The 144,179-nt window shown below is 42.3% G+C and overlaps 1 protein-coding gene across 1 annotated transcript; it reads right to left on the bottom strand.

Moving 5' to 3' along the window:
* Positions 1-27,115: 27,115 nt before the first annotated feature.
* On the bottom strand, positions 27,116-87,259 carry PLPPR4 (phospholipid phosphatase related 4). Its single transcript, XM_006119840.5, has 7 exons — positions 86,702-87,259; positions 56,652-56,837; positions 45,034-45,163; positions 40,006-40,201; positions 35,168-35,225; positions 32,933-33,106; positions 27,116-31,757 (listed from the first exon to the last, which is right to left on the bottom strand). Exons 1-7 carry the CDS (start codon positions 86,777-86,779, stop codon positions 30,420-30,422), a joined length of 2,160 nt encoding a protein of 719 aa, XP_006119902.1. The 5' UTR covers positions 86,780-87,259; the 3' UTR covers positions 27,116-30,419.
* Positions 87,260-144,179: the final 56,920 nt, after the last annotated feature.

Raw genomic sequence — 144,179 nt, 5'->3', positions numbered from 1 at the left:
ATAATCGTGACAACTTCTAATAAGGCAATTGGAGAGATGCTGCTTAAATATTTGGATTAAAATACATAAAAAATTAGCAAAGATAAAGTCATTCTGAGAAGAGAAAGTGAGAAAAAGGACAAACCAAAACTGAGGTAGAGGAGTAGAAAAAACAGGAAGTAGATTTACTGCAGCATCTGAAGTTTGTTAAAGAAAATTAGATTAGCCAAAACAGAGGATAGGTTCTAATCAGGGCACAATATGTCTATCTAGACTACATGCCTCTGTCGTCAGAGGCATGTAAATTAGACTCATAGGCAAAAGCAAATGAAGCTGCGATTTAAATGATCGCGGCTTCATTTAAATTTACATGGCTGCCACGCTGAGCCGACAAACAGATGATCATCTGTTTGTCCACTCAGCGCGCTAGTCTGGACACTCCCCTGCCGACATCAAAGCCCTTTGTCGGCAGCCCCGTTATTCCTCGTAGGATGAGGTTTACCGGGGCTGCCGACAAAGGGCTTTGATGTCGGCAGGGGAGTGTCCAGAGGAGCGCGCTGAGCGGACAAACAGCTGATCAGCTGTTTGTCGGCTCAGCACGGCAGCCATGTAAATTTAAATGAAGCCGCGATCATTTAAATCGCGGCTTCATTTGCCTTTGCCAAAACAACAAATCTACATGGCTCCGTCGACGGAGCCACGTAGTTTAGATGTACCCTATGAGACGCAGCAGGTCATATGATGCAGTGATATATATAAGAGAGACCAAATGTCATGCCTTAGCCATCAAGCAGGTAAGAGTGAGAAGAATGTTCCAGAATATGGGAAAGATCATCATCACACTCAAACCGATACTTTGCTGTAAACTCCAAAGTTTAGGAAGTTAATCTGCCATTTGAGCACTCAGCTGTGAAATGGGTACAGCTCTTTACAGCAAAGATTGTCACACATATTCTGTCTATGTAGGTGATTGAGGGGTATTACAGTAAAACTCCGATGGTCCGGCATCTGACGGTCCGGCACTCCTGATGGTCCGGCACCATCAGGAACCCGGAAGTGCTCCGGGCAGCCAGACCATTGGAGCTGCTCTGCCCCCAGCTTCCCTGATTCAGCCGCTGCTAAAACTGACCAGCGCTGAATCTGGGAAGCAGGGGGCGGAACAGCTGGAGTGCTGCCGGGTAGGTCCAGTAGCGCTGCCCCTCGGGGCTGCGGGACCAACCTAGCAGCACCCCAGCTGTCCCGGATTCAGCCGCTGCAGAAATTGACCAGCGGCTGACTCCAGGAAGCCGACCAGCGGCTGACTCCAGGAAGCCCGAGATAGAGCTGCTCTGCCCCAGCTTCCTGGAATCAGCCGCTGGTCAGTTTCAGCAGCAGCTGACTTGGGTACACCTGGGACAGAGCAGCTGGGGTGCTGCTGGGTTGGTCCCCGCAGCACCGAGGTTTGGCGCTACCAGACCAACCCAGCAGCACCCCAGCTGCTCTGTCCCAGGCGTCCCGATTCAGCCGCTGCTGAAACTGACCAGGGTTGACTCCAGGAAGCCCGGGGCAGAGCAGCTCTGCCTCTGGATTTCTGGAGTCAGCCGCTGATAAGTTTCAGCAGCAGCTGACTTGGGGACTCCTGGGGCAGAGCAGCTGAGGTGCTGCTGGGTTGGTCCAGTAGCGCCGAGGAGCGGCGCTGCGGGACCAACTCGTCAGCACCACAGCTGCTCTGCCCCAGGCGTCCCCAAGAGCAGCTGGGGTGCTGACGGGTTGGTCTCGCTGTGCCAAGGGTCGGCGCTACCGGACCAACCCAGCAGCACCCCAGCTGCTCTGCTTCAGGCGCCCCTGATTCAGCCGCTGCTGAAACTGACCAGCAGCAGCTGAATGGGGGACTCCTGGGGCAGAGCCGGACTATCAGAAGGGAGGGCTATGAGGGGGTCTGGGGTAGCATCCCCCCACCCCATCCCAGATCCCTCATAGCCCCCCCTTCTGATAGTCCAGCATACCTGATAATCCGGCACCCCCTGGGTCCTAAAGGTGCTGGATTATCGGCAGTTTACTGTAGTTGCTATCACAATTTCCTACATGAGCTAATCACATTGTTGATCCATATAAAGATAAGTGTCAGAGCAGCATCTGTCAATCCTCCACTAAGAGTGGGGGAATGGGGAGGCAAGGACAAGGAAAGAGTGGAGCCTTGACTTCACCAATTTACCAGGGGAGTTGGTGTGGAGCGGGAAATTATCTATATTAGGTATAGGGCTGGCAAGTTACTTTCCCTCTGAGTGAGTGGAAACCAAGAACCAAATTGTGACTCCCTGAGTCCAAATATGCCAAAATGATTGTGTGTCTGCTGTTTATTACTGAGTAGAAAACCGACACAGACAATCTGAAAGACAACAATGGCAATTCAATATCTATTAAGTGCTGGCTTGGGCATTTCAAAGAAAAAAACAACTTTGGCCAGGGGAAAGGGTTTGTATAACTATATTGTTCCCCTGCTCCTGTGTACTAAGTCATGAAAAAATAATAGTGTGGGTAGAATAGAAAATAATAGTGTGGGTTGAAACGTTGAAGGAGGGCACTGATAACCCTGGGATACAGAAAACTAGGTTTGTTTGGATAAACTCTGTGCAAGGAACGTACCTCTTAGGGAGGTTTCAGGTAGAGAACTTGAAGCACAGCAGATCAGAAAACCGGTAGGAATTGCAAACATTTCCATTCAATTTTAATCCACTTTTAGGCCTGTGCAACTATTGTCATTGTGACTGACTGCTGGCTAAGCCAGAGCTCTGCCACTACAGCCTGGCTGAAAAGGCCAATTACAGCCAGCTGAGCAAGCCCAGACCTGAAGGGCTAATGGAAGCAGAGGTGGGCCTAATTAGCCAGAGGGCTGTATAAGGCAGCCAGAGGGGAAGTGAAAGGGAGGAATAAGGAATCAGGGTGTGCCTAAGCCAGAAGGAGAGGTTAGCTGCTAGAAAACCAAAACTCTGTAAATAGAAGGTGGTGGGAAATTGGCACTGACAATAAAAGGCACTGGTGACTGCCCCAGAAAGGGTCTCCGGTTGGTTTGTGACCCAAGAAGGGCTCCCAAATTGAGAGGCCTGGGTGAGGAACTTGCCGTATCATTTATTTGCATTGCATAGTGCCTACAGACCCCAATCAAATCAGAGATCCATTATGCTCGGCTCTTTACAAACATAGTTTAAAAGGAAGTCTGTCCCCAAAACTTGTAATCAAAGTTTTAGAAAGTTCTTTGCTGACGTAAGTGTTTGCAGAATCAGTGCCTAAATTAAAACAAGGTGCACAAAACAGATGCAACCAACAAACAGTAGGAATGAGGCAGGCAGGGAGAGGGGAACAGTGATAGATTTAGATGGTTACTTAGCATTGCAGTACACACTTAGCAGATTTTTTTCTTTGAATATAAATAAAAAACCAATTGATGATATCAAGTAACTCCTGCTGAACATAGACTACTTAAATTGGGGCTTTCTTAGCATGAAACAAAGATGTTTTGATTCCTGCAGCAGTTTAGCATAGATTTAATTAGGTCAGTTCCAGCAGGATGACTGTTCTGTACCCACTGGCCCACCATAGAACTCTTTGATCCAGTTCAGTGATTTATGCTCACAACGGAGGAGAAAATAGAAAAACAGTAGGAGAGTCATCTTCTTCACTCCTGATCACTGAACATCATACAGCCTCTTCCACTGGAACTGTCAAAATTGTTTGGAAGGGTTTTGGAAAAAAAACATTTAGAAATATATTTATGCAATATATGTATGTGTATGTTGTGCTATTTTGATATTACCGTGTTTTGATTGCTTTCATGGACATACATTGTTGGCAGAAGCACCATCTAAAGATGACTCAGTTAGCGAGAGTCAAACAGGGAATAGGCATACATATGCTTATTTTCTCCAAAGAATTCAACAGTAAGCATTTTTTCCAAGACAGTCAGTGAAGCAGAACTTATATTATCTGTAATAGCACCACCTGGTAACTTGTGACAATTTTACACAGTCACCAAAAAATGTACCAAACTAACACTGGACAACTGATGCTTAGTTAAGTTAGGTTACTTTAGCTCAGAACAGGACTTTAGAGCTTTAAACTAACAGTGAAACTAATGGTTAAGAAATTAGAGAGCAAGGAACACCTGGATACCTTATCAAAGTCCAGTACTGCCAATAAAGAATTCTGCTCATTACAACTGAGTCTTGCATCTTTATGCCACAAGAGGCCATATATGCTCTTTTCCAATGGATACAGATGATGATGTTGAAAGAAGTTCTGTATGTTGCAGTATTTTTATCTTAGAATTTTATATACGCCTCTATGACTTTAGTTTGTCCAGACACTTCCCAAGACTCCAAAAACAACTGTAGTGAACTGTCTCTTATTTACCATTTTCTACCCCAACCCCTCCAAATCTGACTGGGAGATTGGATCAATTCCACAAAGGTGTTTAAAAATCGGGACAGTAACTTTAAACTGCACTACATATTCAACAGAGTCATCACAGAAAACAGCAGTTTGGGTTGATGTGCTCCCAGTGACCTGCGTTGATAAGCATGCAAGCTGTCATGTTCTAAAAAAGCTGGAGGTTTTATAGGGCATCTAACTTCACACTAGTTACTGAGGATTGCAGTAGTCCAGCTGTGACCCTAGGCACCCCTGTGTTCATACCCTACATACTATTGCAAAGATATGTTCACTAATACCATTGGGAAATGTATATGGCAATACTGTGCATAGAACTATGGATACTCATTGTTATGCTTTGTAGTCTGTGTCTAGAAGATGTTTAAACCAGGTATGTCTGGGGGAGTTGATAAATAGGTTCTCTGTGGAAAAAGGAAGAGTTCAGCACCTCAAACCAGGTGCGGCCAAATTCAATAGGTTGTTGATTTGTATCAAATGTTGCAGGAAGAAAACATTTACATTCTAAAGTCTAAGTAGGAAGCATCACATTGGAGCACGTTCCAGGACACTTTAATCAAAATGGAGTCAACCACCAGGAAGAGACTGTAAACTGAGCCCCAGGGGACCAATTTGGCCTTGGAAACAGAGACATACTTTGAGAGATAAAGACATACAGAAAGACGAAGCCATCCTTTACCAGAGGGGAGACAGAAAAAGGCCTTAAGTTCTGTGGAGGGAATGGAGATCATGGGCTGCAAGAAGGAGAGGCTGGGCCTTCCCAAATGGTGAGGCATGGCCCTCCACACTCCCGCACCCCATAGCCATATGTTGGCATTGCTGCTGAGTTTCTGAGACTAGGAGGCTGCAGCACCCCTGCATGTACTCTCTCTCCCGGCCCTCAGGGGATGGAAGCTGCAGGCATTAGCTAGCCTGGGTTGAAGGTTGTGGGGGAGGGGGCAGGGCTTTAGGCAGAAGGGGCAGGGATGGGGGTAAGCCTCCCTCTGCCATAGAGTCAAGAGCTGCCCATGGTGAGGATCCTGGCTAAGAGGTGTTACTAGAAAAGGAAGATTGGTGAGGAAACTAACTTGAAAAATGACATAGCTTGTTAAGTTAGGTCTTAGCCTTCAAACACATATTTTCACTTTTGTTTATAAACCTTTCTTTCTTTATTCCTTCTACTTGGTATCACTTAACCTATGTCCTTTTGTTAATAAATGGGTTTTTATTTTTATTCTAAACCAAGTTAGTGCTGTGTTGTTAGACGGGTGCATTTACCCCAGTTATTAATAAGCTGTAACTTGGTGATTCTTTACAAGAGCAGTAAACTTAATATCTGCTGTAGGTGATGGGGCAGTGCATTGCAGACACATCTCAGAGGAGTGTGGGGACTGGAATTCTCTCACTGTTACCTGCTAGGCAAGGTTGAGACTGGTAGACTCCCAATGAATTTGTTCAGGAGCTTCAGGGGGCAGCCGAGTTAGTCTGTTACAGAAAAAAAACAGCAAGCAAATGGTCTGGTAGCACTTTATAGACTAACAAAACATGTACCCGATGGTATCATGAGCTTTCATGGGCACAACCCACTTCTTCAGATGACTGGAGTTATGATTAGAGGATAAGGAAACTCGAAATAAATAAGAGAAGGGAAGTGGGGGGGGGGGGGGGGGGGAGAAAAAGGTTCTGTTGCCCACCCCCCTACCTCTATGCATAAAGTATCAGGAGAAAGGGTGCTAAATCTGAGTAGATAAAGATCAAAGTCAGTGGATGGATAAGGAAAACAAGACTGGTGTGGCAGGGACCTGACCCACTCTCTAATCTCCAGCATTTCTCACTATTGCTGAAGCAAAGGAGTAGCACTGTGACTCTCTGCTCTGAATGTCCCCAAAAGTGCATTACACATGCCAACATGTTAAAAAAATGCACTACTGTGGTTAGATCTGAGCATAGCAGAAGGGTTAAATCACTCTGGCAAATTAATTTCATACAAAGCAAAGACCAGCACTGCTAACTGGATGCTGCTGATTGAATGCTCAAGGAGAAATGTGTGTAAAAAATGTATGGCAGTGATTTTTAAAATGAGTTTCCTATTTGAAAACCATATCTTTACATTTCAGTTTGTTTTACCTCTTGATTTATTCGAAATATGACTGGTCTGAGATAGTGATATCCAAAGACATCTCATTGCACAAACTGTACTATCTCTTTGGCACCAAAGAGATATAAACACTGTAAATACCTGAACTTCTTAATGCTGTTGTACCTCCTAACATGGAAAGATGGAAGTTTTTTTTCATTAACACAGTAGGCAATTACTGCAGTTTATAAAACAGTGATAAGATTAGCTTATGCTTCTATATATAAAACACCATTAATGTGTAACCTGATGGCATTCTATACCATTAGGCAACATACAGTGAAATCCAGTCAGAGTGAATTTAAATTAGACTCTCATTTTGATTTCATTGAAGAGAATAAACTGAATAATTTTCTAACACACTGTCCCCTTGGCATTTAAAATTAATCCGGGAATCAGTAAAACTCAATGCAGCATAATCCTTCTTTCGATAGCTGGTAACATTTTTACGTTTTCTATTTGGGTATTACAGTAACTGTCATGCACATACCTAAATATTTCCATTAGAAATGATTCACATAACAGACACTGTATTCCTTTTTAAAAATGATTATATTACTAATTATGCCTGAAGTCATTTATTCTTTTCAGGAAGCAAGAATCTGGTAACCTCACAATTCAAGGTGTCCACTCCAAACATTCTTTATAATTTCTGCCTAAAGGGATAATTTCAACTTGAAAATAACATTTCTATCTGAAAAATGTGATGTTTGTGTGTCTAGTAACCTTTAAGGCACTGACTCTACAATAAGTTATGCATGTGCCTTTAACTTTTTGAGAGTACAGTAGAGTACAGTAGACTTCCAATAATCCAGAACTTTGGGACCTAAATGGTGTCAAATTGTGGAAGAAAATTGGCATGACCATATATACCAAAGGGATACAATTTTCTTCCACAATTTGATCTGAGGAAGTGGGTCTGGCCCACGAAAGCTCATCACCTAATAAACCATCTTGTTAGTCTTTAAAGTGCTACATAGTCCTGTTTTTTTTCCAGCTAGACCAGACTAACACGGCTACATTTCTATTACTGAAAAGGTGAATAGGCCTAAACATTTTAGTAATAGTCTTCGACTGGTCCTCCTGAACGTTAGCGTGGTAGGAGATAATCATTATAAAATATTTTAAAAATGAAGACATGCTATATAAAGGATATGCTCAAGCAGGCATTTTTGTCACTTAATTTTAACAAGAATGAAGTTGCCCATAACTCTTTAAAAACTGATGATTGTCTTTATTTTGTTTTTGATGTCGTAATTCTTAATTTCTCTGTTTCCTTATGTGAAAATGAACCTTGACCATGTTCAGGGTCTGTTATTGTCTTTGCAAGAAGGGAAAGGAGGATCCCAACTTATAAAGACTCGATTAAGTAAACATGCATATCTTTGCATTACTATAATATTCAGGTGCTTCAAAAAATGTTAGACAGCACTCAATGTCTGTCTAAAATGTTAGAGTAAGAAGAATGATTAAAGGCCTAGAGAACATGACCTATGAAGGAAGGCTGAAAGAATTGGGTTTGTTTAGTTTAGAAAAGAGAAGATTGAGGGGGGACATGATAGCAGTTTTCAGGTATCTAAAATGAGTGTCATAAGGAGGAGGGAGAAAACTTGTTCATCTTTGCCTCTGAGGATAGAACAAGAAGCAATGGGCTTAAACTGCAGCAAGGGAGGTTTAGGTTGGACATTAGGAAAAAGTTCCTAACTGTCAGAGTAGTGAAATGCTGGAATAAATTGCCCAGGGAGGTAGCGAAATCTCCATCTCTGGAGATATTTAAGAGTAGGTTAGATGAATGTCTATCAGGGATGGTCTAGACCAGTGGTCCCCAACCTTTTGTGGATGCCGGGCACCCAGGTGCAGGGCCACCCACGTGCCATGTGCCCGGGGCTAGCACCACGCATGTGCCACGCGCCCAGGGAAGGGGTCACCCATGTGCCATGTGCCAGGGGCCGGCACCAGCCCAGATGTTTCGGCGGGCACACATAAATGCCCCGGCGGGTGCCATGGTGCCCGTAGGCACCGCCTTGGGGACCACTGGTCTAGACAGTATTTGGTCTTGCCATGAGAGCAGGGGACTGGACTTGATGATCTCTCGAGGTCCCTGCCAGTCCTAGTATTCTATGATTCTTTGATTCACTCCCCACCCCCCAAAGCAATAAATAATACTTCTCTAGCAACGGTAAGTGTAATATTGCTACAATTCTGAATATTTATCCTATTCACTCAATAAAAGTAGCATAGACTTATTGTACCTAGAATCACAATATTTTAATATTTGTAAAATAATATAGTCCAAAAATTACAGTATATTGAAATATTTTCCCCAAGTCCCACATTTATGTTTACTTTGATGTTGTGAACACTGGGCAGTACATACAATGGGCCATAGAGTTATTTCAGGAATATATCTAGTCCAATATGATTTAATTTTCATTTAAAATATGACTGATACACCTTCCACTGAATTGGTGAATATTTCCATTGATTGTTTTAAATGGGAGGCAGATTTGATTTGTAAAGTGTCCTAGCTAAATCACAAGAGATGAGTGATTATGTGAGGCAAAGATGAGATTTATGAGTCAAATTATCAGTGTGTGTGAGCGTGACAGAAAAAGATAATGGGAACAACTCTTTTCCACTTCCCTCTTTTTCCAGAGTACTGTAAAGTAATACTTATAAATTCTTTATCACATAAGTCCCCATGTATATTTTACTGGTGATCAAAAATATAAGTGCTTTCTCATATTCATTGCAGCATGCAAGTTTACTCTTGCTTTACATCAGGTTCATGCCACTAAGAGTTTCAAAAATTATCATTTTATCTTTCTATATATATCTACAGCTGCACCAAGATTTGCAAATAAAATACCTATCTCCTTGAATTAATATGTGACTTTCAGGCATTCCCTCCCTGTTACTGCAGCAGAGTGATTAAAAATGGAAAAGATTCTTTATAAATGGCTAAGGAGACAACTGGCATAGTTACCATAGAAACAGAAAATACAGTGGTGGGAGTCAATTGGCAACCATATAACTTTGGCTCAGGAGACAAAAGCATAAAATATTAAAACAAGAAACTTGGTGAGACCCTAGAAATACAAGCCATTCCACTCAGCACCCTTCCATATATACTTGAAGGAAGAGGCCAGCATTTGCTAATGTAGGCTGAGAGAACAAGGTAGATGTATAAAGGACATATTGTCTTTGCTGAAATTTTCCCCTCTTTCCCCCCTGCTATTCTCTTTCTCCTTCTCCTCCTCTTGACTTGAGCTGCTCCTTTGCAATATGAATATTTAGTGTGGGGAACTCCAGACTCTTCTGTTGAGGATAAAACATGCCCCAATTAATTTTTGAGAGAAAAATCCAAAGCAATACTGTAAGCACACTCTTCCAGATCTCACTGCTTTTGTGTGGGGGCATTTCCTGGAGAAGGAAGCATCCAGCCATGGAATAAGATGGCGGCACCAGGTATTTCTCAAGCCATTTGTAATGCTGCAAAGGAAGGAGAGTTCTCAGTACCCTATGTATCGCGATATCTCTTTGGCTATGTTTTGGTATATTTATATTTTGTAAAATCCAATAAAGCTTTTTGAACAGAGAAAAGAAGAACAATGTAGAATGAGATGTTAATGAGAATAGAACGAGCTCACCACTGACTTAAGACTGTTACAGTTTTGTTACAGTTTGATATTATTAAACCAATGACTAAAATTTGTTCAGCTGTCTTGAATCAAGGCAAACTCCCTAACTCAAGATGAAAAAATGGAGTCTACAGTGTTTGGGCCCCATATTGTTTGCCACTCTCTAGTCTGAGACACAGGTCAAACCAGGGTCTAAGAGCTCTGAGGTTGAGGAAGCATGTTGTTTTCTGGGGCCCTGCACAGGGCTCAGCATTGGGGCAAAGATGGATCACAGCTAAAGGCGATTCAGCTGCTTTCTCATTAAAAAAGCAAAAATACTGTAGACCTCAATGGAAGATTTTCTTGCATTAGGAATATGGATTAGGACCTTACTCTTTGTTTCACACAGTCCCTACATAAACAAAACTCCCATTACCTCCATCATGAGTTTTGTCTGTGTGAGAACTATAGGACTAAGACCTGTAGTCATATTTTTATTTGTTTGGAACATATTTACACAAAAGATTTAATTGTATTCAATGTTTATTTAAAGCATGTCTATTTTATTTCATGTTAAATTTTCAATAAATTTAAGTTTTGTTATTCCCAATGTGAAGTTTATAGAACTACCTAAATTATAAGTAACTTTTGCATGTCAGTTTAAGATTTTCAATTCAAAATTCTCATTGAACAAAGGGCAAGTTAGATGCTAGGTACAGTAGGCTGTTGAGCTGTGTTTGTCTAAAATGAAGCTATGTTGCTGTACATCTATCAGGTTTTTCCACTATGCTCCATTTGTTTCCATGACAACAGATTTCTTCCCCATCACTCTAGTAACAGGTTACTGTTTGTACCAGCAGACCACTGAGATATTCATAACTTGCTTAGTGATCTTCTGCTATTACTGCCTAATATCGGCCACTCACCAACAAATTCACTTTTTTAAAACCTGATGATGCAAAGGGATTATCAAAGGGATTCTGAAAGGTTCTTTTGTAATTGAACTCATTGCAAGGTCAGGACATCAATCATTGCCTGACTGTTACAAAGAAAACCTTTGTGTAGTTAAACTGAGACAAAGCAAGCCATACAGTAATTAAGGGTAAAGCACACCTTAGGGTGTGGGACAGATGCAAATAGAACACACATTTTCCAAGAAACAGAAATGTATTTATTAGCACCACCACATGGTCTGAAGTGTTATACTATAGTTGCAGACTGATACTTTTTATAAAATATGCATTTTAAAATAAATCAGTTATTTCCAGAAGCTGGGAATGGGTGACAGGGGATAGATTACTTGATTATAATCTGTGTGGCACCTGGCACTAGCCATTGTCAGAAAATAGGATACCTGGGCTGGATGGATGTTTGTGAGAGATCTAGATTGGATATTAGTGGGGCACTGAAATGGGTTATCTAGGGAGGTGGTAGAATCTTCATCCCTGGGGGTTTTTAAGTCCCGACTTGACAAAGCCCTGGCTGGGATGATTTAGTTGGGGTTGGTCCTGCATTGGGCATGGGGCTGGACTCGATGACCTCCTGAGGTCTCTTCCGACCATATGATTCTATGATTGGACTGACCCAGTATGCCCGTTCTTACGTTGTTAAAGAAATAACATATACAATAGCCCTTTAGTATAGTTTTTAAAATATTATTTTACTTGTACAACCCTTCTGTATCCTCAGCCAGTACAGATTGCTCTGCTGCATTTTCTTATATAATGATTTTTTACATTTTCTATTAATATCAATGCAATACAATTTATATGGTTCAGGGCTTTTTTGACAAATCAGCTTGATTGGTATGGATTTTAAAACAAAACATTAGATTCTAATATGTACATGTACACGTTTAACACACAGCTGTTTAGGAGAGAAACCATTATTGGGCCTAACCATGGAAAGAACTCTCTCCAGGTGGGTCCTTATCACTATGTTTATCTCCTTGTATAATTGGGGCATTACATTTTAAGGTCTTCAGGGCAGGGACTTTGTCTTTGTCTGGACTTGATCCTCACTGAGATATCTAATGCTATTAACAGAAAACTAAATTAGATTCCAAGGGGAATTTATGAAGTCAGGATATAATTACTCCAAAATAATTTGGCCATGTCCCCAAAATCAATGCCCTTATGAACAGGCCCGGCCTTAGGAATAGGTGAGCAAGGTGGATGCCTTGGGCCCCGTGCCCTCAGGGCCCCACACTACCCAGCACCTGCCTGCTCGCCCAGCTTCTCGCTCACTGCCTTGGCTGGGAGCTGCCTGGCCACAAGGTGCAGACAACCACAACATGCCACCTTGGTCCCTGCAAACTCTTTGGTTGGGCCTGCTTATGAAAATGATCATGAATTTTCTACTTACCACCAGTTACCAGCACCATCTTTTTCAGGACCTCATCTGAAAGGCAGTTCCACCATATTTTGCATGTTTGGGGGGAGCACTAATTTGGTACTATGGCCCAGTGCTACCACTGTTGAAGCCAATGGCAAACCTCCCTTGAGTAGGACTAAAATAAGGCCTTATGGGAAAAAACCATGTATTGAATCATTCGCATAATTTCCCACACCACTTAGTGATGTCCCCATCCAAATTGTAAATTGCTTGATTCTGCTTATCATGAGAGCTCACAGTCCCTGCTGGGATGCCTGTATTAATTAAATACAACATTTGTTTCATTGTTGTTTAAAGGAACCATTATCCTGAGTCATAGGGAAGTACAATGCAAATGTACATAAAAAAACCACGAGTAGCTTTTTCATGGTAAGCATCCATCTCATTTTCTTAATCTCCTGCTCAAAGTAAATTAATTAGTTCTCTTCCATAATTGGCACTTACATGTTTTAAATCTTCTATTGACTTATGTGTTCTTGTTTTTATTTCACTTATTAGATTAAAAGCAATTTCTCTTTAGCTGTGTCTTTCTAAGCCTCCCACAGTCAAAGCTCTGGAGGTTATGTAAAAAAGGCATATTGTTTATCTTAGTTTGGATGCATGTGATTCCTTCTCTTCACCCTACCCTCTGCTCATTCTTCAATCAATGTTATGCTCATTGTCATAGGAATTAAGTAAAATCTGAACATATTAATTATCTGCCCACTAGGCTTTTTAAAATCTCAGGTATAGATTTAGTGAAAATTATTTAATGTTTTGGTATAGGTGCTCAGTCTTCTCTAGGAAAGCACCTAACTTTTCTCTTAGATTCCTTCGAAAATCCTGACTTTACATGTTTTTCCCTATTTATGTCATGAACTGTCTCTTAAATCTTTTACTAGCTGGCTGTGTCTACATTGGCACCCTTTTCCGTAAAAGGGATGCTAATGAGACACTTCGGAATTGCAAATGCCGCGGGGGATTTAAATATCTCCCGTGGCATTTGCATGAACATGGCTGCCGCTTTTTTCCAGCTCGGGGTTTTGCTGGAGAAAAGCGCCAGTCTAGATGGGATCTTGAAAGTAGGAATAAGGGATCTTCCGGAAAAGGGTTTATTTTCCGCAAGATCCCGTCTAGACTGGCGCTTTTCTCCGGCAAAACCCCGAGCCGGAAAAAAGCGGCAGCCATGTTCATGCAAATGCCGCGGGGGATATTTAAATCCCCCACGGCATTTGCAATTCTGAAGTGTCTTATTAGCATCCCTTTTACGGAAACGGGTGCCAATGTAGACACAGCCCCCGTGTATCATACAGAACAATAGAAAAAAGAGAATGTTAATTTCTCATGCATGGTAATAAAGTTACAGGAGAAATGTAGGACATTTTAAAAGTACCTATCCTCTTACTATCTGCAGATATTATCCCTTTCGGCCAAGTGCTGTATCTTTCTCAGTTTGTTAGTTGCTATACAGTAGCCTTCCAATAATCCAGAACCTATGGGACTTAGGTGGTGCCGGATTATCAGATATGCTGGACTATTAGAGCTACTATAAACTGGTTTTATATCTATACTGTATACATTATATACTGTATATAAAGTGTTCTTAACCCTTTTTATTGTACATACTATATACAGTATACTGTAATGTTTTAGTTTTTTAAAGCCTTTTTTACCCTTTTTGCTCAGTTTAGCTGCTGCCGCTGTTACCTTGTGACTCATTTTTTGCCAAAGCTCACTCACTAGGCACTTGCCATTTTGATGCTGAGCTATCAGGAGTGCCGGACTATTGGATGCCGGACTATTGGAGTTTTACTGTATGAGGTTCTCCATTTTATAGAGTTGCCAGATACTTTCAAAAAAAATACTGAACGTGGCGGGGAAAAAAATTGGTTGAGCCAAATAAATAAATAAATGAAATAAAAATAAAACCTACACTGGGGGACAAAGTTGTTGAGCAAAAAAACAAAAACAGCCACAGAAAGTGTCACGGCACCTTGAAATCTGCCTGCTCCCACCAGACACGGCAGCAGAAGAATGTCCAGAGCACCTTCCTGTCCAAGCCAAACAGAAAATACCAGACATTTTTTGTTTTTTTTTTCCTGCACAGAAGCCAAAAAATCCAGACCATCTGGGCCAATACTGGACACTTGGCAATCCTATTCACCAAACAGACTGTGATGTTTTTATTGCTTAATCCCTGTAACAGGGTGGCTTGTCCAGAGACTGGAAAGCGTGAAGCTAAGTCAACCCTGATTTTGAAACGAGCCTCACCTTAGGCAGGGGTGGGAAACCTCAGGCCTAGGGACTGGATGCAGCCCCCGGCTTACCTGGATTGGCCCCTGAGGCTTAGCCCCTTTCCCTGCATCAGAGAGCCTGTGCTGGCACTCCAACCCCTTCACCACTCCTCTATGGGGCTGGAGCACACAAACTCTACTAGCCTGGGCCCCCCAGACTCTGGTTTGTGAGGGGAATGTGGGGAATGTTTTTCTCCCTCTCAGTTGGGGGCCACATCAGTGAAAGGTTGGGGTTTTTTTCTTCTCACTTGTGTGAACCCCCCCGAATGATTTTTCTCTGCGTCAGCAGTCCCTGACCTAAAAACGATTTAACACCCTGCTTTAGGGAAATCATGAGATCTCTCTCTCTCTCTCTCTCTCTCTCTCTCTCTCTCTCTCTCTCTCTCTCTCTGTGTGTGTGTGTGTGTGTGTGTGTGTGTGTGTGTGTGTGTGTGTGTGTGTGTGTGTGTGTGTGACAGAGCCGGTTGCCCCTCAGGCCTACAGCCTTGTCATCATCGGGGCTACCCGCCCGTGCATCCCAATTTGGTCCTTTCTCCCACCGCCAAAGTCCCTACGGTGCTCCCCCGGCTTCGTCCTATCTGAAGCGCCGAGGTCTGAAGCTAGGTGCAGAGCCTCCTAAGTCTGGGTTTTTTTATGAGGTCTATGTGTCGCCGGCGAGGGAGGAGGGGGACTTGGGCCCACCCTCGCTCCAAGTCCCAACCCAGGACCCTAAAGGCAGCAGTGCCAGCTCGCTGCCTGGTTGGTGGGGATCCTCCCCGTAACCCACCAACCCTCGGGTCTCGGTTAAGGCGCCGCCGCTGCTGGCCGACCCCGTCCTGGGTCGCTTCCTCCTCCTTGCCGAGCTCCCCTCCCTGGTGATCCACAGCTCAGTCCGCTGGACCTCGATTGAGGCTCCCTCCGAGCCGGGCTCCTCTCCCCTAGCCGGAGTGTCCCCCTGTTCGGCTCTCCCAGGCATCTTTTGAAGGGCCCACCTTCCACGGCCCCCACCCCTTTCTGCGCCCCGGCACCCGCTGATGACGTTGCCCGGGGAGGAGAATCCCCTCCGGGTGACGTCTACGCCCCCAGTTAGCCCTGTACATGCGGGGCATGGGAACCTCTCCGGCTCCGTCCGCTTCCCTTTTTCCCCCCGCAGGCTCAGGAGTGCGGGGCGTCCTTGGTTCCCGGGCAGTGGGAACCGGTGCCCTGTCACAGTGTGTGTATCTCTCTTTTTCAGCTGACAGCCACCACATGGGTCCTGGGGCAAGTTGTAGGGGCTTCCATCCCCGGAAGAGGCAGGGTCGGGGCAGTCAGCCTTCAACACAACCCAGACTGTCATGCGCTCCTTTCCCTCCAGCCTTCAGAAATGACGCTACTGCAGCATCAGCGGCAGCCAAAATCCCAGGCTCCTTTGAATCATCAGGCCCCAGGACAACTGCCCCTTGGCCCCCCACTGTATGAAGGCCTGCATATATAATAAAAAAGGCAGGAAGCTGTAGAGGAGGGAGGAAGCCCAGGAGAATGAGCTAGACTTGGAGATGCTACAAGGAGTAAGAGGGTGGCTTCAGGTCCTTGAATCAAGAGGGGTAGAACTGAAGCAAAGAGTGGGAGAAAGCTCTCCAGGCAGGGAGACTTGGGAGAGATCTCTGCCAAGCAAAGAAAATACTATAAAGGCCAACTGGGCTGAAAAATGTATTTGAGTTGTATGTTCTTTTGAGTTAATCAGAAGAGAAACACTGAACTGGGTGAGACTAAATTGCCAAGGCAGGTTGTGGAATCCCCATTTCTGGAGATATTTAAGAGTAAGTTAGATAAATGTCTATCAGGGATGGTCTAGACAGTATTTGGTCCTGCCATGAGGGCAGCAGACTGGACTTGATGACCTCTTGAGGTCCCTTTCAGTCCTAGTATTCTATGATTCTATGAGACTATAAAGACCAAGAGAGCTGAAGTGTAAGAGAGGACTGAATAAAGTGGCCCTTAAGATGAGGTTTTTTTGAACTACCAGTGGCAAATAAATTCTTAAAGAGCCCTGGAGAAGGGAAAACAGAGGCAGCATGTTGTAGTGTAGGACAGCCACCAATCATGAGAGGCAGCTAGTTGTGTAACAGTCCTATTTATCATTGGAACATCTTATTGCCAAATGTGGGACTATCCCCATCTTTTTTATTTAGTTTCTGAATTTTACAAATCTGATCCTTGGAGTACCACAGGCTATACATCTAATTATCACTGCTGACAAAGCAGAGCAGTTAAACTTGGCATATGAACCATGGCAGCTCACAGCAACTGAGCCTCGTAAATGGTCAGTACATGTAACAGCCCCATTTATGGTTTTCAATAACCTGAGCATTCAGATACTACTTATTACCAGAAACACAACCTGCAGCTGTGCAAATAGGAAGAAAGCCTAAGGATGTTTGTAGTAGTAGATGGAGACCTCCATGTTGGAAAAATCCAATTGGAAAATGTTCTTCTCTGTTGTAACAAAAAAGATGTTGTATTAGATAATATTGGTGGGTAAAAATAGAAGCAAGAATAGCCACTGATTCCTTCTATAAGCCCCAGCTACTTTTATTGATGTGCTAGGGAATAGAACGATCAGCCACTGATAACGTCTTATTTAAAGCATAGTTAGCATCTTGCAACGTAAAGCACAGCTGGGAGTGATAGTATAGTCCAACCTGGATTCCATGTAGTCTTGAAATGCAGACACTTTGGAGTTCTAGTCCTGGTCTTCAACTGTGTCTTGGTATGTGAATGAGAGCAAGTTGTATAAATCAGGCTGATGAGATAATGGAAAAATATATATGGTGAATAATTTATTTGACAAGCATAGCTGGCATTCATTGAAAAAGAATCATAATATGCACCAGCAATAGAGTAGGATGGATATCCCCAAAATGTTCTCTCACTACATTTTTAGATGGAAAATGGCTCTACTTATTTGTCTACAAAAATATTTGTCTACTATGATGCAATGATCTCTACAGATAACTTTTCTTTGTGTGTCAGCACACCGAAGTTCACAATGCAAATAAGATGTTTTTCCTACCTCACAGGGCCTAGTGACTTTTAAAGATTAATTAGTGTTGTCACAGTGCTTTGCAAATACATAAGTGCAAGAGGGTGAAACACCTTTGAAGAAAATCATCTGTCTCAGCTGCACTAGAGCATATTGTGCCAGGTTTTCAAATAACTTATAAAACCCTGCCATTTTAAGTAGCAGAGTTTTCCATTTTGTACATGCCACTGCATTCTTGACAACTTTAGTATATGTAAGCTCATATTTACCTGGACTTAGTGCCACTCTAGGATATTTCACATCTTCATGAAAACATCATCTAACCAAACTGATAGCTTGTCCTCAATTTTACATTTGAAACCACAAACCAACCATTATCAGGCATGTTAAAAGTGGATGTTGTCAAGAAGTCTTTCCAGCTGTGCCCTGTATATACTTGTGATGCTTGAGAGACAAATGTTTAGCATACATGTATGGTATGAGCTATTGGCAAGCTGTTATTTATTGGAGTAAATTTATCATTTTTAAGGTCCAAAAGACTGTTGCTGTCTTTCTGGTAAGCAGAAAGCCAGGGCAGGGGGCAGAGGAAATTAAAAACAAAAATCAAACTGTGCAAACTGTTTGTTTTCAGTACTCATTGTGTTGTCATGTTTTCTTCCTGGAGACATAGTAAATTGAGCTATTGTCCTCAAATATATAACATTGTCTTAGCAATGTTCATTGATCTAGAATTTTAAAAACCTGATGAGTGGTAAAATAAAACCGATATTATAATGACCAAGTTAAATGTTCTTCGGCAGTTACAACAAAAGGGAAAAAATCAACAGCTAATGAATACAATACAAATACTAATTATAGCTCTAAATTATTTGGTGTAATGAGAATGGTGCTTTCAAATATGCTGTATTTAGAAAGGGCAGATACTTGACAGGTTTCAGATTCTTCTTGTTTTCTCTCTTAAGTACATGTCCACCATATGCAGCCGTAATGTGATTTGGAAACAGATGGATGACAATAACTCTAGTTGACCTTAGGTTATCCTTGGTTTTTCTTAGAAATCTAAAGTACAGAAAACTATTACCTGAGAGCTGGTCCTAACCCACCATATATGCCCACCCCTCTGCCACATAGAGAAATGTTAAACTTTTTTCCTTTCAGAATATCACAAGCCTTGCTAGATGCATTATTCCAAGTTAGGATGCTCAAAGATTAAATGGCTGCATGATTATTTTAATTGTATTCTTTCTTGTCAGTTACAAAGTAATTGCATTTATGTGCACAGTCCTGGCCCAAAGGTTATTTAGTGTTAGGTTACATTTCCAGGGATTAGGGGGAACGCTCTTGGTATTTTGTCCCTCTGCTATGTCTATCAGTGTTTCATACAATATAAACTATAAAACATCTAGTGTGAATCATATGTGACAAGCTTAAGTCATTTGTTGTTGTGTATGCCCTCAGAAAATGAACACAAAAAGGGTTTGAATGTGGGTGGCATGAGTTAATCAATTCAAAAAAATAATTGTAACCTCCCCACCATCCCTGTTTTGCTTCATTTGTTCAGCTCTAGCAAGTAGGGACAAACAAATCAACTGGGGCAACCATATTTAAGAAGGCTGAGAAAGCTACTGGGGGGAAGCTGTTCTTGATTTGATTTTAACAAATAGGGAAGAACTTAAAATTTGAAGGTGGAAGGCAACTGGGATGAAAGTGATCATGAAATCATAGTGCTCATGATTCTAAGGAATGGTAGAAGGGAGAAGAGCTAAATAGAGACAATGGATTTCAGGAAGGCAGATTTTTAGTAAACTCAGAGGCTAGGTGGAAAAAAACTGAAGAGAGTTGGCAGTTTTTTAAAGGGACATTTTAAGGGCCTAAAAGCCAACTATTCCACTGCATAGGAAAGATAGAAGTATGGCAGGAGACCACCGTGGATCAACCAAGAGATCTTTATATGATCTAAAAATCAAAATGGAGTCACATAAAAAGTGGAAACTAGATCAAATTACAAAGGATGAATATAAGCAAACAACATAGGTATGCAGGGGCAAGATTAGAAAGGCAAAGGCACAAAATGAGCTCAAACTAGCTACATTAAGAAGAAGACATTGTACAAGTAAATTAGAAGCAAGAGGAAGATCAAGGACAGGGTAGGCCCATTGTTCAGTGAAGAGGGACAAACAATAACAGAAAGCTTGGAAATGGCGGGGTACTTAATGACTTCTTTGTTTTGGTTTTTATCAAGAAGATGTATGGTGATGGGATGCCTAATATAATGAATGCTAGTGGAAATGGGACAGGTTTAGAAGTTAAAATTTAAAAAAGGAACAATTTAAAATTACTTAGAAAAGTTAGATGTCTGCAAGTCACCAGGGCCTGATGGAATGAATCCGAGAATACTCAAAGGGCTGATAGAGGAGGTATCTGAGTCTTTAGCTATCATGGAAGTCGTGAGAGATTCCAGAAGACTGAAAAAGGGAAAATATAGTGCCAATCTACAAAAAGGGAAATAAGAACAACCTAGGAAACTACAGACCAGTCAATTAAACCTCTGTGCCAGGGAAGATAATTGAGCAAGTAATTAAAGACTCCATCTGCAAACATCTGGAAGATAATAAGGTGATAGGCAACAGCCAACACAGATCTGTAAAGAACAAATCATGTCAAACCAATCTGATAGCTTTCTTTGATAGGATAACAAGTCTTGTGAATAAGGGAGAAGCGATGGACATGGTATACCTAGACTTTAGTAAGGCATTTGACATCGTCCCTCATGACCGTAATCAATAAACTAGGGAAATACAACCTAAATGGGGCTACTATAAGGTAGGTGCATAACTAGCTAAATAACCACTCTCAGAGTAGTTTTTAACAGTTCACAATCATGCTGGAAAGGCATAACAAGTGGGGCTCTGCAGGGGTCTGTTTTGGAACCAGTTCTGTTCAAGATCTTCACCAACGATTTAGATATTGGCATAGAGAGTATGGTTATTACGTTTGCATACATTACCGAGCTGGGAGGGGTTGTGAGTGCTTTGGAGGATAAGGTCAAAATTCAAAATGATCTAGACAAACTAGAAAAATGGTCTGAGGTTAACAAGGTGACATTTAATAAGGATAAATGCAAAGTGCTCCACTTAGGAAGGAACAATCAATTTCAACATACAGAATGGGAAATGATTGTTTAGGAAGGCGTACTATAGAAAAGGATCTAGGGGCTATAGTGGACCACAAGTTAAACATGAGTCAACATTTCTGCAAGAAAAGCAAGTGTGATTTTGGGATACATTAACAGGAGTATTGTGAGCAAGACATGAGAAGTCATTCTTCTGCTCTATTCTGAACTGATTAGGCCCCAATTGGGGTATTGTGTCCCATTCTGGGTACCACATTTCAAGAAAGATTTGGAAAAATTGGAGAAGATCCAGAGAAGAGCAACAAAAATAATTAAAGATCTAGAAAACATGACCTATGAGGGAAGACTGAAAGAACTGGGCTTGTTTAGTATAGAAAAGAGAAGACTGAGAGGGAACATGATAGCAGTTTTCAAGAATCTAAAAGGGTGTTACAAGGAGGACGGAGAAAAATTGGCCTCTGATGACAGGACAAGAAGCTTAAATTGCAACAAGGGAAGTTTAGTTTAGACATTAGGAAAAACTTCCTGACTGTCAGGGTCGTTAAGCACTGGAATAAGTTACCTAGGGGGGTTGTAGAATCTTCATAACTGGAGACATTTAAGAGCAGGTTGGGTAGACATCTATCTAGACAGTGCTCGGTCCTGCCGTGAAGGCAGGGGACTGGACCTGATGACTTCTTGAGGTCCCTTCTAGTTCTATGATTCTATAAGAATGGCTTTCAATAATTCTCAGGGTTTGGATCAATGTGTATAAGTATTCCTTCCTCCAGTCTTCCACTTGCCCTTTCTGCCCCATTTCCTCTTGGAAATCACCTACCCTGTGCATCATTCGTGCTGTAGGCTCCACAAATTCAGGCTCGCAGAAGTCTGTGGTAGCTTTTCCATTCACTTTGGGTGTGTCTAGACTACATGCCTCCTTCGACGGAGGCATGTAGATTAGCCAGATCGGAAGAGGGAAATGAAGCCGCGATTAAAATAATCGCGGCTTCATTTTAAATTTAAATGGCTGCCCCGATCTGCCGATCAGCTGTTTGTCGGCAGATCGGGGGAGTCTGGACGCGATGCCCCGACAAAGAAGCCTTTCTTCATCGACACAGGTAAGCCTCGTGAAACCAGGTTTACCTGTGTCGATGAGGAAAGGCTTCTTTGTCGGGGCATCGCGTCCAGACTCCCCCGATCTGCCGACAAACAGCTGATCGGCAGATCGGGGCAGCCATTTAAATTTAAATGAAGCCGCGATTATTTTAATCGCGGCTTCATTTCCCTCTTCCGATCTGGCTAATCTACATGCCTCCGTCGAAGGAGGCATGTAGTCTAGACACACCCTTTGATGGGCTTTAAATCAGGTTCTCAATCTTTCACCCCCATTAACACCATATATTTGGTGCTACAACCTCCTGATGCTCCTACCCCATATCAGCAGAAGGAGAGGGGCCTTGAGTGGAAGGGATGGGCTGAGGGCAGTCAGCCCTTAGTGCTACCCTAGAACACACCCCTAGCCTCCCCCTCTAGTCCTCAAAGCTGAATGGAGCACCCAACACAGTTCTCTGGTAGCAATTCAAAGGGGCCTGGGGCAATTGTTTCCTTTGCTCTCCCCATTGGTGGGCCTGCTCCCAATCAGTGTTCCCTGTAAATTAAGTGCTTGTGCAGCCACTCAGGAGAGACTCAATTGCCACTCAGGTGATTAGCAGACCACCTGCAGCTAGCTTTTTTTGTTTTCTTTTTCTAGTGGTGCACATTAACATATGCCTTTTGCACATAACATTTACTCCACACATGGATGGAAAAGATTAGAGGGAGCATTGCCCCTGATCCAGTCTGATTTTTTTCCAATGCTGCTCCTTTTATCTTACTCTTGTAGATTCATAAGGCCCAGAAGATCTGGTTGACTTCTAGACCACTTCTCTCTTCTGAATTCCTGGTACCTGCAGCTTCTTTTACCTACAGCATACCAGAGATCAATGTACTATTAAAGCTACAAAGTATGCAAGATTCCTATTCGCTTATGCTTTGACAACATGGCTTATGAATGGAGGAATGGATATCTTTTTGAGAAGTATAACTGATTCTGTTACCGAGCATCCGAAATGCTTAAAGAATTTGCCACAGATAGATGAAGGTCTGCTGGACTAAGACTACTTATATAAAGAATGTCTGAAGATTAGGCACAATACTTCCCTAAATATAAAGGAATTATTTTGATTCCACTCATTAAAGCATGACCTGAAGGCAATAGTGGATAATGCACCCATGTGTATGTGCATATGGGTTGTGGGAAAAGCTGTTGTTTTTTCCTTTTCTATGTATGGTTTTAATCCACTTGTTAATCCTTCATCTTTGACGTCTGATTCATGCTGAGGATAGGGTTTGTTAGATATTTTATCTATTTTTTCGTCATACTTGAATTTATTCAGAACCTCAAGTGATTTATGAATCCTTGGTTGTAAGGCCTTTAAAATATTCCTGCCAAATCAGATATGGAGTTATGTCACATAAAAGATCTTTATTGTTCAGTGATTATAGTACAATCTGGTGCCATCTGACTTCTCACTTTCAGGACCTCTGGAGGTTGCTATAAATCCATAACAAAATACATTTAATAGATTCACTTTATTCACTCTCATGCCTGCAAATGCCTTGAACAGATCTCTTTGCATAGCTAATCTGAAGCAGTCAATGGTTTCTGTATTAAAAAACAGGAATGGTTTATGAAAGATTGACTTCTGAGCCACAAATGTGGCCTCAGTAAAACTGGAAATATAGAGAAAGACATACTGGACCCTATTCTCTTTGGCCCTGCACCTCATATAGCTAATTACACCAGTGCAAAATGGATATAAAACACTGATGAATCAGAATAGTTATGAATTACGCTCACTTTGTGCTGGTGTTGATGACTGAAAAAGATGTAGGGCAATGGAGAATCTGGTCTGCTGTACTTAGCTACATATTCACAGGACCTTAGTATTCAGCACTCTGGGCACCTTAAGATGCAGTTCCTGCAAATACCACCTGCTCAGCCTTTTGCTTTGTTCAAATTCCTAGCCTTTGTCATCCACACATTCACACTTGCATGGAGCTGTAATGTCCTAGCTAGGAGTGGTGGTAATAGACACAGTGCATGGTACTGCGAGCTAAGGCTGTTAAGAGGTGGGTAATTGGCTAATCGTGGAGTTAATAGAATTTTTATCGACTATGTGATTAATCAACAAGGGAAGGTGCTCAGTCCTGGCTCATGCCAGGTCCAGGAGCTACCCCTGCTGTAGCTCTGCAGTTTAAATGTACTAAGAGCCTCCCCTGCTAGAGGCAGCAGTGGGGGTGGAGATGGGGGAGGTGAAGGGTATGATTGCTAGTAGTTGACTCGACTACTCGATAAGCTTAGGCTTATTGGGTAGTTGACTACTTGCTTACATCCATACTGTGAACTCAACTGAATTCACTTAGGGTACGTCTACACTACAGCGCTAGTTCGAACTAACTTAGTTCGAATTAGTTAATTCGAACTAAGCTAGTTCGAACTAACGCATCTAGAACTAAAAACTAGTTCGAACTAGCGTTTTGCTAGTTCGAACTAGCAAGTCCACATTGAGTGGACTCTGAACAGGGCTTAAGGATGGCCGGAAGCAGTGCCGGCAGGGCATAAAAGGAGGACTTAGAGCATGGAGATGCTGTCTCAGGCTAGCCGAGGGCTGCGCTTAAAGGGTCCCGACCCCCACCCCGGACACACAGTTCTAAGGGGTGCCCCGCTTGCAAAGAAGTTCTGGCTTGGAGTGCCCTGAGTGCCCACACTGGGCACATCACACCACTCGGCCATCAGCCCGGCTGCACTTGCCGCAGGCTGCCATCTGGGGAGAGGGAGTAATTGGGGGGCTGCAGGAGAGCTTCCACCCCCAGAAGCCCGCAGAGCCCATCGGGGGCTCGTACCCCATTCCTCCCTCACCTCCTTCCACTTACCCTTCCCTAGCCCCCCTTCTTATTGATGTACAAAATAAAGATAACGTTTCTTCCAACATTGACTCTGTCTTTATTGAACAAAACTGGGGGAGACTGGGAAAAGGAGGTGGGAGAGGGGAAGAGAAAGGCTGGGAGAGGGGAGGGCAACTAACATGATCAGGGGTTGGGAACAGGTCCCAGATGAAGAGAGGCTACAGAGACTGGGACTGTTCAGCTTAGAAAAGAGGAGACGGAGGGGGGACAGGATAGAGGTCTCTAAAAGCAGGGGTTGGGTGGAGAGGGTGCATTCATAAAAGTTCTTCCTGAGTTCCCATAAAGAAGGACTAGAGGACACCAAAGGAAAGGAATGGGTAGCAGGCTTGAAACTAGTAAGAGAAAGTTGTTGTTCTTGACAAAGCAAATAGTTAACCTGTGGAACTCCTTGCTGCAGGAGGCTGTGAAGGCTAGAACTAGAACAGAGTTTAAAGGGAAGTGAGATAAAGTGATGGAGGTTGGGTCCATGGAGTCCTATTAGCCAGAGGGTAGGAGTGGTGTCCCTGCCCAAAGTTTGTGGAAGGCTGGAGAGGGATGGCACGAGACAAATGGCTTGGTCATTGTCTTCGGTCCATCCCCTCCAGGGTCCCTAGGGTTGGCCGCTGTTGGCAGACAGGCTACTGGGCTAGATGGACCTTTGGTCTGACCCAGTACGGCCATTGTAAGCTCAGGGCTCAGTGTCGGGGGTCTCAGTGGACCCCCTTGATTTTCATGCACACCTGGTCCTGGGTGGCCAGGCTGGCAGCTCTCCTGCCCTAGACGGCCACTTTCCTGTGCCTAGTGCGGAGATCGTGGACGAGGTCCACGATGTCCGCACTAGCCCAGGAAGGTGCCCGCCTCTTGCGGTCCAGGGCAAGCTCCCGGGAGCCGCCAGCCTGGTCCCGGCAAGAGGGGGAGGGCTGGGGGGCATCGGGTGGGTGGCTCTGTGCTGTGCCAGGTGCAGGGTCTGCTAGCTGGGTGCTGGCAGGCTTGCACCTGGCACGGGCACCGTAGCCAGCCCGTGCCCCTTTAAGGGGTCCGGGGCCGGGAGGGGGGCATAGAGTTTCCCTGGTGTTGGCCAGAGTGGCCACCAGGGAAACCTGGGGAGGGCTAGCCTCCCACTAGTTCGAACTAAAGGGCTACACAGCCCTTAGTTCGAACTAGCTAGTTCGAACTAGGCGTTAGTCCTCGTAAAATGAGGTTTACCTAGTTCGAACTAAGCGCTCCGCTAGTTCGATTCAAATTCGAACTAGCGGAGCGCTAGTGTAGCACCTATTAAAGTTAGTTCGAACTAACGTCCGTTAGTTCGAACTAACTTTGTAGTGTAGACATACCCCCAGAGACAAGGTATAAAAATGTTATCTGATATCCAATAATCAGAGCATGAGTGAGTCAGGCCACCGTTCCTTTTAACCCCACAAACTTAATGGCATGTTTGTATGGTCTATGTTATGCATTTTGGCTATAATTTCGTCCCTTTTCTCTCTAGTTAGTGTATATATCTTCTGAATTAATTTTTCTTTCTTTCCCTTCCCACTTTCACTACACTTTTTGTTATCTAGAATAAGACATGGTTATCTTCTCCTGAATTTTCTTCAGCCAATTATGGTTTTCTTTGTCTCTCTTACTGTGTTTCTCATGGCTTTCTGTATATCTTCTAAATCTTATACATGACTTTCTGTATATCTTATACGACTTTCTGTATATTTTAGAGCAGGGGTGGGGAACCATTTTTGGGTCGGGTCCACTATCCATAGGGGGCCCCACACAAGCGAGAAGAAAAAACCCACAAGCCCTCATTGACATGGACCCTGACAGAAAAGCAGAAAGACATTCCTCTCATGCACCAGAGCCTAAGGGGGCCCAGGCTAGTAGATTTTGTGCACTCCTGCCCTTCAGTGAGGTGGTGTGTCAGCACAGGCTCTTCACTGCTGGGGGGAAACCCCGGAGCCTCGGGGGCTGCATCCAGGCAAGCCACACCCCTGTCTTAGAAAGCAAGTATAATGGCTGGGATTTCAGTGCTGTCAGTTTCTGAATGATAAAAAAAGAGAAGGGGACCAGGAGATGGGAAATGGGATCTTGACTTCTACTGTGCTATAGATGAAATGACTGAACTTCAAATGCGGAATTTAGTCTTTATTTTTATGATAGCACAATAAATCCACACAGTAGCATTGATCTGTACTTAACAAAATACATTCTAGCAATTTACAAATTTTTTCCATTTGAAAACATTGCATAACATTTTATTAAACACAAATACTTTATATATAGAATTCTCATTGAAAAAACATATTTAATTTTATTTTTTCTCAATAAAGCACAGCCTAACAAAGAAATTGGTTCCCTCATTAGCAAGTCAGAAAAATTAGAACACTAAGAAGATGCCACCTGTCAATTTATTTGATTAATTTTAAATTAAGGTATTAGTGGAATGTAAACACGGGTTCATTTTACAAAAGGCTTCTTATCAGATATACATGCAGAGGTCTGAGTTCCAATGTATATCTTATTACATTTGTTTTCTAATGTAATATAATTTGATAAGCCATTATTAAAAAGAGTAGACTTTGGCACTTTGAGTAAAAAAAGAATATATCAATATATTATGTAAAGAACACAATTTCAATGATTACACAAGTGCTTTAAAATCTTTTGTTAAGAAATAGGAAAGCTTCATAGGAAAAATATCACACTGCACTTGAAATAATGCAGCAAATTTCAGAGTAGTAAAAGCAACATATGCTAGATGGCCCAGATAAATGGCCCAGCTAAAACCAAGGAACAACCACTCCCACCAGAAAGCCTGTCATCTCCAAAACAGTTATATTACTGGAGAGAGTACTGTAAAATTCTTGGTTTATTGCCAATATTTCCAGTTGCAGTTTTCCATTTCTTTTTTCAGCTTCATCTACTTACATACCCTTCTGCATATATAGGCCAACAATGACTGTGTCATACCCATTCCATTAAAGCTAATCCTACCTGCTCTATTGTGTACCCAAACTAAATTAATGCCAACAAGTTTTTTTTATCCAAGACAATCCATATGTTTGTAATCCCTAGGAAATATGTAAAAAAAGGTTTGATATTAAATACCTAGGACTATATCCTACATGTACACAAAAACAACTAAACAAACCTTGTAAATATAATCTGAAAATGCATTTTCTAAAAATTGCTTTTCTCACAGTTCCCTAGTTTCTGTGGTTAAGTTCACTAGCTATAGTGCCCAATAATAACACTCACCATTAGTAGCAGGCTGCAACACCATGAGTTATTTCCTTAAACATAATCTGCAGAATTCACCGTTTGGAATTTCTGAGGCAGAGTGTGTAATGAGGTTAGGGGCTGTCTTTGTTCAGACTGGAGGGAAAAACAGATACTGGTCCATTAAGAGTCTCCTTGCCCCCTTATTTTCAGAACTGGGGAGGGAAAAAGCCTCACCTGAAGTGGTGGGCTAGTGAGGAGGACCCAGGTAAAACATTGGCCCCTGTACTCTGGACGGGGGAGAAGTGTGGGAAAAGAATCTATGAGCCCCTGTCTTCTGGCTGGAATCCCCTTCCATGCCTCCAGCCCCTGGGATTAAAAGTAGATCCTTGGAGTGTTTGATCAGCTGTGAGTATTGCGCTAGGCATCTTATTTAAGAATAGAGGAAGGATTTTTCCTTTACTGCCAGATTGGGGTTCTCGCCTTCTCCACTGCAGCTTAGTGACCCAGTGGAGTAGATTAGGAGACGAAGTTCAAGCTATTGCAATTTAGCAGATGGAAGCTGTCCAGTGCAGTACTCATTCCATAAGAGCCTGGTTCCCTCATGAACCAGAATTGGAAGTGGATTTAGAGGGTGCCTTCCCCTTAAGAAGCTGGAGAGAAATGTTAGGCTCCTAACATCTGGTTCAGCAGGAAGAAAGCCCCTTATCACCAGCTCCTTAGCCTTCCTCTGTGGGGAGAACACTGGGGTCCCAGCAACTGGCTAGGGACCATCTGGTGAATGTTGAGGGACTGATCCACTAGGTGGAAACAAGTTCCCAGATAAGTTAATAAAATCGCAGCCTCACCAAATCCTTTATATCTTGTTTGTCTTCCTGCATGCGCAGGACAAAGCCATGTTAGTTTTCTTTAGAGTCCAGTTTAGTAACTCTTAGGCACACAGATTCCAAGAAGGCAAATTATTTTCTCATATTACAAAAGCATTTCAGAAAGGATTATGTCATTAGAAGTTCTATAGACTCTCCAACCCCAGGACACAGTCCTTGTGATTTCTAGCTGAAAAAAATCATGTTTAAGGAGACTCTTACTGAGTCTGTTTCAGGGACCCTAACGGCACCCAAAAACCAACGTAATACTCATGTATTGATTCTGCATACAAAGACATTCCAAATTTAAAGCAAAGCTTATAAATAAAGGTGCACTATGATGAGGGTGAAGCTTATGGACATTTTGTGCTAAGCTAAGCAGGTGAGGTGAGTACATCCAAGAGTGAGCTAGAATGCTTGTTAATCAATAGCTAGTGACTGATCAGTAACAATTTCAGTTTTCATGGCAAACCTTCTTTCAGAGCAAATTCATTTGCAGTTATCAGTGTCAAACATTATCTAGTTGGAAATTAACAGAAAAATATAAAGTCTACAGAGAGACAAAATGAGAGGAGGTAAAAATGCAAAATCTGTATTTTTATGTACTTTAAAAGATCCCCTTAAAAACAATATTTAAAACAGCCTACTAAGAAAAAGCCTCTTCGTTAGTAGCACCTGTACTTAAATAAAATTTGAGCAGCAGCGGTAGCAAAACTATTCAAATTAAATAGTTATTCCACTCTAATGGAACGTCACCCACATATTTTTGTTGCAGTAAACATTATTTCAAAGAACTACACAAAATCTTTGCAATCTTTTAATGTGACAAATCCACTATAACAAAGCTGTAAGTATTTCCTACTCTACATGAATGCAGCCAGCATCGTCATAGTATTAATAGTATTACTTTTAAAGTAATTTCACGTCAATATGTCATGTGTTGGTAGAGTTTAATAAGTATGTAAATTTTCAAAATATGTAAAGTTATAATCAGCACCATTCTGTAATAAAGTTTTGGTGCAAAATCTGCAAAGGTGAATATAGAACAACACTGATACAGCCTTTGCTGTGAAAAATTCATTTGTCCTCAGACATAAATATAAATGAAATCAAAAAGTTGGCACATTCAGGAAATAAAGTGTCTGTGTTCAAGAGCATCATTTGACTGATATCATGACCCTCAGAGAATGATTGTGGTCTGATGAAACAAACTGTAAGAAAACTCTTCACGTTAGGTTCTTGCATTGTGCTTTTCCCCCCAACCACATGAAATCCACAAGTTCATGCACACCAAACATCAGTAATGTCCAACGATAGTCAGGTCGAGGGTCAGTAATTTGGCACACCAAGAATATTTCTAAATTAGCTCAAAAAGGAATCGAGCACAAGCTTTATCAAAATGTGTTAATTCTTGGATCAGCTTGACACGCCTCCTTTCATTCTTTGTAAGCTCTTGTGGGGGATGTTCCTTTATAGAAGATGTTTCTGGTGTTCTCGGGGCTGCTTCCTCTTTCAGGGATTAAAATAATGTTACCTTTTCTTCGAAGTGTAGAGTCACGGCTTGAAGAAATGGACAGAGTTTCTGAGCCAATCTCACTTCCCTCCACCGGTGTGACTCTTATAGTAGTAATCCCATGATGGTGATGCTCACTGTTGTCTATGTTACTTCTTTTCCTGTCACCAGACCCATAACTGTCTTTCAAGGATTCACAGCTCTCAGAGTCTCTGTTGAGATCATTTAGTTCATAAGTCTGACGAAGGCTACCTTTCTCAGGAGCTTTCCATTTCCAAGAGCCACTCCCTTCACCTTCTGATGGCATCTGAATTATGGGCCTGTTATTTTCTGGATGGGCCTCAACTCGTACAATACCACTGGGTTCATGATCTGTCAAAGTTTTATATCGGATGGCTCCAGTACAGGTGACCGTGCTGCCCTCTGAATTCTTAGGACTGCTCTGAAGCACTCCTTGCTGCTTTGACATGGCTATTACTTGCATGATTCTTGGCTGGCTGTTGCTTCTACATGCAACGCTTTTCTCAGCAGCTTTCAGCCATTTGGCCCTGGCTGAGCTACTTTTGGGAGATGTGTTTATATTTTCCTGGGTCTCTTCAGGAATATGGACTAGCTGTGAAGAACCAGGACGTGACTGAATAGAGACTCTTAGCCCACCAGAAAGACCAGCACTATTACAACCCGGAACGCTGCCAGGCTGAATTTTTAGGTACTGACTGCTGGGGCCATGATGATCACCATTAACACCTACTCTGGATGGCTCAGAACTTGATCTCATTTCAATAGACCTTGGTGGTGAATGGCCAGATTCAGTTTCTATTACTTGCAAAGACAATTTTCGACTTTCATTTTTGTTCTTCCATTGAGAGAGAAGTTGCTTGGAACGGGCAGAATCCATTGATGCATGGATTGTTGCATTTCGTCTGGCTGGATCTTCCATTGATGGCGTGTTGACTCTCGGCAAAGTGTTGCTGAAAGTAACCATATTTTCCTTTCCCATGGGGCTTCGTGGGGTTATAATCTCTACATCAGCATTTGCTCTCTTGATGTTAGTCAGGGATCCAGAATCTCTGTGGTTTCTATTCAGAATACTCTCAGAATGGTGAGAGGAAAGTCCATCATTGCTGCCACCATTTTTGCCCGGTAAAATTCTGTTGGCATCTTGACTAAGGTCTGTAAAAGATCGTAGTGGTTCTCTTTGCAGATTCTGGTGTAACACACTCTCCTCACTTGGTAAGAAGTTACCCACAGCATACAGACCCTGATATTTGGATAGAAGCATTAGACAATTATGGAAAAACAAATATTTTAGCCACTTCCATGTCTTTAAATGCACAGAACATGGATCATATTAATATAGTTACATTGACAAGATTTGTCCAGTATGTTTTCTTTCCATTGCTATTTATCCTCACCAATGCAAACCTCATTCATTGTTCCAAATTTTGCCCACAGTTCTGTACTTGTAGGTAAGTATAAAGTCATGCCATTGTGATTCTTTGTTACAACATGTAGTCTAAGCAAATAACTTAGTGGAGGGTTATTCCGCTCCCCCCTCCCCGCCTGTGTTCCCCCTCTTACAAAGCAGCAACCACAGTGCAAGAGAGAATATTTTGTTTTGAAAATAATGTTTTCACAATTCCTGGTCCTTGCATAAGAAATATTTACACATAACTGACTGCTCTGAATCTTGTTACATTACTGAATCTTGTTACAGCCTGATTAGTTCTCTGCTCAGTAGTTCTGCCCTTTCTTCTGCGCAGTGACTGTAATACAGTATCTACATGATAGAACAATTTCTAAGCTTTGTATCGATTGGCTCCCAAGTTATGCATGACTTCAACAAGGTTTAGCTTCATGATATTTACACTTTCAGTGGGCCAGCTGTAAAAGAATCATTTGAAGACATTCTAGTGAGAGGGACTGTTTCATAAACAGTCTAAATGCTTGAGCTAATCACTCAGGTTAATTCTTTGCACTATTCCCAGATCTATTTGTAATTACATAGTATTAACTGCCCTTATTCTGCTTCCCCATTAATTTTCAGTTTTCAGGGCAGATTTCCTTGCTACTGGGTATTTAGAGTACCTGAAGTCAGTCATCATGCAACAGCCTAGGGACAAGTTGAGTCAAGAAATGTTTGACTGTCCTTCAATTCAATTTTTAGTGTGAATTTTGTAAGTCTTCACATAAGCTTGTAATTTTATAGGGCATTCACCTATCAATTCCTGATCAGGCTGCAATATGCAGGAACTGACCATTTTCATATATACAGTTGTATGGTTTCAATAGTCTACTCATGTTGCTGTTCCTTCTGCCACTCTAAAATCTATTTCCTCTAAAACCGTCCTCTGGTGAGAGCATTGCATACAGCCCTTACTGTCCTTGTATGATTTTTATTTTCTAAAACTTAGAACACATTCATATTGTATTTACCAAATAGAGAGCAATTCCTCCTCCTATTAAGAATCCACAATAGACATCTACTGGATGGTTCTTGTACTGTGTGATACGAGTCAGGCCACATATAATGCCACAGATGATAAATGCAAAGACGAGAAGAGGTTTCAGAAGTTTGGAGGAGTCAGTTAAAGTGGAATTGAAGTACATCTGGAAAAGGAAAAAAAGTGATTTGTGTAATTTCAGATTGAGGTAAGGGAACATTTCTTTATTTTATGTACTTTTTCTTCAAGTGAATACACAGGAATGCCTGGTAGATTATTTTAGCATCAATTTTGTTGATTTTGTTTTTCAGTCTTGGTAAAATCCATTCAACTGCTATAGAAAAATCTTCAGTCACAGTGAGACCACTTCCAAAGTCTTTATCCAAACCAAACTCTCACTGAAGCAGTGCAAGCTGGACCTGAGTACAGATGTGATGTGTTGCAAATATAACTAGTTAAGGAGCTAGTGCTTGAGGAGCATAGGAATTGTTCTACCAAATGAGACCCATGGCCCATCTAATACAATGTTTTTGAGACTGGCTAGTACCAGATAATTGAGAACAATGTTTTGCAGCCAGTAGGTCATGACTGCTGGGTTAATATCACTGAAAGCAATCATGAGGTGCTGAAAAAATAATTATAATCTAAAGCAAAGAAAATCTTGCTCCTCCATTTCTCTTAGCTTTCATGGTCAAGTACTATCTATTGAATATGTAACCATGCACACAATTAACTTATGTAGACATAATGTTTATCCTTAATACATTTTTTATCCTTATTTTTATAGTAAGTGTAAGGGGATGGTGAATATTTTGACTTTGAATAAGGAATCACTAACCTGAAAAGGATGAGAAACTATGCGTTAGAGGAAGGTGCAAAAGACCCCCACCATAGGCAGATGTAGGGTAAACATTCCTCTGCTTCCCATAAAGGTTTCAATGTAATCAGTAATGGTGAATGTTATTTATTATTTATTTGCACTACAGTAGTGCCTAGAAGTCCCAGTCATGGATCAAGACCCCAATATGCTAAACACTGTACACACACAGAACAGTCTGCAGAAACGGGCTTAAGCCCTGACACATGAAGTTTTACTTTGCTCCCATTCCTCTGTTAGCATTAATTCTGAATACAGTATTCTTGTTGCCCACATAAACATCCACTTGCACTTTGAATCTTGCTGAGTTCCTAGCCTCTGACCTGTGATCTTCCAGATATTAAAAATTAAACATTCAGCAAAGGTACAATTAGCTACTAATTAGCCAGAAAATCCTATTGGTAAATATCAGTGGAGCTGTTCACATCAGACAAATGCATTTCTGATGTATCTCCACTGATGTCAATCCAGATATAACAAGAAAAAAATTGTCCTAGGCTGCATCTAGACTGGCAAGTTTTTCCACAAAAGCAACTGCTTTTGTGGAAAATCTTACCAGCTGTCTACACTGGCTGCTTGAATTTCCACAAGAACACTGACGATCTCATGTAAGATTATCAGTGTTCTTGTGGAAATACTATGTTGCTCCCATGCGGACAAAAGCCCTCTTGCGCAAATGCTTTTGTGCAAGAAGGCCAGTGTAGACAATGCGGTATTGTTTTGCGCAAAAAGCCCCGATGGCGAAAATGGCGATCGGGGCATTCTTGTGCAAAACCGCGTCTAGATTGGCACGGATGCTTTTCCGCAAAAAGTGCTTTTGTGGAAAAGCGTCCATGCTAATCTAGATGCTCTTTTCCGCAAATGCTTTTAATAGAAAAACTTTTCCGTTAAAAGCATTTGTGGAAAATCATGCCAGTCTAGACGTAGCCCCCGTGTCTAGAGTTTGCATGCAGTGTTTGAAGTATGATACAAAGAAGGAAAGAGTTAGCACATGATAAGTGTTATTTGAACAGCAAACTAAAATATCACTTTCTAAGACAAAAATAATATTTTTATGTGAATAATACACAACATTAAATATCTTTAAATGTTATACTCCACTACAGAGGATAATGTTGCTAGATAAATTGTGTGGAACTATTGTGTCCCTCCTGTATATTTTATAGCAATGCTGAGTTTATTTTAGCTATTTGTAATTTCATTTTGCTGTCAAGCTCAGAGGATTGGAGCTTATTTATTTCCTTACCACGTTAGGTGACAATCTAAATCAAGTCACTTTAAACTACGCAGTAAATGACACTCTGACTTTTCGCTAGTACAAATGAATAATGAACAGAGTTGATTACTTACCGAAATGTATACAGCTGCAAAGGCTGCCAGAGTAGCATGTTGAGAAGGGAATGACTTTCTGCCAAGGAAGGACACTCAAGTTATGTTTTTCCAAATACACTGTACTTCTACTTATTTAAAAACACATTGGGTAGTACGATTTAACTTACACATCACAGAAAAAATATAAAAAATGATTTATTTTTTAAGTTCCCTTTTTGTACTTTGGGGAATGGATCAGCTAAGACCTGAGTTACAAAACTAATCAGTTTGTTTTGAATATTCAACATCAAGTCATTTCTGATGTTAAAAAACTACTTGGTGAACTGTGAGCTAATTGATTTTTAAAGGAGCAAATATATATAATTACATTTCTGGATATTTTTTCATGATAGGTCTTATCCTGAAAAAGTCTGTTCATATAAGTCATGTAATTATTCCATTGACTTCAGAAGGATTTCTTATTTGGGCATCAACTAATTCTAGGTCTTCAGATGAGTGGGTTCAAAGTGCTTAGTCCTGAGAAGTGTGGATGACCATCAATGACCACATTGCGGGTATGTGGTACGTCTCAAGATCAGGTCCCACCGAGTTAAGCTCAGATATCTCATTTCAAAAAAGTCCTACACAGTAAACAGATTAGGATTTCATTAATTCTTTCTTTCAGTGGTTGGTGACTGGAATGAGTATTAAAGACAACTTCTACACATTATCTACCTTAGTCTTTTCTATGAATATGTGTCCTACTGATTAAGGGGGGAAATGAATAATTTATTTGAGGAATATTGTTTAGCCATCTATTGAGCTACTCAAATAATGGCATTTTATTCTTTGTGAATAATTTATTAATCAACCATATTATTGTACAGTCGGTCACATAATTATAGATCTATCTCCCCATCAATAACCTTATTCGGTGAAGTCTGTGGCTCGGATATTTAGCTGTGGCCTAAGAGTACTCAGCACAGTTCAGGAAACCATCATGCTTCTCCCAATGTTAGGCCATCTGAATGCCACTGCTGGGGGCTGCTCTATACGGGAATGTTGCCCATGAGCTGTTGTAGTAGCTGGGGTTGTAGGTCCATCAGGGAGTTGGAGCACACACTGTTTTCCCGAACTATGCTCCCTGTACAGGCAATCAGGATGATGATTAGAATACGAGTTGCTACATGGTGGTACACCAACCAAGGATCACTCTAAATCAGTGGTTCTCAACTTGTTTATCATTATGGACTGCAACCAATACTATCTGTGTGGCCCTGAGGCTGGTACATGGGCCACATCTGTGCTGAGGGGCTGTAGGCAGTGCTACCGATTGTAGGTTGAAAACCACTGCCCTAAGCAGAAGAGCTCCTCTAATTCTAAGGTCTGCTATCTGAAGGTCAGCTTTACACCACCAGAATAGCACTAAGCTGCCTCATGGAGTATAAGAAATGGGGCCCCATAAAGGAGGCTGGTAATATGGAAACCAGAAAGCTCCCTGAAATTTCATAGGTGGCCTGGAGGAGTACTGTGAAGGCTCGATTTCTGCAGCAGTCTGACATCCTCCTAAATGTTTTCCTCTGATGGCACAGAAACCCTGCATCTTCTCTGTGCTTTCTTTCTTCTCCTTCCTCCCCATATTACTGTTGTGAAAAGAGGGAAATAACAGGTCTTAGGGAGGCAGGCATATTGAACCTTCATTTGCTCTGTCTTCTGGTTCAGCTCCCAGTAGTTCCTGATGTGACAGGCTCACGTATGGCAAAGGTACTTGGAGAAAGCATTTCACAATAAAGTAATCCGGGCTCTTCATGCAATAGCTGAAGGAGCAGACCAGCAGGACAAAAACATTAGAAGACTCCTTGACAATGCCAAGATTATGGATGACTCTTAATTTTTGGCCTGATTTTGCAACATGCTGGAGGTCCTCAGCTTCGAGAGATGATAGAGTCTCTCAGTACATTGCAGGACAGGATCCCAAATAAAGAGCTACAATGAGAGTGAAAGCTACAACATATAGCTTAACATCTATTATTTTAGAATATTCACAGCCAGGACCATAATAGCAGTAGCTAAATAAAATTGTCACAACAGATATTCTGTCTCTTTTGACATTTGCTCTTGTATGGTACATTTCAATACCTTCTTTCTCTGGAAAGAATAAAAAAGTCACAGGGCATGAGAAGAAAAAAATGAAATCTGTTGTACAGCAGGGTTCTCCACCAGAATACTACTTAAAGGTCTCTGGAAGATTAATAGAATTTGTATGACTTTGACTTTTAGAATGGGGCACTATAAATAGAAAATATATCAATTTATTGTCATAAATATGCCTCCCTTAGAATGTTATAGCAATGGTATGTAATCTTTTTGCTCTAGACTAAGTCCTGGGGAATTAAAGGATTAGTTTTCCTTTAAGAGGCTGCATCATAATTTTCTATGTTCTTCATTTTGCTTTGTCTTCTCTAGATAATTCTATGTAAATGAACTTGTGGTCCAAACTCAGAACTACTGTGAATGCAGTTCTACTGGTCTGAACTTGGGCTTGTATGTCTAGCAATTTCTCAGTTATTACTCTGGCCAAATGGAAATAAATGTGAATTTCTCATTAGTTAGGTCATTGATCTAGAACTTCAACTCCTTTATAAATTTTGAGAGCCTTTCACAAGGAATATCTATGTGCATTAAGAGGAGCATGGGGAATAAAGGCAAAAATCATCCACACCAGTACATAGAGCCTCCATAAGTTCTGGTAAAAGCGCTCAGCTTTTCCCCCAATTTGGCTGGAAGAAACTATGTATGTATGGTTTCCACATATCTGTCAAAAGGACAGCTGTGCCAATGAACTGAGAAAAAGGCTTCATTAGAGAGACTCCTGAACACTGTGCTGGATTCAGCTGTCTGAACTTTGTTAATGTTCAGATCTGGATCTTAATTTCATGACTTGGATATGTAGCTGTATAGAGAGGCAGGTTAAAATATTTTAAAATATTTTTAAATAAATCAAATAACAATAAATTGTTTTCTGTTGACTGAGCTTTTTAGCTTTTTTGCATTCAAAGCAAATGCAGGGTGTTAAAAAGGAGATGCACATATAGGGCTCTCTCATAGAGATTTTACTTCTGTTCTTCCTTGATTTATTATCTTTTAATTTTAAAATAAAATGAATGTGACTGAAAAGTATGGCTGTTTGTGTATGGAAAGTATGACAGCTAGTATTAATGTGGTAGATACATTCAGAGTTCTAAAAAGAAAATGTCTCTGAGCATAGGAAATGAGCTACCACTCAGAGGTATTAAAAATAAACCTGGGGGATAACTATTTTCCTCTGATAGCTTAATTTTAATATAAACTCAGAAGTGTAAGAACACACAATGCAAAACTGTCAGGGTATAAAACGGATTAAGAAAACTAGCACTAAAACAAAGGAGACAGCAAGCCTGCCAATGGGTGAGGGGGTAGCAAAGAGGCAATTGCTCCAGGGCCCATTGATTCAAAGGGACCCAGTGTTCCTGGCCTCTACTGCTGATCCCTGGGCCCTTTAAATCTCTGTTGGAGCACAGCACAGCATGCTTCAGGCAACACTCAGGGCTGGTGGGCATGCCATGGGCTGGACGGTGCTGAGGGCTGGCAGCACCCCAGCCCAATCCTTCCAAAGAGGCCTTTCCCTTCCAGGAACACGGATCCATTCTCCACCCCCTGCCTAAGTCCTTGGCAAGGCTGTTGGCTACCCTGGGAGCCAGAGCTCACTTAAGAATAAAATTAGGGAAAGGCACTTGGACTATAAACCAGGGAAGAGTTTGATGAGGAAAACCACTTAAGGATAGCAGAGAAGATTAATTTGCACTATGAGCAGAATAATGACATAAATGCTGCTCTTTACTCTTCACAGGTTAGTCAGAGGCTAGTTACTAGAAATGGAAACAGTTGTGCTAGAAATTAAAAATGAAGACCATCAGCAATCACACAAAAACAAGACTTGTACAAGTTAAAATCATGGAAGTCAGATTAATCTCCTTACATAAACTTGGCCATCTCAACAGGAGTGATATCCCTGAGGGTATGTCTACACTACAACACTATTTCAAAATAACTAGCGCTATTCCAAAATAACTCAGTCCGCATCTACACAGAATGCAGTTATTTTGAAATAGTGTCAAAATACTGTCAATTGATATGCAATTGACGTAGCTAAATTTACATAGATTATTTCAAGTTAAGCCCTGCAGTGTAGATGCACCCTAAGTAACCAAGGAGAACAAACTATCCTCTTGACCCTAAACAGGTTAGGATTGAGGTTTATATTGGTTGGGGAGTGTGGAGAAGTTTGCAGTGCTGCAATCTTTTCTTAAATAAGGGGCTTTCAGTCTCAAAGTCTGTCTGTATATCAGCTTAACCAAGCAAAAAATGCACAAAAAGTAATAAAGGACAAAACTATAGTGTACTTCATGAACTAAGGTATAAGACCACCACTGGTAATATGGGTATTTAGGCATGATCTTTCCCTGCACAGCAGGTAGAACTTATAAAGAGTAACAGTAGAAGCAACCCATGCTGAAAAATGATTTAGATACTGTGCCTATTTGAAAGGTGGGGAGGTGGATTTAATTAATAGTGGATAGCACCATCCTATTAGGCATCTGAGTCTGTCAGAATAGTCTTCCAAATTTTCTCTTAGGCCTCAGTGATGTCTACAGTAAACTGAACTGAAGAGCAACATATTCACTGAGTTTTGTTATGACTGTCAAAACTCATTCAGAGTTGATGATAATTACTGAGTAAGTCCTATAGGTGGACTGACAATTAAAAATAAGAGTGATTACCTACGTAATGTAAAAGCAAGTATGCAAGATTATTACACAGAATAAGATGGAACTAACCTTCCACCATTGATTATTATGGGATCAGATCCTGAACAAATGTCTTCCACAATGTAAGAATTTTCTGAGCAGGATACATTTAGGGATGTGTAATTTGGTTTGCATACAGTCAGGAAATATGGTGTCTGATATCCTGTTGACAATTGTATGATGTCAGTAATGAGAGCAGTAGAACAAAGGCCAAAGACATGAACTCCTAGAAAGTAAAACAAAACAGCTGGTTAAAGATAGTTATGATTATTGAACCAAATTCAAACCACATTTACCTATATTTAAGAAAGTGAAAAATTTGATCTAGGTAAACTACAGCACCATTAATAGTATACAAAGTTTTAAAATACATGCTGAAGTGAAGAATAATTAAAGACATTGACGTAAACTGAAAATGGGATAAAATGTAACACAGGTTTACCAAAAATAGGCTGTGTCACACAGATCTAATCTTTCTTTAAGCTAACTGATTTTAGATTAGATCTACCATATTTTCCTCGTCTATCAAAACTTCAGTAAAACATTTTATAGAGTTATTTTTGGGAAATTATTAGCTTATTGGGATAAAATGGGGATTATTACAAGAATTATAAGGTTTGTAAGGAACTGGCTAAAGGAGACATGGTTGTACTAAAAGAAGAACTGTTGGGCGAGAGGAAGGATATTAGTGGAATTCATCAAGGATCTGTCTTGAATTACTGAAAATATTAAATAAATCTATAATTCATTCACCTGTTTATATACCAAACTGGCGTTACAGGAAATGGAAGTAATGACTGTGCATGCTGTACCACATTGCCCCAAGGTGGGTCTATTCTCTAAGCATGAGAATAGGCATGCTCATTCAGGACTTATTTCTCATAACACTGCCCTCTGTGGTGCCAAATAATGCCAATTGGGATGTGTGGTATTCTTGTGTATTTAGTATGCGCATCTGTCTATTGGTAAGGAAACTGAGGGCATTAGCTCATTTCCTACAGACCACCAAACACCTGTCAGAGGATAATGACTTTTGGACATTGCAGACCTTGTCTGTATTTATGGAGTGGATTAACCCTTGAATCAAAGTGCCACTCTTTCTGATTATATTGCAACAAACAAACAAACAAACAAACCTAACTTGCTCAGTTAAACTTTACTTCCTGTTAAAAGTTCATCTATTGAAAAATCCTTTCCTCCTCCTAATGTTCTCTCTTTATTGCTATCTAATAACACTAGTGTCTTGAATGCCAAATTCCTGAAACAACAGATACTGGGTAAATGTGGGTTGCTTTGCAGTGCACTTTTTCCTGCTTTGGGTGGTATTTAGATTTGTTTCCCTGATCTACTATTACTGTTTAAAGTAGAGTTTTTTTGCATTGGAGAAATGGAGAAAGGCTGAAGTTATTGCTTTACCATGAGATGAATAAGCAAGATATATAATGAAAGATCAGATGCAAAGAATAAATTAAGGGTGAAATCCATACACCTCTTAAGATTGGTTTGTATGGAGTTAAAGATGGACACTCTTAGGTCAGGTAGAGCAGGATATGGGAAATTTGCAGCCCTCCTTGAAGGCTATTCTAGCCTTTCCAGAGTCCCCACTCCTGCTGCTGTTATTTTGGGTTTCTGGCCACTGAATCTGTGCTGTGTGTGGATATGGTAACTTCTTCCTTTGCCCACTCTAGTACTTTTCTCCATTCCAGCATATCTGGAGCAGTGGTGAAGCTGTCCTCTGCTCACAAAACATCACCTTCCTGTGCATGGGCTCTGCCCATGCAAGGTTTCTGCAGCATAGAGGACTGTATCTGAGCCCCATACCAACAAGTGAACTTCATTTGACAGGGGTGGGCAAAATCAGGACGAAGGACTGGATGCGCTCCACCAAGCATTTCTCTACAGCCCACCCAGCTGATTAGCAGAGATGCATCCTTACAGTGGGCAGCCTGTCTTCAGCTGCCCCTCCCTTGTCTGTCTTGAAGACAAGATGCTCCCAGGATTCTCCTGCAAGCTGTGCAGAGGGAAGAGGAAAGTGAAGTGCTAAAGTCAGGGTGTCCACGTGCCTCTCTGCTAGGGATGCTAAATATTGGTTAATCAAATAGTTGAGTAACCTCATGAATTTTCATTGGTTAGTGGACTATTCTATAAATCAAGGGCGAGGCCAGCAGCCACTGTATCAGAAGCAGCAGTGAGGGGTGCCAGGCGGGAGCTGGTCCACGAGGGGAGCTAGTTTAAAAACCAGCTCCTCTCGCAGACTGGCTGCCTGTCGTCCTGTGCTGCTGCCTCTGATAAAGAGGCAGCAGTGAAGGGTGGCAACAGCCCCTGTCTGGGGTGGGTCTGACCTCCTGGACCTGCAGTGAGCCAGAACTGAGCTGGGCTGCCTGCCCGTCCTGCTCCTAATAAACTTTAAATGCAGAGCCACAGCAAGGGTAGGTCCCGGTCCCGGTGTGAACCAGGACTAAGCTGGGCTGCTGTCCAGACTGCTAAAAAATTTACTGGTGAGGGAAGGGGGAAGAGGAAAATGCATGTAGTCTATAGCATTAATCTATAAGCTTTTGCTTATCAGTTAATTGACTATACTATTACATCCCTACTCTGTACCTCAGAGCAGGGATCAAGGAGATGGAGACACACAACGGAACTCCTCCAAAAAGAAGCACAGATGGTAAGTGACTAAGGAGTGTCTGCCTTAAGAGGTAGTGCACTGTTTCTAAGATTCCAATTCTCTCTCTCTCTCTCCCTCCCTTAGGCCCTATCTCTGCAGAGCAGGGAGATTGAGAAGACAACAGAACAGGACAGCTTTCCTTGTCTTAGAGACAGAGTGTGGCTTCTCTCAGAAACTTTCCCTGCAGCAACCAGCACACACACTCTGTCACTGTTACACACCCCCAGTCTGTACTACCCACATAGTCACTGTCATACACACACTGCCACATACACTTTCTCAGTCTCTGTGCCAGAAACACTCAATCTGTGTCACAAAATCTGTCTCTCACATAGTGTCTCTCTTCCACGTCCTCTCACATTCTTTCGTCCCCCAGTCCTACACCTTCCATCTAAGGCCTTGACCCTTCTGGAGGGGGCTGGAGCTCGCCCATGATCATGTACCGAAATTGATGAAGTGCCCCCCCCCCAAAAAAAAATTATTGCACATCTCTTTTCTACATGAAGAGCAAAGAATAGCTTGACAATTCAAACTTGGATGGTCACCAATAATTAAAAACAAAACACTCAATTGCCTTCTTATCTATGGCTTATGTGAAACGAATTTGGCAGCCTTCATCCATTTCCCCATAGATACAAGCAAGCAAGTTTCATTTTTAAGTGCCATTGCAATTCACAAAACTCCTGCTCTGCTGCCACCTAGCCCTGCAGGTGCCCAATCCCAAAGTTCTGTAGGTGTCTCTATTTCTGAGGATGTGCAATGTTGTCTCAGTGTGTGTGCAGATGCCTATCTCCAATCTACTGCTCAGAGTGATTCACAAAATAGTGGAAGATAGGTGCTTTTCCACTTAATTTGTTTGGAGACCCAATCTGGCCAGCATCAATAAGGCCATCTACCTTCCCACACAACAGCCAGGAAGGAGGCTCTCCCTTATAACCTTTAGGTCAGTGGTTAGAGCACTCACCAGAGGTATGGAAGACCACTGGCTCAAGTCTTCTCTCATCCAGATGAGGAGATGGGATTTGAACAGGCACCTACTTCCTCTCAGGAGAGTCTTTCAACCATTGGGCTAGATATTCTGCTGAGAGGCTTGGGGAGGTAGCTCATTTTTCCTGTTGACATTGTCCCACTTTAATAAATAACTGAGTAATTAAAGATTAACTGGGCCAGAGAGCATTAGAATAGTGCTATGACATTGGTTGGCAAATACTGGACCAAGGGCCAGATCTGGTGTGCCAGGGTTAGCCCCTGGAGGGCTGCTGCCACTATATTTACCTGTGCCTCCGCAGGTACAGATGATTGGAGTTCCTGTTGGCCATGGAACATCACGGCCAGCCAAAGGAAACTGCGGGAAATAGTGTCCCAGTCTGCACTGCTTCCTACAGTTCCCATTGGCTGGGAACGGCGGTCCTCAGCCAACTGGAGCTGCAATCATGCATATCTGTGGAGGTGCTGGTAAATATAGTACAGCAGCCTGATAGGGGCCAACCTTTGCAAACAACCTCCGTTTTATTGTACTCACCTGTGCTGTGGCCTAGTAGTTAAGACCCACACCTGGAAGGCAGCAGATTCCTGTTTCTCAACAGGCAGAGGGGGGATTTGAACTGCTGGTTCCCCACATTCTCTATGAGCACTAAGTGTGCATGTCTACACTAGGAAATTATTTCAAAATAACTTATTTTGAACTAATAACTCCTGAAATAACTATCTCAAAATAGCGTGTTCATACTATAGGGAAGTCCTGAGACAGGCTCCCTTTATGTGGATGCGCTACCTCGATTTAGAGTCCCAGGAAGCACTGGAGAGTAATTACTTTGAATGTTTCTGGGGAGTATCTACACTACCACTATTTCAAAATAACTATTTTGAAATAAGCGTTATTCCTTGTGGAAAGCAGGAGTTGTTATTTCAAAATAACTTCCATAATACCTGTCTTTTTGTGAATCCAGCCTGAAACACCCATCGGCCACACATGGAATATCAGATCTACTGATATTATTTGATAGGGGTATCAGCTCAAACAGTTTCTTTTGTGTTGCTCATGAACTGGGATTCTTTTTAGAGGGGGGAAAATGCATTTAAAACCAAACCCAAACATCTTAAATATTAAATGGGGGAGGGATAATGGTAAGCCAAATTACTGATTTAGCAACACTGATGATAATGCAATAGATGAAAGAGAAAAATGGACAGCGGAAGCATTATAAATATGTGATTTTTATTTTGCAACACCATTCAATAATTTCTCTTGCACTTTTTTTGGCACAATGATAGTTGTGCCAATAACTGCCTTTCACTGTCCTAAAAGACTATCTTAAAGAAAAAAACCTGTGTAACTGAAACCAAAAATGTGTTACAAAAGGCATTTTTGGTAACTAGCATGCAAAACCCACCAACAAATCTGACAGCTCTTCTAAGGAAAGAGTTGAAGTTGCAGCCTCCTGCATTAATATTGGCCTCGGCTCCAATCCCATTTCTTCTTTTAGACAGGCAACAGTAGAGAATTCCTTCTCCTACCATTATCTGCAATGAAAAAGGAGGGATTCATGGCATGGGTAGCAGTTATGAAGCACTTCATGACTGGACAGTAAGGACTGAAAAATAATTAAAACTGAACAAATATAATTCATGGAAGTGACTTGCCTCAAAAGGATTTACATCAATATGCAAGCATTCACAAATGCAAATTCCCCAGAGTGCAGGCAGGCAAGAGGATGGCACTGACGTTAAATATAAATGACATAAGCTTTTTGGGGCTGGGACCATCCTTTCATTGTGTTGTACATTGCCTAGTATATCGAATACTGGCCTTGGTTGGGGCCTCTAAGCGATACAATAATAACAAAACAAACAATTAGAAAATGCTGCATCATAAATGGGAAGACCCATAGCACTCCCTTGGCATTTCTGGGATAGACGTAACTCCCAGCGTCTGGCTGTCTGCCTGGCCTTTGGCCATTCTGGCAGTCAAAAATTCCATGAGAGCTTATTATACTCTAAAGGTACGTCTAGACAGTGGGGTTATTTCGGGATGTTGGAGGTATCCCAAAATAGCTAACCCAGGTCTTTTAAACACACCCATTGTTTCAAAATATTTTTCAAGATAACGGGCGCATTATTCTGGCATTCCTGTAACCCTCATTCCACAAGGATTAAGGGATGTCTCGAAATAGCATGTTGTTTCAAAATTTGGCACTGTGTAGATGAACTAAATTTTGAAATACCTTATATTGAAATACAATCGAAATAAGATATGCAATTTGTGTAGTGCAAATTGCGTAACTTATTTTGAGTTTAGGGTGCTGTGCAAAAGCACCCTAACTGTGTAGTGGGAACCAGATCCATTCAGAGATGGGGGTTCTTATGGCAGTGCACATTAAGAGTCAGAGAGAGATGGCAAACCTACTGAGGAGTTAGAGGAGATCTAGGAAGGAGAAAACAGGAGTGCAGATCAGTGTTTCCTCTTCACTGGTGATTAATCAGTCCCACCCAGTCTGTCAGCTCCATGCACAGAGTCCTGAACCTATGACTGGGTGGGGCTGGCTAATCACCAGTGAAGCTGTGTTGTTGTGCAGCTTAGTGGGAAAACTGGTGCATATGAGTAGCTGCTTGTTAGTGCCCTCTAGGCAACCCATCAGTGGACACACCCCATCACTTCAGTTTCCCTTCTTGGATCACCAAATAAAAATCCACACGAGGTTTTCCAGTCCAGTCACAACAGTCCTCCTTAGGGGCTGATCTATTAATTAAAGTTGCAAACTAACTACAAAAATCACCCCTCCAGCCAAATACAGCTCAACTCCCCTGATCTGGGCAGAGTCCTTCCTATATTAGCAGGCTGCTTTCAGCCCTTCCTCTCTGAACCAGTTCCCCTAATCTCAGGACCTTCCCTGCAGGAGCCTCTCTCTGGGCACATCTATACTTAATGAAAGACCTAGCATAGATCTGTAAAGCTAATGCTGAGAGCAGCCCCCATCAGCATGTGGTACTCCTCCTTTTGCAAGGAGTAAGGGAAACTGATAGGAGCATTTGCTCCCAGCAGCCTCCTGCTGTGTGGACGCCTCCAAGGCTCAGTTTCAGGTAAGTTGACTCCAGCTACACATTTTATGTAGCTGGAGTTGTATACCATAAGCCAATCTTCTTGGTCTAATAGGGTATGTCTACACTACCCTCCTAGTTCGAACTAGGAGGGTAATGTAGGCATACCGCACTTGCAAATGAAGCCCGGGATTTGAATTTCCCGGGCTTCATTTGCATAAGCGGGGCGCCGCCATTTTTAAAACCCCGCTCGTTCGAACCCCGTGCAGCGCGGCTACACGGAGCACGAACTAGGTAGTTCGAACTAGGCTTCCTAGTTCGAACTACCGTTACTCCTCATTCCACGGGGTTCGAACGAGCGGGGTTTTAAAAATGGCGGCGCCCCGCTTATGCAAATGAAGCCCGGGAAATTCAAATCCCGGGCTTCATTTGCAAGTGCGGTATGCCTACATTACCCCGCTAGTTCGAACTAGCGGGGTAGTGTAGACATACCCATATAGACCAAGCCTCACTCGCTGCAATCTCACTTGGGCATGGTTAGGCAACTAAAGGCCTATGCCTAGATAGAGTTCACCAGGGCTAGGCCCTGGCAGGCCACCGGCACTTAATTTACCTGGCACCCACAGGTACGGATGCTTGCAGCTCCAGTTGGCTGAAGGTCGCTGTTCCCAGCTAAATAAAGCGCTGGCAGCCCATCAGGGGCTAACCCTGGCAAACTGCATTTGGCCCACAGGCCGTTTATTGTGCACCCCTGAAAAATGTTTTAGTGGGAATCTACATTTTTCACCAAAACATTTGTGCTGAAACTTTCTGTCCAGCTCTAATGTTGATGGGTATATTGCTGTTAGACTTCAGAGTTATCTTTGCACTGATGTGAATGGGCAGTTTAAGCCTCAGAACTGATTCTGATTGTTTGTTTTAAGATTCAATAAAATAGCACTGCATGAAGTGTGATTGGAAAGATTTGCAATGTAGATGAATGCTAGAAACTTTAAAAAAAAAACCATGACGAGATCAGACCAGCCGAGAAGTCCTAATGCACCATGCTATCTCAGTGAAACCTCTGTGCACAGGGCAGAGGAAATTAAATGAGCAGCAGTTTCTGGACAATCAACTCCCTGCTGACCGCACTTTTGGTCTTAATTGAGTTTCCTTTCTTTCCCTTGAGCAAAATAAATGCAGTGAAGGTTGCATCAGTATATGGAAAAGTCAATGTTAGAGTTTTATTAGCCAATTTCACCAAGAGTCTATAGTATTACTATCCATCTCAGTACTGCCTTTATAATGATAAAACTTTGTTCAGAAGCAAGAAGTGGGATTTTAAATTAAAATTTTAGAGAATTTTAATTAGTTTTTGGCAATCATCAGGAGATGTATGACATGGGGAGAAAACCTGAAAGACAGACCATCTTGTGGTATAGAGGGAAAATCAGGGAAATAAAGCAAACTAGAGAAGGTGATAGCTTCAGTGGTCCATGTTGATGTCTTTCTAGAGAAATGAATTAATCAGTTAGAAAAAGCTAAAGGGCTGGCAGAATCAGCGGATTGTAAATTGAATGTCCTTCTTAGGTGACTCACAGGACAAAAGCTTGCCGTATAGGAAAACCAAAAATTGTGCTATTTTACTAAAACATTTCTGGGCCTTTTTATTTTATGTTACCCAAGTAGGTAGTCGTGTTGACTGAGAATGGGATATCAGTTTGCTGCATTAGCGCAAGGCCTCTGTTCTTTGTGCTTTGTTACTGTCAATCAAATTTGCAAACTATTTGATAAACTATATGATCTAACATTCCATTATGACAAAACAGATTGCTTGGTTTGTGGAACCTAACAAGCATTGGCTATCTAACAAACAATGACATGGCTAAATCTTCACACATCATATGAGTTTTGTAAGTTCTATAATTCTTTTATTTTTCTATTAGAGGCCCAATTCAGAGACCATTGAAGTGAATGGGGGTCAGACTGTAACTTAGGCAAATGCTGGAGAGATTAAAACATGTGTTTCGGAGTAATTTTGTGTTGGGAGTTACAGAAAAAAATCCTTTGTGTGTAAATGTGTGTGTGTACATAACAATACATACACAATGTATGTCTACACCAAGTATAGTAATTTTGGGAGGAACCTCAGGGTTGCAAATAAGCCAGTTAAAAACTGCTACTGTTTAATGGAACTGATAGTGAATAAGAACTAATGTGATTTAAATGGAAGAATACAGCTTGGGAAAATAAAAGATTGGATAATAGAACTGTGGTAAAGACTATGTATTGTAAAGGAAATAGCCCTAATGCATGCTCCAAACAAGTAAACATGGGATAAAGTAAGTGAATTTCTCACCACATAACATAAACAAACTAATTCCTGTTCTATTTCTATATTTCTGATAGAGATGTTAGCAAGTAGTCGACTAGTCGATGCTTATCGGGTAGTCAACTGGAGTATCGACTACTTGTTCTCCCCACCTCCCATTGCCTCTATCGGAGGTAGTGGGGGAGGTGAAGGAGGGAGAAACTGGAGATGGTGCTGAGGGGAGCTGGCTTAAAAGCCCTATCAGGAAATAGTGGGTGATAGAAGAGGTTGCTGTGAAGCAGCCTCTGCTCGTGGTGGGCCGAGGCTCACTATAGGCAGAGGCTATTCTGGCAGCAGCCTGTCTGCGGGAGTTGCAGTGGGGAACTGGGCCCCCGGTGAAAAGGGCCACTGCTCTCAAGCAAACCCTGTTCATGGCAGACAGATATGGCCACTGCGAACAGGGGCTGCTGGACTCAGCGCGAGCTGGGACTGGTCCAAGATGCTGCACCTTTGCATTTTAAATGTAATAAGAACCCAGCAGCTCTTACTACATTTAAAATGCAGAGCCACAGTGTGGGTGGCTCCCAGAACTGCACCAGCTCCTGGAGCTACCCGCGCTGTGGCTCTGTAGCACGGTCCTTATCGACTAATCACATAGTTGATACAAAGTGTATCGATTGCATGATTAACTAGATAACCACAATTTAACATCCATGGTTTCCAGGCTTTTGGATAGGGATTGAGATTGGGGTTTCAAAAGGGATTTCTTTTCTTCTGCCTTTTCCCTTTTTCTTAGCAACAATCTTTAAAAATATTAAATTTTGCATCATTGTGATTTTGTATATGAGGGATTTTACACGATATTGAGTTCCTGTTTCTCCTGTAATATAGTAAGTCATGTATAGATCTCTTAGGCTTCTGAAAATTGTTTCTTACATTACTGAAGTCCTTCTCATGGTACTTTTTACTTCATTTTATATTAGGGTTGCCAACTCTGATTGAAGCTATTCCAGATTTTTTTTCCCCAGCATAACAAAATGACATTTTCTTAAAATGTCCTATTAAAATCCCCAGGATTTCTTTCAGTAGTCACTGGAAGACTCTGGGAGAATCTTGGCCAATCCTAGAAGGTTGGCAACTCTATCTTACATATTGAATCTTTTGTATGATATGATTCCTTGGAAAATTAATGAAAATGTACACACAAAATTCGTAACTGTGCAACTTGAATTTTGCATGAGTAGATTTTGTTGTGCATCTAACTTCTTTATTTAAAGGAAAGAAAATAAATGCAAAAAAGTTAAGTCTCTAGTTCCATAATTCACAGGCACCAGTGAGCAAGAACTGATTACTGTGCACCATTGACATTAGTTTCTATTATTAATACAAGCTCAGTATGCATTTTGGTACCAGGAAATGTACTGTTGCATGTCCTTATTAGTATATGTAAATTAAGGCATTTTTAAAGCTTGCTGATAATTAATGGTTATAACTTTGAAGCTTCTGCACTTATTTTCTTCAAATTTGGCTTAGTATTTAAGTATCAAAAAAGACTAAAAATATTCAGAAAATTATAGACAAGCCAAGTACGGAGAAAATGGCGTCAGTAGTTTCACCATTAAAGTCAGCAAGATCGTTTTGAAAAATGAACGATTACCTAGCTGCGATGCATGTACAATGCATATGTCTTTTAGAGTTCATCTATACAGCAGTGTTTTCGAAATAATTGATGTTATTCCGAAATAACACTACAATCCTTTATTTCAAAATAATGTCGAGTTGGAGGACGGCACCATATTCTACAAGCCTCTCTCCTGTGATCCCACTAAAGAATATTAAAAAAAACCCTGAAACAACTGCTCATGAAGCTCCCTGATGCTGCTTAGCACCAAATTTAAACTAACCCATCCTTACCTCCGACCAGGAGTTTTCTATCTGCTACCCAAGATACACAAACTGGAAATCCCAGACAACCCATCATCTCAAGCATAGGCACACTTACAACAGGATTATCTGGCTATATTGACTCTCTCCTCAGACCCTATGCTACCAGCACTCCTAGCTATCTTCGAGACACCACTAACTTCCTGAGGAAACTATAAAACATCAGTAATCTTCCTGAAAATACTACCCTGGCCACCATGGACATAGATGCTCTTTACACCAACATTCCACATGAAGACGGATTATAGGCTATCAGGAACACCATCCCCAATGACAACACTGCACACCTGGTTACAGAGCTCTATGACTTTGTACACCCACAACTACTTCCGATTTGGAGACAATTTGTATCTTCAAGTCAGATACAGTCATGGGCACCCATGTGGCACCACAATATGCCAACGTTCTTATGGCTGACCTTGAACAACATTTTCTCAGCTCTCACCCGCTAGCACCCTTACTCTGCTTATGCTACATTGATGACATTTTCATCATATGGAAAGAGACTCTTAAAGAATTTCACAGGGATTTCAACTGCTTTCATCCCACCATCAACCTTAGCCTGGATCAATCCACACAAGAGATCCACTTCCCTGATACTACACTATAATTACATGATGGACACATTTCCACCATTCTATACCAGAAACCTACCAACTGCTACACTTACCTTCATGCCTCTAGCTTCCATCCTGGACATATTTCTCAATCTATTGTGGGCAGCCAAACTCTAAGATACAACTGGATTTGCTCGAATTCCACAGACAGAGACAAACACCTACAGGATCTATATAGAGCATTCTTAAAACTTAAATACCCACTCAGAGAAGTGAAAAAACAAATTGACAGAGCCAAAAAAGTACCCAGACATAAACTACTTCAAGACAGGCCCAAAAGAGAAAACAACAGAATTCCACTTGTCATCACCTACAGTCCACAACTTAAACCCCTCCAATGCATTATCAATAATCTACAACCTATCCTGGAAAATTACCCCTCACTCTCAGAAGCTTTGGGATAAAGGCCATTCCTCACATACAGACAACCCCCTAACCTCAAATAAATTATTTCCAGTAACCACGCAACACATCTCCATCAAAATCATCGAGGAACCCACCCCTGATATCACCCCCGGTGCCAACTTTGCCCACACATCTACACTAGGGATCTAGTGTCAAAAAAGACATAATAATTCCTAATATACCACGGGTCTTCCATTCAGGCTAGAAGTGCTCTCAGGACAGGTATTACCTCCATTGAAAGTGTCTGTTAATAGTCAGTACTGGTATAAATCCACTGAAATCAATGAAGGTCAGTGCACTTATGCCAAGACTGCATCTGACCACAGTCCTTGAGCCTCTCTTATTTCAGTATGACTCCTGTAGTTGTTCCCTGTCGATGCCTGTATAAAAATCCATTCTGACAGAATTAGAAAAAAACCCAGCCAATCTGTTTGCCAAAGGAAAACCTTTTGGATTTTGTTTAGACAATAGAGAATATGTCCAAAATGATCACATAAACTGCAGCATTGCCAATATCTTGTTTTTATCACAAGTGTTTCATATTTGAAATTTCATATTTCCTATGACATTTAATATTTTTCTTAAAGCCCTTGCTTCTGAAATCATATAGGTTAAACTTCTAAAATCTGTGACTCTCTGGTCTGGCAACATACTGGACCATAGATATTGCTGGATCAAAGTGCTCCAGCTGGTCAGGTTCAGCAACTGGGCTGGTGGTGGGGAGTGCAGCCCTGCTTGGGCTTCAGGCAGCGGGGCCAGTGCCCAGAAGCATAGTCGTGGCCAAACTGGCAGAGTAGGGAGCACAGCCCCATCCACACTGGAGGCAGCAGGGAGTGCGGCCCTGACCAGGCTAGAGACAGCTGGTCCTGGTGCCCCCAGTGCGGCAGGGATAGCCTCATTCCCAGGTGGGAGCGCAGCCCTGGCAGAGCTACAGGCCAAGGTGAAAGGTGTGGAAAGTCCGGTGCCTTGTCCCCCCCGGTCCAGCAAACTCAATGGTTCAGGACTGCTCAGGTCCAAAGGGCTCAAACTACGGAGGTCCTACTTGTATTACATGAGAATCTTAGCTTCCAGTCTTTTAAATACCTGTCGTAAGTTTCTAGCTTTATTGTTGTGAAGAGAACCTTGCAAATGTAACTGCTAAATGGTCCAGTACTAAAAGGACTTTACTTTAAAAAAAAAACTCGTGATTTTTAAGTCAGTCACATGACTTTTAGGGGGTTTGGAAATGCTTAGACTGGCATTAATGAAATTAAGTGCACAGCAAGATGAATGATGCTGTGGACGAATTTCTTGGTGAGGTAGAAGGAACTATAAGCAAGGGAGGAGCAGCTGCTCAAGAATGATAAAGAATGTAGATGATCTTCCCCCCAGTTTATGAAAATGGTTGTATACAGCAAAGTTCTCCCAGTGCATACACAGGGTCCACAGAGGTCACTTTCAAGAAACGTTGTCATTCATTGAGCTGCACATTGAGTTAAAAAAGGCAGGATACCTGAAGAGTAAGTAGTGACAGAAATATTAACCAGAGTGCCATACCTCTCTCTCAATAATTTTTGATGGGGGGGGGCACTCCAAGATTTTGGAAAGTGGTCAAGGACCACACTCTTTCATTATATTAATGGAGAAATTGTGGGATGGAGGTTGGGTGTAGAAAGGCACTTAGGGTAAGGCACTGGGTTGTAGGAGGGTAGGTGAGGTCTGGGAGAGAGTTTGGGTGAAAGAGGCAGGTGTGACCTGGACTGGAGTACAGGAGAGTGTGCAAGAGTTTGTGTTATGTCCTAGAGCATGGGATTGGGGTACAGGGTCTTGGAGGGGACATGGGTTCAGGAGGAGAGCAGAGGGTTTGGCTTATGTGGGATGGGGGACAGAAAAGGGGGGGCAGAGGGATGTGGGAAGGGAGAGGCTGGGGTGACAGAGGCAGGCTCTGACTGGAAGACTTACTGGGTGACTCCCAGCCATCTGCCCAGCACTTTCACAGGCAGCATCCCTGCCTGCCTGCCTGCCCACTCCACCCCCCCCCCCCCACATGCTTCAAGAGCTACGTGCATCTGTGAATAAGAGCCTGGGGGGAGGGTTCACATGCTGCCTGTTTTTCAAACAGGCAGCTCCCATTGGTTAGAAACCAGCCAATGGGTTTGTGCTTCGGGGCAGGGGCAGCAGAAGCCTCTCCCACTTCCCCTTCCCGACTCACAGCTGTGAAACACAAATGACCTCAAAGCTGTTTTTCTGAGCAGCATGCAGGGGTGGGTAGGGCAAGCAGAGTGCCTGCCTGAGTGTCTCCACTATGGCCCCGTACTGGATCTGGTGTCTTGGTCGGCCGGATCCAGCCCACATGCTGTATTTTGCCCAGCCCTGATCTAAAACCTAATAAGGTAAAATTTTGACTCCACTGATCTCCATGGGAGTTTGGGCATCGACTTCAATAGGCAGGATTTCTCTATATGCGATGCTGCATTTTAGAGGTTTCACAATTTCAGACTGTCTGATATAGCACAAAGGAATGAATTAATCATTGGTTAAACTCAATGGAGCTATGAACAGGGATGGATGTGCCAGGAGTCCTGCCTGCCTCCCTGTACTAGAGGAAGCCATAGCATTGTAATATCTAAATATTACATCTAAATGCACAGTTAAATGAGCAAATGAGTGCTCCAGTAAAGTGGTGTGGACAGCACTCCAAGTGTACATCAAAATAATGTCTTCACATTCTATTTTAACTTCACATTGTAATTCCAGGAGAGTTATTATACTAGTAAAGATAAAACATTTGATTTCATTTACTATATTTCTCATACACTGACATTTAAGTGCTCTACGGCAGTGCTCCCCAACATGGCGCCCGCAGGAGCATTCGTGTGCGCCCGCCAAGTGCTCGGGGCTGGCCTGGCCCTGGGCACATGGCGCACACATGGTGCCGGAGGCGGCCCTGGGCGCATGGCGAACGGTGAGCGCAGGCCCCGGGAGCGCCGCAAATTGGCCGCCCGCGCTCTGGGTATGTGGTGCTTGAAGGAGGCGCCGGCCCCGGGCGTGCGGCACCTGGAGGGGGGGAGCTACGACCCCGGGCGCGCAGCACTTGGAGAGGGGGGGGACACCGGCCCCGGGCACGCTGTTATGGGGGGCCCTGCCCCTTGGCGCCCGGCGGGCGAACTGCCACGCCCCCTGGCACCCGGCAACCTCCAGAGGTTGGGGACCACTGCTCTACGGGAAGGTTCTGTTCTGTTAACATTTGTTCTCCCTTTAGGTGAATCACTGAACTAGTTTTTCTTGCCTGTCCAATAGCTGATAAATTAGAGACTCCAAGACAGTTTTGGAAAGAATAATAAATAACCACAGTGTCATGATCAATATTTGCTTACTGAAGAAACCCGTCTCTTATATCCAAAACTGTTGGTGAGCCATTGCTGAATGTAATTTGACATCTCCATTTGCCAAAAATAAATAAATAAATCAATAAATAAAAATCCTGCATTCCTGATATTTCTCATTATCAGGACTATGAAAGGTCCTGTACAAACACAGCACAGTGAGTTACATAGTGTAATGTTCACATGGGGCAGAAGATCCATGCAGCAGCCTCTAACATTCATGCCCATAGCAAGAAGGGCATGGCTGGAACTCCACAATCTCTCCTGTGTATTATTGTGTATTGTTGCTGTGTGTTACAGATGAAACTATATGCTCATTTTAATTAAGCCAGTATTATGGAGTTGTTTGTTAGTCAATGGGTAGTCAGTGGGATTTCAGTTTATACAAATGAATGGTCAAAAACACTGTGGAGAAGGCCTGGAGATGCACTGAATGAACAGCCATACACAGCCTACTTTTCATCCCATACCTGCAGCAAGGTATTCTCTGCACAAAGCCCAGCTTCTCAGGAAGGGGTGAATCTCAATCATAAGTTACTTGTGTGCTCCTAGGAGATATTTTAAGATAATTTTTTTCACTCTGTAGAAACTTTCTGCTGTTACCAAACTATATACAAATGTAGTAGGCTACATTTTGTTGTCTTTATACTCAGAGAAATATGTACAGTGAGTGTTCATTGGAATTTCAGATTGCTTGACAGTAACTGAAAGCAATATTTGGCTCTGGCTCTGTAACCACAGAAACATTTACTTGACAAAAATGTTAGCACATGTGAAAAGGTATTTAAAGTTTGAGTGAAAAGGACAGAACAAAATGAATTTAGATTTAAGAATGTCTTCCATAATAACTTTGGTCTGACTCTACATATCCCATTGGTATCTCAATATAAACAATTAAGAAGGAAATTTGCTTATGTACTATCAGCTTTTTAAGATAATTGAACATTTAATTTGTGTTGTGCTGATACTGGGGGAATTCTGCAGTTGTTGCATTTGAGTCATAATAAAATTGCAGAATTCCCACAGGACTTGTGTGTGTGAGAGAGAGAAATTCCACTGTTAATTTCAATACAACAAATATTTTATTTTTATTTCTTAACTATACTATGTAGGGAAATGGGGTGAAAATTTACAAAATTGTCCAAGAGACTTAGAAACCTAACCGCTATTAAAAATCAATGATATAAAAAAACCCACATTTTTTCAGTTGTAAATTTGGTGCACCATTAACATTTGTTATGGAAACATTAAAAACCATGTGTTAAAACTGGAGCCATGTTGATTTACACCAACTGAAGATGTTCTCCAAAATCGTTTTTTAGGGGAGGCAAGGGAATAATCCTGTAACTTACCGTGATTGCAGGTCCAGCAAAAGTCAAACTAAGCAACATCAGAAAAGGAACAGCCTCTTGTGTAGGTTCAATGTATGGCATACTGAGACTCCTGTCATAGCAGCTGAATCCAGAGTGAACTGGCTTGAAGACATCAGTAAGTTCAAGAAAATAGAGACTAACAACAGAAGATGCCAGTATGGGCAACTGGGAAGGAAAGAAAAACAATTCATTGTTATTCTTTGTAATATTAAACCTAAAAACCCTAACAACCCTATCATATTTTTTTTTGCAAAAGCAACAAAATCTATTAGTAACACAATAGAAAGTTTAAAAGGCTTCATTTCCATAAAATGTGATGTTTCTGATGTTGCAGAAGTTCCAGCTAGCAGAGTCAACTATTTTAATTAGCCTAGAATTGCATAATTTACTCAAATACAGTTAGTTGTATACAAGTAAATTCATTACTGGCATTGAAATGCTTCTCAAATGAATGAATCACTACTTCATAAGAAGTGATGGATGGATTTCTAGAGTTTCAGAGCTACAATTCATAGAATTATAGACATTAGAGATAGTAAGTTCTGTTTAGTCATTAAGGCCCACATTTTTAAAAGTACTTAGACACCTAACTCCACTGAAATCAATAAGAGTTAAACACCTAAATATCTTTAAAAAATTGGACCTAGCCCATTCCTCCATTAATACTGGACTGTGTTCTGTAGTATGTGTCCATAGTCCGTATAGTATAATTGTCCCATATAATTGTAAATACCACAAGGAATGGGGTTCTACAGCTGTCTTTCCTGACATACCATCTAACTAATGCTATTCTTTTTAACACTTCATTGCTCCTTATTATATCTGTTTTATTACTTTTAAATACAGGCAGTCCCCAGGTTACATACAAGATAGGGACTGTAGGTTTGTTCTTAAGTTGAATTTGTATGTAAGTCGGAACTGGTACATATTGTAGGGGAAACTCTAGCCAAACATTTCTCCAGAGCTCAGTTTTTTTCTCCCACACCTCACTTCCCTTAGTCCTTTATTCTCAAGCTGAGGTGTCTGCTGAGAAAAGCCACTCTGCGTCTCCCTGGTCTGCTGGGGGGAAGCAGCTAGTGCGGGGTTGCCTCACCCCGTTTGTAAGTAGAGATCCGATGTAAGTCGGATCCATGTAACCCGGGGACTGCCTGTAATTCAGTTTCCCATACTTCTGTGATAATAGCTGAATATTCCCATATAAGCCTTTAGTCAGTTGAGCTGGTAAAACTATTTGTGGCAATCTTATTTCCCAAACAATTTAGCTTTTTTCATCTGTGAGACATTCATGAACATGTTGATATTTTCAAATGTAGGCTCCAAACCTAAATCACAGGCAAGTCTACATTACACGAGGCTTCTGAAAGAAGATATGCAAATGTGGCTCAAATTTGCATATCTTCTGGGTTTTTTTCCCGGGAAGAGGCTTTTCCAATATTTGGCCCATTTATATGGGGTCAAATATCGGAAACCCCCCCTCTTTCAAAAGCCTCTTGTAAACCTCCTTTTAGGAGGAATAAAAGGGCTTTTGAAAGAGGATTTTTTTTTCTGATATTTGTCCCTGTGTAGACAGGCCAAATATTGGAAAAGCCTCTTCTGGGAAAAAAAACGGAAGAAGATATGCAAATTCAAGCCGAATTTGCATATGTTCTTTTGGAAGCCGCGTGTAGTCTAGACGTGCCCTATATAGTGAATTCAGGATTACCTTTACACATGCGTGGAGCCCCAAGGATTACAATATACAGGTGCACTGTTGCAGGATTAGGGCTTCATTTCTGATTCATAATTGTTTGACAAAAAGATTACACATTTGTATACCACTATATGGGTTGTTAATAAAGTAATATTTTCTATTTATAGTGAATGATTGTTCAGCTAAATCGCATGGCATTGTTTCTGTTTATTGCTTGCCTGACTTATTCATCAAAAATGTCAAATGCCTTTGCTCTTCTTGCATATATTTTATCAGCTCTTCAACCAGACTAGATTTCACACTTGACCCGGAAGTACAACAGCTTCCTGTTTACTCTTGCCTTTTGTTTAGGGTCCTTCAGCCAGTTTTCAATTCACATGATAGTGTATATACACTAGCCAATTTGAATTCAATTTCTAAGGAAGGTTTAATGAAAAACTGTATGCAATGCTTTACTTTAAGCTATCTATTTAATTGCCTTCTCCTATTCATTTTGGGTAAAGGATTTTTTTTTCTATTAAAAAAACAATTAATTTTGTCTGGCAGGATTTATTCCTATAGAAAGCATTGATTATTATAGGTCATAGCTTCTTTATCATCTAGATGTTTAGTGATTTTTATCCCTTACAAATTAGTTTTATTAATTTATTAAGGAGAAAAGTTAGACTTATGAGGGAAACTTCACCCAGGCTCTCCATGAGCTTCTGAAAGCACCGATTCTACGAGAGGGTCTTCTTTTGCAGATAGAGTATGTGGGAAGTTGTGGCAATGGCAAGCAGGCAAAAGCACACTTCTAGGAGTGTGCATGTGTAACCTACATGCCTATTGGGTGAAGTTCACTGTCCCATGTAGTGGCACTTACAGAGATAGAGAATGAGTTTGCTCTAATGCCTTAGCTGAGAGCATTTGGCCTTTAGCTCAAATGGTAGACACTCATACACTAAACTGTTACATTTGCTTTTTCTTTAGTCCTTAATATAGCTAAAAATGCAAACTTGCAAGGTCTACATAGACTATAGCTACTGCACCATTCAATGAAGATATTTCATAGCACCAAACATGAATTATTCTATTTCCCTGGCAGAAAATATTCTTCCATGGCAACACATCATCCTGTGGAAAAAATGGAATTTTCCTTCAGAACTTAATGCATCACTGGATTATGCTGCTTTTGAAATCTTCAATGTACATTTGATAAAAATGGATAAAGACAAAATTATACATATCCATTGTAGAGTAAAACAAAGTAAAGATTTAGTGTGTGATGTGTATCACGTGACAAGATAATGAATGATAATGTTTGTAAAGGGCCGTGGAAAACCGTCTGGGTCCACTAACTGGCCATTTCCAAACTTTAATTTCTTTTCTTTTCTTTTTTATTTTTTTAGGTGAAGGCTTTTTTAAAAGAAAATATAATTTTAGGTGTGGAATGAAAGAGGCTGTTAGATGGACTCTGCTGAAATATTCTTTATAATGGAGCTTAGTTTCTGAAAATATCAGAATAGCCTTGAGTGCTATAGTACAAAGAGCCAGAGTTGGTGGGCCCCAAGATAAGATAGAAAGGGTCCAACTCAGGGGGTCCTGGAGGGAGCTGGGCCTTTAGTGAAAGGGGGAGGGCTGGGGGTCTTCAGTGCTGCCCACACTGCACAGGGCTTCAGCAGTGAGGTAAAGGGCCTATGGCTCCATCCACTGATGCTCCTCTGGTAGTCATGACACTGGCCAGGAATCCTAGGCCCTTTTAAATTATTGGGTCTAGGGACTGCCACCCATTTTTCCCCCATCTTCAGTCAGCAGCCCTGTAAAGAGCTGCAGAGTTTAGCTTATCTTCAAAATTATTGCTATGAAAAGTGTGCTGAAGGTAGTCTAAGGAATAACTTTGCATGACTTGCTCTCTGGTGTCAGGTCATTATGTTGTAATTTCAGTTTTAGGCTCATTCTGATTGCATAGGAAAGGAATGTGAATTGACATCCCGAAGAAAAAGCAAAGAGTTGGCATTTCCAAGAGTATCTTGAATATAACACAATAAATCTATTAGATTTACTTAAATAAATAGTAAATGCATCCAATTTTTGAATTTTATTATTTTTGCTATCATTGGAAACACCAAAGTTCTTTAGCTAGATGAATTATTTAAGTTCCATCTCAGACTACGCACTCCAGATAACTCCATTTGACTTCAGTGACAGCCAGGCATATGCAGTGACTCAGGTCAAGTCTACACTAGACCTGGGGGTCAGCTTAAAGTATACAACTCCAACTATGTGTGATACAGAGAATATGTAGATGGAGTCAGCTGAGCTTGGAGGTGTTCCCAAGGTGGGAGGACGATGGGAGAAAACGCTCCTGTCAGCTTTGTTACTCCTCATGACTGCAAGGAGTACAGGCACTGGCTGGAGCTGCCATCAGTATTCGATTTACAGATCTAAACTAGACCCACTAAATTGAATGCTAGAACGTTGATCTCCGGCACAGTGAGTGAAGATGTGCCCTCAGTATGATTGCATGGTAATGCAAAGAACAAGGAGCTTAAGGGACAGTCACAGTCCCTGTGCTCAGGGGATCACTGAGATTGCTTCTGGGTGCACAAATAACTGCAGATGGGATGGGAGGAAGAAGGGTCATAGTGAGGTAATATCCCCTTATTCCACTCAACCCAGAGTTGTTCAGGTTTGCAGAAGGAGCAGCTTGAGAGAGATCCATTTGGTGGAATGGTGCAGCATACATGTTAGCCCCTCCCACTGGAAAACTCAGAAACCTGGAAAATCCATGGCCAGTGCAGCCCCTCTGTTGTGGCTAAATAGTAACCTGGGTCTATACACAGTCTGATTTCACTGATACCATATAACACTGTTTATGCAACTGTAAAATCTGACATAAAAATCATTATTATTATTTGCATTACAGTGGGACCTAAGAGTGTCAACTGAAATCAGAGCCCACATTGTGGTAGGTACTGCATAAACCACATAATTAGAGACAGTCCTTGCTTCCAAGAGCTAAATTGGCATGGGAGGCAAAGGAATAATAATTCTACTGCTTACAGAAGAGGAGTTGAGACACAAAGAGATTATTTGGTTTGCTCCAGACCATGCTAGAGTGGAACCCAGATTTCTTGAGTTTTAGGGCAGTACCTTACCCACAATCCATATTTCCTTTCTGACTGATTCCCAGCTATAGAAATTGCATTTATATGGTGAGATTGAGCTATTTTTAAATGCAAAATATTTTAAATAGTCATATAATGAATTAATTTGAATACCTTTTATTTTCAAATGTTATCTGCAGTTTCATTATTACTAATTACAGTACAAAATCCAGGAAACACCAACATTTAACAGTGATGCTTAGGAACCTCAGCAAAGGACAGGACCCCCCCCCCCCCCCCACTGTGCTTTTCACTTCTATGTTTACCATATTCTTTCTGAATATAACCATGTCCTCCCCAAAAACAAAAAGAACTCTAAAGGCATAATAACCCCTACAATAATTTCTCAGAAATGCTAATGAATACTTTTATAGACAATTTGCAATATACTCTGTCATGTCCCATACAACATCTTGTTCTCAAGGACAAGACCATTCTCATATCTTTTTTTCACAAGGTAAACATAAAATGTGTCTTTAAAAAGGCAAAAGAAAGACAAGTGTTTATTCAATATTCTAAAAATTATAAATGGCTGTTTTAAAATATGAATATTTATTGAGAATTCTGCTTAGGGCTGGATTAGGGTTGTAATTTCAGGCATTAGTTTCTGACACCCTAACATGTCAGACATAATAAGATGGTAATAATGTGCATTGTTTTAATTACTAAATAGAAATTACTTTTCTTGTTTCTAATTGGAATAAAAAAAGAAAACCAAAATACCCAGGCTAATGAGTCTTCATATTCTCACATGTTCAGGCAATTTAAGAAATATCTGACTTTTAACTTCTGTTTTGGATTATAATTTACCTTTGGAAACAGAAAAGCTGATCCAAGCCTAGTGAAATCAGTGGAAAGATTCCCATTGGTTTCAAAGGACCTTGTATTAGGACCACAGACAGCACAGTTAGGAGAAGACCTAATTACGAAACTTCAAATATTGCCCATTTTTGGCCACATTTTCATGAACCCACCCTCTCTCCCCCCACACACCTTTTTCTCCCTACTCTAATGAGGAGGCTTTCTTAAATCGAAGATTTGTATTATTCATTATTATGATAATTATTATTTATATTGTAGGAGACCTAGCCCTATCATGTAATCCCCTAAAAAAGCTTAACAAGGGGTAAACATATATGCAAATATTTTCAGGAGATGAATAAAGGTCAAATGCTCCTTTGTGTTGCATAATGTAGTTCAAAACATAGGACCCTAATTAGTCAGCAAGACCTAATCCTTGTGGAAGTGGCCCCAGATCTGGTGGAAGCTCCTTCGAGAGGTTGTTGTAAACTTATCTATTCATAGTTTTGAATGCATGGGAAGGGAAAATGTCAGGCACCAGTTACTCTGCACTGAATGTCTAGTAGAAATCTCAGAGGGTGTCAGTCCTGAGTCTGTTACCAATCAATATTTTCATTAATGACCTGACAAGTAAGCATTTAACATTTACAGGGAAGAGGTTGCAAACACTTTGGAAGAGAGGATGAGAATTCAAAATGACTTTGCCAAATTGGAGAATTGGTGAAATCAATAAAAATGAAATTAAATAAAGAGGTGCAAATTACTTAATTTAGGAAGGAAAAATCAAATGCACTGTTACAAAATGGGAATAACTAGCTAGTGTAATATTGCTGAAAAGAATTTGGAGGTGACAGTGGAGCACAGATTGAGTATGAGTTAACACTGGAATGCAGGTGCCAAAAAGTCTAATACATTCTGGGGTGTTGTGACATTATGGAATTGTGTTATGAATATAAAAATCATTGTTGCAACCACTATTATGTGTTTGTACCAAATCTTATAAAAGTGGGCCAATTAAGATGTCCATGAAAAGCTTATGATTCTCTTATTCTGTTTAAACTGCTCATATGGATGTATCATTGTTGTATTTGAAAATATGAGTATTGTCGATATATTTGTATTGCATATGTTTGCTTCCGGGAGATATCAACAGGAGGCTGTTGTGAAAGGGCTGTTAATCTAGTGAATAGAAGTACTTGACTAACAATGTAGCCTGGGTGGTGACAATACACATCTGATGAGCCTCTCTGTGAATGTTCACATTGTTGGAAAGCAGGCTTTTTCTGTCCATGGCCTTCCCGTATAGCCCATCCTGCCACACAAGGCCCCTCACAGAAAACTCAGACTGTGAGATACTCAGAGAAGCATGGGGAGCACAATGTAGCTTTCTGTAAAACGGGATTTGGCCTTGTAGGCATCATAGAACAGGGAGGTGAGCATGAAAAAATAGAACACAAGCTGCAAGAGATAAATAAGACTCTCTTGACCAGTCCTTGAAAGCAGGGAGGTAGGCATAGGGAGATAAGATGCAACTGCCATGCTCACTGACCATGCCCACACCCAGCACTGTCCACGAGGCCATCAGGCGGGCATCATGAAAAATCCTATAGGGCAGTATTTCACGTTACCTCATTACCAGCCTATCAGGCCCGGCCAAGGAACTAACCCAAATAAGGTACCGGATATCAGGTTATGTTATAAAAGACCCTCAACCCCTTTGTTCGATGGAGGTTCCGTGTATTGAGGGCACGTGTCTTTTTTTTTTTTTTTTTTGCCCGGCTAAAGGATTGATCACCCTGAGGCTGCCTCCCCACCCTTCGAGTCAAATATAGGGGTGCATGAGTCCTGAGCATGCTCCGAGTTCTAACGTATCTTTGTGTTGTTATCGTTGCTGGATTTGTAAGTATTGCTTCTTAAATGTATTAGTTATTGGTTTAATTAATAGTTATATTGTGTTAATTTCACTGTGTATTTCTGTAAAGTGTATCTAAGTTCTGTTAACCACACTGTGTTAATCGTATAATTTTGTGTAGTGTAGTAGTGTTGTATTTAGGTTAAGTATAAGTGTTGGAAATAGAAGCCCAGGAGTTGTTAAGTTGTAAAAGTAGATTTATGACTAACTCCACCAGCTGCCCTAAAATAACCACAGAGGGGCTGGCTTTAGACAGAGTTTTTATTATCATTATATTGTCTTTGTTTTTGTATTTTTGTTAAGCAAATTAGAGACAGTGATTTAATATAAGTAAATTGTAATCTAGGAATTGTAATCAGTTAGGTATAGTTGTGTTCAAGTTTTCTACCCTGTAAAAGCATTAGGCAATTGTTAGTTAAAAAGACCATTTTCTAATTGTTGGTTTTGATAAAAGAATCATTCCACATAATAAAGATCATTTGTTTTACACCATCATCCAGTAGTTTTCACTAGGTAATCGGCTTTAACCCTTGAGGCTTCCACCACATCACCGAACCAAGGTGTAACACACATCAGCATGGGAATGATGGTTGCTTCCTAAAAAAAGGACTGAGTCATGCAGGAACAGGTGACTCTCATGTGCCAAACTCCATCTTGGGACATACTTTTATACAGTGAAGACAATGGGATTCCCTACACACGGCCTAGGATATAAAAAGGGCCCAGGTTTCTCCATTTGTCTTCAGTCCAGCTCCTCACCTCTGGAGGATCTTTACTATGAACTAAAGCTTTCAAGGACTTGTAACCCATCCTAACAGAGGATGCACTTTGGAGAGCTGATTTAAAACAGAAGATGATTCCACCTCTGCTACCAGCTTGCACCAATAATTTTGCAATTGGTATGTGTATTGGATTCCTTTAACAGTTTTAACTCTGATCCTTTCTTTCTTTTTTTAAATCAATAAACCTTTAGCTCAGTGGTCACCAACCAGTCGCAATTGACTGGTCAGCCCTGGAGACTCTCCAGGTGGATCACAATCTCTGGCAGGAAGCAGGCTTGCTGATAAGCAGAGCTTCACAGCCGGCCGTGTGTGTTCAGGTGTCCTCCCCCCATGTTGCTCCCTCTTGCCGTGGCTGCTGGCTGGCTGGCTGGCTGTGCACAGCCTGGAAGGAGAGGGGACACTCATGTCAGAGTGTCCCCCTACCTCTGTAACCCATCTCCACACAACAGGAAAGAGGGAGGCCAGCTTGTTATTCATCATTTGTACCCAGTGATTGGTTGAATTTCGGGTCCAGTGGTCCGTGCTGCAAGTCTGAGGGAAGGGCCTTTAGAAGCCCGTCCACCTCCTCTAATTCAAACAGTGATTGTCTCAGACTCAGAGCACTCCTGAGTGTATGAGATTGTCTGTCTGCATTTCTTAGAGACAGAACCCTCTTTCTGAGATTTCCTCAGCATCCAGCTTTCATAGTCTCTTTCTGTTACACACACACACACACACACACACTTTTCCTCCTCTCTTCCTCTTCCTGTCCTTCTACCCCATCTCCGCAAAGTAGGGAACAAGAGACATAGTTAGGGTTGCCAGATGGTTTCAACAAAAATACCAGACACATTTGACATTACATCACAATCTACATGACATCTTATTTAGAGAATATCAGACATTTCTATTTTCTCATTTCTATTTTCTCAATTTGTTTCCTGAACAGAAAGCTCAAATACTGGACTGTCTGGTTCAAAACTGGATACCTGGCGACCCTAGACATAACTTGGGTCAGGACAGGAGGACTGGAAGCTGCTGTGGTCTGAGGTCTACTCTGAATGGTGAGTGCCAGTGCACTGTTTTTGAGATTTTCCTAGTAGCCAGCTTATAGTCTCTTTCTCTCTCACACACACACACATACACAACATCTGGGTTACATACAGTCTCTTTCACACTGACCTCCCAACACACACTCGTATTGTACTTATTACAATATATTGTATAAATAGTCTCTGTAATTTTTGTCTTTCAAAGTATTTAAGGGTGTTCACTGATCTATGAATTTCATTTTAATTTCTATTTTTCTTACACTTGAATTTAATTCTTTGAGTAGTGAGTTCTAAAATGCCTAACCTGTTCATCCATATTGTAATTTTTAAAAAAATACATCTTGGTTTTTTGTTTCTACTGGGGGTGCCCATTGGCCAGAAACAGCCCCCTTCCAAAGCCAGCATCTCATGTTCCTTCCTGAACCCTATACCTCCTTCCCCAGACCAGAGCAAGTACCCCACAACCCTTCTTATACCCCTGCCCCATCTGAGCCAGTACCCTGTACCCCCTTGTGCATCCCAATACTCTGTCCAACCCAGAGCCACTCCTGCACCCAAACGCCTTCCCTGAGCTTGCACTCCTCACCCAAATGCTCAGCTCCAGCCCAGAGTCCACAGATGAGCAGTGGGGAGAGCAAGTGGGGGGTGGGGATAGATTGGTAACGCAGGGCTTTGAGGAAGGGGTAGGGCTTCAGCAAAGAGGCAGTGTAGCTCTTCAGTTGCCCTTACATTAAAAAAAAGTAATCCTGGGCACAAAGAAATTGGAGACTACTGCTTTAGACTGTGGAATCTAGAGGACTGGCTAGAAGCGTGCTCTTTTGCAGTAAGGTCTGAGTTATAAATTGACCTGCAAGTGTGGCTGGTCCTTTGGGATCAGAAGAACCTTTTTCGATTTGGTGAGATTGATTTTTCATAACCTCTCACCTGTACAGGGAATAGTACTGCCGGTGGCACAGGAGAACTGGAGTGTCTAAGGAAATTGCTTGTATGACTTCTTGCTAGTATTTTGTTACAGGTGTACTTTATAGTGGAGGACCTCTGTCTTAGGCCGTAAGTAGCCCTCCCTCTAAGTAATTCACCCTGAATTGACACACACAGCAGTGCCCTCAGAAAACCTCCTATATCACAGGTGTATTAACAGTAGTGTTATATGTAAGATATCAAAGTTAATTGTCCTGATCTACTTGTCACTGGCAATGCTTCAGCTGGAGTAATATGTCCATTTCTGTGTGCCACACTTTAGGAGAGAGATGAGCAAATTGGAACTATACCAGCAGAAAGCAACAAAAAATGATAAAATATTTAGAAAACCTGATCTATGCGGGCAGGTTAAAAAAATGTGGTGTATGTAGTCAATCTTCAAGTCACCAGGGCCTGATGAAACGCACCCTAGAATACTCAAGAAGCTGAGTAAGGAGATGAGAGTGATTAGTTATTATCTTTAAAAAGTCATAGAAGACAGGAGAGATTCCAGAAGATTGGAAAAGGGCAGATATAGTGCCCATCTATTGAAAAGGGAAATAAATTCAACACACGGAATTATAGACCAGTCACCTTAAATTCTGTACCAAAAAAGATAATGGAGCAAATAATCCTTTGACAAACAGGATAAGGTCATAAATAATAGTCAACATGGATTTGTCAAGAACAAATTTTATCAAACCAAACTAATATCCAGTCCAAAAAAAAAAAAAAAAGGCTAACAAGCCTTTTGGATAAGGGAAGTGGCAGATGTGGTATATCTAGACCTTAGTAGGGCATTTGATATAGTCTTGGTTGACCTTCTCATTAACAAACTAGGGAAATACAACATATATGGAGCTACTAGAAAATGGGTGCAAACTTGTTGGCTAATGATTCCCAGAGAGTAGTTATAAATGGTTCACAGTCATGCAGGAAGGGCATAACAAGTGGGTTCCACAGGAATTAGTTCTGTTCAATATCTAGATATTGGCATAGACAGTACGCTTATAAAGTTTGCAGATGATACCAAGCTGGGAGGGGTTGCAAGTGCTTTGGAGGACAGGCTTATAATTCAAAATGATCTGGACAAACTAGAGAAATTGTCTGAAGTAAACCGGATGAATTCCAATAAGGACAAATGCAAAGTATCCCACTTAGGAAGGAACAATCAGTTGCTCATGTACAAAATGGGAAATGACTGGGAAGGAGTACTGCAAAAAGGGATCTACAGGTCATAGTGAACTGTAGCTAAATATGAATCAACAGTGTAATACTATTGAAAAAAAAAGCAAACATAATTTTGGAATGTGTTATCAGGAGTCTATAAGTAAGTAATTCTGCTCTACTCCACACTAATTAGGCCTCAAGTGGAGTACTGTGTTCAAATCTGAGCTCCACATTTCAGGAAAGATGTGGACAATTTGGAAAAAGTCCAGAGAAGAGCAACGCATATGATGAAAGGCCAAATAAACACATCATATGAGGAAAGATAGAAAGAATTGGGTTTGTTTAGTCTGGAAAAGGGAAGACTGAGAGGGGACATAACAGCTTTCAGGAACCTAACAGGCTGTTACAAGGAGGAATGAAAAATTATTCTCCTTAACCTCCAATGACAGGACAAGAAGCAATGGGCTTAAATTGCACCAGGGATGTTTAGGTTGGACATTAGGAAAAACTTCCTAACTGTCCGGGTCATTAAGAACTGGAATAAATTACCTAGGGAGGTTGTAGAATCTCTATAATTGGAAATCTTTAAGAGCAGGTTAGATAAACACCTATCATGGATGATCTAGATCAGCGTTTGCCAAACAATGGGCCGCGGCCCGGTCCAGGCCTTAGCGGGGCTGCCAGGGTGTTCCGGGCTCCAAACATGCCCGTGCGAAATCGCGTCCCCGAGCCCTATCCCGGGCTGGACGGAGGATGCAGCCGGGAGATCCGGCCTCCCAACGTGCCCGTGAGCGCCGCATCCCCAAGCCCTGGCTTGGGCTGCATGGAGGATGCAGCTGGGAGTTCTGGGTTCCCAGACTGCCCATGCGGCGCCACGTCCCCAAGCCCTGGGCCAGGCTGGACGGAGGATGCAGCCAGGGTTGCTGGACGGTTGTGGTCTCCATGGGTGAGTGGTGGACTACTTCTTATGGGAATTCAGTGGCTCCTCCAAAGGGCAGGCTCTCTGTAGGGGCAGCACAATGCCAGGGAGCGCAGACCACCTGGCAAGGGCAGCGGGAAAGGGCTTCATCTCCTCAGAAGCATGTGTATTTTCATGCAGACAAGCGTGTGTCATTGGTTTTCCTGTCATGTGATACAGCAGCCTCAGCTTGTTTCTGCACAGTGGGACAACGTGCACGCCCTCTTAAGTTAACTGCTTAAGTTTTCTTCATTTATTTTCAACAACATCCCCTCTCATTTTCATCTTCAATATGGATAAATGGCTGAAGAATGTGACTGGAAATACAACTAAAAATGTTTGAATGATGTGCAGTCTAGTAAAAGTGAGAATAAGAAGATAAAAATTCCTTGGACCACAATTATTCTGATGAGTATTTGAAATTTGGTTTTATAAGTGTTGGTAGTGATAATCACTTTCCATTATGCATAATCTGTCACACAGAACTATCCAACGAGTGCATGAAACCATCAAAACTGAAACGCCATTTGGAATGCAAACATCCAGAATACGCGAGTAAGCCCATAGATTTTTTCATAAATAAGAGAAATGAATTAGCTTTTGCTAAAAAAAAGCATGAAAAGTACACTTTCTATGGCCTCTTCAAATGAAAACCTTGTGTTGGCTTTATATGAAGTTTCAAAACTAATAGCCAAGACAGGTTACCCACATACTGTTGGTGAAAGGTTAATACTTCCTGCATTGCATATTATTACATCCTGTATTTATGGAGGAAAAAAGGGAAATCAGTTGGGTTCTCTGTCTTTTTCCAACAATACAGTGAAATGTAGAATTGAAGAAATGGCGAAAAATATTGAAGAAATGCTCATTCATCGAATACAGAATAGTCAGTTTTTTGCATTACAATTGGATAAAAGCACTGATGCCAATTTGATGTGTTTTTTTAGATATAATTATGAAAGCTCCATTCAAGAAGATCTCTTATTTTGTAAACCACTTCCAACAAGAACAACGGCTGCCGAAATTTTTAAGCTAATTAATTATTTTATTATTCAAAGCGATATTGACTGGAAAAAGTGTGTTGGACTGAGCAGTGATGGGGCTCGAGCAATGGCAGAGTCTCGCACTGGGCTTGTCCCGCGGATTCGAGCTGTAGTGCCTGATTGTGTATGGGTGCACTGTAATATTCACAGAGAGGTACTAGCTGTGAAAACTATGCCATCACTTTTGAGTTCCACTCTTCAAGAATGTGTGAAGTTTATAAATTATATAAAATCTCGTCCTTTGAATTCCAGAATCTTTACTGCTTTGTGCAACAAATTAGGAAGTGAACATGAGCATCTCTTGCTACACTATAAGGTTCGATGGCTGTCGAAAGGAAACATTTTTAAAAGACTCTTTGAAATGAAGGATGAAGTTTTATTGTTCTTGGAGTGACTCCCTCCATGGGCAAAAGATGTTATATTTACATTTAAAGACAGGTTTCATGAATTTGATTGGTTAACAATGGTGCCTTACTTAAGTGACATATTTTGTCTTTTAAATGATTTAAGTTTGAATTTACAAGGCACTAAAATTAATATTTTCAAAGTTCAGGAAAAAGTTGAGGCAACAATTTAAAAACTTTGTTTATTGGCACAGCAAGTTAACAAGAGAAACTTTAAGTCTTTTTGTATTTTAACTGAATTATAAGAAAAATATGATTAAACTAATATCTCAGATGCGATTTCTGCGGCAATCCAAGAACACTTCTTGGGGCTAATATCAAGTTTAAATGAATATTTACCTCCAATTGATGCCAGTAAAATGTGGATTAAGAACCCGTTTACTGTTGGCACAGAAAATGAAATACTACAACTGAGTGCATCAGAAGTGGATTCATTAATTGAACTTTCCAGTGACTCTGCCTTAAAAGAGAACTTTGATAAACTCTCCTTGATTGATTTTTGGTTGAGCTGTAGAAATGAATATTCACATTTATCTGAGAAAGAAGTCAAATTCTTAATGCCTTTCATTCTGACGTATAAGTGTGAAACTAGTTTCTCATCTTTGGTTTTTTTCAAAAATAAATATAGAAATAGATTGAATGTTGAATCAGATTTGAGGATAAAACTTTCTTCTTTTGCTCCTGACATAAAGTTGCTATGTGATGCAAAACAACATCACCCATCCCATTAATTTTCTTTTTAGTTATTTAAAAGCTATAAAGTGCACACAAATGACATATTCAACTCACTCAATTATAAATAAACAAACTTTACAACTGTTAAAATTCTACTGGTTAAATTGTAATTGAGATTTATGTGATGTACTGATGTTATGAATAAATAATACATAATGAAAATGTATTCATTTTTCTTTTTTTTTAATATGCATTTATATTTTTGGGCTGCAAAAAACAATACTAAAATAGGTTCCAACTAAAGTAAAAAGTTTGGGAAACCCTGGTCTAGCCAGCTTTCTATCCATCTTACAGTCCACTTATCCAATCCATATTCCCTTAACTTTCTGGCAAGAATATTGTGGGTGAGCGTATCAAAAGTTTTGCTAAAGCAGGCACTGGTGGCTTTGGGAGGACTAGAAACTTATCTGCATATTCATCATTTGCTTAATGAATATGTAAATATGCAAATGAATGTTACCGGTTCTCCAAAAGCTCCTTAATGGATTTACTGGTCCCCGTGTCAAAAAGTTTGGGAACCCTTGGGCTAGATGATTTTTGGTCCCGCCCTGAGTGCAGAGGACAGGACTTGATGACTTCTTGAGGTTCCTTACAGTTCTAACAAAATGCAGGACAATGTAGCACTTTAAAGACTAACAAGATGGTTTATTAGATGATGAGCTTTCGTGGGCCAGACCCACTTCCTCAGATCTGAGGAAGTGGGTCTGGCCCACGAAAGCTCATCATCTAATAAACCATCTTGTTAGTCTTTAAAGTGCTACATTGTCCTGCATTTTGCTTCAACTACCCCAGACTAACACGGCTACATTTCTATCACTATCTTACAGTTCTAAGATTCTATGAATTGTTCTCCATGTTTACTGAAAGTAGGACAAATAGCAATGGACTTAATCTGTAGTGAGGGCAATTTAGATCTAAGATATTAAGAAAAAGCTTTTAAACTAGGTATGGTTAAATTCTATAATAGGTTTCCAAGGGAAGTTGTAAAATCCCCATTGCTGGAGGTTTTCAAGGACAAGATGAACAAACACTTGTCATCAGTGGCCTAAGTTTACTTGATCCTGCCTCAGTGCAGAGAACTGGACTTCATGACCTCTAGAGGTCCCTTCAAGGTCTACATATCTATGATTCTTAAACAAAAATATTTCCAAGTGAGAAGGCAAGCAAGACTGAATGCTCCCATAAGAAATCACCAGTTACATTCTGCCTCCCCAAATATTTTCACTAGCACTACCACTAGTAGTGTCATAGTGTCACTGGTATTGAGTGATAGTGACAAACTCCTGTTTCTAAAGAGGAGGAAGCTTGCAGAATGGCAAGATCAGTGCTAGAATAGCAAAGAATCTATGCCTTGATTCTGCCAGCCATAATCCTCTTCTCGTAGAGTGGAATATTGAACACCGTTATAAATCTGGTCCTAACGCTTTACCCTTTCATGGGTTGTCTGCGAGGATCCTTACATTTGCATTAATACTCATGCTGCCCAGTGAAAATTGCTCTGACTCATTAGCAAGCAACTACTGACCATTTCTTAAAATGACACAGTCAAGAAGTTTAAGTCCAAAATACGTTTTTTAAACAAAAGACAAGGCAAGAATTAAAAAAAAACCAACCAGGTTCCTGGTAGGAAAAGCCTATTATTTTGCCAAAGAAAATGCAGTCTGATACCTCCTAGTATGACAGTATTTTGCTGATGTTCATGGAAACCAACAATCATAAATTTCCTGACTAAAAAACTAAACACCTAGATGGTCAACTCTGGTTCACGTCTTCCCCACAACTCACCTACAAAAGACTTCACAGTGATTTTCAGCTGCATGAAACAATAAATCCTGTGGGCTCAGCTGATGTAAAAGGGTGCAGCTCCATTCACTTAAGTGGAATAGCTACCCTGACATCAGTAAGGCAGCCGATCCTCTACATTATCAATAATATTTTGTATTATACATCAATGCAATCTTTGTGCTTCTTCATAACATGCTCTACTCTACACCTCTTATTTGTAAACTATGACTCTCTTCATAATCATGAAGTATTTGGTATGATCTTGATTGATTGATGGATTGATTGGATGCTGGAATGTCTATATATGTGGCTGCCAGCGGCTGTATCTTTGATTGGGAAGATGATGGGCATGTTGGCCGCTTTGTATCCAGGCTAAATAAGGGAGCAGTTAAGCTATGTGTACACTACAGAGTTTTTTTTTGAAAAAAGGCCATTTTTCTGAAAAAACTTGCAGAGTGTTCACACCTCAAGCACATTTTTGTGCACAAAAATCGAAAGAACAGAGGGTTTTTTCCGGTGTAGGTATTCCTCATTCTATGAGGAAGAACACCTTTTCGTGAAAGTGATCTTTTGCGAAAAGGTATATGCGGATGGGGAAGACGAGTTTTTTGTGTAAAAAGAGTAAAAAGGAAAAAGCACAGGTGCCCTGGTGACCATTCTGTGCATACCAATCAGTGCTTACTTTCAAGAGAGTGTCTAGGCAGTCTAGATGCTCTTTTTTGCAAAAACGCATCGCCTTTTCAATGAGCTTTCGTAATATGGACGCACTCTTGCGCAAGACATTTTTGTGGAAGATCTCTTCCAATAATAGCTTCTTGCGCAAGAAGCCTGCAGTCTAGACAGAGCCTTAGAGACCAGGACTACACTAGAAACTTAGATCAGTATAACTAAATTGCTTAGTGGTGTGAAAAATCCACACCTGGAGTTATACCGACCAGGGCTGCCAACAGAATTGCCAGGCTCCTGGGAAAGGTAGGACGGCTTGCCCCCAGAAAGGGCAGAGCCTCAGGTAGAAGGTTAAGGGCTAGGACTAGCCTCCCACAGCTATCCCTTCAGTATTTCTGGACCTGCGCCATGCAGGGCTCCAGCAGTGATTTGAAGGCCCAGGGTTTCAGTTGCTGGTACAGTAGCCGCAGCCAGATGCCACAAGCCCTTCTAAATTGCAAGGCCCTGCTGCAACTGCCCCTTTTGCTCCCCCATCCACCAATAGCCCTGATATTGACTTAACCTTCATGTAAACAGCAGCATGATGATGGGAGGGCTTCCGCCATTGACATGGCTGCTATCACTTGTGGAGGTGGATTAATGACGCCAGCGGTTCTGCATAGTTGTGCCCGGCTGTGTACTAAAGGCTGCTGGGCCCTGTGGGTTTCAGGGTCTGCAGCCATACAGCTGGGGTTGAGGACTTGGGATCCTCGGCTGGTTGCAAAGGTGGCGGGTCCACAGCTCTGCCCCACCCTACACACTCCAGTCTGCTACCTGGCCCCACATGGTGAGGAGTCTGGGGCTGTTGGCCTCAAGCTTGACAGAGTGTAGGGTCCAGTAAATATAAATACTAGAATCCACACACCCTCAGTCTACTGTGTTTTAATTTACATCAGCCTGTGAATACAGTGTAACAACTTTCTTTACTATGTGTATGTATGTTTGCAAATGTTTGTTTGCAAATACAGGCAGTCCCCGGGTTATGTACAAGATAGGGACTGTAGGTTTGTTCTTAAGTTGAATCTGTATGTAAATCAGAACTAGCGCCCAGATTCAGCCGCTACTGAAACTGACCAGCGGCTGACTACAGGAAGCCCGAGGCAGAGTTGCTCTGCCCCAGGCTTCCTGGAATCAGCCGCTGATCAGTTTCAACAGGCTGAATCTGGACGCCAATTCCGACTTACATACAGATTCAACTTAAAAACCCCAGGCGTCCCCAAGTCAGCTGCTGCTGAAACTGATCAGCGGCTGATTCCAGGAAGCCCGGGGCAGAGCAACTCTGCCTCGGGCTTCCTGTAGTCAGCACTGGTCAGTTTCAGCAGCAGCTGACTTGGGGACGCCTGGGGTTCTTAAGCAGCTGGGGTGCTGCTGTGTTGCTCCAGTAGCGCCGCTCCTTGGCGCTACTGGACCAACCCAGCAGCACCTAAGCTGCTCTGCCCCAGGCGTCCTGATTCAGCCGCTGCTGAAACTGATCAATCAGGACGCCTGGGGCAGAGCAGCTGGGGTGCTGGCGGGTTGGTCCAGTAGTGCCGAGAACGGTGCTGCGGGACCAACCAGCAGTGCCCCAGCAGCTCTACCACAGGCATCCTGAGAAAAACCTGGTCTGGTGGGGTGGGGTGGGGTGGGGGAGGGCACACTAGCTGCGCCCCCCCCCCCGCCCCAGCAGACCTAGGAGACGCAGGCGGCGGGACCGAGATGCACCGCGGTCCCGCCGCCCGGGTCCTCCGCGTCTCCCTGGACTGCTGCCACTCTCTCCCCCAGCAGACCAGGGAGACGTGGAGCAAAGACGCGGAGGACCTGGGCGGGGGGACCGCCCAAACGCGCCATGGTCCCGCCGCCTGGGTCCTCCGCGGCTTTGCTCCGCGTCTCCCTGGTCTGCTGGGGGGGGGGGGGCCTCAGCAGACCAGGGAGACGCGGAGCAGCTTTTCTCGCCGCGGAGGACGCGGACGGCGGGACCGCGGCGCGTCTGGGCGGTCCTGCCACCCGCGTCCTCCGGGGCGAGAAAGCCCCGTTCGTAAGTGCGGATCCAACATAAGTTGGATCCGCGTAACCTGGGGACTGCCTGTACAGGGCCTGATTCTGAACTTAGAGTGAGCAGCATCAGCTCCTTGGAACACAATTGAATGACGGCTTGGATTATAGTAATCATAACAGGGAGTTCTCCCAAACTGAGAACCTTCTGGGGAAAAAGCTTCTGACTGATTTAAGAGATGCAGCTGCCACAGATTTAATCTGGATCATACTCCCATTTAAAAACCATTGAAGTTTTAAGATTAAGTCCTGATCCTTCAATATTATTTCACGTGGGATCAGGTGTCCACCAACATGGATGTCATTGTAAGACTGGAACCTTTATAGGACCAGGATCATACCTTTAAATATATATAGTCAATTCAAGATGAAAACAGTTGTTACCATTCTAATTTCCCCATTATTGCCAGCTACCCTGAATGCATGTCACGTAGCAGAAAGGAAAAGGTATTACTAGCTTTTGGTCTCCTCACCTGATTGTACCTTCTGCAGCAGCAAGCTGAGACAGCTTGAGTGCTGCATACTGACCATTGTTTGCAGCTCTCTGTGCAGGTATTTCAGAATCAATTTGGTTCTGATTTACCCAAACACTGAACTTTTGTGCTGCAATTGGGGTCTTTAGACACTGACACATATTGGCTCAGATGTAGTAACCACAGAAGGGTTTGAAAGGGACCTCAGGAGGTCATCTAGTCCAGTCCAGTCCCCTGCACTCATGGCAGGCCCAAGCACCATCTCGACCATCCCTGATAGGTGATGGTATCCAATCTGCTTTTAAAAATCTCCAACGATAGAGATTCCACAACCTCCCTAGGCAATTTATTCCAGTACTTCACCACCCTGACAGTTTAGAAGTTTTTCCTAATGTCTAACCTAAACTTTCCAATTTGTGTGCTTAAGTCTCATTTATTTCTGTAAGAATGCGCTGCTGAAGAGGCATAGGATCTCCAGAGACATGGGGATTGGTGCTGAGCACAGGACGGCAGTAGGTCATGGGCTCTGCCATGCTGCTGCTCAGCCTTTGTATTTCAATGTGGATATTTGGGCTAAAGCAAAGGAACTCAAACTGCGGTCTGTGGAAGCTCCATTCAGAAGGCCTACTGATAGTTCCCTTTAAGATGCATGCCGAGGCAGCTGTACACGAGAGAATAAAGAGCTTTCCCACCTTATTAATGATTCGTCGGTCCACTAATTAGGTGCCTGGACCCTAAACCCACATGTAAGGTGAAGTGGTGGCCTTGGGGGAATATGGGGTAAGTGGGAGGGGGCAGTGGGGTGAAGTGGGGGAAATGGGGGCGGAGGCAGTCCAGAGGCGCCAGCCACTAGGGGTTGGGGGCTAACAGCTGCAGCCAGGAGTGGAGCCAGACAAGGGGGTTCCAGACCATGGAGGGTTTGCTGAGAAGTGAAAGCAGCAAGAACTCTCCTTAGAATTCTTTGGCCAGGCAGGTCTTGAACATAACTCAACAAAACTGACTCCAGTGTACCATGACCATGCTTTGGGGCCATCCAAAAGGTTTCAGTGGGATTTAGAGCTTCTTTCAGATACACATCAGATTTAACTGACCTTTTTCTGTGAAAGCAGTATGTGTCTGAGAAGAGTGGGACATCAGAATGCCCCTTCCCAGCCTCCTGCTACTGTATTGCCCAGGTGTTTGTTCACCCCACACAGCTGCTCATGGGTTGCCTCTACACAGCACCCTTACCTACGCAAATTGAATAGCTTATTTTGAGGTAATTTTTAAATAAAGCACTATTCTGACAAATCCCTTAACCCTCGTGCAATGAGGGTTACCAGGACACTGGAATAGTGCGTCTGTTATTTTGAAATATATTTCAAAATAACAGGCATGTTTAAAGATGCGGAGTTGCTATTTTGGGATAGCTCTGGTATCCCAAAATTGCACCGCTCTCTAGACGTAGCCCAGGTTACCAGCATCAAATTACTATTCCTCAGCTATCTTCACATGGTAAAGGGTTAGAACAATGAACTATATTGTAATGAAAGTAGAAATTCCCTTTTATTGGACCAAATCATCATAATGATTGTGTGAGCTCATCAGTGTTTCAGGTTCCTATTTTAATTTAATTTTTAAAATTAAACAAGCTTGTTCCCTTGGATTTAAATTTAGGAAGGAAAGTCCTCCACTTTATACAACAGACTCCTATAATAATAAATCTCTTTTATGTTTTCTACAGATACTGCCTAACCTGGGCACTCTAGCATATCTGGTAGCCAATAAAAGTGGATGGATTTCAGTTCTCAAAGAAGCAATCCACATTATAACAGTGATTGTTTAGGTCACATACTGTCTGCTTGAGGAGACACTGCCAAAAGAAAGCCCATTACTGCCAAACATATCAGACGAAAAGGTAAGGAACAAAACGTAACTCTCCTGTGGATAGTCTCTCTGAGCTGCATTCACTTCTCAGCAAACCCACAGGTAAGTAACTGGTGTAAGGGATATTCTGCCAATAAATCCACAGTAACACAAAGTTTATAGGCCAATTTTTCAGCTGGCATTGAAGTCTATGGAGCTTTGCTGACGTAAAGTGTATCAGGATCTAGCCTTCTGTATTTCTGCATTCCTGACAGGGGTGAAATCTTGATTCCCATTAAATTCAGCAGGCTCAGAATCAGGGTGAATACAAATCAATGGTTTTTAAAATAAAAATAAAAATTTAAATTGGATTTTTTTATTTTTTAAATTATCAATAAAATACTAAATTTATCATTTAAAATAATAGCTACAATGAAATCCTATCACAAACATGCTAAGCATACACTTACAGTCTCGTAAAAGTGAATTAATGGCTCTAGTCAGTCAAGCCTAACAATCAGCTCTTGCTCCTTGACAGTTCTGGGCTCTCCATTTCTGTTAATCTGCTGAGAAACATGTGGAAAGACAGACACTGGCTGGATAGGATTCTTTTGTTCTGTCCTTATGTGATGGTGGATCTGGGCCAAGCATGGCAAAGTTAGTTAAAACATTGTCTGAAGACAGGGAGAAAGATAATATATAGGAAAGAACGGAGACAGCATAGAAAGGAACAGTAGAGTGGAGTGGAAAGGAAAAGGGAATACGTTATTCAGCACATACACAGCTTCCTACATTGCCCTACACTTTTACCACAGCAAAACAGTAATGGCTTCTGGGAGTAAAAGAGGCCCTATCTGGGAATATTTTAAAGAAATTCTTTTCCTAAATAAAAAAAGAAAATGTGTCAAGTGTAAGCAGCACAAGAAAAATATGCAGGGTCTAGCTGCAGGCATGAAACATCCTAAGGAAAACGGCTTATTGGGAGAAAATGATGTGGATGAAGATGTAGATTTAACTGAAGAACAATGTGGATCAACTTTGCAATGCATCATTCTTCAAGACTCTCTATGACTTTTAAGAATAAGTTGGATTTAGCAAGTAAATTTCCAAAACTGTTTGCTGTGTTGGATGTTGCTAGAAAAAATAAAAAAGTTTAGCTTAGCTAATCCATATGGCTTGTTTAAGTAGTTAACTAGGTTTAGAATTTATCACCCAAGTAAACAGTACATAAAGCTGCAGTAAGAGAAATCTGGAGTTGCCAGTAAGTGTCATTTTCCTATTTTATATTACATAATACATGCCTCTTATTTTGGAATATCATGGTCACAGTTCATTATGGCAATGCCATAAGTCTGTTCCTATTTTACTTCATCATAACTCAGCTTTCCCAAAGGAACATCATCTTGTACTTGTTTTAAATGGGGCTTTACTCCAAAATTAAAAGCTTCAGAGGGGTAGCCGAGTTAGTCTGTAACTGGAAAAACTTGCAAGTGTGTTGAACCCACAAAAAGCTCATGAAACCATCTACATGTGCATCTACTAGACTATTCATTGTTTTTTAAGTTTTTCTAAAATTAAATGCACTCTAAGTACAGTCTTAGCTTTTTGGTAATTTGGAATCAGATCTGCATTAAATTGACAGTGGAAGTGGGGAACATGAGAGCTAGTTGTAGAAGTTTTAAGGACACTGTACATTTAGAGTTCTGAAGACTTGCCTGTTAGAGTTAATAAAATTTGAAAATTAAAAAAAGAGCATATGGAGAGCCATCAGCTGTCAGTTGACTGAAATTTCAAATGTGAAACATTTATGTAACATTTAAGATTTAGTTTAATAAAGTGTAAGTGCTATTGCGTTTGTGCATATGAATTACTTCTTACCATTCCTAATGAGCTGCTGCCGCATCTGCAGTTTGACACAGGTAAAAAGTATTATATACTATTACCTAAATTAATAAATCAAGTTATCTAAAAATTTACACTAAGTATACCCTCTTAGATGTTGTAAAAATTGTACTGAGCTGTAAATTAACATATTTTAGTGATCAGATTTGCACCATTGTTTGAAGAAATATCCGTGGGAAGCTTGATTTAAATCAATGATTTTTTGCTGATTCTGATTATTTAAATCAATTCACCCTGCTCAGATTATCCACATATTTTATAAAACTATGAAACACCTCACATGTAATTAAAAAATAAGACAGACCAGATTGTTTGGCAGTACAATTAATACACACTTCAGTGTGAATAGTCAGACACAGATAAAACTAAATCCAGACAGATCACATGATTTGTGCTCCTGCAAAGTGTAAGACTCTGATTGTCATTATGATATGGACACTTACACAGCTTCTAACCTCTGCACCTGCTTCTTCACTTTCTAAGTCTCTGTAAATCAGGAACTCCACTGAAACCACTATTGTAAAAATGATGTTAAGTGAGAGGAGAATGTGGCTCTGTAGTTCTAATAAATTAATATTGATAGGACCTGATCTCTCATTGTTTTTATATTAAATGTAACTTCATTGAGTTTTGTTGAGTTACTATTGATTTACACTGCTGTTTATAGATCAGAGTAGTCTTCTTGACATCATGGTACTGAACATGATGCCTAGTAGTAAGCATCTGCAGGAATGGATTAATTGTTTCCTTTGCGCCTCTACCGTTTCTTTGCTCTGTAAAGTGCCATAATATTTACATTACATCAGTGACCATAAGGCATTCTTTCTCCTTCCTGCTTATGTACTATGGACCCTTCTACATTGTGTGATTTTGGTTTTCCAATTTCTCCTGTCACCTGGATACTTTTCTGAAACCCTCCCTTACCTCTAGTCTTTGGGGGTATAATGCCTATCTATAGCTTCCCATTATTTTGCAGATATTATTAGTGATAGGTCTGGTTTCTCTCAATGATCTGCCAACATTTTCTGTCTGACCTTGCAATATTTAATTGCACAGGTGAAAAAGCAGCTTCTCAAGTCTTCTTCTCAAAATACAAATTGAAACTAATTGTTGCTTAGGTGCAAAAAGCAGTGGAAAGGGACTTGCAACTAAGAATGGGCTGGGGGAGGGAAGCCTGAACTGAGGTAAGGCAGAAGGGAAAGGGAAAGAAATAAACAAAAAGGCCAGGTGTTTAGAGGGGAGAGATTAAAAAAAGACAATTTTTTATCACTCACCTACTGAATTAAAACCTTTAAACTATTTGTGCTAAGTAAATTTGGAAACTCCCAAATTGTGTAGATTTTAGAAGTGGCTGGTTTACTTAAATCTAGTCTCCTATACTCAAGTTTATGCTTATTTGGATGATGATGTTGCCTATGATATGCCAACCCCCCCACACACCAAAATCCACATTGTAATAATAGTACCAGTTAACCTCACAGAGCCTGCCTCTCTTGTCCCTTGCACAGATGACTCATTTTATAGGGTTGCCAGATGTCCGATATTGACCCGGACAGTCTGGTATTTTTTCTCCTGTCCGGTAAAAATAAGTTCAGAAAATACCGGACACCTGAAATGTCCGGTATTTTATGGTTTTTTTCCCTGACGGGACACCTGGCAACCCTACGACACACTCGGCAACTGGGCCAAGCCCCCAGCCTCCTTCCCCCCCCCCCGGGCCCTTGCCCACCTGCTTACCTCAGGGGGAGGGGGCTCGATCAAGAAAACAAGATGGCCACTGGCAAAAAGCCTAAAGACCTGAAGCAAGGGAAGCAATGCCTTCCCTGGGTCTTAGTGCTCAACCTCTCCCCTCACACACTTTAAGGGGCCATGCTGTTTTAATGCTGTTTTATTTTTTATTATTATTATTATTTTTTTTTTGCTTAGTAACTCTCAGGGTCCTTTTTTTTCTCAACAGCTTTGGTCTTCCCCCTTTTTTTCCTCCCTCAACAGAATTTTTTCCCCTGTGTTTTTTTTTGGGGGGGGGGGGGAGTTCGGTATTTTTGGTTAAACCATCTGGCAACCCTACTCATTGACTTAAATAGAACTAGTTATGATTTAAAGATATGTATAGGAGAGAGGAGCCAGTCTCACATTCTTCTTAAACCAATCACAATTTTAAAAATTTTAAACCATTTTCCCCCTTCTGCTAATGCCACCGCTGGTTATTTCATTTAATCAATCTCAGCATAACACTGTACTATAAAGTTTCAGGAGCACATTCTCAGTGGTCAGATTAGAGTTGGGTGTATGTGGGGAAACCATAACTCTGTGTGTTCCCACTAGACTGAACAGCAGTAGAGCTGGAATGGGGGGGAAGGCAACAATAACACTCTTCTAATTTGAATACTGGATATTCTGGACTCAATTCCTGTGAAAAAGTGGACTAAATCTACTGGACTTAGTCTTGATTTACATAAGTGTAACTGAAAGCAGAATCTGACCTTCTGACATCAAATATACGAGCGCAGGAGAAAAGGAGACAAATAAGAAAAAGACAACAGCCTCACCCCTAATCCCAGGCCTGCCGAAAAGGGGTGGCAAAGGGGACAATGCTACAGGACCCAGAGGTACAAAAGGTCCCAGAGCTCCCAGCTGCTGTCACTAGTTAGCACTGGTGGTAGCTGGAGTCTTAGGCCCTTTAAATTGCAGCATGCTCTGGGCAGCACTGAGGTTTGGCTAGGGGAGGTGTAGTGGACTCTCTGTGTTGCTGAGGGCTACCTAGCCCCACCCCCAACCCCATACCCTTTCACCCATGGCCCTGCCTCTTCTGGGGGGTGCAGAGCAGCCCCCACACCCACCCACTGGTCTTACCCAGGGGCCCAGACAGGCTGTTGGCCTTGCTGCCTAAACTATTAAGGAAACTGATGTTGGGCCCAATTGCAAGGTTTGACTCTCTGAATTTGGATCCAAAGTTCCCTAAATATTGTATCTGTCTGGACCTAAAGCTTTGCTTTTAAACAACATATGGATTGAGACAAACCTAAAATTCAAATATAGATGGCAATGTCCTCAATGCTAGACATGGGCAAAGTAGAAAGTTCCTCAAAGCTTGTCCTGCAATCCCAAAGCTTATGTTTTTAGCTTTCCTGGCTACTTGTAAAGGTCTGTATCCTGTCAACTTTTTACAATAAATGAGGATTGAAACCCAGATAGGTGCTGTACATAGAAAGCCCATTTCTGCATAACAGAACCTCTCCACTATGCCTCTCCAATAGCAATAATGTAATATGCAAGATTCCCTGGCTTATTTACCATAACTACTAAACTCATTGTCCAAGCTGGGCATACTGCTGAGGCCATCAGTGATGCGGCTGGTGCACAAAAATACATAAAATTCTATTTGTCTTGCCCTTTTCTACAAACAAGCAAAACAGTGTGAGGTCTTCTCCCTTCTCTATAAACATCTGTAACTACCCATTATATCAACGTGAGGTGCATAACAAAGGGCAGAAGCAGAGCCTTACATTTGCCCAGTGGAGGTCAATCTGTAGAAAATGGAATTTCAAAATGGAGACTTTAAAAACAACTACAAAAAAGAAACCCTAACTATAAAAGCCCTGTGATGTTTTTCTGTTATGCAGTTTGTCACCTGACAACATTTCCTAAAGTGTCTGTGCCCAGTGAATTTATTTAGAATGTCATACTTAAAGCTTTGTCTGTTGTTTTGGATAACCAAATAATTAACAGCAGCAGCAGTTTTCTTAAGTCAAGGGATATATTATTATTTTTATTATAGTAGTGCCTAGACTAAAGGTCCCAACTGAGATCAGAGCCCCCATAGTGCTAGGTGCTGTACACATGTAGGGTTGCCAGATACTTTCATAAAAAATCCCGAACATGGCAGGGGAATAAATTGGTTGAGCAAAACAAACAAACAAAAGTCCCCACTCTCCCGCCCCCACCAGACACAGCAGGGGGTAGGATGTCCCCGCCGGCCTTCTGTCGGAAAATTATATGTTCGGTATTTTCTGGGGTTTTTTACCGGACAGGGGCCACAAATAGCAGACTGTTCTGGCAAAAAAACAAGACACCTGGCAACCCTATACACATGCTTACTGCAAAACACTCTCTGCCCCAGAGAATTGCAGCCTAAAGAGACAAGACAGACACAGACAGGAAGAAGGGGTATGCTCACTTCACAGCTGAGGAACTGTGATTCAGGGAGATTGTGACTTACCCAAGATTTTACATAGAGTGTGCAGTAGGGCTGGGAACTGAACCCTTATCTCTTGAGTTCTAGTTTAGTGACTTAGTTATAAGAGCTACAGCCTCTCTAGTATGGTTTGCAGTATTGCCCTATATAAAGTAAAGTATAAGGAGTGTCTAAGGCATACTGAAAATAGATTCCAGAGCCAGAAGAGACCATTCTGACTATCTAGTGAGGTCAAACCACTTGTATAAAACAGGCCAAAGAACTTCCACAAAATAATTCCTAGAGAAGATCTTTTAGTAAAACATCCAATCCTGATTTTAAAATAGCCAGTGATGAATAATTGGTAAATTGTTCTAATGGTTACTTACTCTCACAATTGAAAATGTAATCCTCACTTCCACTCTGAATTTGTGTCTAGGGTCACCTTTCAATCATTATATTGTGTTATATCTTCAGCTGCTAATTTGAAGAAACCATTGTCAAATGTGAATTCCCCATGTTCATACTAATAGACTAGGATCAAGTCACCTCTTATTCTTCTCTTAGTTAAGCTAAATAGACTGAGCTCCTTAAGTCTATACTAAATACTGAGGTAAGGTTATCCCAGGCAAAACTGATTTTAAGTGTGACCACTGTTCTTGGGCTGTGTGCTACCAAATTCATCCCACCACAATGTGGCGGCAGACCATAGAGTTTCGGTCTCCAAATCTCTGAGTGGCTGCTATTCTGTTTGTGTGAAGGGAGCCCTGGTTACTAGATCTGCATCTGTAGAGATTTAGTGGCCTCTTCCCCTGTCTGCCCCAGTGAAGGGAAGACCTTGGCTGGCATAGAACCCATTGGTTCAGTGTGAACAGTACAGAGAGTCCCTCCCCCACCTGTGTGGCTTCTCTAGCCATGACCTCTTTCCCCTGCACAAGGATACCACAGGAATTGTGTGGCCGAGAAGGAGCCTTCTCTCAATGTGTTAATTTCACCAAGTGGCCCTTATCTACAATAATAAAACATCTGTGACTCCAATATCTAACATTTTCTGAAAAGTGGCCCATCCAAAATTTTAATATGCTTCAGCTCCCTTTTCTAGGAGACAATTTAGAGGGAAAAGAGACAGCCTGGCACCACTAGCCCCTCTTCCAAAATTAAATATGATCTTTGCTTCAGTATTTTTAAACAAGAATTTTAATATTGCCACTCAGGCTAAGCTCTTAAGACTTCCTGGTTTTAGCCTTCGAAGTTCTTTTCACTTCAGCACAGCTCTCTGAGGCAAATACCACCATCCTTGTGTTACACGTGGGGAAATGAAGGCACTGAGGCCAAGAGACTTAATCACTGCCCTGCTGTAAGTGGTGTCATCAGAAACAAGCTGTGTTCACTTAGTGCTAAGTTAATAAACATAGGAAACACACACACACATGTCCTGAAGCTGAAACCATGTCTATTCTACTTACAAGTGAATGGAGTGCTGTCAAAAGAGGCTAAAGCCCTCCAAGCAATACACCAGTTCTGAAGCAGTGTTTTGCCTGTGGAAGTAACTTCACTTGGCACCAACAGAGCAGCCATGACATGTTTCAATCTTTCTGTACAAAATCTGATAAACACTTTCACTTTTTCCAGATAGGAAGTGTGCGTAATTAGCTAGATACCTGTGACAATCCAGGCATGCTACTGAGAACTGAGAAAACACACAATACTTATTATTTAATAACTTTAAACACCTCTTTGTGATTTAAACATTTATTTTCCAACATGTCTTTTCTTCCATGGAGATGATAATACACAATGTGTTTACATATAAACCCCTCTCTGAAACATGTCTTCCTGTTGAGATGATCCTATGTCTGTGACATGGTTTCATTTAGCTGCCACTCCATTTGCAAAATGATTCTCTCGGAAATAATTCCCATAAAAGCAGTCTGGATATTGCAAAGAAGAGTTTAATAGGGATGGATTTCTGATGCTGATGTGATTATGCAAAGCATCACCCACATATTTTACATAAAATGGTTCTGAAACATTATCAAAATGAACTCTCTCTTTTTCGAACTGCAAAGAGCACCCCCTCCCCCCCACGACGGATTTCAGCTCAGATGATGCAGACCCAGTTTCAGAACCAGACGTGAACTCCATGCAAATATCTTACAAGCAAAGCTTCATTTTACCCCTTCTGAAATCCAGACACAAGGGGATCAGACACAGCCACACGCTGGCATAAGGACTCAGGCTGGCAGAGGAATTAGAGACACTGACATACTCCCTCACACATGCATAATACACAGAATATTGTCTCCCAGCTGGGCTGAGCTAGTGTCTGCCTATGCACCTAGGCAGGAAGGCAGGCACTGGCCAGAGCAGACCCCAGTGAAGGAAGCATGCTAGTGCGAGGGACCAAAGTTGCTCCTGCAGTGCCTCTGACGCTCTGCATTATGCCAAAGCTGAAGGGTGCGCGCTCAGGTGCTTCACTCACCTCCACAAAATAAAAGCAGGGCAAGAGGGTGACGCTGTCCTTGGTCACTTTGCCTTTCTGCCGCTCCTTTGCAGACATGCTGGCGGAGGGGGTGAGCTGGGCTCTCCTTCGAGGGCTGCGCTTCGAAGCGGGCTTGCTCGCCTCCCGCTCCGGTGCCTTGAGCTGCTGTCACATGCCCTAGAGGCACCTCTGGAGAGCCCCGCGTGAATCCTCCCCCCTTTGCAGCAGCAGCAGCCCAAAGCCTCTTCTCGGCGAGAGATTCCCTTCCTTCCCCAACGCTGCTGCAATGGCTTCCACCCCCGGCACGGAGCCCCGGCTGCCTATGCCCGAGGAGGATTCGCTGCACTTACAATCCTGAAGCTTCGTGCAATATTCATGGGCTTGACGTCAGGAAACCTACTCCCGGGGAAAGGCAGGGGCCCCGTTATCCTCCAGGAGGGGGGGAGAGTGCTCCAGCCACCTTAACCCCTTCCCTGCTGGCTGGGTTGCCCTGGGGGTGAGCAGCAGAGCTGGGAGGTGGGATCCTGAGGCAGGTGGGACAGGAAGGACAAGAAGAGCCGCAGCTGAGGGGCAAATGGGCCTCGGGATTCCCCGGGAGCGCAAGGGGGAGGCGTGTAGGAAGCTCTGAAAAGGGACTGGCTAGGGGCAGGGGGTGACTGTGGCTTCGCCCCTCCTCCACGGTAGGGACACCAGCAGGTAGCTGCCGCATCCTCACATGCAGGCAGTGATGCCAGGGGAGCGGGCTGAGGAGGACAAGGGTGTCTCTTCTGAGGCGAGGAGGAGTCCAGTGGTTCCTCTCCTCCCTGACCCCTCAGCCCAGGGGACATAGGAGGCTGCCGAGATGAGTAACCAGCAGGGGGCAGATTCAGCTGGCGGGGGTCTGTGTGCTGGCTGGACGGGGGCTGCCCCAGGAGGGAGCTGAGGAGAAGGACTTGCAGAGCTAATTGGCTTTTCACGAATAAGACCCAAAGTTGCAGTGCTCCAGACGCATTACAACAGGCAATCTGCACGTGGCGGGGCCATTTTCACAAGGTAACTGCTTTGGTGGAAGGGGGATGTGGTGGACATAATACACCAGGACTTTAGCAGGGCTTTTGACACAGTCTCACATCAGGGTCATCTCTAGGGGGATATGGGGTCTGGGGCAATCCTCCCTTCCCCTGCCTCTTCCCATCCCTCTTCCGGCCCCTCCTATCCTCATTGTACCCCTGCCCTGAGAGACGTGACCTGGGGGCCTGCTCACTCACCATGGTGGCAGGAGCCATGGGAAGTGGAGTGACCCCAGCAGTATCCTCCACTCTGCCACTATTTCCCTGGGGAAGCAGTGCAGGCTGGGCCCGAGCCCAGAGCTTGGGTGGAAGGAGGCTGGGGCGCTTTGCTTCCTGCCACTGCAATGAAGTGGAGTGACCCAGCTGGAAGAGGTTGGCAGAGCAGCACAGGCTTCTTGGTCACTCCATTTTCCATGGCTCCCACTGCCACGGTGAATGCAGGGATGCCTGACCCCTGCTGTGGTCCCATGCCTGGCCTCCCAGGTAATCCCCCAGTCTGCCCAGCGTCCCACAGGTTCTACCATTGGGTGGTTGCCCTGAACTATCCTATGGATGGGACTGCCCTGTCCATGGCTGACCTGGAACAACGCTTCCTCGGCTCTCGTCCACTAACGCCCCTTCTCTACCTATGCTACATTGATGACATCTTCATCATCTAGACTCATGGGAAAGAGACTCTGGAAGAATTCCACCACGATTTCAACAGCTTCCACCCACCATCAACCTCAGCCTGGACCAGTCTACACAAGAGATCCACTTCCGGGACACCATGGTGCAAATAAGTAATGATCACATAAACACCACCCTATACTGAAAACATACTGACTGCTATATCTACCTTCATGCCTCCAGCTTCCATCCCAGACACAACACACGATCCATTGTCTACAGCCAAGCACGAAGGTACAACCGCATCTGCTCCAACCCCTCAGACACAGACCAACACCTACAACAAGATCTTCACCAAGCATTCTTGAAACTATGATACCCGCACGGGGAAGTGAGGAAACAGATTAACAGAGCCAGACATGTACCCAGAAGGCTTCTACTACAAGACAAGCCCAAGAAAGAAACCAACAGAACACTACTGGCCATCACCTACAGTCTTCAGCTAAAACCTCTCCAATGCATCATCAGTGATCTACAACCCATCCTGGACAATAATCCCTCACTTTCACAGGCCTTGGAAGGCAGGCCAATCCTTGCCCACAGACAACCCGCCAACCTAAAGCAAATTCTCACCAGCTACTATACACCACACCACAGTAACTCTAACTCAGGAACCAATCCCTGCAACAAACTTCGGTGTCAACTCTGCCCTCATGTCTATACCAGCGACACCATCACAGGACCTAACCAGATCAGTCACACCATCACTGGTTCATTCACCTGTACATCTACCAATATAATATACGCCATCATGTGCTAGCAATGTCCCTTTGCTATATACATCGGCCAAACTGGACAGTCCCTATGTAAAAGAATAAATGGACACAAATCAGATATTAGGAATATAATATACAATAACCCATAGAAGAACACTTAAATCTCCCTGGACACACAGTAGCAGATTTAAAGGTATCCATCCTGCAGCAAAAAAACTTCAAGACCAGACTTCAAAGAGAAACTGCTGAGCAACAGTTCATCTGCAAATTTGACACCATCCTTTTTAGGATTAAATAACGACTGTGAATGGTTAGTCAAGTACAAAAACACTTTCTCCTCTCTTGGGCTGTGTCTACATTGGCACCCCTTTCCGGAAAAGGGATGCTAATTAGACCAGTCGGAATTGCAAATGCCGCGGGGGATTTAAATATCCCCCGCGGCATTTGCATGAACATGGCTGCCGCTTTTTTCCAGCTCGGGGTTTTGCCGGAGAAAAGCGCCAGTCTAGACGGGATCTTGCGGAAAATAAGCCCTTGAAAGTAGGAATAAGGGATCTTCCGGAAAAGGGCTTATTTTCCTCAAGATCCCATCTAGACTGGCGCTTTTCTCCGGCAAAACCCCGAGCCGGAAAAAAGCGGCAGCCACGTTCATGCAAATGCCGCGGGGGATATTTAAATCCCCCGTGGCATTTGCAATTCCGACTGGTCTCATTAGCATCCCTTTTCCGGAAAGGGGTGCCAATATAGACACAGCCTTGGTGTTCACACCTCCACATCAGCTGCTAGAAGTGGGCCTCACCTTCCCTGACTGAATTAACCTTGTTATCTCTAGCCTGTATATTTATACCTGCCTCTGGAAATTTCCAGTACATGCATCTGATGAAGTGGGTCTTTGCCCATGAAAGCTTATGCTCCAATACATCTGTTAGTCTATAAGGTGCCACAGGACTCCTTGTCGCTGTCCCATGTGAGTTTCTCAGAAGTAAGCTGGAGAAATCTATTTTCAGTAGAACTATCATTAAGTGGATACATACTTGGTTACATAATTGCAAACAAAGAGTAACTATTAGTGAATGAAGTCAGCTTGGAATGATGTCTCGAATGGAGTCCATAGGGGTTCTGGGCCTGGTGTTATTTAACCTCTTTATTAATGACCTGGATGTAGGAATAGAAAGCATACTGATCTCATTTGCAGATGACACAAATCTGGGAGTGGATGGAGGGTTGCAAACATTTTCAAAGAGAGAACTAAAATTCAAAGGGATCTTGATAAATTGGAAAATGGAGCTATAGACATCAAATTGAAATTCAACAAAGACAAATTTAAGGTGCTGCACTTAGGAAAGGAAAAACAGATGCACAAATAAAGAATGGGGATAAAGTGGCTTAGCAGCAGCACTGCTGAGAAAGATCTGTGTCAACAGTGTGATGCTGGTGCAAAAAGAAGGAAATTCAATTGAGGCTGCATTAACACAGTGGTCCCTGACCTTTTGCCCGGGGGCGGGGTCGCCCACATGCCGCGTGCCCAGGGGCGGGGCCTCCTACGCACCATTCGCCCAGGGCCAGCACCGCTCATGCGCTGCGCGCCTGGGGCAGGGCCGGCCCAGATCACTCATTCCTACTTGAAAGTCAAATAAGTAGGAATAAGAGATCCTCCAGAAAAGGGCTTTATTCCGGAGGATCGTGCCAGTCTAGACGCTTTTTTTCCGGCTTTTCCCCAAGCTGGAAAAAAAGCGGCGGACATGTTTATTTAAATCCGCGGGGGATATTTAAATCCCCCACGGATTTCCCTATGCTGACTTACCTGATTTGCATCTCTTTTCCGGAATTTGTGGCCAGTCTAGATGTAGCCCAGGGAACTAGGACCATTGATCTTATTAGAGTTATTCCTGATTTGTTCCAGTGAGAGGGAGAATGATCAGGATTAGAATATTTCAAAGTTAAAACCACTGGGTCCATGATTAAAGGTATCAAGAGAGTTGTGAGAGGCCGGGCCTGGTATCAGTTTGATGGTTTCCAGTGGTTTGCCTATTCAGTCACCAAATCCCCCTTTTTAAAAACTGCTTTTAAAATAGTTTTGCAACTGCAGCAGCTTTAATATACACTGGATCATGTGAATCCTTATGGCTGGTGGCATCAGACTTGCTGTCCAATACATCTTTATTAAAGCATTGAAGATGAGCTTGTTCCTTGCACATTGAGTGGGTAATTTGCATGCCTGTTACCTTTCTTGTCCATTTCTTAGGCTTCCTCTTAGAGCTCTTTCTCTAGAGCAGAACAGCAATTTCCTTTTATTTCAGTAAAATTTGATAGGTAAATATTTGAATTACCCATCAACATTGGTCCTGTGATAAGTACATGTCTCCCCAAAGCTAGTGCTTATTGGAATATTTTACTTCTAGGATAACCATATTTACCCAAGTCATATCTGGTTGGCTGAGGAAGCTGGCTGCTCAATGGACTTGGTTGTATATTCTCTGTCTTCCTGTGCTAGCCTCTCTCCAAGCCCTGCTTCTGCTCTCCTCCAGTTTTGATCCTGCCCTGCACCTTGCCTTGTTCCAGTCTTCTCCTAGACTTGTTCCTGCCTTTAAAACTTGCTCTGTTTCTGCCTTCTTTGACTCCAGGTAATCCAGTTGTAACTCTCAGCCCTGACTGCTGGATCTCACTTTGTCTCCGCCATTGGCTCTGGAGTTTGGATTCTGGTTGCAGTTATAATCCTGATTTCTGGTGATGACTCTGTCTTAACCCTTGGCTTTGACATTTAGACTTTGACTGTGGGTCTATAGTCTTGGTCTGTCCACTAGGTCTGACTGCCTCCAGCCCAGTCTCTTAGCAGATTGATGCGACAAAATGAATAACTAATTTATTTAATAAACCACTCTCTGTACCCCTGTGTGTTTAATAATGTTTCATTTTTAATAGGCTAGAATATTCCACTTCTATAGTGATTGGGGGTGGGCTGGTATATGAGTAATGAGATGGATACTAATATGAAAACATATTGGTTGGCTGTCAGAGTGATTTAAACTTTTTGGATGGAAAATGGGCATTATTGAATCTGCCCAGACCCCTGCTGTCTGGAAGAAAGGGTATTGCACACCACAGCCTGTGTCTGTTTGCCATCTTGAAAATGTGAAGAGAGCCTCAAGTGATGTAGTGCATCAGGACAAAGAGACTAAGGCTATTCTTAGAAGTGGAAATAGTAGCAATAGTGGGACAAATATCTTAAGAGCATTCCACATGTCAGTGAGTCTTTTAGCGGGAACAACTAGTTCTTGGTAGTTACACTCTGCAGGGCTTGGCGAGGACCAGAAGTACTTAAGGATTCTTTCCAGACAATGGCTACAAGGTGGATGTGACAGGAGGAATCACTTATACTCATCAAAAGATGCTAGTTCACAAAGAATCTTCACTGAGACCAGGATCCCTCATCACATCGAAGAGAAGATGAGCTCTAGCATGGCCATGTTTATTTTGATGAATTTGGGATGGTCACACCCAGTAAAATATTTCAAGAGTGGCAATGTGCTGCACATGAGGCCACCCTAGCTAGTGAGAGCAGCAATGTTTAATATACAGAGCTAGAATGAATGATTTTTCTCCCCTTCCCCCTCCTCCCAGACTATCTCAATTTTTAGCACTAAAACTTTGGACCCTAAATAGCAAATGCGAACATACATGCACAGAGAAATCGGAAAGCTATGCCTGAAGGCTTGGTGAGATACAACAGAGAGAAGAGATATAAATTCCTCTGGTTCAGGTGAGCCTTTCTATAAAGCATAACAGTAACCTGGCACTGGGTATTATTCACATAATGTTTTCCGGAGAACCTGCTCTTTTTTCAGCTCAACTTGCCATTAAGGACTCAATACTACTTTCAGTTACAACCAAGGGAAGTTACATCAGTGTAACTGAGAGCATAATTGAGCCCTTAAACTCTGTATGAAACAGTGACGCACATGAGTTGCACACTCACTGAAGGATCCTGTGCAATTTCTGCCAATATCTTGAAAGAAGCTGAGTTACCATGAGCAATTGTTTCCATGGTGAAATGTGTTATTTTGGGATAATGTTTATTGGTCAGACCTTACAGTCTCTCTCAGATAACTCCCATTGATATTACTGAATATCTTACCTGAGTAAGGACAGGAAATACATAATATAGATCAAGTTCTTATCTTGTAATGTGATTAAAGTGCCTGTGCCCACTATATTGAGCCTGTGCACCTAGCTCTGTGTAAGGGGTATGTGGTGAATTGGACACCCCACATAAGATCTGAAAGGGTTAAGGTGGCTACTTAGGCCAATTAACTCTCCAGGAAAAGGAGCCAGGGAGCAAGGATTGATTAGATGAGGCTCGATTGGACAGGAGCAGGAGGGGCCTGTATAGAGCTGGAGAGAAGAGGACGAGGGCTGCAGGGAAGTAATCTTCTGTCAGTCCCTAGGTGTAGGTATAGCACTATAACTGGTAGTCACAGTCATTTCGGGAAGGGAGGAGTTTGGTCTAGCAAACCTGGAGTGTGCATGTGTGGGAGCCAGTGAGGTAGGAAAGGCTCAGGGGAAAAGCAGTGCGGCTTACAAAGCATGAGTACTGAGTTTGTGGAGAGACACTGACTCACAAGCAGTCAGGTATTTTAATTAAATGAACAAATGTTAGAGAAGCATTCGCTAAAGGTTGAGCTCACTAACCCGTTAGTAGTTAATGGAGGAGATCCCCAATGAGGTACCTACATTCCCAGTAAGTGCTGTTCAATTAGTACTGCCATCCCCAGGTGTGGAAAAATCATCAGTAAGGCTCCAAAACCATGAAAGGGGCTTTAAAATCACAAGAGTTCTTAAAAATTAATAAATGCGGACTTCATTCTGGTTTCTGGGCGGTTAGAGCTCATGCAGGTCAACTTTCCAAGCTTTTCTTTGCAAATGTGAGAGTTGGGATTTGTATACACACACACACACACAGAGGCAGATATAAAGATGGGGGGAGTCTGAAATTAGAAAGAAAATGTATATGCTTTATTTAAATGATGGGGCTCAGGGCAGGCAATTGGGTGTGTGTATGGGGGGATTTAAGGCAAGTGGTGCTGGAGTGAGGGCAGGGTCTGGGAGGTGTGTGTGGGGGGGGATTGAGGGAAGGAAGTAGGTGCCAGAGTCAAGGTAGGAGGGAGGGGAACTCAGGGCAGGGAATTGGTTTGTGGAGGGGTTTAAGGTAGGGCGAGGAGGGCTGCCAGAGTCATGGTAGAAGGTGGGGATGCAGGAGTCAGGGCAAGAAGTGGGAGCTGAAGGACTTAGGGCAAAAGGCTGGGAGGTTGGAGGGCTTACCAGGGCCACCCATGGGGATGAGAGTAGTGCTGCTCCGGCAGCAGTTCCTCCGGGGGAATCAGGGCAGTGCTCGACTGGTGACTCTTCCCAAGAGGCTGGGGCTATACAAGCTGGCCCCAGCTTGCAGCTTGTTGGGTGGGGGAGGTCTGAGGCTCCACTTGCTGGCTCTGGCCTCCAGCTGCCCTTGCCCCTGCCTCTAGCTTGTGCAGGAAGGATGGGGCCCATGGAGAAAACTGGATTTACAGTGTGTTTACCAGTTAATACAGGGGTGGGTAACAATTTTTGCCTGGGGGCCACTTCAAAAATTTTTGACGTAGCCCTGGGCCACACTTGAAGGGGTGGGGCCTAAACAGGAAGGGGCGGGGCTATCTTGCCCCCAGATCATAATTGGTCTGGGGTTGGAGGAGCCCCTTTGCCCCCTCTACTCTCTCTCCCACCCTGTGAGGAATGTGCGGTGCTTCAAAGCGCCACACGCTCCTGGCAGGATGGGAGGAGGTTTCGTGTGCTCCCTGGCCCCCAGGCCAATTGAGGCCCGGGGGCGGGGGAGTGTGCAAAGCCTTCTCCGCTCTGCCCCCATCCTGCAAGCAGCGTGCAGCGCTTTGAAGCACCACGCGCTGCTCTCAGGGCAAGGGGAGAGCAGAGAAGGCTTTGGGCACTCTCTTGCCCCAGGCCCTAATTGGTCTGTGGGTGGGGGAGCAGCCAGGCCTCCACAGGCTTCCCTCCCCCTCCAAATTAATACCTTTATTCAAGCCCAAGTAGTTCATGTCAAATTTGTAGATGAACTCCAGTACAGTTGTCTCCCTCTGTAATTGGGTGATACAATTCCTTTGTACAAGAATGGCTACTTTTAAATCTATTATCAAGTGTCCAGGTAAATCAAAATGTTCCTCTATACAGGTTTGTGTGTGTTACCATTTCTGCTGTCTGATTTGTGTCCATTTATCCTTTGATGCAGAGACTGTCTGGTTTGGCCAATATACATGGCACTGCTGGCACTTGATGGCATAGATCACATTAGAGGATGTGCAGTTGCATGAGCCCCTGATGTTGTGGTTTATGTAGTTAGATCCTATGATGGTGATTAGAAGAGCACTCACATAGGTGGGAAAGAAATAGAGGGAATACTGGCAGCCACCATTCACTAGTCTGTACTAAACCCTCAGGGGATAGTGACATATGGGAGTTGAGTTTCCTCTGTAATATTGACAGCCGTATTTTGCTGTTTGCCTATCATATCAGAACTATGTATATTTTTTCTTAGTCTTCAATAAAGTTATTTGTCAGTGGAATTTGCTGTGTGTAGAATTCATATATTACTTCTACAGAGGTGACTGTCCATAGTATAGTGATTTTTTATTTCCTAGTCCCACTCAGTAATGAGACATTTGAGTTAATAAGACATGAACCTAGGAAATATTTAAAATACTCCTTCAAAATGTAGTCCTCTCTGTGGTGCAATTGTTTTGATACAATATTATCTTCTAAAGAGAAGCAAAAAAGGTGACTCTCAGAGCAGTCTTCTCTGCAGACATCTTGCCAAAATAATTTTGCTGAATATTAGCAGATAAAAAAATCTAATTAATGTCAGCAGGAGAAATACTTGCAGGATACAAGAAAACTATTTTTGAATTATATGAAGGCTAGACAATCATGTATTTATTAACATTTACAATGGCTTTCAATGATTGTAAGTCTCCTTTCCCTTTAATTTCTCATATCAGGACAAAATTCTTCTCTTTGAACCACACTGTGGATCCCTTGTTAGCAGTGTAAAACTCTTTTGAATAGATGGCAATGGAACAAGTTCAACATATCCACTACAGACAAGAGAGGTAAATTCCACCTCAAAGTTGCAATTACATAAAGCAATTGTTTCTTTTCTACAGTATTTAATAATCTCCTCTCACAAAGCGATGTCATTTCTTCATAGTTTCTATATATAGTTCACTGTTTTTAAAGTGACAGAAGCAGAATGTGATCCTAAGAGTACCTCAGTGCTGGCTGGCAGAGGGTCCACTATACTGTAACTCATACAAAGCCTTATGGTATTCCTTCCTCCCAGCACACAATTGTTGTGATAACCTTCCAAAAGCTTCAGCGGGGTAGCTGAGTTAGTCTGTAACTGTAAAGACTTAAAAAACAACAAATAGTCTAGTAGCACCTTAGAGACAAACAAAACATGTAGATGATACCATGAGCTACCGTGGGCACAACCCACTTCTTCAGATGAATGGAGTTATTAAAGGTCCAGTTTCTAAATTAATAGGGACTGGGGTCTGGGAAGAGAAAGAAAAAAAAAGAAAACAAAGAAAAAAAGGGGAAAGAATTAGTCAATTAGAGTGTCCATGCTACATGAAGCTGATAGAGAAGGTACTAATTGTTCTTCCAAAAGGGTCCAATAAGTTATCAATGTGTAATCTGGTGACATGCTGGTCAGGCACCTAATGGAGCGATGTTGTAAGAGATTTCTATGCCTTGAATGAATAATAGCTAATGATTTCTTCTGGCTCTCTGAAATGATAGCCCACCTCTCTATACCCTAAAATCGGATCCACCCTCAAAGATAATAAGAAAATGGTTCATCATGTGATACACTTTTGTATAAGAACCCACAGCTCAGACAAGATTGGGCATTTCTCCTCCTCATCTTTAGAAACTAAAATAGCAAAATGAGGGTGGTGATAATCACCTAGACAAAAATCTAGAAATATGTGCATTTTGGAGTCAATGACTAGAGTAAGCCTGCATTCTCCAAAGGAATGTGGATTTACCTGTCTAACTTGATTACTGGAAGAAGATAATGAAAGTACATTTACATCTAAGGGAATCAAGGCAATCAAGCTAATAAGCAGCAGCTTAGTGAGCTCATCTGAGTACTGTATGCATCTCCAGGAAGTCTTCCTGGCTCTTGAAGTAGAAATAATGGACTGTAGGCAATATAAGGAGAGCAAAACCATACTTATAAGCCACCACTTAAAGTCTGAAGGGGGCAGCACCCTCTCAATCTATTAACAAGAACAGCTGGAGACGCTGTGAGAGAGACTGTTTAGGCATAGCTTTCTAGAATGAAGTTTTGGTTGCTAAAAAAGCATTTTTGTTTGTTTGTAACCATAGTTGCCTCTCTTTCTCTTGCTTTGTAGCACATTATTAGTAAAGAACAGAGTTTTATCTTATTCTTAGTTTTATTATAAAACCATCTAAGGGCTGTTTATATTGAAGCAAAGTGGGAAACTCAGCTAATCTAAGAGGCTGGTGTGTATGGTGTCTGGAAGCAGTGCGTTTATGATTTTTCTGTGTCCAATAAGAAGGACTAGATACTGCAATGGGCTGTCTCTGGGAAACTAGGCTACACTGATTGTTACCTGCAAGGCAAAAGTAAGACTGGCAGCACCTCAGGAAAGGTGCAGGTGAGGCAGACAGACTGAGATAGCAAGGAACAGACAGTTTAAGCTCCAACAAAGCTCTGCTTTGCAGAGGGAGTAACAGTGGCTTATGGTTCTGGAAGCCTGAGTAAAGCAAAATACATAGGTACCCCCTATTTTCATGTTGCCTCTTGGATTAGATTCAAGTTCTATACCTTTTAAATCTTTATTTAAATGATCAGTTACTCGTTCCAGTAACTTTTTTTCTTAAAATGTAGTTTCTGAATACCATCTCAGATGCGGTTCAAAATAAGTGCATACACTATAGCATAAGACAGTATAGTTGTGAAATAAGATTTAAAGGGAAGCCATCCAATTCTTACACACTACACATGGGTAAATCCCTAAACTGCCATCTTAAACTATACTCTATTGTCTATTCTGAAGAATTTATACTTTCCCTACGTAAAAGAATCAATGGACACAAATCTGATATTAGGAATGTCAACATACAAAAACCTGTAGGGGAACACTTCAATCTTCCTGGACACACAATTGCAGATCTAAAAGTAGCCATCCTGCAGCAAAAAAACTTCAGGACCAGACTTCAAAGAGAAACTACTGAGCTACAGTTCATCTTTAAGTTTGACACAATCAACTCTGGATTAAACAAAGACTGTGAATGGCTCGCTAACTACAAAAGCAGCTTCTGCTCTCTTGGAATTCACACCTCCAGATCAGCTGATAGAAGTGGGCCTCATCCTCCTTGATTGGATCCACCTCGTCATCTCCAGCCTGATCCTGGCCTTCATATTTATACCTGCCTCTGGAAATTTCCACTACATGCATCTGATGAAGTGGGTCTTTGCCCACGAAAGCTTATGCTCCAACACTTCAGTTAGTCTATAAGGTGCCACAGGACTCCTCGTCGCTTTTGCAGATTCAGACTAACACTGCTACCCCTCTGATACTTCACTTCTGTGTGTCAAATTTACTGTCTTAGGCTATGGAAATTAATGCACTGCAGGTTGATTTAGCAGGTGTAGTGAAAACTTGCCAAATTGACCACTGACTACTTGATAGTCAGTCCCAGTACTCTACCCAGAATAAAGAGAGTAAGGTAAGTTGACAAGATAGTGTCTCCCATCAACCTAGTATGCTGTAGACAGCTCAGTAAAATCAACTTAAGGTACATCCACTCCAGCAACATTAGTAACTTACATGGATTTGCGTACCTTAGATTTACTGTGATATGTAGCCATAAGGTATAAGATCCTATAGCCAAATAGGATACATAGTTTGTGACTTATATTTGTCTGGAGCAAATATTGCTGAAGTTCAGAACCCAAATTCAGGTCAGACATATTACAGTGTTACAACAGTTGTCCCTATTTTCAGTCACTTGTAACTTTTCAATGTGCATATCTGACACCCATAATATGATAAATGTCAATGAGGAACTGAACAATGGATAACAAATATTTTGGTCTGAGCAACAAGAAAATTAAACTCTTCTTATTGATTTGCTATTGAGTTGCAAAAGTTATTGTTTGTTTGAACTGTGGGAAGGAATCTGTTTTCATAAAATAAATAAAGGCTGATATAAGGAGAGATGTGTATGTATTTAAGCAAAGGGGAATCAAACAGTGTACAATTAGAAATACAACCATATTTCCTTTAACTTTTGAAAAAAATGACATTTTGCATGCTGTGACGGGGCAAAAAGCCCCCACCACTGGGTCGGAGCTGCTGCCGAGCAGTGCAACCAGTCGGCCCCGCCCCTGTGCCAATGAGGTGCATGCTCAAACCAGGTGTGGGGCATTTTAAACACCAGCAGTGGGGAAAGCAAGGGGGAAGAAGGAGGACCCGGGCCACTGTTGGGAGAAATGCTGACTTGCCCGATAGAAGCAGAGAATGTCCCACCTTCACATACCATGTGATCAGGTCGTGAGCGGCCTGGAAGGGGCCGAGCCCAGGAGAGCAAAGGGAAGTCGAGCATTGGCCCCTGGAGACAGCCTAACCACCCAGACGCAGGAAGGACTTCAGAGCAGTACCAGGGTGACGGGCCGGAGAAGAGACAGCTCTGGGAAGGTGCCATGAATGGTGAATCCAGGTGTGGGTAGGAAAAAATGAGGAAGAATGGCTCTTGCGCAAAAGGGTTTTTTTTGCGCAAAAACCTCTTGTGCAAAAGGGATCGGAAGAGGAAATGCAAATGTGAGCACAACATATGCAAATGAGCACTTCATTTGCATTTCCTCTTGTGGAAAAGTCTTGCAGTATAGATGTAGCCATCAATGCAGAATAATGCAAGTAAAAATAAATATCTTAATATCAAAAGGAAAAATGTTGATAATGATCATAATAATGAGAAGATATCCATCAAGCAAGAAGGGGTGATTCATCTTGGTGCACATCTTCATTCCCCAGTAGTAAGAATATTCTCAACACATTACTGCTTTTATTGCTATTTGAGTTTTATATAGTCTAAGTACAAAGGATTAGCTAGTTTAAGAAGTGGAAGTGTGCATTTGTAATTTAAACAACAGGGATCATCTCTGTCAAAGCTGTATGACTGATGTGTCCCACAGCTGAATTCGCTCCATCATCTGTAAACATTTGTCAATTGTTTTTTTTAAACTGTCATATAAACAGACAAATAAAAGCTCTATTATACAAATAAGATTTTTTCATTACATATATTTCTACAAGACAAATTGGGACTAATGTTGGACATTAAGAGCATATGTAATTTTCAATATCTTGACTCTAAATCTCAATATTTAAGCCTAGTTTTGTCATTTTATTCTTAGGCAAAGCTCATACTGGTGTTTGATTCTTTAGATTCATTGTTCGGGCTTATGTTGTCTTGGTGCTAGAGATTCCAGGTTCAGTCCCCAATGCTGACTATGCTGCTACAGTTTGTTCCAGGTGCATAGAACATTCAAAGAAGTACAAGGCGATGGATGGCTGCAAAAAACAGAGAGAAGGATATGTATTAAGAGCAAGTTGTGGTTTTCTGCACTAGTGGCAGTAAGCCCAAGAATGCTGCAAGCATGTTAGGGTGCATCTAGACTACATTCCTCTTTCGAAAGAGAAATGCAAATAAGGGAAATAAAAAATGCAAATGAAGCTCTAATTTACAAATCTCACGCTTCATTTGCATAATCTCTTCCGATTGCTTTTTCAGAAGAGATTTTTCCAAAAAAGAAAGCAGTCTAGATGGGGTTCTTTTGAAAAAAAAAACAACACACTTTTTTTGAAAGAACCCTTAGTCCTGAAAAAATTAGGTTTACAGGGTGGCAAGGAGGCATAGTCCCTGCTGCCACATGGTACCAGGCCCCCGCAATGATCCCCAAGTCATGTGCTCAGGGGACAGGATGCATAGGTCAGTGTTGGACAAGTGCAGGGTCTGGTGCTGGTAACGGACAGCCCACTCCCCTGGCCGACCACAAGTCCTGGGCTGCATTGTGGGACTGACCTGTGAGCTGGGAGTTTGAGACCCGGGTTCTAGATAATATTTAATTCTACCTTGAGTGCAGGAGACAGGACTAAAGACTCCTCAAAGTCCTTTCTACCTGTGCAATTCTGTGATTTTATGTTCTCCTCTGTCCTGTACTTGCTGTAATCCAGTTAGGGAAGAGTCCAAGGTTGTCACTTCTATGCCTCCTGGATTCAGGGTGGGGGGAGGCTGTGTTTCCCAGCACACACTAGAGTATTCCCAAATGTAGCTCAAATTATGTTGTCAGCATCAATTATCTGTGGAACTCCAGCTCCCCCTATTTGTCTACATCAGGGATGGGGAACCTATGGCTGGCCCACAGCTTTCCTTGACCCAGCTTGCGAGGCTCTGGGCCGGGGTTCCCCCTCCCCCCCCGCCCCACCACACACAGTGGGAAGCAGTGTTCTCTCTAAACTGCACGGCAGCACAGTTTCACAGGTGAGTAATCAGCCCTGCCCAGGGCATTGGTGCTGCTACGCAGCTTAAAGGGAACACTGGTGAGGAGCACCAGCTCCCTGCTGCTGTGGGCGGGTGGAGAGATTGACAGCCAGATCAAGACAAGCTGCTGACTGCATCCAGCCTGCATGCTCTATTTGATGGGGGAAGAAGTGGCTCTGTGAATGCCAACACAGTGAAACTCTCTCCCCTGCACAGGCATGCAGGTTCTACACCATCTCTTCCATTGGTCCAGTGTGGGGTGGTGTCCAGACCTGCTGATGCGGGTATGTGCAAAGGATACAGCTGCTCCGAGTCTCCCTTTAGAGGTGACCAGAGCCCCAGGCCTTTAAATTTCCACTAGCGTACCACACAGTACCTCCAGCCTGTGCAAAGGGCTGGGGGGCCCAGCCTGGTGCGCTCCAGGCAGTATCAAGGGCTGGCTGTTCCGGGGCCCAGCATTGCTGTCAGCAAACTTGGTGATGCCTGCCCAAGCAATGCAGCATGAAGCCACATGTGAGCCCCTGCCCCAGGAGCTGTGCCAGGTAGGCACTACCACCCTTACCTCCTCTCACTCTCGTCTCCTGCCTAGACCACACACTTCCAGCCCTGACCCTGTACCCCAACACTGCTCCTGCACCCCCTACTGGCCAGACCTACACCCCCCGCTCCCTCCTGCCCTGACTCCACACTCCCACTCCACTCTGGCACATACCTCCCACCTAGACCCCACTCCCTCACCCTCAGCCCACTCTGCACCCTCCCACCTGCCCAGACCTTGCACCCCATCCCACTTCCACACTCTACCACCTGCCCAGATCCTGCACTCTCAGCCCACTCCCCAGCAGCCCCTCCCACACATTGAACCCCTCATTTTTGTCCGGAGCCTAAGTCCCCCCTCAAATCTACTAGTCTTGGGCCCCTAGAAGAGTTAATCTAGCCTGAATGTCCACATATAGTGGATGTGATCAAGTTTCTCGTGGTCCCATAAGTTTGTTTACAACTGCCAGTCCTGGCTCTCGATGTTCTGTACTGTTATTTAGCTCTAATTTACCTCTAAATATCTTCTAACAACCCAGTAAGCAGTGGGAGTGTTGGTAATGCTGCTAGACAATATTGACCTCCTGTGGTTCAGTAAATTTTCTGATATGCCACTGGTCAGGTCCCGAGGGTGCTTGACTAGAGAGGTTCAACCTGTCTATAAAATAATTGTAACACAATGTATATATGCATGAACACTGATTTGCAGTTGATGAAGGCTATTTAGTTTGAAACATGGTATTTTTTCTGCCTGTAATACAACTAAATATCTAGAATTTAACTGTTTTGTGTTGAGGAAACACTGAAAGCACAAATAGGACAGAAGAGCTGCTCTACATATATAAAATTAAACAGTTCTTCCAAGCAATTTCAAGCCTCTCAATAGCACTCAAATAATTCAGCTTTAATAATTTTAATAATTCTGTAAATAAATTCATAAATGTTTTAATAATTTAGTAAGACAAACTGACTTGATGCAATCTCTTTTTTCAAGGTCAAAATAGCTTTCTGAATGGATTATAGTTCTTCTGATTAGTGTTTTATCCATAAATTCCTCAATGATTCGCTAGTTCATACTGGCTTGAAATCTATGCAGAATTTGTCCCATTGCTAAACTTTAGCAACTTAGGTATTTTAATGCCCCAGGAACTTCAAGTAAATCAATTTTCCCCAATGTCACTGTAGTCTAATGATTAAAAAACCGGAGAGCCACATTAATTTAAGATGACTCACCATTTATCAACCTACTAGTGAGGATCAACATTATTTTGACATCTCAGAGCAAAATTCATCTCTGTCTTATGCACAGGAAGGATGGGTCATACAGTCCTCTATCTCACCCCCTACATATGGTAGATCTAGGCAAGCCAGGATAAGAATCTAGGCCCTGATCCAGTTACCACTAGAGGGAGTAAAAACTTCCCTGTTGACTTCAGTGAGAATAAGATTGAAAGCAAAGATGCTTAATCATATGCTGGGCAGAGGGACTAGCTCATGGATTCAGTAGTGTTCTATGGCCCCTCTATGAAACTGACTGTACACAAAGTGCTGTCAAACTGGAAACAAAGAAGAAACATTGTTTTGCTAAATATTTTTTTTCTGTCACAGGAGTCTCATTAGTCATCTTTTTAGGTACGACTGTTACTAAAAGGAATATGATTTTTCAAATTGCTATGTACCTTTAAGTTAAAAGGGGTTTTCCGTTGTTGTCACTGGGACTAGGGTCAGGCTGGTATGCCACCTTATATCACCTGCTGATGACACTGAGAGTACGATTGAATACTATTTCAGAAGTCAGTTCACCATGGCAACCAGATGAGTGCCAATATCAGCCACAAAGAAGCTCTAGCCTGTGAGGTCTCAACACCTATAGGGATGTACTGAGCTTTTTTATTTCAATAGAATTTAAGGAAAATAATCAACTCAGGGTCATATAAAAGAGATCAGCTAAAATATATAAAAGGCTGTGGGAGGCCATCGGTTCTTTGTTGATAGAGAAGTCATATCTACTTTCCTCCCACTGCATATCTTTATCATACGCATACAGCAGCAGCAAAAGAGCAAGTCAGATATTCAGACAGAAACACTTGAGTTGATTTGGAAGCCAATCTGTGTAAACCAATAACATCTGGCAAATGCAGAGGGAATTCCTCAGGTCTCAGGTGAGGCTTTATGAATTTTGTGCCATGATCCACAAAGGAGGGAGGATTTATTGCTACAGCCTGGAAAAAGGTAAAAGCAGAAATGGCTTCCTCACGCAGGCAGTTCTTTTAACTGAATAAGTCAGCTGTTGACTTATTACAGAGCAAGGAGCCATGACCCTGTTCATTGCTTAAGGCTATGAATCATTACAGATTAATAGAACCCTTATTGACTTGCTTTGCATAAGATGGCACTTAGCTAAATATTAAACTGATTCCAGATAGGGTTATTTTTCTCCCCAAAACAGATAATTAAGTGCTATTAAAATCCACAACAGTCAACTGGTTCTTTATATGGAAGATCATTTTTAGCAAAACCCAGTGCTGTATGTATTTTAATCCCAAATCCAGAGATGCAGGCTATTTGATACTAGATAATGTTTAAAGTCTATTTTCTTTTCTGTGGGCAATGAGATTTCAGTCTTCCCTATTTTTCTGAAGTTTCTTTGCATTTCACTGAAAGGCTATGTCTAGACTGGCATGATTTTCCGCAAATGCTTTTAACAGAAAAGTTTTTTGTTAAAAGCATTTGCGGAAAAGAGCGTCTAGATTGGCACGGACGTTTTTCCACAAAAGCACTTTTTGCGGAAAAGCATCCATGCCAATCTAGACGCGGTTTTGCGCAAGAAAGCCCCGATCACCATTTTCACGATCGGGGCTTTTTTGCGCAAAACAATACCGCGTTGTCTACACTGGCCCTCTGGCGCAAAAGCATTTGCGCAAGAGGCCTTTTGCCCAAATGGGAGCAGCATAGCATTTCCGCAAGAAGCACTGATTTGCAGCCAGTGTAGACAGCTGGCAAGTTTTTCTGCAAAAGCGGCTGCTTTTGCGGAAAAGCTTGCCAGTCTAGATGCAGCCAAAAGGTATTTTCTTGTGATTTTTCTTACTTGGATAATTTCATTCAGGACTCAAATTTATAAGCAAATAATGTCAGATTTTGAAAGGTAAATATAAAACAAACTTAATTCCAAACCCATTCAGTCCATAATACACAGAAGTTTGGTTTTCCCTGGTGATTTGTCCCTCAGAAAGCCATTCTTGATCATTTGTGGATTTATTTGTGGAGATTTAGATGGCATTGATAAAAATAAAACATGAATATAAACATTTATTTAGCATAAGGTAATTCTCAAAAAAAAATTTTTTTTATTTGCCGATTGCTTTCACACTACACATCCTAATGATAAATGATCAGGAAATTGTGAATCATGACAAATTATCTTATCTAAAATGAAAAAATAAAACATCTTTCAATGACAGGATATTTTTGGCACTACTTTAGATAGAAGTCAAATAATTTGAAATATAATGTATTCATTTAACTCTCTGGATAGGGCTAGCTTTTATCTAATAATTTCTGTTTCCAGTGCATGTTTTTGGCGACAAAGAGACCCTTCCCCACATTTTCTTTTTAAAAAAAATAAGCTGTGTACTTATTAGTGAAACTCTAATAGGGCCTGATTCAAAGCCCTCTGAAATCTTATCCACTCATTTTCATTAGGATCAGGTTCAAACAAACTGGCTTTTGGAGATTCTAGTGCTGGGTACAGTCTTATGGTTAGGGAACAAGCAGGGCACATTTTGATAGCTAAAAAGTAAACACTTTATTTACTTCTAGGCCACTTGATGAATATGTGTGCAGATGAATATATTATCATCTCTTGGGGCCTGGATGTAAACTGACTCCTCTCCACGATCAACTCTTATATTCATGGCACAAAACCTGCTAGCATTTTTTTAAAAAGGTGTCTCAGCATAATGACCAAATTAGAGGAAATATTAACCAATTAAAACCTTAAGTGAGGCTACCGCATTAGGAGAATGTGAGGAAGCTTTACTTTCTCAAGATCATAATGTGAAAATGCTCTAAAACTGATGAAAGTCAAGGTTTCTAACTGACAGAAGGGCTCTTTATTCCAAAAACATCCCCAGAATGGGGTACACATCTTAATAATAATAATAAGTAATAATTAATGAAACCATCTAGCTCTGATGTATTGTTTTTCATCAGTAGATCTCAGTGTCATACAAAGGGGGTTAGTATCATTTTCACTACTTAAAAGAAAGCATCTTGAGTGTCCCAGGAGTAGGGACAAAGTGTACAAATGTATCTGTATAATCAAACTAGAAATTATCCTCCTCTCATCATTTTGTTTCCATTCCTTCTTCTTTCCTTCCTTTTCTACTCTCCTCAAGCCTCTACATCATTCTTCTTCTTCCACTGCCATCAAATGGGAGTGATAGCTCTTGTCCTTCATCTCCAAGCATTCTTCTCAAGTGAATCTTCCACACTGATGCCAAATTTCTTCATGCCTCCCTTCAGGATCTCAAGCCTCCTTTTTCTATATCTTCCTTGTGGTCTTTGTCCCATGACTACTAGCTCTTACTCTGTAAAGCACATATCATCTCACTTGACCAACCATCTCACTCACCTCAGTTTTTCTGTGATGGGGGCTACTTTGCATGATGACTCATACTACGTCATTACATAGTCTATCAGTTCTCAGCTTAGCTAGCATGCACCTGAACATTTACATTTCAGCAGTGTGAAGTAATAGTGTTTTTCTCTCCCTCACTGGCCAGAATTCCAAGCAATACATCATGGCTGGCCTAATCATGATCTTACATGCTTTGCTCTTAAGTTTCTTTGGTATAATCTTAGCACAAAGAATCACAATTCCTCTCTCTTGTCTTCCCCCTGCACTTTCTTCACTCTTCCTATTTGTCCTCCCACTCTCTGTCCACTCCTTCTCACTTCCATTTCTCCTTCCCCATCAGTCATTTTGACTCTTCCTAACCTTCCTTCCTTCCTGATTTTCCCTACGCCTTTTGTTTTTTCTCCCTAATCTATTTCCAGTTTCTAACCCCTAATCCTCCACTTCTTTGCTATTCACTTATCCCACGCTTCCAAGCTCCTAGTCTCCCAAGTCCTCTTTGCACCATAATGAAGCTGGACCTGGGTTCCAGACAGATAACTCCGCTTAGAGCAATTAGTTAATTGCAACAGAAACCAGAAACCAGGTGACCCTGTTTTGAAAGGCAAGGAGTAATGTAACAACTCTACCTCCACCTGAGACTAACTACTGTACTTGTCTTACTCCATTAAATATTAACCATGATTAGTTTTCACAGGCTAATGTAATATTGTTTTGCACTTTGCAAAGGGAACTGCAGCTGGAGGAGCTGTCCATGGTAGGGAAAATTTGTTGTACCACTGTCTTCTCATTTTGCTTGCCTTGTTCTCTCTCTTTTTTCTTCAAAATCTGCTGTCTGAGCTCTCTGGAAAACCAGCTACACATGTAGCCATGCCCATGCTAGCTCTTCTGGCCAAGTAACCCCATTACAGGGGCAGAAGCGGAGTTGTAACCAGCTGGTAGAATCAATGATAACAATCCAATGGCACTGGAGGCCTTGGGGCAGCACTAGATAGGTAGGTCAGTCACCTTTTTAGTGCAACAAGATCAGGAGCAGGGCACAGGCGTTCTCTATAGACTTCAGTATCTCTGTTCCCCATGTTAGAATTTGCCAGGAGGAATATGCAGTTTCTAAAAGGGGATAGAATTACCGGTGGATTGCCAAGTATCTTGCTCCATTCAATCTTTCCTTTCTAGAGAGTTAGTAGCTATGCAAACTTAAGTGGGTTTTGCATCTGCCTACAGTCTATTTAATCCAATTTTAATATTTCCACATGTTTGAAAAAAAAAACAGATTAACATCAATTTCAGGACATTGTTTTTTTCAGAATTATAAGTGTTAAGGGCTGTCAATTGATGTGCGGTAATGCCTGCGATTAACACAGGGAAGGATTAATGTGTTAATTTTTTAATGTGTTAATTGCAGGTGTTAATGCTGCGCTGCTCCTTTGAAGCGCCACTCCAGCACTTCAAAGGTGCAGTGCATTAGAAGCCTGGGATCAGCTGGAGTTCCCGGCTGACCTCGGGCTCCATGCAATGCTGCCCCTTTGAAGTGCCAGACTGGAACTTCAAAGGGGCAGCATAATATGGAACTGGGAATCAGCTGGGGACTCCAGCTGATCCCGGGCTCCCGTGGTGCTGCCCATTGGAAACACCAGGGCAGCTTTTCCAAGGGGCAGTGCTGCACCAACCCAGGGTCAGCTAGGGACTCCAGCTGATCTCAGGCTCTCATGGTGCTGCCCCTTTGAAGTGCTGCCACAGTGTGATTAATTGTGCTTAATTTTTTTAATCGACAGCCCTAAAGTGTTACTTAAATGCTAATATGTAAATGTTTACCAATTTGCTGACTAAGCCATTCATTTAAAATGTGCAAGGGATTATGCTGTATATCAACAAGTACAAAATGAAAGAGACATTGTCAAGCATAAAAGATCAAAATTACTTGTTTCTTTTCCCCAATTTACTTTCCATATTAAGAGACCTCATCAACTTTACAATCCTACTGTTATCTGAAATATTTAGATTTCTATTCTTATGAATATGTCTGAAAGAGATTAGGAGAAAAAATTCAGTTCATGCTTTCTGTGCTGTCAGTTTAATTGTTCTCCGGTGAGTCAGTTTTTCTGCTGTTTCTGTGAGTAACAGTATTGGTGGAGAGAACATTTCTAAAAATAGAAAAATGCGATGGTAAAAACACCAAAATATCAATGGTGCTCAGAGGCAGATGTTGTACCTTAAAGTAATTGTAAAGTATTTGGGAAATTGATTAGACTTCAGATTAATGGTGTCTCCAAAATAAGGACTGTACCAATATGAAATTCCCTGATCCAGCCAAATACAAATTATACATTTAGCACAGGATTTATAGTTGCACATTGCTACATCTGCTGGGAACATTCTTGAGGTCCAGAAAGTATAACACCTAACCTCAGGAGAATTCTTACTAACAACCACAGGACATACCACACTAATACCAACCCTGTAACTTTCCCTTGCAACAAACCCCGGTGCCACCTTTGTCCACATGTTTACTCTGCTGACACCATTATTGCACCTAACCATGCCAGTTACAAGATCAAGAACATATATTCCTGTTATATTCCAGAAATATAATTTATGCCATCATGTGCCTAAAGTGTCCGTCTGCTATGTACATTGGACAAACTTCTCAGACACTTCGCCAAAGAATCAATGCACAGAAAACAGACATAAGAGTCTCTCACAGACAGAAAACTGTTGCTTGCCATTTCAGCCATACTGACCATTCCCTCAATGACCTTAAAACATGCATATTGCTTCAACGAGACTTTAACTCCAGACTTCAATAAGAAACTTCATAATTGTCATTCATGCTTAAATTTGACACTTTATATATGGGTTTAAACAAAGACTCACCCATAACAAAGATAGCTTCCCCAATTATAAATATATTAAAAGCAAGAGGAAGACCAAGGACAGGGTAGGCCCACTGCTTAGTGAGGAGGGAGAAGCAGTAACAGGAAACTTGGAAATGGCAGAGATGCTCAATGACTTCTTTGTTTCGGTCTTCACCGAGAAGTCTGGAGGTGTGCCTAACGTAGTGAATACAAGCAGAGAGAGGGTAAGTTTAGAAGATAGGATACACAAAGAACAAGTTAAAAATCACTTAGGAAAGTTAGATGTCAGCAAGTCACCAGGTCCTGATGTAATGCATCCCAGGATACTCAAGGAGCTGATAGAGGAGGTATCTGAGCCTTTAGCTATGATTTTTGAAAAATCATGGCAGACAGGGGAGATTCCAGAAGACTGGAAAAGGGCAAATATTGTGCCCATCTATAAAAAGGGGAATAAGAACAACCCAGGAAACTACAGACCGGTCAGTTTAACGTCTGTCCCAGGGAAGATAATGGAGCAAGTAATTAAGGAAATCATATGCAAACACTTGGAAGGTAATAAAGTGATAGGGAATAGCCAGCATGGGTTTGTGAAGAACAAGTCATGCCAAACTAATCTGATAGCTTTCTTTGATAGGATAACGAGCCTTGTGGATAAGGGAGAAGCGGTGGATGTCATATACCTAGACTTTAGTAAGGCATTTGATACAGTCTCGCATGATATTCTTATTGATAAACTAGGCAAATATAACTTAGATAGGGCCACGATAAGGTGGTGCATAATTGGCTGTATAACCGTAATCAGAGAGTTGTTGTTAACGGTTCTAAATCCTGCTGGAAAGGGATAACAAGTGGAGTTCCGCAAGGGTCTGTTTTGGGACCCGTACTGTTCAATATCTTCATCAATGATGTAGATATTGGGATAGAGAGTACGCTTATTAAGTTTGCAGATGGTACCAAACTGGGTGGGGTTGCAACTTCTTTGGAGGATAGGGACATAATTCAAAATGACCTTAGCAAGTTAGAGAAATGGTCAGAGGTAAACAGGATGAGGTTTAATAAAGAGAAATGCAAAGTGCTCCACTTAGGAAGGAACAATCAGTTCCATACATACAAGATGGGAAGTGACTGTCTAGGAAGGAGCATGGCGGAAAGGGATCTAGGGGTCATTGTGGACCACAAGTTGAATATGAGTCAACAGTGTGATGCTGTTGCAAAAAAAGCAAATATGATTCTAGGTTGTATCAACAGGTGTGTTGTAAGCAAAACTCGTGAAGTCATTCTGCCGCTCTACTCTGCACTAGTTAGGCCTCAGCTGCAGTACTGTGTCCAGTTCTGGGTGCCACATTTCAAGAAAGATGTGGAGAAATTGGAAAGGGTACAGAGAAGAGCGACAAGAATGATTAAAGGTCTAGAGAACATGACCTATGAAGCCAGGCTTCATGAATTGGGCTTGTTTAGTTTGGAAAAAAGAAGATTAAGGGGGGACATGATAGCAGTTTTCAAATATCTAAGAGGGTGTCACAAGGAGGAAATTTGTTCCTCTTGGTTTCTGAGGACAGGACAAGGAGTAATGGGCTTAAAGTGCAGCAGGGGAGGTTTAGATTGGACATTAGGAAAAAATTCCTAACTGTCAGGGTGGAATAAATTGCCAAGGGAGGTGGTGGAATCTCCCTCTCTGGGGATATTTAAGAACAGGTTAATAGACATCTGTCAGGGATGGTGTAGACAGCTTGGTCCTGCCTTGAGGGCAGGGGGCTGAACTCGATGACCTCTCGAGGTCCCTTCCAGTCCTATTATTCTATGATCTATGATTCTATGATTCTGTGTATTGGAGCATAAACTTTCATGGGCAAAGACCCACTTCGTCAGATGCATCTGACAAAGTGGGTCTTTGCCCACGAAAGCTTATGCTCCAAAGACCCACTTTGTCAGATGCATGACATCTGTCAGGGATGGTGTAGGTGGAGCTTGGTCCTGCCTTGAGGGCGGGGGGCTGGACTCGATGACCTCTCGAGGTCCCTTCCAGTCCTATGATTCTATGATTCAATGATTATCACCCCTATGTCATTACCTCACAGACACTAACCTTCTCCCCTGCCCCATTCCCACTCTGTTCTAAAATTTGATTTGTCAATTTCATATGCGTTCATTTTTTTGATTGTATCACTTTGGTATATATGGTTGTGCCAATTTTCTTCCACATATTGATCTTAGGAAGTGGGTCTGGCCCACAAAAGCTCATCACCTAATAAACCATCTTGTTAGTCTTTAAAGTTCTACATAGTTCTGTCTTTTGTTTCAGCTAGACCAGACTAACATGGCTGCATCTCTATCACATTTCTATCGAAAATGAAAACACAGACATCTTGGCTGTCAAACAGGAGCAGGGGAGGAGGAAGAGAATGCGGCATGACATACATAAAGCCATTCAGAACAGTTTTATGTTTGATTATTTGGGCAACTATCTGAGAAACTTGGCTTGTAAGACTTATCAAACTGAAGAGCATGGGGCTGGCGAGTAGATTCTTGACTTTTTCTTTCTGCCACTGACTCGATGTGTGTTCTGAGGTGTTACTTAATCTCTCTCTACTGCAGATTATCCATTTGTAAAATAGGAATAAAAAAATCTTTTCTACATCAAAGATATTGAGAGGCATAGCTAATTATATTTAGTGAAACACTTTGAGACCTACAGTGTGTGCGTGTGTGTGTGTGGGGGGGGGGTACTTATGTATGTTTGTTATTAGTGGCCCAAATCTTAAAGGTGCTGAACACCTGCAATTCCTCTTGAAGTCAATGGGAGTAAAGGGTGCTCAGCAGTGCTTGCAGGGTGACCTCACCAAGTTTAGTCCTATAAACAGAATAGGCTAAATTTCTCCTTTCTTTGAAGAACTTGATTACAGACACAATCTTACACCCACTGAAGCCAATGGAAACTTTGCTGGCACAGAACTGATGGGGAAAATTCACTCCGGTGTGGCATTTGCAGTGTGATGATTATGCTGGTGCAAGATAGTTACAAAATAGTCATAAGTGCATCCTGCCTTCTCCAGAAAAATAGCCTTAGCATAGAAGGGTTTCCCAGAAATCCATAACCAGCACAGTCCGCTCATGTGGGAGTCAACAGTGCAGTTTTGCCTTGGTATTGAAATACTGGGCGTTATAGTGGATATTTTTCTACAGCCAGTGGAATCTGTAATTAAACAAACTGGAATCATTTTAATTGCACAAGGGGAAGGCTTATATATATAGACATTTCATGAAAAGCTGCAAATACAGATTCTTAACTCTAACAATTCTATTAATTGTGTGTTACAGGCTGCCTTTTAATTGTAGAGCCTTTAATTTAATCTTTGTCCCTTACTCTTTTTCTGTTTTCTTAAAGATTTTTTTTCTAAATGTAAAACATGATGGAGGAGATGAGTGTCCATATGCATCACTGGTATTTTCAAATGTGGCAGCTCCTTTTTTCCTGTCTTCAATTTGTTCCTATCATGGGAATGTGGCAAAATGACTGACCTTAGCAAAGTAATGAGCAGATGTCATGAAAATGCCAGTTTTGAATAAGATCAGCTCTTTAAGGAAGAAGCAAATCCTCTTTCATGATGCTTGTACTTACTACTGGGCACTCTGACACAAATCTGTATATGTAACAAAATAGAAGTCATAGGGCTGGACTTGAAAGCACAGTACAAAGTGGGTTTTTTTTAATGTTTTTAGTTTGTGCTACTCAACTAGATCTCATTTTGTATCTTATCTGGAATGCAGGGACACTGCTTTGTGGAATATGACTGTACATCACATAGCTCCCCTGAACAAAGGAGGGATTTACATGTAGTGTCACATATTGGCCCTAATGAGTGACCTTTCTTGCAGTAAAGTTCAAATCCTGAGTCCAGCACCTGACTTGAATACCAAGGCTGTGACAATTGCTAAGTAAGTGATGCAGAAGAAGGATATAATCCTCTCTTTGGGTGCAATGGGGCGGTGGAGCTACTCTATGAAGGTTATCAGTCCTTTGGAGGAATAGCTTTTCCTGTGATAACAGGATTCATGCAACAACATGTTCCCAGATCCCACTCCTTCTGGCCCACCCCCACATAGCTTCTGCCCACTGTGGGCTGCTGCTCAGTGATGCTGTAGAAATGATGTTCAGCTGCTATAGAGTGGCTTTGTACCACACAGTGGATATGTAATACTCCTCCCCATATCTTGCGCTCGCTCTCTCTCCTCAAACAGCAGCACAAACTGGGAAGCCTGTCCATCTCCATAGGAAGCCCAAGTCTATCTGCTCTTAAAAGGCTGGCTGCATTGTCTAGCTGCTAAGTAACTTCTTTTCCAGATGCAGAGTTAACATTCTTGCTCCTATGCCCAGGGTCAAAATGAGAGGTGCTGGAACGGAATCTTTCCCTATGTCTCTGATTATCAGGAATTATTTTGCAAAGAGTTCTCTTTCCACTGCAGCATAAAGAATGATTAACTTGGTTGCTAGGATCATATGATATCAAACCCCTGCTGGTGCAGGATATTTGGGCATTTAGTGATACTTTGCTCATGATTTCCCCCTACTGGAAAATTATAAACTTATTAAATGCAACAAAATCTCTATTTTTTTTCTCTCCCTCATGCTGTACTTATTCATAAAAATTTAGGACTGGAAAATAATTCTTCACTGGTGTTACTCCAGTAAACATAGAAAATATGTAGGCCATAGTATACACAACTCAGGCATTTTATTCCCTTTATCTTTTCCTCAGAGCATAAATCAGGAATATGGGGATAAAAGCACCTATGCTCTATTTGGGGTTCCCCCTCCTTCTGCTCCTTCTCTCCTCTCTACCCCCAGTATACATCTGTCTCTAGTTTTAAGAGTGCCATTTGTATATATGCCGTACATCTATGATGGTCATTTTTTCAATAATAGTCCTATTAATACAGGTTTACTATGACTAACATTGGAAGAAATGCACAGTAGTGAATTAAGGATCCTATTTTTCCTAGTGCAGATCAGATCACAACAATAAACAGACTTCATAGGAATCAATGCCAGAAGAAAGGCTACCAGGCAATCAGAGAGCGCTCTTGTATAAAACAAAACACAAATTCAGCATCCTAGCTTTGCAGGTTTCTCAACTGGGCCTGTTCCTGTGGTATCTGGGTATATAGACCTTTTCCCTAAAAAAATTACTTCCTTTCATTTTATCTTGCTCCTAATACTCTGAATGCTGTTAGTGCTGGCATGAAATCTAAGCCATCTCTGCTCACGGGAACCTGACTGAACTGAACCTGAACTTCAAACAAATCCTCAGCAGCAGTTATTAAAAATACCGATAAAGAGCAAGTATTCTAATGAGACTTTTGCTGTATACTCTTGGCACACATTATGCAGTGACAGTGACAGGTGGTATTAACGTCTGTGCAGCAGAGACTTGAGTCATCGACTGCTAACGGTTCTGATTCATTTGTGCTGATGTCTCTACTTTTGATTGACTTGTGATTTCAGTGATGCTACTACTATAAATATTAGGCCAAATTCATCCATATGTCATGGTCAAAGGGAAAACTACCTACCTCTAACAACTGATAGAGTAGACAATGACTCTTGCACTTGTACTTTTCTATATCAGAAACTGTCAACTAAGGGGCTGTAAAGTCTAAAACCTCAATCTAACCTTCTGCTTTGTTTTGCCTATCCTGGTATGTTATTTCATCTAGTTTATCTGTTGTAGGGCTTTATTCAGAGCCTGGTCTAGTCAACAGAATTTCAACGGGATGTGAATTAGGCCCTAGGTGGCTGAGATCATAGAATCATAGGGTTGGAAGAGACCTCTGGAGGTCATCGAATCCAATCCCGTGCCCCAAACAGGACCAACCTCACCTATAACATGAGCTATGAGGGAAGAGTGAAAGAAATGAGCTTGTTTAGTTTAGAAAAGAGAAGACTAAGAGAGGACATGATGTCAGTTTTCAAGTATCTACAAGGGTGTTACAAGGAGGAGTGAAAAAAATTGTTCTCCTTGGTCTCTCATGATAGGACAAGAAGCAATGGGCTTAAACTGCAGCAAGGGCAGTTTAGGTTGAACATCAGGAAAAACTTCTTAGCAGTCGGGGTGGTTAAACACTGGAATAAATTGCCTAGTGGGGTTGTGGAATCTCCATCACTGGAGATATTTAAGAGCAGGTTAGACAGACACCTGTCAGGGATGATCTAGACAATGCTTGGTGCTGTCATGAGAGCAGGGGATTGGACTCGATGACCTCTTGAGGTCCCTTCCAGTTCTAGTATTCTATGATTATGTAGACTAATTAAGCCCAAATCCCTCAGCTTTTCCTTGTAAGTTATGTGCTTCAGCACCCTAATCATTTATGTTGTTGTCTCCTGGACTTTCTCTAATGTGTCCACATCATTTCTGTAATGCAGGGGCCCAGAATTGGACGCAATACTCCATATGTAGCCTCACCAATGCTGAATAAAGGGGAATAATTACTTCTCTAAATCTGCTGTCAATGCTCCTCCCAATGCACCCTAATATGCCATTAGTCTTCTTGGCTACAAGGGCACACTGTTGACTCGTATCCAGCTTCTCATCCACTGTCATCTTCAGGTCTTTTTCTGCCAAACCGCTGCTTAGCCAGTTTGTCCCCAGCCTGTAACAGTGCTTGGGAATCTTCCGTCCCAAGTGCAGGACTGTGCACTTGTCCTTGCTGAACCTCATCAGTTGGTATAAAAAGTGCCCCTTGGACAGACATCTCAACCTAATAAGGAATATTTATAGTAACAAAAGTTATAGAAAAATATATATAACAGACTTTAAGTGGCATCTGGCACAAAATGTATTGGGAGTAATTATCTACATTCCCACATTACCACAGTATCTGGGCACTTGAATGAATTTGTAAATTGAAAAGCAGTGAAATTTGTTGAGTAAATTATTTGTGGTTAATTATTCTTCTGTCTCTAGAGGGAAGAATGGCAAAGAGATACAAAAACAAGTTTTTCTATATTTGCTTGAACTAGAAATGCATTAAATTCAGTACTCTGCCTTTAGAAGTACCTGGTCCTGATCTTTCAAATAAGGGTATGATTAGACTACAAGTTTTTGTTGGAAAAAGGTACGCAAAATGCGCTCCACATTTTGTGTACCTTTTTCTAATTCTTTTGTCAGAAGAGACTTTTCCTATGATTGGCCTGTATAGACTGGTCCAAATATCAGAAAAAAACCCTCTTTCAGAAGCCCCCTTCTTCCTCATAGAAAAAGGAATACAGGGGCTTCTGAAAAAGCGTGTTTGCTCTTCCGCAAAAAAAAAAAAAAAAAAAAAAGGCAGAAGGGCAAATATGTTCCTTGAAGTTCCGGTATCCTGAAAAAACACCGCAGTCTAGTCGTACCCTAAGAGAAAAACAAATAAGCAAACAAACAAAAGAAAACCCCATAATGCACGCAACTGCCTGTGTGAAACAATTCTTCAGATTAGATCAAATTATTCAGTGTTGATGTAGTCTGAAAATTGAATCTGTATAAGTAGTTTCAAGAGACACGATCTTTATATTGCTTCAGTGACTTTCTTGTAAAATATGTTCAGTTCACATGTAAAAATATTGTTTCCCTAAGTTCCAGCCCTGCAAAATCAGTCTGAGTTGGGAGAGTCAGAGTTCTTTCCTCTCATGAACCATCACCAGCAATTAAGCTTGTGCATGCTAAATTAGTCCCTCATGACACCTGTTCAAGATCAGTATCTTTATATTATGCTAACACCTGTAGAGCCCTATTTTCCTTCTGTCAGTTTGTACAAGAGAGATTGATTGGAATTTAGACCTCATGCTTGCTCTGGATAGAGTGACAGCGGGGGTGGCTGTAGAAAGGTTGCTTACAAATCAGTTTTCCTCTCCCCTGGTCTTGGTCTGTGCAGGGCTAATTGGCCTGTACTGTGTCATAGAATCCTGGAGGCTACTCTAATTTACATAGGGGTGCCATGGCTCAAAGGAGCTGAATACAAAGCTGATGATCAATGTGGTCATGGTCATGTTTCCTTCTACTAGTTATGTTCACTTCCCTTTATTGAGCTGGTAGCAGAGGGGGGGAAATGGCATATGAACTCCTACTTAGACTCTGCATCATCTAAGGATGACCTGTGGCCTATGGTGATTTTCCATGAGCTGATTATGCTGTCTTTAGGACGTAATTACTCCAGCAGTACAGTGCAAAGCAGCTATATCACCCTGGAAAATCTGATGCTTAGTGAACCATTTATGCAATGTAACTAAGAAGAGAACCAGCTCATGATCTTAGCTGTTTTGGCTCCTGCACATTTTCACAGGAATTAAAAAGAAGCTAAATATTTTTGTTACTGTCATCAGTAATCATTATTCAATACCTGCAAAGGCTGATCTATTGAGTAGAAAGCTGCCACTTGTACTGAGAGTAAGATGATCTATGTACGAAATCCTATCCCCAGCCTTCTATTGAAGCCAATAGTAATGCTAAATAGTAAAGATGTCAATAGGTCTGTGAGTCTGTTTTTTATGGTGCCAATTTTCTTCAAAAAATAAATGTTAAATAAAATGAAAACTTTTTTAAAACAAATTCTGAAAATGTGTCCTAAAAGAAAAAAGTGCGCAGGCAAATTGAAATTCCATAATGCCCTGTATTCTCCAGATACAAATACAACCCATTTTTGTCTAATTAACTAATGAATGTTTTTACATATATTTACATTAATCACCTAAAATCATTATTCATCTTTGAGAGCCTGAGATTTCGACATATGAATGATAGACTTTTTTAAAAAATGGGTTAATACTCTTTCATTATGCCTGCATAGTGTCCAATCTGTTATAATGTATCTTCATGAATGAAGAGAGGAAGGAAGAGCTCATGAGAAATGTAGCCATGAGTGAATAATTCTGTGTCTCCTGTCAAGTGTAGAAACTGTCATAAAGCATCAGACATCATACATGCATAATATATATATTTTTTTCCTCCCACTTTTTTTCTGAATCAACACTGATTATGATGGGGAAACTGAAAAAGAGAAAATTGATGGACGACTGAAAATTTCCAAAACATGTAGATAAAGTTCTGAATGTTATTAAGTATGAGAATTGGACTATAAATGAGAGAACAGCTGTATGATATACTCATGTTAAGAGTGTATACAGCCTGGATATCTTATCTTAGTTTAAACCAGTGAAGGTGATAAAACAATCAAGTCAACTGAACTAGTAAATATTTCCAAATTTCCTCACAATTCAACATAATGAAAAGCAGAGACCACTTATGCTCAAGAACACAAGTGTCTAGAAACAGACTGTTTCCAGCTGTTTTCCCTTCTGAACCTGAGATTTAGTCACTTGCATTGGGCTAACCTTGGTTTTTTTTAACCTGACATTATTTCTAATGATGGTTCAGTTGGTGTAACCATGTTTAGCTTAGCCACCTGAACTATCTGAATCTGCAAAATTGAACTCAAACCTGAAAAAGACCAGACCACTTGCCCAACACACTGTGTTAAAATGGATTTAGTGCTCATGAAGTGCTCCAGAATGACAAACCCAGAGACTCATCTATTTTTATCCACAGATGAGGTACTTCAGAGGTATTAGTACAAGTTTCTCTAAAATGTTCCATCAATCTGCCCAAATCCTGACACTTGGAGAGCTCAACAACATGGATGAGAAAAAACAAAACCAAATACCAAATCGCATTCCCCTCAAGGAATTTTTGTTCTCTTTTTCCAGCAGGATTTTTCCCTAAGAATGATCATGCAGGTGTTGAGGCCTACAGAAGCCAAAGATCACTCAAGTTCTTAGCAGGCAAGCTGTTGGTCAAAGCTACCTCCATGGAAGCTCTATGCCTCCACATCGGCACTGGAACCCCTTGTACAGAAATTCAGGGAAAGGTTGTGGTAATGAAAGAGATGGAACAGCTTTTGAAAAGTACAGCACTGAACAGAGGGTGTGAAGACTAGCTGATGCCCTTTAGATCCATTGCTGTTCTACTATGGCCATGCATCAAAAAACATGGAAAATAATGATACTGTATTTATATATTATTATCAGTGATGGTCTAGATAATACTTAGTCCTGTCATGAGTGCAGGAAACTAGACTAGATGACGTCTTGAGGTCCCTTCCAGTCCTATGATCCTGATATTAGTGTATGGAAGATAAAGGCTTAATTTAGGGAGTGCTTTCAGTAAATCAATATGCATCTCAGTTTGTTTAGGGCCTTAATGTGTAAGTTATAATTGGGGCCTCTATTGGGAAGCAGTGCAAAGCCACCCCACCCAAGAGGGAGCAATAAGAGTCATTATGCTGTCTCCTCAACCTCCATGGGAGAGCACAAGTTGCACCAGTCATGACTGGCCAACTTCCATTTCCGATTCCCATTGGGGCAATTTGTTCCCTCAGGATACATGAAGAGAGAAATCCCCAGGGTCTTCCAAGTGTACTAACTCCCTTCCTCTTGCACAAAGCATTTGGTATAGAGCTGGGAAGGAGGGATTCTCCTTGCACTTTCTTCCCCATTCAAGGCCAGGCACAATCTAGCTCTCAATATCAAGGAAAAGCAAAATTTACTTTTGTAGCATAAAGCCAAGCCCCAAGCTGAGCTGCCATCTTTAGTATGTGAGTCCAGTTCATTGTGAGCAAAATCATAATTGCAGTTGACATGAAATACATCATGTGCTATATTATGGGTGCATCTTTATTCCAGTTCCTCATGCTTGCACCACAAGTAAGAATCTGTCTGGAAAATTTCAGCTGCAATGGATTCATGGCTTGGCTGTGAGAAGTTGCTCTACAGTGATAAATGGTGAACAAAGCTCAGCACTGGAGCTCCCCTTTTGTTTTTAATTTAATTAGAAGTAGTTGCTGTTTTCAGATGCCTTTTTCATTCCCATAAAGAAGCAGGTTGAACTGAAAAAGTAAAAAATGTTTTAAATGAAATTTACAAGAACAGCTAATAGTAGATAATATTTATAATGAGCCAGTGAGTAGATAATGTATGTACTGCAGGTTGAACCTCTCAAGTCCAGCACTCTCTGGTCCAGCAGTATCCATGGTCCGGCATGGTTTTGGTTAACCAGATGTCCACTTATCATGGCTTTGGCCAAATTTTCCACAGTCCCGTAAAGTTTGTTTACAGCCACAAGTCCTGGCTCTCAGTGGTCTATGCTGTTATTCAGATTTAATTTACCCCTAAATGTCTGCTAAGAGCCTCCTAAGCAGTGAAAGTGTTGTAATGCTGCTAGACAATATTGACCGCCTGTGGTTTGGCAAATTCTCAGCTTCAGCATCGGTCATGTCCTTAGGGTGCCAGATTACAGAGGTTCAACCTGTAGTCAGCAGGTATAATAACTGTTCACAAAGACTGTTTTCCATTATTCATTTGTGTGCAGTAAGGGGACAGAGGGATGCAAGGAGTTTTCTCTTTTATGTAGGAATTGGGCAAAATTACAATCCGCATGTTCCCCAGAGCACAAGTTACCCCAACAAGGAAAGGAAAAATCTGGTGGAATAGTTCCACATCTGTATTGGCCAGAAGAGGGGAGAACAGCAATTACTCATCCTTCAGGAGGCACAATGGCTCCCATACTTATCCCTCCCTATGTGGTGGTGTGTCTCTCTGCTTGTGAGACAGTGTTTTAGTGGCATAGTCAGGTGCTCTTGTATAAGAAAGTCGATGGGATGAATTTCATTCCCAGGCAGATTCTGAGTGTAAGGCCAGAAAGAAGTATCAGGTCACCTACTGTGACCTCCCATATATTACAAGCCAGCCACAGCACCCAACACTTGCACAGCAAACCAAAACACTTCTCAAATGCCTCATGGCCCCAAAACCACATGGGGCCAGGGGCTTGAGTATCTCCTTATAGAAAGGGAATCTCCCGAAAGATTTTTTTGAGAGCTATATGGCTACTTTGCACTCTAGAATGTCATAATGCAGGGGAGAATCTTGCTCGGAGTAGCTAGAATGAATTTTGATCAATACTGACTTCAGTGGAATTAACACCCCGTGTTAAAAGACTAAGGGTTAAATCCTCCAATTTTCATTCAGTCAAAATTACAGGGAACTCTTGCCCTTCATGGTGGATGCATTCCTGGCACCACCACGAATGGCAAAATCCTAAATACTGGGGACTGCAGCTCCAGCCTCCACAGGGAGCTTCCTGTGGCTCCTGAACTCACCGCATGGAACCATGGTGATCTTTCCTGCTTTCCCCCCAGCCTAAGACAGGAGACACCTGCAAATACCTGGAACCGTGAATAGCAATTCCACAAATCGCAAGGGTCTCCTGTAGTGATTTGTATTTGTTTCTGAGATTAGTAGTTAAGGGACTAATATCTTGCTGTCAATTACAGAGATTTTCTGAGGTGTCCAATAGACTATAGAATTTCTTACCAAATATAAGATGGACCTTTAGGAAATGAGCATTTCAGTCCTAAAAGATGTTTCTTAGTGAACATCCTCAATTTAAAAAAAAATGGTATCCTACTGTAGCAGCACTGGAGGATATTAACATAAAATCTTCATGGTAGGAAACAGCGTGTGCAGTACATTTAGCCCTCAGCTGTAGAGAACTATAAAAAGATACATTTTGTGTTTCAAATTGCTTGTGGTGTAATTATTTTTTTTTACCTGGGATTACACTCATTTCATTTATATAATGCAATAGCACTTAGAGTTTGACAGTCTCATGTCCTGGATGTACTAACTTGTAAAAAAACCATTTTGACTATGCTCACTCAAAGTCATTTGTGCACACATATCTTAATTTATACACTTTTTATGGTCTGCTTGGTGTCTCATTTTTTCCTAAAAAAGTAAGTCATAGAATGGCTGGAAAGTAAATTTTGAAAGTATCATGCAGGTTTATGCCAAAACTTCCTCAATTGTCTTTTAATCTGAACAGTTTGAATAAATGTGCAACATCAGGAAGAACAGGGAAAATCCTGGTTTTTACTTGATAAACAGAAAGCAAAAATTGTGGTGTTTCTGCACCTTTTAGTCACTTCACTAAGAGGCAAACATTACACATGAAGTCTCCTTTTCCTTCTAGTGCTCTGTCTCTCCCATTCAGTAGATAAATATACAGTATTTTTGCCAATAGGTCTTGACCAGATTGAAATACAAACAGTGCACCCTATTGCATCCATCCACATAGAAGACTGATGGATGGCACAAGATACCTTGCCCTCTTAAGGCTCCCATGCAATTATTGGACACAACTTCAATCCCTTTGCTCCTCTGAGTGCAGGGACTGCTCTCTGCTTGTAGCTCAGTGGGGGATGGAGGAGGAGGTGAAACCATGGTTCCCTCCTCTTCCCCTTTGCAAGGACCAGCAAGTTAGGCTGGGCATACAGACACATGGTGCTGTACTTTCCAAAGGGAGAGAGAAGTGGGCTCATTTAACATAGGGTATGTCTACACTAGCCCCCTAGTTCGAACTAGGGAGTCTAATGTAGGCATTCGAAGTTGCAAATGAAGCAAATGAAGATTTAAATATCCTGGGCTTTATTTGCATCGTCCCGTCCGGGCGCCATTTTTAAATCCGTTAATCCAATCTAACTGCCCGCGGCTACACGCGGCAGTCAAATGTTAACTCGAACTAAGTCTTTAGTTCAAGTTAACGTTTGACTGCTGCGTGTAGCCGCGGACAGTTAGTTCGGACTAAGGAGATTTAAAAAGAGGGCTAGTGTAGACGTACCCATACATATTGGCAAGCTCTGAGAGAGGTTGGCCCTCACTGCTTCCCAGTGCTTCCTAGCATCTTATTCTTTACTCAGGTCTGTCCCTATTAGTCATAACCAAGGCCAAAAATACTAGTATCTTCTATTGTAACACCTCCAGTGAAGATTCCAGAAGATTCCAGATTCCAGATTAATGAACTTCAACTAGAATAACTACACCAAAGGATCGTTTAACCCAGGGGTCTCCAAACTTTTCAGCCCGAGGGCCGCATTAACTATCAAACAGCAGTTCGGGGGCCGACTACACACTTGAGGTCCAAATAAAAAACAATCAAAACATGGATGTTGTTTTTAATTATTTATTTAATATTATTTTATTCAGTTATTATTTAATAACACATTCATACACTACACATGAACAGCTGTATTAGTGTGAATGGTGAAATTGTTTCCTGGATGCCAAAATAGCAGACATTTCTGGCTTTAGATTTGTTGTCCCTAACATCAACAGTGACCTGAGATTATCATCGGACAAGTTTGTTCTCAAATTGTTCTTCACGTATTTCATTCTTGAAAATGTTTGTTCACACAGGTATGTTGTTCCAAAGATTGAAAGGTACCTTGATGCAAAAGTTTTGACATTAGGAAAGTCTTCCTTGGGCAAAAACTGGTAAAAACCCACCAGTCCTATTTTGAACTTGTCCCTAAGGAGGTCATTTGCTTGCAACTCAATGACTTCCAGCTGCAGTTCATCTGGGCAACTGGCCACATCTGCTTCAAATGGGTTTTGAAACAATCTCACTTCTTCTGCCTTTGAATCCAAAAAGGTCTCCACGGGCCGGATGAGAGGGCCTCGCGGGCCGCATCCGGCCCCCGGGCCGTAGTTTGGAGACCCCTGGTTTAACCCATCACTGAAAAGTTGCCACCTCAGCGGGTGAACAACATACAGCAACACGGCACTTTTATATAGGAAAAGAAGGAAGACAGTCATGTCAATTATTATTATTTCTATTACTATTGTGCCTAGGAATATCAATAAGACTACGTCTAAATTACACCCCTCAGTTGGCAGGGGGATATAAATTAGACATATCGAAAGTGCAAATGAAGCTGGGATTTAAATATCCCGTCCTTCCTTTGTATAATGGCGGTTACTGCTTTTTTTTGAAATGGGACTTTTCGAAAATAACTGGCAGTTTAGACAGAGCATTTTTTACAGAAATGCCCCATTTTGAAAGATCCTCGGAGTACATGGAGACCCACGGAATACCAGTCAAATATATTAGAGTTTCTTAGTCTAGCCTATAGTTTGCTAGAATGGTTTTGTTGCAATAAATATTATAGAACAGATATTACTTTAATAGCACAAGGTCCCCTTGCCCTCTTGCCCGCTCACTCTCTGTCCTGTAGAAATGAATAGACATGAAATCAATAGGGTCCTTTATAAATCAAATAATCATCTACAGAAATGGAATGAAAAGCTTACAGAACTGACCAGAGAATAATAATTTTTCTTTGAATCATCTTCTAAAATTCTGTAGCAGGGATATAATTGTTTTCTAAATGAAATTCTTTGGGATAATCCAAACACCTTTAGAAAAGTTACCATTGTCCATTAAATTCTGTAGGTCACACTTCACAGGAGATCATCTTGTTAGCATTCCTTTTGCCAGTGTCACCAGAGACATGGCTTCAGAGATTCTCAGCCAGAATTCAGGACAGATCTGGATTAATGATAATTAATTACATGCACCTCTGATCATTTACAGCACTGTGTCCTCATTTAGCTATAGATGTATATGTATTTGCTGTCTGTGATGGGGCGGCCCCGCCCTGCACTCAAGCCCAGGGAAACCACCTGGTGCCGGGGGTGGAAAGAGCCCCACCCACACAGCCCTACTGGGCATGCTCCAAGGGGAGCGCAGGTACAAAAGGCTGCTGGCCTGCTCAGAAGGGGCAGACTGCAGCCCGAGCTGGAGCTAGCATCCAACGGCCAGAGAGGGAGTTGCCAGGAGGGCTGAACGTGCCACTGCCGAGCCTGAGCCGGGCTCGGCCCCAACGCCGCAGCCGCCGACCGACCCCCCATGACCCGAGTGCCGGACCGGACCCTGCCAACTCCAACGCTGACCGGGGAAGTACCAGTACAGCCGCCCGACCAACGCCGACAGGTGGGACCGCTACGGGCCGGGGGCCGGGGGTAGGAAGTGACCCAGGGCAGGGAGCTGGAAAAGCCCCTGAGGGTTCGGGGCGTTGTGGGGAGGAGCCCCCGCCGAGCCCGTGGTGGGAACCACCCGCCACTACTAGGGCCCTGGATCGGGGCCCGGTGGAGAGGGAGGGCCCGGACCCCCCTACCCCTCCTGCCCTGACCCCCGGCGAGTGGGGGCTGGGATAAAGAACTTTAGACTAGGCCTCTGGGCCTGAGAGCTGTGGACTAGGCCGGGAGGCCGTATTTCCCCTAGTGCAGGGGCAGTGAACTTTGGACTAGGCCGGAAGGCTGTATTTCCCCTATTGTGGGGGCAGTGAACTTTGGAGGTTAGGCCGGGAGGTCGTATTCCCCCTAAAAAGGGGCACCACGCTTCGGGCCGAGGCCCAAGCTGTGTGAGTGATGCCCCAGAGGAGGGTGGCGACCCCCGGCAAGGGGGGGGGGGCCCGACACATGGTGGAGAATGTGCGCATTGATCCCCGCCCCTGGGCAGAGGGGCTGGAAAAGGGGGTTGCTAAACCAGGGCAAAAAGCGCCCCGGAGACAGAGCGGGGGGGGGTTGTTGACCTGGCAACAGCAGCAAGAAGGATACCTGACCGAACTGCAGAGGCAGTTAGCGGGGTTACGAGAGCGACAGGACCGCTGGGAGCGGGAGGTCGCGGGAGGTTGTGGGCCCAGGGAAGGCTGAGGCCCCGCGGGGTCTGCCCCTTTGGGCAAGCACTGACTGCAGAGCCCAGAATGGGGCCAATGGATCCCGCTAAAATGATGGTGAGACTCAGGATGGAAGGGAACCCCATGGTGGCGCTGGTGGACTCAGGGTGCAGCCAGACCCTAGTTAGGGCCGACCTAATATCCGAGCCAGAGCCAGCAGGGGCCCCCATCCAGTTGTTATGTGTACATGGGGACGTACGGGCGTATCCGACAGAATGGGTGCAGCTAAATGATGGCCGGGATGTGGGGGTCTACAGCGTGGGGTTGGTCCCGATGTTAGCCTACCCCGTGATATTAGGCCGAGACTGGAGAGGCCTAGACAGGGTGTTGCGAGAATGGGATCAGCAGTCAGTGCCAGGACCTGGCATCCCTCCACCCGACCTGGAGGAGGCCGCCCAAGGCAAGAGTCTAGGGAGAGAGGAGAGGCCGACCCCAGGCCAAGCGACGGACCTGCCACCGACCAGGGGAGATCACCCTGCCTGGGAGGACGAAGTCGTGACCCTGGAAGTAGAGGGTGACTTCATGAGAGAACAGAGGGAAGACCAGACCTTGAGTCGAGCTTGGGAGCAGGTACAATACCCAGGGGAGGGGGCAAGCCAAGACCCCCGTAAGCCACAAGGCCCACGGTTCTGCATGAAGGTGGATTGGCTATATAGGGTGGTCCGGGAACCCCAGATGGGGGAAGACATCTGGCAGCTCCTGATCCCCCGCAAATTTAGGAACGCTGTGCTCCGGCTGGCGCACTGGCTGCCTTGGGCTGACCATCTCGGATGAGAAAAGACCCTGCAACAGATAGGGATGAGGTTTTTTTGGCCGGGCATACACCACGCTGTGCGGACCTTCTGTGAATCCTGTCCTGAGTGCCAACTCACCAGTAGAAAGGTGGTGCCGAAAGCCCCACTGGTGGCACTGCCCGTGATAGGGATCCCCTTTGAAAGGATCGGGCTGGAACTGGTGGGACCCCTAGAAAAGGCCAGTTCGGGCTGTCAGTACATTATCGCGGTGGTGGACTATGCCACGCGTTACCCAGAAGCGGTTCCACTACGCAATACCACCGCCCGCAACCTCCCAGAGGAACTTTTTAAACTATTTGCGCAAGTAGGGATACCGAAGGAGGTCCTGACCGACCAGGGGACCAATGTGTCGTCCTGACTGATGGCAGGACTATCGCAGCTACTGAACATTCACCCTCTGAGGACGACGGTTTACCATCCCCAGAAAGACGGCCTGGTGGAGCGTTTTAACCAAACGTTAAAGACGATGCTGCGTAAGTTTGTGACAGAGGACCCTCGACACTGGGACAAGCTCCTACCAGCCCTGTTATTTGCCATTCTGGAGGTCCCCCAGGCGTCGTTGGGTTTCTCCCCATTTGAACTCCTGTATGGGCGACAGCCGAGGGGAATACTCGACCTTTTACGAGAAAGTTGGGAAGAACAGGAATCACGCGTCCAAGGAACAGTACCCTATATCTTACAGCTGCGGGAACGCCTGCGGAAGGTAGGAGGTTAGCCTTGGCAAATTCCCCTACAGGCGCAGGAAGTCCAAGCCCGGTATTACAACCAAGGGGCCAAACTCCGCTCTTTTGAACCAGGGGACCATGTCCTCGTCCTACTGCCATCCCGGGAGTCCAAGCTACTGGCCCGATCGCAAGGCCCCTTCAAGGTGGTCTGGCGAATAGGAACGGTGGACTACGAAGTGAGGCTGCCGGGGAGGAGGAGAGAGGTACGAGTATACCACATCAACCTCCTGAAGGAGTGGAAGACGGCCGAAGGACTACTGGTCACTCCATATCCCCCGGATCCAGAGCTCGGGCCAGCCGTAGAAGACCTCCAGGGGGACGCTCAGGTAACGATGAGCCCGGAGTTAAATCTGGTACAACAGGGAGAATTACAGTGGGTGGCTCGGGTTCGCACAGTTTTTCTCCACTCAACCCAGCCGCATCCCCACCACACATCACCACATCGCTACCCGGCCAGGCCATAAAGTGCAAGACCAACACAGGCCCCTACCTAGGAAGATGTGGGAAACAGTCCAGCGGGAACTCCAGACAATGCTAGAGATGGGAGTGGTGGAGGAATCCCATAGTGAGTGGAGGAGTCCCGTAGTTCTAGTCCCGAAACCAGACGGCACGACGCGATTTTGCATCGATTTTCAAAAAGTTAACGCCAAAGTGATGAATCCCATTACATTTTAAGTTTTTTGCATGGACAGTTTCTTTGTGTAAATCATTTGGGATGTCTGTGCCCCACATTTGGATCTTGGCAGGTGGAAAAGTTTGCTGATACCCTGTACAAACTTTTCAGATTCAGCTGACTTGCACAGGCTGTCAATTATTTGGTGCTTAATCTGGTGGGTACAGTTAAGGAATACTGTTATATGCCTTAGCAATGCAATTCTAAGTATGCAGAAGCCAACACACATATTTTCTATTAGCAAATGCTAACTATCTATCTTAAGGTCTTTTACTGACACACATCACCGTAGTATTTTTGACCTAGATCCTCAAAGATATTTAGATAACTCACACATATTATTTAGATTTGATTGCACATATTATATTAGATATCACCACTGGAAAATAAATCATCTGCCTAATTGTCTTTTTCCCAATATGGAGCTAGAATAGGAAGAAAATTGTCTATTGGATAGACTACCCCCTCTTGTTCAGAGACAGTCTTGGAGGAAAAATTTGGTGAGATTTTACACTGATACCTCATTTCAGTGGGTAGTATTAATTTTAGTCCCAAAATTATTTGTCTCATCTTCACCCTAAATTAATGCTGCTATGATAGATGCAGTGGCATCAATTTAGTGGATCTAGCAAAGATGTGGTAAATAGATGGCCTACTATAGCCTATTGTTTTTAGTACTTCACCTTAACGAGAGGCAGAAGCCATGTCAACAAGAGAGCATCTCCTGGTGACATAGCATGGTATAGAAACTACAGTAAGTCCAGCTATAGCTACATCGACTTAAATTATGTAACATACCTAATTTAGATAGACTTAGCTTGTTGTGTACAATGTAGTGTCTCTTTTCTCTTAATGTTGAAAATTATTTACATCAGAGAAAGAATCACAGATTTAGCACCTAGCACAATGAGGCCCTGAAGGGACCTCTAAACCCTATCATAATAAAATAAATAATAATAATTTATCTTAGCCCAAATGTTCCAAGCATTGCAAGGCACTAAACTGATTTCTGCAGGGAAAGTGTGGACTCTCCAATACCACTGTGAAAATGAGTAGTCCTATAGTACCTTAGGGTATGTCTAGACAACAGGCGCTATTTCGGGACACATCTGGTAACACAAAACAGTGTTGTCTGGGCCTTCACAGCATGCCCATGTGCAGGAGTTTCTATTGGGGGGTACTCCGGGTCCTGAATCTGGGCAGCTGCCTGGAGAAGAGGCAGTCAGCAAAGGTGGCAATGCTGGGGTTCTGTGAAGTGGGAAAGGGGGATGTCTGTGGGCAGAGGAAATGGAAAGGAGGAAGAGAAAGAGGCTGGAGGGAGGGGCAGAGAGCAGGGGTTCCTTTGGGATTCCAGGTTGAGAAGGAGGGATGGGAGTCTATGAGGGAGCAGGAGAGGGGCTGAGGACACACATGGAGGATGGAAAGAGGACCAGGGAGCCCTGCAGTAAGGGTGGGAGGAGAGTCTCCGGACTCCATCATGCAGAGGCAGGCACCACCCTCTGGTATCCCACCCCCACTTGGCTGGGTTAGCAGCCACTCTGAATACTGCTGGGCCTCCCCTTTGTGATGCCTCAGGGGTTGCCAGACTACAGCGGCAGTTTCCACCAGGGGTGGCTTGGAGCTGGTTAAAGCCAATCAGAGCGCAATGGAGGATGGGGCAGCAAGCAGCCAGGGACACAGTTCCTGGTGTGAGTGGGATGGGCCCAGGGCCTCACACTAGCTGAAGCAGCCTCCTGGGCCGGGGGGGCTGAAAGCCCCCATCTTGGAGGAGCATGGCCTTGCGCAGTCCCTGTCCCTGGGCAGTGAGCCAAAGATCAGCCCACCCCCCCGCACACAGGCAGCTGCCAGAAGGGGACAAAGCACAGTGGTTGCTTCCCCTGGGCACAGGGTCGCCAGGGCTGGCCCAGTGCTCAGCCAGCGGCTCCCCTTAGCCACTGGGCCCCATTCCGCTTCCCCTGTGGGCCTGGTCCTGTGCGGCGCCTCAGACCCTCTGGCCACTGGAAAGGTTCCCAACATGCCCAAGGCCAGCCACCCCATAGCCTCTACCTGGGGTTTCCCCTGTGAGCAATGGCAGTGGCACTGCCACAGCCCCATTCCCTGCAGCAGGCTGATTCAGAGTGTCACCCAGGCCCTGGATGGCGTTGTTCCCTACCCTGGACACTGTTTGGGGATGGGCAAAGCCACCTGGCCTGGGCAGATCCTCCCTCTAAAGGGTCCTGCCTGCTCAGCTATGGCCGCAGCATTTCAGGAGGTGGCATCTGCCAAGGCCAGGCTATCAGGTGGTATTGCCGGTCCCCGAACAGTGCCCAGGGCAGGGAGTCCGCGGGATACAGCGTGATGTGATGATGTCACTCTGTCGTTCCACAGGAAAAACCTTTTTATATAGAGAGAGAGATTTTTTAAAAAGTGTGTGTGAGTATAGACTCAGGAACGAAATTCAGCTGTCCTAATTGCCAGTCTGCTGTCCTAACCCTTAGACCATACTGTCTCCACAGCAAACATTCTTCACTAGGAAAATACAGGGCTGTCAGTATGTGGCTTAGCAAAAGATTCAATGGAGAAAGGTCTGTCACAAGTGACTAGATGGTACATTCTGTATAAAATATGTTTACATAAGCTACCTTTTAGGAAGAGCGGGGCTCTCATACTGTGCAAAGCAAATTTTTATTTTTGAATCATCTCCTGGCAAATGGTTAAAGACCTCAACACAGTTATGTTTTGGATTCTAAAAAAAAATGGGACACACCCAGGCCAGTAGATTTGATTTCTGCAAAAAAATACATGGCTCCTTTAATTCTGCCTTTCTGCAACTTGAGATGTTGTCATGGAGATGAGGATCTAGGATAATGCTGCTCCACTTTTCTGGCCTTGTTCTGAGCATTACAGTGGAGGATTGTATTGTATTAAGGCGATAGGATTTCATCTCGCGCCAGTAGAATGAATGTGATTAATTTTTCTTTCCATTTATTTCTTGGTCAGCCCTTTTCTCCTAGCGAATCTGTGCACACATGCATGAGTGGAAGCAAAATAGAAGCAATAGTGCTGAATGCTTTGCTAAGCAGCTGAATCTACTATGCAGTGTTTGCTTCACTGCACAGCACAGGCAGACTGAGCCGCAAGTCCAAGTCCATGGGAGATACTGCAATGCTTGGTGATACTTTAGAAATGTTTGCCACCTGGTGGTAGCTATAGATAAATGCGAACAAGATGGCTTTAATGCGTCGCTTTCTCTTTGTTTAAAATCCTGGTGACCCCCACTGTTTAGATTCTTTGCATGGATTAAGGCTAGATTATTTGGTTGAGCCATACATAGGACCTAAGCAGTGATATAAAGGTTTCTAATCTATTTTCAGAGATATAATCATCATTCTCATATCTGTAAACAAAATATGTTATTTAAAATGGTAATTTTACTTAAAATTATTGGATTTTTAAAATAATAAATATTTTGCCTAATTACTAAATTAGTTTCAGAGGGGTATATATGTGTGTGTAAAATATTTCAGTTAAGAATGATAATTGTCTGGATTATTCATGATTCTAGCAAAATGCATTTAGAGATCAGGAGAATCTACATACCAAACCCATTGAGTAAAACGGTGTTATGTTTTCTACAGTAAATCTGCAGCTCACAGAAATGTTCACTTGCTGCTAAGGGCATAGGTACTAGAACTAAGGGTGCTGGTGTGCAGCTGTGCCATCTACTAACTTGAAATTTCATCTAGCATGAACTGGGTTTACGGTTTGGTTCAATGGTTCTCAGTTCCCCCCCTCCTCCCAATTTTTCCCACACCCAGGATTAAGGGCTGTTTATTTTAATCTCACAATTTCTCTTTTTCCATTTATACTATTGGATGTAAGCAGATGGGTGCAATGAAATATATTTTTAAATTTCAAGAGCCCCCTTGTGGTCAGCTGTGTGCCTTTAGTAATGGGTTTTCAGAATTATTACAAGTTAATGCGTCTACATAGTAGGTGTAATAGTCTTTACTTAGCACTATAATAAATAGCCCCTCTTGCCTTGATCCAGAAAGGAAGCCATTTTAAAAACATAACCTCATGATCAATAGGAAATATCAGTGCATCTTGAATTTGCAAGATATTTAACATCCCTACTTCATACCATGAGCTTTGTTCAGCCAGTCCAGCTGAAAAAGATCCTTTAAAGTCTACTTCTACTATCTTAGGGAGCAATGCACCTCACCCATCAGCATTTGCAGTGACACTCAGCCAGCACTGTAAAACAGAAGAGTTTATTAGTTGATTGGAATGTAGCATAGGAAGTCCTTGGTTAGCAAAGACACAAGAAAGTTATAGTATAATATAATACATCCTGGTCAGCACTGAATACAAAGCCCTGTTGCTGTGATCTACCTTTTCCCCAGTTCAGGCGTGTTCCCTGTTTCCACCAGCACTCAACCTTTAGTGCATATCTTCACTCCATGGAAAACTGCCACTGCTGCAATCCATCTGCTGAAGTTTGAGTTAGGGTACGTCTAGACTACAGGCTTTTGTCAACAGAAGTTTTGTCAACAGATACTGTCGACAAAGCTTCTGTTGACAAAGAGCGTCTAGACTACATTCAGTTCTGTCGACAAAGCAAGCTGCTTTGTCGACAAAACCCTGTAGTCTAGACACAACCCTAGATGCAATAACATCTTCTGTCGACAGAACTCTGTCGACAAAAGGCGTTATGCCTTGTAAAAAGAGGTTTACCAGTGTCGACAAAACTGCTGAGTTCTGTCGACGTTATGTCGACAGAACTCAGAGGTAGTGTAGACGCAGGTATAGTTTTGTCGACAAAAGTCCACTTTTGTCGACAAAACTCTGTAGTCTAGACACACCCTTAGAGTCTAGTTAAGACTCGCTAAATCAAACTCAGAGGGCACCCCCACCAGCAACTGGTACTCCTGCTTTTGTCAGGAGTAAGGGAAGCCAATTGGAGCATTTGCTCCCATCAGCCTCCCACTGCAGGGACGCCACCATGCTTGGCGTAAGGTAAGATGACTCCAGCTACATATTTTATGTAGCTGGAGTTGCATACCTTAAGATGACCAGCTGGGTCTAGTGTAGGCCTGGCCTTACAATCCCAGTGGCAACTCCTAGTTATGCTATTTGGCTTTCTACTAAGAGATCTATGGACATTGGATGCTAGTCTCAAAGTCGTAGTATTTGGATTTGTTGTTGTCTTCTCAGATGTTCCACTGATATGGGACCTAAGGTCCAGAGAAGTAGAACTCATTAACATCTATGTCTCTGTGCCTCTGCAGAGAGCAAGCAACCCTTTCTATCAGTTTGGGAGCCTTGCACCACATAGGGGAAACCGAGGCACACGTAGCCTTCATTGAAATATTGCAGAAAATTCCATTTCATCCCAGTTCATAAACTGATTAGCTATACAGGCACACACATTAAGAATTGTTGCTGTGAATTTAATTCTGTTAATCTTGAATTAACAGAATAATATGGTAGATATATCTGATACAATACTAAACCCCCTCAAATTAATGTGATACAATGAGTTGTATTCCATATGATCCTCTTCCCTGTTTAATGAAGAAATTATCTTAATTTCTAAGGTTATATAAATATGTTCCAATATGCTATTTAATGCACTGAGGTGATAAGCATATTAGAAAAACTCAACTAGATTGATAGACAGTTTAAATTAGATTAGTATTTGAGAAGACTAAATAAGGGGAAAAACTGCTTTACTGAGCACAGTTTAATATGAACATTTGCTGTGCCTTAAGAAATCTTAGTGTGAAGGACACAGACGAAGCTCTGTCTTTTTAAAATCTGGCACAAATCTATTTGCACTGGCATTCAGAAAACACTTTTTGAATTAAATGAGTGATGAATCATGTTATGTAAATAAGGAGATGAGCACTGCACAGCTGTAGCAAAAAATAGATGCAGTTCCTTTGGAAAAATGGAATCTGATTTCTAACAGCTCATTTAATGGGCTGAATCAGTACAAAGCTGGCAATATTCAAACGGTATCGAGTGTGTGATGTTAAAGGCTTAATAGAGTAGGAGAAAAGACCACTGCAAGCAATTTGTGGATTTTTTAAATGAAATGTTCAGTAAATTTACAGGTTTCTTATTTTTTACTTTTTCATACACTTCTAGGTTTCTCTATTCATGTACAACAAAACTCTCTGCTCACACGTGATTTGCAAATGATGCCAGCGGATATTTTCTGCAGTAGAAATGTTACATGAAGTTCAGGAGGGAAGGGAATGATTGTTTTCCATATAGAATGTCATGTACATTTTCTGAAAAAGCCTGGATATGCTTTGCATACAAAAATGATGTCAAGAATGTGTAAGCTTCAGGGCATAAGCTGATCACCAGCTGGGTTTGGGAAGAAATCTTTCCTTCTGTCAATTAGTGCATTATTAGGATTTAATGCCTTCTGAAGCAGCAGCAATTGTTCGGAGCAGACATTGGACTAGAATGATCTCTGATCTGTTCCACTATAGTGATTCTTGTGTTCCTAAATTTCTATATTTCGCTATTGTAGGAATTCTTCCCAAACTAAGAAAAAACAAACAAAACTGTAAATGTAGGCTCTAGTTCTCTCTGCCTTTACCTATGCAAGAAGTTGCACTGAAGTCAGTTTGACAACTTACATGAATAAGGTGATCAGGACTTAGTATATAAATAATTTTATAGACATAATAAATATATTTCACATTCTAATGGGAAAAGAAAATGTAGTCATATTTCATTACCCCCTAGCCTGTCTTCTCCCTCCCCTACACCCCCAAAAAACAGAAGCAAGAAGATTTTGCCTCAAAGGCTATGTCTAGACTGCAAGCTTCTTTAGGAAAAAGGTTTTCTGGAAGAGACCAGAAGAGATCTTCCATAAAACCTTTTTTCAAAAGAGAGCATCTACACAGCAAAAGCACAATGAAAAAGCAATGTGCTTTTTCAAAAGATAGTATCCACATTGAATGGACGCAATCTCGCATTTAAGTTGTGATTACTATGGACTGAGTGGCACCAGAGCACCTGGAGGCCTCATCGTGCAAAAAAACCCTCTCTTTCCCATCCATACACAACTTTTTCTGAAAAAGCTTCCTAGGAAAAATGCTTCTTCCTTGTAGACAGAGGTTTGCCACTGTTGGAAGAACGCAATAGCAGTGTGGACATAAGTGTAATTTTCCCAGAAAAATGGCTGTTTTCTCAGAAAAACTCCACAGTGTAGACATACCCAAAAAGGGAGAAGTAGTCCACTAGGCACTTGTCTATTGCTATTGATTTACAGGAAGGCAATAAGAATCATAACCTCAAAGGTGTTTAGGCACTTACCTAAATCCCATTGATTTTAATGGTTGTTATCTAAATATCTTTGAGGATCTAGGTCAAAAATACTACGGTGATGTGTGTCAGTAAAAGACCTTAAGATAGATAGTTAGTATTTGCTAATAGAAAATATGTGTGTTGGCTTCTGCATACTTAGAATTGCATTGCTAAGGCATATAACAGTATTCCTTAACTGTACCCACCAGATTAAGCACCAAATAATTGACAGCCTGTGCAAGTCAGCTGAATCTGAAAAGTTTGTACAGGGTATCAGCAAACTTTTCCACCTGCCAAGATCCAAATGTGGGGCACAGACATCCCAAATGATTTACACAAAGAAACTGTCCATGCAAAAAACTTAAAATGTAGTGGGATTCATCACGTTGGTTTAAGTAACTAATACTAGAATCTCTCATCTGTGATTCTTTCTCTGATGTAAATAATTTTCAACATTAAGAGAAAAGAGACACTACATTGTACCCAACAAGCTAAGTCTATCTAAATTAGGTATGTTACATAATTTAAGTCGATGTAGCTATAGCTGGACTTACTGTAGTTTGTATACCATGCTATGTCACCAGGAGATGCTCTCTTGTTGACATGGCTTCTACCTCTCGTTAAGGTGAAGTACTAAAATCAATAGGCTATAGTAGGCCATCTATTTACCACATCTTTGCTAGATCCACTAAATTGATGCCACTGCATCTATCATAGCAGCATTAATTTAGGGTGAAGATGAGACTTAAATAATTTTGGGACTAAAATTAATACTACCCACTGAAATGAGGTATCAGTGTAAAATCTCACAGAATTTTTCCTCCAAGACTGTCTCTGAACAAGAGGGGGTAGTCTATCCAATGGACAATTTTCTTCCTATTCTAGCTCCATATTGGGGGAAAAGACAATTAGGCAGATGATTTATTTTCCAGTGGTGATATCTACTATAATATGTGCAATCAAATCTAAAAAATATGTGTGAGTTATCTCTGTACACAATTCATAACATTCAAGCATTAATCAGTTATATAACAAGAATATAGTATCAACTTGTAAATCTACAATATCATTTTCATCTCAAGCAAAACTGGATTCTAAAACACATGGATTTTAACACTCTGAGGGTATGTCTACACTACAACGTTAATTCGAACTAAGCTAATTCGAACTAACGGATTCAGACTAAAAATCAAGTTCGAATTAGCGTTTTGCTAATTCCAACTAGCATGTCCACATTAAGTGGACCCTGAACCGGGCTTAAGGATGGCCGGAAGCAGTGCCGGCAGGGCATCAGAGAAGAACTTAGAGCGTGGAGATGCTTTCTCAGGCTAGCCGAGGGCTGTGCTTAAAGGGTCCCGACCCCGCCCCGGACAGACAGTTCGCAGGGGTGCCCCACTTGCAAAGCAGTCCTGGCTTGGGTTGCTCGGACTACCCACACTGGGCACATCACACCACTCGGCCATCAGACCGGCTGCACTTGCCGCAGACTGCCATCTGGGGAGAGGGGACAATTGGGGAGCTGCAGGAGAGCTTCCACCCCCAGAAGCCCGCAGAGCCAGCCCATTCCTCCCCATCGGGGGCTCGTGCCCCATTGCTCCCTCACCTCCTTCCACTTACCCTTCCCTAGCCCCTCTTCTTGATGTACAAAATGGAATCTGTCTTTATTGAACAAAACTGGGGGAGACTGGGAAAAGGAGGTGGGAGAGTGGAAGAGAGAGGCTGGGAGAGAGGAGGGCAACTAAAATGATCAGGGGTTGGGAACAGGTCCCATATGAAGAGAGGCTAAAGAGACTGGGACTTTTCAGCTTAGAAAAGAGGAGACGGAGGGGGGACAGGATAGAAGTCTCTAAAAGCAGAAGTTGGGTGGAGAGGGTGCATACAGAAAAGTTCTTCATTAGTTCCCATAAAGAAGGACTAGAGGACACCAAAGGAAAGGAATGGGTAGCAGGCTTCAAACTAGTAACAAAAAGTTGTTCTTCACAAAGCAGAGTCAACCTGTGGAACTCCTTGCTGCAGGAGGCTGTGAAGGCTAGAACTAGAACAGAGTTTAAAGGGAAGTGAGATCAAGTCATGGAGGCTGGGTCCATGGAGTGGTATTATCCAGGGGGTAGGAGTGGTGTCCCTGCCCAAGGTTTGTGGAAGGCTGGAGAAGGATGGCACGAGACAAATGGCTTGGTCACTGTCTTCGGTCCATCCCCTCCAGGGTCCCTAGGGTTGGCCGCTGTCGGCAGACAGGCTACTGGGCTAGATGGACCTTTGGTCTGACCCAGGACGGCCATTGTAAGCTCAGGGCTCAGGGTCGGGGGTCTCACTGGACCCCCTTGATTCTCTTGCACACCTGCTCCTGGGTGGCGAGGCTGGCAGCTCTCCTGCCCTAGATGGCCACTTTCCTGTGCCTAGTGCGGAGATCGTGGACGAGGTCCATGATGTCTGCACTAGCCCAGGTGGGTGCCCACCTCTTGCGGTCCCGGGCAAGCTCCCGGGAGCCGCCAGCCTGGTCCCAGGAAGAGGGGGAGGGCTGGGGGGCATCGGGTGGGTGGCTCGATCCGTGCCAGGTGCAGGGTCTGCTGGCTGGGTGCTGGCAGGCTTGTACCTGGCATGGGCACCGTAGCCAGCCCGTGCCCCTTTAAGGGGTCCGGGGCCGGGAGGGGGGGGAGAAGAGTTTCCCTGGTGTTGGCCAGAGTGGCCACCAGGGAAAGCTGGGGAGGGCTAGCCTCCCACTAGTTTGAATTAAGGGGCTACACACCCCTTAATTCGAACTACCTAGTTCGAACTAGGCTTAATCCTCGTAAAATGAGGTTTTCCTAGTTCGAACTAAGCGCTCCGTTAGTTTGAATTAAATTCGAACTAACAGAGCGCTAGTGTAGCGCCTATGAAAGTTAGTTCAAACTAACTTTGTAGTGTAGACATACCCTGAGATCTTACGTACATTTGGTGCTTTAGAGTTTGAGTGCGAGAATCTAGCATGATGCATGGTAGTACCATTCAAGCTTCTGAACCCAGCCCAGCCCAATGCATTTCTTCAACACCCTCAGTTCTGGGTCACTCCATCACAGATTACAAATATTGTTGATCCATATAGTGCTTTAGGGATGTGGCTCAATGTTTGCTCAGGAGTAGTTTAATGAGACCACCAAATTCATTCCTATTTATAACAACAGCAATGATTTGCATCCAGAGCTCTAGAGATAAAGCAAGTGCATTAACCTCCTATCCTGTTTCATTTGATTTTAAAACTTTCCTTCAGCGTATATTTATACTGTATATAAAATTCCTTTCAGTTTCATTAGATACCGAAGTACCCATCCAACCTATGTATTATATTTTACTTACATCAATTCACAGTTGTTTGCAGTGTTGTAGCTATGTGGTCCCAAGATAAGAGAGGGTAAGGTAATATCTTTTATTGGACCTATTTCTGTTGCTGTAAGAGATGAGGCTTCAAAGTCTTTCCTTTTCCAATCCTAAGAGCTTTGTGGAGCTTAAACATGCATCTCTTTCCCCAATAGATGTTATTCCAATAAACAGATTACCTCACCCACCTATCTCATTTATTCACACAGTAATTGTGAGACATTATGCATTGAGACCCGCAGCAGATTACATTCAGGAGTCCTTCACCTTTACCCAGAGAAAACAGGAGGATTGCATCCATTTTTTAGACATTTTTTAGACAAGATGGGTAGATTCTTATCCCTGTCACATCACTGGGAATGAAGAATATCTTTAATGAAGTCCAGTAGAGTTAATTCTGATGTATACCCATCCATATAATTCTGTTCTCTTTTAAAAGGAGATTATATTACCCTCATACTGATAGGTATTTATACTGGGAAAAGTAAGGTCAGAGAAGGATGTTTTGGAATGGAAGATGATGATATTTGTGATGGTCCTTAGTTCCTATGGGAGTTCTTTCCATAGGCAGGGACAGGTCTCAGAGAAAGCTTTGTCTCCCACAGAAGCAAGCCGTTTATCCTTCTGGCCGAAAGTTCCATGTGCTTGAGGAGCAGGATGGTCAACCAATGACCTGTGTACAGGAGTTTTAAATTATCTTTTAGGTATACTGGGCCCAGATCATTAAGCATTAAGGATAAGGACCAAGACTTTGAATTTGACACTATTTTATGGGAAGACACCACAAAGAGCAGATTTGACAGTCTCACAGTAGCCCATAGAATAGACTACAAGAACTGGAAGGGATCTCGAGAGGACATTAAGTCCAGTCTCTGTCCTTGTGGCAGGACCAATCACCATCTATATCATCCCTGATAGATGGCTCTCTAACATGTTCTTAAATATCTCCAGTGATTAAGATTCCACAACCTCCCTAGGCAATTTATTCCAGATCCCTATCTCTGCTTTGCCTCTTCCCACCCCTGCTCCAACCCCAGCCTGCTTCTTCTCCACCTCCTCCCTGCAGCATGTCCCATCTTCATTCCTCTCCTTCCATCCTGGTACTTGAATGTCATGAACCAGCTGTTTACAGCACTCAGGAAGCTCTAGGAAGGAGGGCAGAGGAGTTTGTAAACATGAGGTGCTGGTGTGCAAGAGGCAGGGGAAGAATGGGGGAGGTTAGTGCTGCTAATTTTGCCCTGTGGGTTCTCCAGCAACAGAGCTCCCAGAGAGTCAGCACCTATGCTGCCCTCTATTCACTGAGAACAGAAAATCATATAATTGGAGACCAGAATCTGAAGCAATGAAAGGAAAAATATTGCAATACCTGAATTTGTCACTGTGCAAGCTCACTTCTAAATTCACTGTTTTTTTTTTAAAGGATGTGCTGTATCCATGGCACCCTTAATTTCCTCAAATGGTGCTTTCATAACCAGCAATGCTATAAGCCATTGACATGAACAGACTTAAGGACATCTGAATTTAAAACATATAAATTACATTCCAAGGATTTATGCTGCAAATATTTGGAAAGTGCTCACAAATATTTACCAAATTAATTGTGCCAAAACACCCAAGAAAATGGTACAGAACTCTTCAGGAAGTAGCACTCAAACTGAAAAATTCTCTTCATATTTGTAGGGACATAAGTCATGTTCCTTTTTTGTTGAAATTAATATTAGAATGAGTGCAAGACTATACCTTATTACTACTACTGAATTTTCTTGTTTACCTTGGCCAGCAGTTTCACTGGTCTAGTGCACAAAATAAAAAAAAGTCTGTGACAAGAACTAGCAAGTTCTTTTCTTAAGTTCTTCAGCTATCATACCTGACACTATTCCTTAAATTTGAGTGGTCAGATTCCAATTTCAGAATCTCCTGTTACTGCCACATGCCTTGAAAAAAATCTATTCACAAAATGCTCCTTTTTAATGACAATTTCTTTCCTCCTAACTCTTTGTAATGTGTTCATGGTAGTATCCAATCCTCTGTACTAGCCACTATTTTAAGGAAAACATATAAAAAATCTAGAAAGTGAAGTTGGCTATCTGAAACAGCTGAATTCATTCATTGTTTCATAGCATATTTTGCTTCCAGTCCATGAAATTCTTTCATGTGAAGCTAGATAGAAACATAAATCAGTAGCAAGCAGCAAAATTCAAGGCAGATCATGACTCTGAGGTGTTTTAAATCCCTTGAAAAGGATAATATTTAACAAAGTTCTGTGTGGTGAATTATGAGCAGTGTACCAGATTATGCGAAAACTATAGCTTGCCATAATTCTGCAATGTATAATAATGGTGAAGGTTGAGTGAACAATTTTTCCATTATATAACACATTAAACTGACTTTTCCTCCGTGTCAGCTATGCATTTTTGCTTGCTCTATAAAGACTATATGCTGCTTTCTATCCATGCACATGCCTACCATGGAAGTTAATAAGAATTGCAAGTGCAGCTTGAGGTAAAGATTTCTGAGGGAATAAAGTGAAACTCTCTTCTCCCTTTTACAGAAGAGTGCAACTATAAATATACGGTGATTTTTTTTCAGTTAGCCGGGGAAAGCATAACCAATGTTTGCTTTATGTACAGAAGGGGTGGTCACCACCACTATGTCCAGAAAGAAAGCTCTGAGGAGAATAGTAGGCCTTTCAAATGGTTTAAAGAAGCAGCGAGTGAAGCACTGTCATCTGTTAATGCTTAGGTGTTAGTCAACTCTGACATTGATTCACTAGGGCTACGTCTAGACTGGCCACAAATTCCGGAAAAGGGATGCAAATCAGGTAAGTCAGCAGAGGGAAATCCGTGGGGGATTTAAATATCCCCCGCGGATTTAAACAAACATGTCCGCCGTTTTTTTTCCGGCTTGTGGAAAAGACGGAAAAAAAGCATCTAGACTGGTGCGATCCTCTGGAATAAAGCCCTTTTCCGGAGGATCTCTTATTCCTACTTTCCTTTCAGGTAGGAATAAAAGATTCTCCGGAAAAGGGCTTTATTCCGGAGGATCGCGCCAGTCTAGATGCTTTTTTTCCGGCTTTTCCCCAAGCCAGAAAAAAAGCAGCGGACATGTTTGTTTAAATCCGCGGGGGATATTTAAATCCCCCACGGATTTCCCTCTGCTGACTTACCTGATTTGCATCCCTTCTCCAGAATTTGTGGCCAGTCTAGACGTAGCCTCGGGGTGTATCTACACTGCACCCTAAACTCAAAATAAGATACCCAAATTACGTTTCTTATTTTGATTTTTTTTTCTGAAATAGGCTATTTCAAAATTTGGCATGTCTCCATGGTGCCAAATTTCAATATAAAGCGCTATTTTGAGCCATCCCTTATTCTTCGTGCAGCAAGGCTTACAGAGATGGCAAAATAGTGCGTCCATTATTTTGAGAAATATTTTGAAATCACGGGCACATTCCTTGGATGCGGGATAGCTATTTTGGGATACCTCCGATATCCCAAAATAGTCGTGCAGTGTAGGCATAGCCTAGGTGAATGTCATAAATCATATAAGGCCCAATCCAGTAATGGACTAAATTCCTTTTACTCCTGTTGCTATCATCAGAAGTAGAAAGAAGGCATTTAGCAGTCTGCCAGAGGCACTTTGGAGAATATGGCTCATAATCTCCCTACCTTCAAATCTTCAAAAAACCGAAGGTGGGGGCTGAACTGGGTATCACAGATATCACAGATAATTATCCTCATATTAGAGTGCAACGGGCCTGATTCGTGTCTCCCTTTTCACTATTTTATGCTAGAGTGATATTGCTAACATCATTGGAGTTACACCTGATTTACATCAGCATGAGTGGCAAATCAGAGTCTTCGAAGTGTCTTTTTGTTTTGTAGTTTGTAGCATTTCTGATGAATTTACAGATGCGGTGACCATTGATCATTTCTAGCCTAGCAAACCTGTCACTATCATGAGCAACGTTATGAGTAGAGTTCAGCTAGTTCTTTCTCAAAAACCTCTTTCCCCCCATTTACCTCTTTATTAGTGTGAGTGCTGAAGTTTTCTATGGTTTATTTTGATGGATGTAGGTCATTGCACATTTTCAAGCACCAGCATCATTTTAATGTTTGTTGATAGCTAAGCTAAAACACACATTTGAAATACATGCCGCTAAACTTATGCCTCGGTTAACATGACCAATATGATATTTAAATCCTAGTCTTTTGAATTCTAATTCTTTATTTATTTTAGACTGCAGCTTCCATGGACAAATAGGAAGTCCCAGGTCTTGCCCTGAACAGTGTGTTGCACATTTTGGGCATTACTGTAATGTTAATGAATGCTACTGTTAAAAAAGCCTTAGAACAAAGCATTCTTTTTTCACAGATAAACCCATAAACGCCATAAGAAAACATTAGAGGCATTTGCAAATTGTCTTTCCAACAGATTTCAGACAGATGAAAGGTTCATTTGACCCAAATGCCTGAAATCTGTGAATTGGGGGGGAAGGAAAAGGAAAACAGAGTTCTTCAAAGTGGAAGAAAGAGAATAACTAAATGGTGTTTTTTAATAACTTAGGATGTTCCAATAGCAGTACTTACTTGCTTTTGATCTTAAATCACTTGACAGTAGTGATAGATGAAAATGCCTATCTTTGAAAGCAAGAATACTAGACTTTACATCAACAATATGTAGACACTTCCTAGTTTTTATTAAAAACCCCCAACATCTTAGATGTAAATAATACAATGATTTAAAAATGTGCAATAATACTCATAAAAAATGCTGTCAGAGCCACATGCTTTTTATACAAAGTTAGATGTACTGTACAGAATAAAAGTCCTCTGGCAAAATCAATTAAGAATGAATGCATTCTACTCCAAATGGTGGTTTACAGTTCTTCACTTTTCCAAGGTGTGTTTTGAACTCCCTTTTTTTTAAACACTTGTGAATT

This window comes from Pelodiscus sinensis, chromosome 9, assembly GCF_052426305.1.
Source record: "Pelodiscus sinensis isolate ZL-2025 chromosome 9, ASM5242630v1, whole genome shotgun sequence".
In the NCBI taxonomy this organism is placed as follows: domain Eukaryota; kingdom Metazoa; phylum Chordata; order Testudines; family Trionychidae; genus Pelodiscus; species Pelodiscus sinensis.
Note: the sequence above shows the minus strand (reverse complement) of the source record. Positions and strands in the feature narration are given on the sequence as shown.

What these genes read in the sequence shown, in the direction of transcription:
- PLPPR4 (XM_006119840.5), bottom strand. Translation starts at nt 86,779, where the DNA reads ATGTCTGCAAAGGAGCGGCAGAAAGGCAAAGTGACCAAGGACAGCGTC. An exon ending in CCTGCTTTTATTTTGTGGAG is followed by an intron (nt 56,838 to 86,701) that starts GTGAGTGAAGCA and finishes TTTCCTTCCCAG; the next exon opens with TTGCCCATACTGGCATCTTC. An exon ending in TTGCTGGACCTGCAATCACG is followed by an intron (nt 45,164 to 56,651) that starts GTAAGTTACAGG and finishes TTTTCATTGCAG; the next exon opens with ATAATGGTAGGAGAAGGAAT.